Source organism: Bufo bufo, chromosome 3, assembly GCF_905171765.1.
Source record: "Bufo bufo chromosome 3, aBufBuf1.1, whole genome shotgun sequence".
In the NCBI taxonomy this organism is placed as follows: Eukaryota; Metazoa; Chordata; class Amphibia; order Anura; family Bufonidae; genus Bufo; species Bufo bufo.
In genome coordinates, this window is record NC_053391.1 from 438,718,903 (window position 1) to 438,839,514 (window position 120,612).

The following is a 120,612-nucleotide window of genomic DNA, read 5'->3' on the forward strand; positions in this document are numbered from 1 at the left end:
TGGAAAAGGAGCCAGAGAATTAGTGGATCTGCAACTAAAAAGATGAAAATTTGATTTTTTTTATTTCTTAAACTAATGGGTTGAATTTAAGCCCACAGCCCTCTTAGATCATGATACAGACCATTTATGCCAGGGAATGCAGAAACATACATAGACAAATTTTCAGCAAAAATAGTATTGCTCCATTTTACTGACACTGAATAAGAAAAATATTAAGGTGACACTTATTTCCTTGTTCCATTTTCTTTCATATTATTCCATCACTAGAGTTATTTCTTCTTGTAGCTTTTCCAGGCTTTTTGACTGCTCCATCATTATTGTACCTCATTGTTGCTGTCTACATTTGAATCTTCTTCTTCTTCTACTACTATGTCAAAGTATGATTTTGCAGGTTGATACATTGATCTTACTGTCACTTGTTTCTTGGGCTTTAGTGGCCACTGCAATCCTCTGGTTCTGCTTCTTGTGTCTTTGATTTCCTGCTTTTTAATTTGATGCGATGGTGGTTTCGCTAAACCAGCCTGAGGGCTAAGTAAGATCTCACTTTTTTCTTCAAATAAAGAATCATCATCATTAGAGTAATGACCTGAATTAAAACCAATAGAAATTTAGAATATAGCCACAGCTGAGCTATAAATATATGTGTGTGTGTGTGTGTGTGTATATATATATATATATATATATATATACAGTCAAGTCCATAAATATTGGGACATAGACACAATTCTAACATTTTTGGCTCTATACACCATCACAATGGATTTGAAATGAAACAAACAAGATGTGCTTTAACTGCAGACTGTCAGCTTTGATTTGAGGGTATTTACATCCAAATCAGGTGAACGGTGAAGGAATTACAACAGTTTGCATATATGCCTCCCACTTGTTAAGGGACCAAAAGTAATGGGACAGAATAATAATCATATATCAAACTTACACTTTTTAATACTTGGTTGCAAATCCTTTGCAGTCAATTACAGCCTGAAGTCTGGAACGCATAGACATCACCAGACGCTGGGTTTCATCCCTGGTGATGCTCTGCCAGGCCTCTACTGCAACTGTCTTCAGTTCCTGCTTGTTCTTGGGGCATTTTCCCTTCAGTTTTGTCTTCAGCAAGTGAAATGCATGCTCAATCGGATTCAGGTCAGGTGATTGACTTGGCCATTGCATAAAATTCCACTTCTTTCCCTTAAAAAACTCTTTGGTTGCTTTTGCAGTATGCTTTGGGTCATTGTCCATCTGCACTGTGAAGCGCCATCCAATGAGTTCTGAAGCATTTGGCTGAATATGAGCAGATAATATTGCCCGAAACACTTCAGAATTCATCCTGCTGCTTTTGTCAGCAGTCACATCATCAATAAATACAAGAGAACCAGTTCCATTGGCAGCCATACATGCCCACGCCATGACACTACCACCACAATGCTTCACTGATGAGCTGGTATGCTTAGGATCATGAGCAGTTCCTTTCCTTCTCCATACTCTTCTCTACCCATCACTCTGGTACAAGTTGATCTTGGTTTCATCTGTCCATAGGATGTTGTTCCAGAACTGTGAAAGCTTTTTTAGATGTCATTTGGCAAACTCTAATCTGGCCTTTCTGTTTTTGAGGCTCACCAATGGTTTATATCTTGTGGTGAACCCTCTGTATTCACTCTGGTCTTCTCTTGATTGTTGACTTTGATACACATACACCTACCTCCTGGAGAGTGTTCTTGATCTGGCCAACTGTTGTGAAGGGTGTTTTCTTCAACAGGGAAAGAATTCTTCGGTCATCCACCACAGTTGTTTTCCGTGGTCTTCCGGGTCTTTTGGTGTTGCTGAGCTCACTGGTGCATTCCTTCTTTTTAAGAATGTTCCAAACAGTTGTTTTGGAAAAGCCTAATGTTATTACTATCTCTCTGATGGGTTTGTTTTGTTTTTTTTCAGCCTAATGATGGCTTGCTTCACTGATAGTGACAGCTCTTTGGATCTCATCTTGAGAGTTGACAGCAACAGATTCCAAATACAAATAGCACACTTGAAATGAACTCTGGACCTTTTATCTGCTCATTGTAATTGGGAAAATTAGGGAATAACACACACCTGGCCATGGAACAGCTGAGAAGCAATTTGTCCCATTACTTTTGGTCCCTTAACAAGTGGGAGGCTTGTAATTTGTTAGTTGTAATTCCTACACCGTTCACCTGATTTGGATGTAAATACCCTCAAATTAAAGCTGACAGTCTGCAGTTAAAGTACATCTTGTTCGTTTGATTTCCAATCCATTGTGGTGGTATATAGAGCCAAAAATGTTAGAATTGTGTCGATGTCCCAATATTTATGGACCTGACTGTATATAGTTGTTTTTTGTTATATTTTATACTGTCAGCCCATTTTTTATGAAAGATGAGCCACATTTGTCCATGGACCATGTCTGGTATTGCAGCTCAGTCCTATTCAGTAACCAAACTAGCCGAAAGACAAGAACATCACTGTTACTAGAAAAAGGCAGACCCTTTTTCATAATAATTTTTAAGTGTGTGGACATAAATGGTTGACTGCAAAAAGCTAATTTAATGTAGCAACTTGAAGAGGACCTAGAACACCTGACTTCTGTTTGGTGAGTCCCAATGGCCCCACTAGGGCGGATTCCTCTTTTAATATTGCTATATACAGTATCACCCATATTCCTTCACATCCCTCCTGTGTAGTTTTTTCATCTAAATTGAGATGCAATATTATTCCACAAGTTTCTGTCTTCTAGAATGACCCCATTTTACAAGGTTCTCTTCATCTTTAGCCAAACATGTTTTTGATCATTATAGACTTTCATACTAGCGTAATTTAAAATGTACAAAATATATTACCTTGAAGGGATTCTTGATCAAAGTATTCTCCTGACCTATAACAGTCATGAGGCAGTGATAAATATCGGACATTTTGTGCGTCTGTCTATTAAGAGAGAGATAAATTAATAAACCATTTTTCCCATTATGGGGAGATTTGAGAGATCTGGCTAAAATAAAAACTGTACATGTCGCCCATAGCAACCAACTGCAGCTTTCTTTTCTCTTCTTGAAAATGCTGTGCTGTGGAAAATAAATACCTTTCTTTTAGACATGTTTTCATAAATCTGTCCCAGTAGTGCTTTTTTTTTACCATGGGTAGAAATGAGCAAATCAATTCTAATGAATCGATTAATTTTATCAGCTAGAGTTCTTCATCTGTGAGGGGCTGTCTCCACAGAGAAGTGGCCTCTGGATTGACCAGGCCGGACCTCACCTGGCAATCTCACACCTGTGCTGCTGCTCTGAGTAGCTGCACAAGTACGGAGACCCTGTTTCCACTACTGGAGTAGCGACTGTTCATGTGCAGCTACTTATCCCTTTGTTGAACTTGATGGACATGTCTTTTTTAACCGTATTAACTATGTAACTCTTGCTGATGAGACAAGTCGATTCGTTCATCTTTAACCATAATATCAATATTTTAATATTGCGACTTACAAATCAATAGAAAAATCACTTGTCAGTGCACACATAGGATATTGTGTACAATTCTGGACACTTATGTGTAAGGACATAACTAAACTACAGCGGGTGCAGAGGAGTACGACCAAAGTAATAAAGGGAAAGGGTGGATAGCAGTACAAGACAGGTTATCAAACTTGGGTTTGTGTAGTATGGAAATAAGATGGCTTAGTCGAGATCTAATTACAATGTACAAATACAGTTGCAAGAAAAAGTATGTGAACCCTTTGGAATGATATGTATTTTTGCACAAATTGGTCATAAAATGTGATCTGATCTTCATGTAAGTCACAACAATAGACACTCACAGTCTGCTTAAACTAATAACACACAAATAATTAAATTTTAACAATGTTTTTATTGAACACACCATGTAAACATTCCCAGTGCAGGTGGAAAAAGTATGTGAACCCCTAGAGTAATGACATCTCCAAGAGCTAATTGGAGTGAGGTGTCAGCCAACTGGAGTCCAATCAATGAGATGAGATTGGAGGTGTTCGTTACAGCTGCCCTGCCCTATAAAAAACACACACCAGTTCTAGGTTCGCTTTTCACAAGAAGCATTGCCTGATGTGAATGATGCCTCGCACAAAAGAGCTCTCGGAAGACCTACGATTAAGAATTGTTGACTTGCATAAAGCTGGAATGGGTTTTAAAAGTATTTCCAAAAGCCTTGCTGTTCATCAGTCCACGGTAAGACAAATTGTCTATAAATGGAGAAAGTTCAGCACTGCTGCTACTCTCCCTAAGAGTGGCCGTCCTGTAAAGATGACTGCAAGAGCACAGCGCAGACTGCTCAATGAGGTGAAGAAGAATCCTAGAGTGTCAGCTAAAGACTTACAAAAGTCTCTGGCATATGGTAACATTCCTGTTAGCGAATCTACGATACGTAAAACACTAAACAAGAATGGATTTCATGAGAGGATACCACAGAGGGAGCCACTGCTGTCCAAAAAAAACATTGCTGCACGTTTACAGTTTGCACAAGAGCACCTGGATGTTCCACAGCAGTATTGGCAAAATATTCTGTGGACAGATGAAACCAAAGTTGAGTTGTTTGGAAGAAAAACACAACACTATGTGTGGAGAAATAGAGGCACAGCACACCAACATCAAAACCTCATCCCAACTGTGAAGTATGGTGGTGGGGGCATCATGGTTTGGGACTGCTTTGCTGCGTCAGGGCCTGGACGGATTGCTATCATCGAAGGAAAAATGAATTCCCAAGTTTATCAAGACATTTTGCAGGAGAACTTAAGGCCATCTGTCCACCAGCTGAAGCGCAACAGAAGATGGGTGTTGCAACAGAACAACAACGCATAGAAGTAAATCAACAACAAAATGGCTTAAACAGAAGAAAATATGCCTTCTGGAGTGGCCCAGTCAGAGTCCTGACCTCAAGCCGATTGAGATGCTGTGGCATGACCTCAAGAAAGCATTTTACACCAGATATCCCAAGAATATTGCTGAACTGAAACAGTTCTGTAAAGAGGAATGGTCAAGAATTACTCCTGACCGTTGTGCACGTCTGATCTGCAACTACAGGAAACGTTTGGTTGAAGTTATAGCTGCCAAAGGAGGTTCAACCAGTTATTAAATCCATTGGTTCACATACTTTTTCCACCTGCACTGTGAATGTTTACATGGTGTGTTCAATAAAAACATGGTAACATTAAAAAAAATTTGTGTTATTAGTTTAAGCAGACTGTGATTGTCTATTGTTGCGACTTAGATGAAGATCAGATCACATTTTATGACCAATTTGTGCAGAAATACATTTCATTCCAAAGGGTTCACATACTTTTTCTTGCAACTGTATATGTGTAGACAGTACAGAGATTTTTCTAACCATGACAAGATGGCATCTACTAAGTCTAGAGGAAAGAAGGTTTCACCAGCATCATCGATGAGGATTCTGTACTATAAGAGCAACGAACCTTCTGCCAGAGGAGGCTGTGATGGTTGATTCAATGGTCAAGTTCAAGAAGGGACTGGAATCAGGGCCGGATTGGCCTGCCGGGATACCGGTAAATTTCCCGGTAGGCCGGCAGGCCTGAGTGCCGCAAGGCCGCGGCCCTGGTGACAAGTGGGGGCGGCCGCGGCCGGCGGCAGGGCAGAGCAGGAGATGAGCGCTTCCATTGTGGAAGCGCTCATCTCCATAGTCATCTGTATTGCAGTCCTCAGGAGTCCATAAGGGGGGGCTACTGGCACATGAGAAGGGGGTGCTACTGGCACATGAGAAGGGGGGGCTACTGGCACATGATATGGGGGGCTACTGGCACATGATATGGGGGCACTCTGGCTACTGGCACATGATATGGGGGTGTAACAGGGTGCCAGGAGATCCGTTACAGGGGAACTACTGGCACATGATATGGGGGGCTACTGGCACATGATATGGGGGCACTCTGGCTACTGGCACATGATATGGGGGGCTCTTATTACTGGCACATGATTGGGGGCATCTATGGGGGCACATCTTACTGGCAGATTATTGGGGGGCACTATAGGGGCATCTACTGAGGCTAAAAAGAAGGGGTATTTTATATGGGGGCTCTGTATAGGGGCATTTTATACTGGGACGCATTATGGTGGGTACTATGGGGAAGGGGGGGAGGAGCACTATGGGGGTCATCTACGGGGGCACTGAGAAGGGGTATTTTATATTGGCACATTATGGGAACATTAGCTCAACTGGGGGCATTACAAAGGGGTATGTTTTGCACATTATAAGGAGAATTATTACTACTGGGGGGGCATTATGGTGGGCTTTATTACTCCCCCATGGTATGACCCCCCTAGTAGCAGCACCAGCCTCTCCCTGCTCTGCTATCCCTCTGCCCCTTCTCCAAATCCTTATTATGAAATCTTTCTCATTAGGATAAAACACAACATCAGCTCCGCCGAGCCCCCGACCAAAGTGTGGAAGAGGCGTCCGAGATCCCCAAGGGCCAAGCCAAGTAATTGTACGTTTTCATGGGGGTTCTACAAAAGAGCTATCGTGGGGCAAAGTTCATATTCGTGTTTACACACGTGTTTTAAAATGAATGCTTTCTCCTATTATAAACAAGTAAATAATGACGCAATGCTGTGGGGCTGGTGTGCAACTTTTTCCAGGGCTGGTTTTTATCCCCAGTCCGGCCCTGACTGGAATGCCTTTCTTAAAAGTAAAAAATATTGCATGTCACTAGATTTCTGGTGTAGATGCATTAATATTGGACACTTGATATCTGCCTGCTATGTTTTTGTTTTTGTTTTTTTACTTTCCTCTGGATCAATGTGGTTGGATTATAGGTTGGACTTGATGAACAACCTTGTACTCTATGTAACTATGACAATTGTGGATCTTTTTTTATATCATATATGAATACAATAGTGAACCATGGATCACACATGAACTATTGAGATAGGGAAACTAACATATTCTCAGAAATCCTTTATCATCATTTCTCCTATGGTGCATTTGTATGTGATTTACATATGAAGTCCAAAAAAAACTGATAACTTCTGAACATGTTGGCAGATCTAAATGTGTTACATGCTATTTATTAGTGATATCACCAATTGCTCCTATTACCATTTGTCTAAGCTCAACATCAATGATTTTAATAGTTCTAAGAACCTATAACATTTTAACTGGCTTATTTTGGAGACAAAAGCAAAAAAGCTGGACGATGCTATTTTGTATTTGCCATTTATACCCAGTGTTGTCGACCTGGGTAGGATTATAAATCATGCATCATTTTTTTGTTTAAAGAAACTTTGCACATTTTGCACTTTGAGAAAATACATTATTATCTATATATACAATTTACCCGTCTCTCCCATGGAAGACTGCTTCCTTTCTTAATGTTTGAAAAATGACGAATCAGTATTTCCCTGTTTTGCTTTTCAGTGTCTTCTCTTGGCAAATTGTACTTTACATATGAAGATGTCTAAAATAAAAAGATTACAAAAAAGTCATTTATGTTCGTATATTGAACCCAAGGGCGTTGCTGCAGTCTTAAATTGTACTGAATAAAGAAAAATACATATTATAAATGAATGCCCTAAAAACACTGCATCAGCTGCACACTGTCCCTAGAGGGATATTACTTTTGACCTAAAATTGGATGCTGAAAATACAGGAACATACAGCACTGATCAGACGCAGTCACATGGAAAGTACACAACTGCTACATGCAATGACTTACAGGTGATGTGTTATCTGATTGGATTTGTTTTCTTTCACCATCTTTTCCATCCAGACCAGACCACCATGACATCTTTATCCAGCTACAATTGGTCTCTACAATGTTTTCTGCCCAGGCATCCTTAGCTGTCCTATGGGCTGTATATGCCATTGGACACCAGGATGAGGTCACAGTGTGTACCACTGTGCATATATCACTGGTCACTATGTTTTATATTGTACTTACCACTGTGCAGAAGACACTACACATGGCATACAGTTGCAAGAAAAAGTATGTGAACCCTTTAGAATGATATGGATTTCTGCACAAATTGGTCATAAAATGTGATCTAAGTCACAACAATAGACAATCACAGTCTGCTTAAACTAATAACACACAAAGAATTAATTGTTACCATGTTTTTATTGAACACACCATGTAAACATTCACAGTGCAGGTGGAAAAAGTATGTGAACCCCTAGACTAATGAAATCTCCAAGAGATAACTGGAGTGAGGTGTCAGCCAACTGGAGTCCAATCAATGAGATGAGATTGGAGGTGTTGGTTACAGCTGCCCTGCCCTATAAAAAACACACACCAGTTCTGGGTTTGCTTTTCACAAGAAGCATTGCCTGATGTGAATGATGCCTCGCACAAAAGAGCTCTCAGAAGACCTATGATTAAGAATTGTTGACTTGCATAAAGCTGGAAAGGGTTTTAAAAGTATCTATAAAAGCCTTGCTGTTCATCAGTCCACGGTAAGACAAATTGTCTATAAATGGAGAAAGTTCATAAATTGTCTATAAATGGAGTGGCCATCCTGTAAAGATGACTGCAAGAGCACAGCGCAGACTGCTCAATGAGGTGAAGAAGAATCCTAGAGTGTCAGCTAAAGACTTACAAAAGTCTCTGGCATATGCTAACATCCCTGTTAGCGAATCTACGATACGTAAAACACTAAACAAGAATGGATTTCATGGGAGGATACCACAGAGGAAGCCACTGCTGTCCAAAAAAAACATTGCTGCACGTTTACAAGTTGCACAAGAGCACCTGGATGTTCCACAGCAGTACTGGCAAAATATTCTGTGGACAGATGAAACCAAAGTTGAGTTATTTGGAAGAAACACACAACACTATGTGTGAAGAAAAAGAGGCACAGCACACCATCAAAACCTCATCCCAACTGTGAAGTATAGCTGTGAGGGCATCATGGTTTGGGGCTGCTTTGCTGCGTTAGGGCCTGGACAGATTGCTATCATTGAAGGAAAAATGAATTCCCAAGTTTATCAAGACATTTTGCAGGAGAACTTAAGGCCATCTGTCCACCAGCTGAAGCTCAACAGAAGATGGGTGTTTCAACAGGACAACAACCCACAGCATAGAAGTAAATCAACAACAGAATGGCTTAAACAGAATACAATACGCCTTCTGGAGTGGCCCAGTCAGAGTCCTGACCTCATCCTGATTGAGATGCTGTGGCATGACCTCAAGAAAGCGATTCACACCAGACATCCCAAGAATATTGCTGAACTGAAACAGTTCTGTAAAGAGGAATGGTCAAGAATTACTCCTGACCGTTGTGCACGTCTAATCTGCAACTACAGGAAACATTTGGTTGAAGTTATTGCTGCCAAAGGAGGTTCAACCAGTTATTAAATCCAAGGGTTCACATACTTTTTCCACCTACACTGTGAATGTTTACATGGGGTGTTCAAAAAAAACATGGTAACATTTAATTCTTTGTGTGTTATTAGTTTAAGCAGACTGTGATTGTCTATTGTTGTGACTTAGATGAAGATCAGATCACATTTTATGACCAATTTGTGCAGAAATCCATATTATTCCAAAGGGTTCACATACTTTTTCTTGCAACTGTATGTGAATGATCACTGCACTCGCTATGTACTAAACACCAGGATGATTTTATTTGTACAGCAGAAACTGGACACAGCATATATCATAATGGTCACTGTGGTCTGCATGTACCATCATGCAGCAAAGACTATAAATAGCATATATTAGAGACCATTATGATCTGTGTATGCCACTACAAGTAAATGAACACAGTAATCAGCTGCTATAAATGTATTCCTATTACGTCAGAGAATTACCTATCTACAGTGTTCTTTCCTGTCTTGTTTCACAGGGAACAAAAACAACCATAGTGACTATAACATGAACAATGCACCCAAAAGTAGTAGTGCCCTCAAGTACAGTGCCTGTGCTCCAACCAACAAAAACCATCAAATACTCACATAATCCTGTTACCATGTCATGCCCAGTGGTACAGACTAGTGTTGGGCTCGAATATTCGAATAGCCAATATTTTTCGCGAATATTGGCACTTCGAGAATTTGCGAATATTTAGAATATAGTCACACACTTTGATTACGGCACGCATTCGCTGTGGAATTGTTTCGATAAGCTTCTGCAATGTCACAATATTTATTTACATCCAGTGTTGCATTAATTTTTCACCAAGATTTTGCATTGATGATGGTAGAGTCTGACTACTGCGCAAAGCCTTCTCCAGCACATGCCAAAGATTCTCAATGGGGTTAAGGTCTGGACTCTGTGGTGGCCAATCCATGTGTGAAAATGATGTCTCATGCTTCCTGAACCACTCTTTTACAATTTAAGCCCGATAAATCCTGGCATTGTCATTTTGAAATATGCCCGGGCCATCAGGGAAGAAAAAATCCTCTGATGGAATAACCTGGTCATTCTGTATGTTCAGGTAGTCAGCTGACCTCATTTTTGGAGCACATACTGTTGCTGAACCTAGACCTGACCAACTGCAGCAACCCCAGATCATAGCACTGCCCCCACAGGCTTGTACAGTAGGCACTAGGCATGATGGGTGCATCACTTCATCTGCCTCTCTTCTTACCCTGATGCGCCCATCACTCTGGAACAGGGTAAATCTGGACTCATCAGACCACATGACCTTCTTCCATTGCTCCAGAGTCCAATCTTTATGCTCTCTAGCAAACTGAAGCCTTTTTTTCTGGTTTGCCTCACTGATTAGTGCTTTTCTTACGGATACACAGCTTTTCAGTCCTAACCCCCTTCGCATTGTGCTTGTGGAAATGCTCTTACTTTCACTATTAAACATAGCTCTGAGTTCTACTGTTGTTTTTCTTCGATTTGATTTTACCAAACATTTAAGTGATCACCGATCACAATCATTCAGGATTTTTTTCGCGCCACATTTCTTCCTCGAATACGATAGGTCCCCACTATCCTTCCAGTTTTTAATAATGCGTTGGACAGTTCTTAACCCAATTTTAGTAGTTTCTGCAATCTCCTTAGATGTTTTCTCTGCTTGATGCATGCCAATGATTTGACCCTTCTCAAACAGACTAACATCTTTTCCACGACCACGAGATGTGTCTTTTGACATGGTTGTTTAAGAAATGAGAAGCAACTCATTGCACCAGTTGGGGTTAAATAACTTGTTGCCAGCTAAAAGATAATCGCCCATGCAGTAATTATCCAATAGGAGGCTCATAACTATTTGCTTAGTTAAATCCAGGTTGCGACTTTTTTTTGGACAGGCAGTGTATATTCGTAATTTCGAATATTCTAGATAATTTTTTCAACAGTAGCCTCCCTTCTTGCTTGTGGGCCAATGAGAAGGCTACAATGTCTTTGTCTGCGCTTAGCAACATCCCTAGCAACCAATAGGAAAGTTGCCTACCCCTTACTATATAAGAACCTCCCCAGCAGCCCTTGATTGCAGTATTTTGCAGATCTGAGAGAGACAGCAGTGTTATTACTGTGCTTTCTGCTTTCCTGTGTCATTACATTAGATAGTTAGCTTATATATATAATACAGATAGTTAGTGGGAGATAGTCAGTGTAGGTTAGTGATATAGTGTAGCTGAGGTTCTGCTGTCCATACATACATACATACATAGTGCTGTGATGTCACAAGTTCACAACAATACTTAGTGCACCAATCATTAATAAGTAGTCAGACCTGTTAAAATGTGAAGTCACATCATTGGTGCCGATTTTGCAATCGCTAATATATTGGAGCACTCTATCTGCATATAAAGCTATTGTAATGTTCTGCCGTGCCAACCATTTTCTCCAGTCTCAGGAAACTTCTAGCAGCTTGAAAAATGTAGCTATAGTGACCAACGCCTGTATTTCGAGCACATTGCACAAATTACATTGCCGATTTTTCGCGATCAAGAAAATAATCTCGAATTCTCGAATATATAATGAATATTCTACCAAATATTCGCGAAATATCGCGAATTCGAATATTGCCCCTGCCGCTCATCACTAGTACAGACTACAGACCTCAGTCTATGAGACAAAATTGGTGGGTGTGGAGACCTGTAGGCTGCAAGCCTTCAATGGTTGAAAGTGTCGCTCAATGGAAATCCAAAGCGTTGATAAAAAAAAACCTCTGTGGCATAAGCTATGTAAGCCTTGTGCTAAACAACCTTTACCTTTCTGCTCTTTTGTCACGGTGCGGTTCACTGTGACAGTTGTGGCCCTGTAGGCTGGCTGCATGCTCTCTTGCATACTGGCTGCAGGCTGACACCTGTGTATGCTGGTTGCTCAGAGCTGCATGCTGGCTGTGGTGTTGTGTCTGAACTGTTGTGTAAGGCCTCATGCACACGACCGTATTTTTTTGCGGTCCGCAAAACAGGGTTCCGTTTTTCCGTGATCCGTGACCGTTTTTTCGTCCGTGGGTCTTCCTTGATTTTTGGAGGATCCACTGACATGAAAAAAAAGTCGTTTTGGTGTCCGCCTGGGCGTGCGGAGCCAAACGGATCCGTCCTGAATTACAATGCAAGTCAATGGGGACGGATCCGTTTGACGTTGACACAATATGGTGCAATTTCAAACGGATCCGTCCCCCATTGACTTTCAATGTAAAGTCAGGAGTTAATATACCATCGGATCAGAGTTTTCTCCAATCCGATGGTATATTTTAACTTGAAGCGTCCCCATCACCATGGGAACGCCTATATGTTAGAATATACCGTCGGATTTGAGTTACATCGTGAAACTCAAATCCGACAGTATATTCTAACACAGAGGCGTTCCCATGGTGATGGGGACGCTTCAGGTTAGAATATACTAAAAGAACTGTGTACATGACTGCCCCCCCCCTGTAGTTAACACATTGGTGGCCAGTGTGGCCGGCCCCCCTCCTCCCTCCCCTGTAGTTAACTCATTGGTGGCCAGTGCGGCCAGCCCCCCCCTCCCCTGTAGTTAACTCATTGGTGGACAGTGGGCCCCCCCCTCCCCTGTAGTTAACTCATTGGTGGCCAGTGGGCCCCCCCTCCCCTGTAGTTAACTCATTGGTGGCCAGTGCGGCCGGCCCCCCTCCCTTCCTCCCCTGTAGTTAACTCGTTGGTGGCCAGTGGGCCCCCCCCCTCCCCTGTAGTTAACTCAGCTATGAAAAAGCTTTTATGCAGACGGATCTTCGGATCCGTCTGTATAAAAACTAACCTACGGCCACGGATCACGGACACGGATGCCAATCTTGTGTGCATCCGTGTTCTTTCACGGACCCATTGACTTGAATGGGTCCGTGAACCGTTGGCCGTGAAAAAAATATGACAGGTCATATTTTTTTCACGGCCAGGAAACACGGATCACGGATGCGGCTGCAAAACGGTGCAGTCAATGGGTCCGCGAAAAAAAAAACGGAAAACGGCACATCGGCCACGGGTGCACACAACGGTCGTGTGCATGAGGCCTAACGGTGCGCCGAAGGCGCACTCGGTCTCCCATCAGCCGCAGACCTGCTGCTTAGCTTTGGGAGCGAGGATCTGTGTTTGGCCTCGTTCCTAGGGCGGCCTTGCTAGCTGGGAGGCTCCCTGCTCCTAGGTCTGCCTTGAGCGCCGAGCTGATCACTTGGTGCTCGACTTGTTTGTCTGTCGGTCATGTGATGCTGGCCATGTCACATGACCCTCACTCCCCACTATGAATACAGGCGGCCTGCTGGCTACAGGTTGCCTGTGATTTTCGTCCTCTAGGCTGTGTACTTTATTGTTATTAAACTATCTCTAAAATTGAACCTCGATCCGCCTCTTGACACCTCTTCTGCCTGCTCCCTGTACCTTGATGCTACCTCTCGGATTTTGACCTCGGATTGTTTACGGATTTGTCTTTGCCTCTTCCCTTGTTCTGACGTGACCTCCTGGACTGACCTCGGCTAGTTGACCCGCCTCGCCTTCCGTTTTTGTTTTACCTCTTGTCCGCTTATTGTTACTGCTCAGTGGCTGTCCTCTTCCCTGCTGTCTCTTTCTCTCTGCTTGCACTTAGTAGGTTAGGGACTGTCGCCCAGTTGCGCTCCGGGCGACAGGGGACCGGGTGGTGCAAGTTGGCAGGGGGTGGGGACCGGGTGGCAGCTCAGGGGGTGCACCTCCGCTCTATCTTGATTCCTGTGACTCTACCCGTGACATGTTGCCTGTGTTTGTGTCTCCCCATGTCCATATCTCTGTGGATCCTGTCACCGGTGCCGTGCAGGCTGGCTGCATGCACTTTGTGTACTGGCTGTGGGTGTTCTCATGTATGCTGGGTCTGTGTGTGAAAAGGGTCTGAGTATGGATGCAGTGTGCGGTTCTGTCACTCCTTGTTGTGTAGGCTGGCTGCCTGAAACCTCGTTCTGGCTACAATTATCCTGAATATGTTGGTTGTCGTTTGGGGCATGCTGGCTGCAGCATTCTGTGACTGACACTTGTATTGTTTGTTCTTTGGTTCTGTTTACTCCTGGTCCTGGTGGGGTTAACATTCCCTGCTCTGTTCTTGGGTGGGGCTTATCAGGTGCCCTTGTTATGCAGCTATTTCAATCTGTGAGCTGTGGGGCTTGGGGTCAGTCTGTCTCGTGCTTTGCTGCGTGTAGCCCCCTGCTGCTGACCCAGCGTTTTTTGCCATCTGCCCTTCTGTGTGGTGTTGCCTGGTGAAGCATTGATGTTGTTGTATCCTTGTCCATGTCTTGCCTGATCTTCTGTACCTGTTCTGTGTCATTGATGTTGTATCATGTCTGTTCCATGTATATTTTAGCAGTGCTCATCTGCTTCTGATCCTGTCTGTTCTATGTATAGCTTGGCAGTGCTCAACTGCTTCTGATCCTATCTGTTCTATGTCCAGCCTGGCAGTGCCTAACTGATTCTGATCCAGTCTGTTCTATGTCCAGCCTGGCAGTGCCTAACTGATTCTGATCCAGTCTGTTCTATGTCCAGCCTGGCAGTGCCTAGCTGCTTCTGATCCAGTCTGTTCTATGATCAGCCTGGCAGTGCTCAACTGCTTCTGATCTTGTCTGTTCCATATGTAGCTTGGCAGTGCCCAACTGCTTCTGATCCTGTCTGTTCCATATATAGCTTGGCAGTGTCTAACTGCTTCTGATCCTGTCTGTTCCATGTATAGCTTTTCGGTGCTCATCTGCTTCTGATCCTGTCTCTTTCTTGTATAGCCTGGCAGTGTTCATCTGCTTCTGATCCTGTCTGTTCCTTATTTAGCCTGGCAGTGCCTAACTGCTTCTGATCCTGTCTGTTCCATGTCTTGCCTGCAGTGCCGTACTGCTTCTGTTCCTGTCCTGTGTATACCCTGCCTTCGTGAGACGGCTCCTGGGTTCTCCAGAGGGAGGATATCTAGTATGTGTGCAGCTCTGCCTGTGACCGCTATGCTTCCGTTCCGCATGGGGTCCAGGCATCTGCTTGTGTGCTGGTTCCTGTTTGTTGTCTGATCCATGTCCTGTGTTTGTTTGGGTTCCAGTCCTTTTGTTGTCTGTGGTTCTCTGCAGTTTGTGGCCAAGTGTACCCGGACCTTCCTGGAGGTGCGACCAGTGAGCCCTCGGCCAAGTTCATCCCCACCACCTGTGAAGAACAGGGCTCACTGGTTCTTCGCCCTCTGGGTTTGTCCTCCTGCCTTGCTAGTGCACTTGGTTCAGTGGTAGTGCTACCACTATTGCCTAACCTGGTTTTCCTTACTGTCCTGTTGCTTTATTACATGTGTAATAAAGTATTCTGTTGGTCCCTGGTCTGTTATCTACCTATCTTGTCCTGTTTGCAAGACGTTCCGGCGGTCTGCCCGGTCCTCCGAAACGTGATATCATTTCATTAAATAGACTTCCCACAGTACAAACTTATCCCTTATCTGGTCGTTGGCAACCCAACTGCTGACAATCCTATTTATCCCAAAAAATGGAGGTTCTATTCCATTAAATAACTGGAACAGCAGCTTGTGCATGGGTACTGTTACTCCATTTACTCTCTCTGTGACTAACGGAGACAGTCAAGTACAGCACTTGGCTATTTCTGGCAGACCCATAGACAGCATGCATGCTTGACCTATTGCTCCCTGTATCGGGCAAGGGGATCCCCATCTTGTGCTCAGTGGTGGTCCCAGCTGTCAAACCCCTAGGGATTAGATTCTTATACAATATCTGGTAAATTGGGGATAATTTTCTATTTTGGGAAAACACATTCAAGGACCCTGATTTATCATGATACAAATTCAAACATGAGCACAACATACTAGCAAAGCCCTCTATATGCAGCAGTTGATCACAACCACTGAGTGGCCTCATAAAAATAGATGTAGCATAAACAACTCCTGACAGAGTAATTATCTTCTATTTCAAAGCTGGCCATTTTGCACCATTCATCTTGGAATATATTAAGTGGAAAGGAAGGACACATCTATAGTACTATTACAGCTATTATACCCTAGAAGGAGGGGAGAATAATCAGTAATTTTGTAATATAGCTCCGTATTAAGAACAATGCAAATTCACATGGAAAACCCAGAGTTTCATAGTGCAGAATTGTAGGGATTCAAGCTGTGAAACCTCCTTGCACATGTTTCTTGAGGCATTGGTTTGATCTTTGTACATAAAAACAAAGCCGTTAAATGAGTGATATCTTACCCTTTGACGCACACTGTATAGACTATTTCTTAATATGTCTTTCATCTGTACAACATCTTCTGAAGAAAGTGTGCTTGCAAGTTTTCTTTTTCTATAAGCTCTAGAAACGATGAAAGAACACAAGTATTATTATTACTGTAACAGTTTAGGCTTACTTCCTTATGTAGCTAGAAGAATCAAGAATCTGTGAAGGTCTAGCATTCAGTAGCAATATAGAGCATTTTGGTACTTAAATGGTTTATCCCATAACTAATGTACAAAATGAAAATCAGACATCATATAGTACATGACAATCTCTTTCTAAAAAAAAAACTAGAACGAGCCCTGTACCTCATAAGGATCTAGAGATCTCCACATTCATTACTCCAATTGCTCTGCTAGATTCACTTCAAGCCGGCAGCTGAAGTGGCACCTCAGTGGGCATGCTCTTTCTGCTACAGCTCTCTCCTTCTAAGACCTGGGCTACACAGCAATCCCATTGCACAACCAGCAATCGCTGTATAGAAATGCAACTATTGAACTGAATGGGGTCACAGCATGACTTGCAAGTTACTGTGACCCTAGAGTCACAAAAAATCCAGCAATATAAAATGACTTTTTTCTGGGGTAGCACTGCAACCCCATTCAGTTCAATGACTGCAGTGCTACATGAAGATCGTTGTTCTTGCAACTGTTGTCATGTAGCCCTAACCTAGCTGTCCAAGCTTCTAACAGTAGATACGAATAGTGGCAGTTGAAGGATGGCATTGACCTTGTGCAACCACCTCAGTAGATGGACGTGCACATTACTGTATAGATTAAACACTAGGAGGCACCATTATAATGAAGTAAAGAGAATATCTCACAACTGAAGCAATTTTGTAACAAAAATTAAATTGCAAAAGCAACTGTTTTTTTCATGCTGAATTATATTCAAATAAGATTTAATTGTGGCACAATTGTGTGACCCCTTTTAAAGGATTTTCTGGTCCCTTGATAATTTTTTTAAATCTTCTTTAAAAGTTTTATCACAGAATCTTGGTGCGGACAATTCTGCCAAAAACTGGCTGACAGACGCGTCCTTTTTGCCTCTCATACATCTCAGTGAGAGGCAGAGCTGAGAATGTACCTTCTCGCTGTGGCTGTGATTATAAGCCACCTCTACGTAATTCTTAGGACTGCCTCCCATTGAGATATATGAAAGGCAGAATGGACGTTGCCACCAGTGGGTTTTCGGTGCAGCTGTCTGCACCAAAATTCTGTGGTACAACCTGCCGCAGGAATGGGCCCTTAGTATATAAGAAACTGCATATTTATGCTCCAAATACGTCTTTTCTTTTTCTGTTCTGGCTACACCTATCACACTGTTTCCTCTTCATAAGTCACTCCTCCTACACCTTCTATGGTCAGGAGGAGTGACCATAGATCCAGCTAGCCTCTCTTATCAGACTATTGTGTGATACTGTATACTGAGTTGCTTTTCTAATTCTATCATGTTTGACACTGTCTACTGTGTTGCTTACCTATGTTTGCCATGTGCGATACTGTCTGGTGAGCCTCTCTGTATCTAAGTCTATCATGTGCGATACTTTGTGCTAAGCCTGTATCATAGCCCATCTTGTCTGACATGCAGAGTTATGTATCTTGCATTATCATGTGTGATAATACTATCTGATCAAAAAGGGGACACTTATCTCCTATATGCCAGGAAATTGGAGTCAAAAAGTCACAAAGTTTGGCCCATGCCCCACTTGTGCCAAATTTTGGGACTTTTGGAGGTTTTGAAGCCCACTTGCTATTTTTCCGAAAGTAAGCAGAGCAGCCCAAGGAGTGGCCATTGCAGTGCCAGGTATAGCCGGCTTAGCACATTTACTATAATCTACACCAGGAAACTGGCATAGATTATATGTGAAACCTACAAAAGCCCCCTTGCGTAGATTTCAGTTCTGGCTTCAATAAGACAGATGAGGGGGGGGGGAGGGGAACCACTCACATGTCTCTGTGTTGAAGTGTTTCACACCCAACTCTTAGTAAAAAAAAAAAAAGGTTGCTGGAGAAACATGCATCCAGTTTATTTAGAGGTGCAAGCCTCTTAATAAATTTGTTGTATCAGCAATGTCCATGTGCCAGAAACTGAAACCTACACAAACTGAGAGCTGTGGTACATTTAATTTATAATTTATACCAATTTTATGGAATAAATTATAGTGAATGTGTTGGGCTGCAGCAACTACATCCCCTCTGCAACTTTTTGAGTTTTAACTCTGTGTAGTTCCCTGAATCAAGGGTACTTTGGACTATGGACATTTGTGGACATTTGCCCCTATTGCTACTATGCAAAGCTATCAACTCACTACTGCACTTTGAAGGGTTAACTTGCACTTAGATATATGCTGTTGTTTTATATTGTTGAACTGCAATTTATATGTTTATTGTAATATATCCTGTTTATTTGCACTGTTATTGCACTATATCTTTACTTCAGACTTTCTATCTATGAACTGCAAAGTTAAAAATCTTCCACGGTTACTACAGATACTTCTTGTATAAGGAACTATGCAAAGTTTTGGAGGGGAAAAAAAGACACACTTACCCTTTGACAGTTTAGTTTAGCTCTCTTATTTATCTCTGAAAACTGCCTAGTCATTCCAATAGACTTGTATTGAAACTCTGAACAAGTGAATGACACTGAAATTGCAACATTGTTTCTGTTTAGGCTGTGGTTCTCCATTCCACCCCTCTAGCTAGAAGGTTCTAATTCAATTAGAAACTGTATATAAGGAGAACAGTCAGAGCCCCTAGTTGTCTGCAGATAGGGACCAATGTTTAGTAGAGTTTAGCCAGGCTGCAAAAAGGATCAGAAGATGATGTTGAGATGGGGAAATTCTGTCACAGAACCTGGGTCACCAGCACTTTAACCAGTGTTCCAGCCGAATGTCTGAGCCACAGACCCTGGGCCACTAGCCTTTTGACCAGGGTACGAGACTTCTCATAGAGAGAGAGAGAGGGACAGCTAGCTTAGGCCTTAACTCAGCACAGAACCTTCTTCTGCAAGGGAGGATACTGGAGAATCCAGCTCAGTGCCTTCCCTACATTGTTTTACACTTCAGTTCTCTCTGAGCTGATTTGCCATTGGGGTGCAGCATGACTTACCATCCCCTTCGGAGAGCAGCAACATGTATTGACAACCAGACAGTGTCCAGGGACCCAGTATCGCATTGGGACCAGCCAAACCCAGCCACAGCAGCTGTTGTGTGTGTAGCAATGTAATAAAAATTATTCTCTTTATATTTCAGTGTTTTTAGTGTTAAGGATGGGTGGTGTATATAGAGTGCATGTGGTATCTGGCACCACTAGCATCAGATCCCTTAATTCCATGAATCAGACTTGTTTTTCAAGAACATCCCACAGATGCTTGATTTATCATGTTCCTGACTAGTGTTGGGTGAGCATGCTCGGCCGAACACCAGTACGGCTCGAGCATCGCTATGCTCTGCCAAATATCGCGTGTGCTCGAGCGCAATGCTCGAGTCAGTGTAGTTAAATCTAATTTAGCCTCTATTTCTGAAAAGGTTCTGGTGGGATTTGAACTCACAGCCTTCTACCTTACAGCCAATAATCTTATCCAGTACACTATAGAGCTGCATGGCCAGTTACAAAAAAATAAAAATATGAGACTTCTGCTGTATAGGAATACTTAGTAATAGTAAGTATTCCTATACAGCAGAAGTCTTATATTTATATATTTTTTTTTTTTTAAGTAACTGGCCATGCAGCTCTATAGTATAGTGGATACGATTTTTGACTGTAATGTAGAAGGTTGTGAGTTCAAATCCCACCAGAAACTTTTCAGAAATAGAGGCTAAATTAGATTTAGATACACTGGGTGTCCCCAAGCACTGACTTCATATATGGACATAGCTATATATGGAGTCAGAGCAGGGACTCCTAAGCCGAACTAGAGTCCCGACACCCTCCCCTCTTCAGAGCAGGGGGTGCCTGGTTTAATGCTCGGGTTCTCCCATTGACTTCCATTGAGCATTGGGAGGTGTTCTACTCAAGCACCAGAGCACACGAGCACTTTGGTGCTCGACCAACACTACCCCTGACATTTGTGGGGATCATCTCGACAAAGGCATATACTTGGTTTTCAACAATGTTTAGGTAGTTGGTGGTGTGTGTTTTTAGAACATAGTGGCAATGTTTATTATATTTCCGGGCAACTCCTTTAAAATTTCAAGAAATGTTATGCTTGAATATAGAGGAAAGTTGTTTGCCTCTTTAATGTAGCTTTCCTAGTATCTAGAAAATGTCCTGGAGCCACAGAAGAATGCTGGGAGAGCCTCAGACCCATCTATTCACATTGACGGCGGCACTATGCATCATCTGGCGGGTAGCCCTACACCTTAGGAGCTATGCGCTGTGGTATCATCTTATTCCTGGAGTGCTTATCAGCTATATCTAGGTAGGTTCAGGGTGATTATCCTCTATGCCCCTTCATGAGCATCCTCACATCTTATCCTTATGTGACCCTGTGCCCTCGTTAATCTCAGATTTGCACTTTGCATCTAGTCGGTTGACTCCACTAATTGTGCCGCCGAGTGACCGTATGTAGTCTGCCTTCTGGCATTTATTTATCAATTTCGGGTCTGTTGTCGCGTCATATGTGTATATCGTTTAAACGCATTTATTTACGCATTTATTATTGGACTGGGCCTGCTGTATTTATCGTCACGGGCTTCCCGTCCTTACTATACCTACCCCGTATCACCCCCTGATGATCCCACTGGTGTGGGTGAAACGCGTCGGGGTTGTAGGTTATCCTTTGTTATCATTTCTGTGTCTATATGTGCGTGTGTCTGTCTGTGTATTTTATCCTTTAGGTGGACCCTGTACCTCCTGGCAATCTGTCACGAGGGCCTTATACAGTGGACACCTTTCAGTCTTTCTTTGATTTTGTGCTAGTCATCCGTTAGGGTACCACTCGGATACCTATCTCTCTCCACCCGTCACCTTACCAGGGACAGCCAGGAGGTTGAGACTAGATACGTGGACAGGGCGTCCCCACCACCAGGAGACGTCCCTGGGCAGAGGACCAGTTCAGGGTATCAGTGCTAGGGATTGTACTCCCCACCACTTACCCAGTGCATCTGACTGTATCCGGGCCTCTCCCCTCGGATTGATTATGTAGAGTTTTGTTTATGTTCATGTCTATATTTCTCATTAAATTTAGTTATCCTATGATTTAACAGGGTACCATTGCTGGACTTATTGACTTTAATACAATTACTCTGATTTGGTATAATATTGGTATCATTCTTGCTGGACTTTTGAGAGCTGCTGTAATGACTGAACCAGTGAGAAATAGTAACCCCTTTACACAGAAACAGTGTTAAATAACATCTACCTCAGACTGGGCAGAAAACTGCTGGTAAACACAACTTTAGGGCGAATTTTTGTGTTGTGTCTCAAGGTCTGTTACTATGATAACACTATGGAAGATTCATCCAACAAGTAAAAAATGCCACTTACTGTAATGATGTTTGTGAAATATCTCTGTTCATTTCAAACTTTGTCATTTCAATAGCTTGCTTAATTTCAAGCTTTTTGTGGAGATCGACGATCCTTGATTTAGGCTGATTTTCACGAATAAGAGCTTTTCGTAGAAACTTCTGATCAACTTTTTTAAACCTGAAACACATTTATTTATCTGTAAATAGCTTTAAATTACAAAATATCTATTGGTAATTATTAATTAATTTATATTAGAAAATCTGTTTGCATGGTGCTACATGAAGACTGAGACATTTAAAAAATGTATGGGAACTACTTAAAATATATTCAAAAATATATAAATTATTATACATAGTTTCTACAGCCCTATACAGTAGTAGGGGATACAATCTGGATCTCACAGGAAGCAGGCTGTAAGTGTATTATAGTGTGTAATACACTTACAGCCAATGTAGTATTGTATTGTAGTATTGTGATGCATTGTAAAGGGGAACAGACCCACAAAAGTTGAAGCCCCAAAGTGGGATAAAAAATAAAGTGAAAAAAAAAGTAGAATAAACAATGTTTTTTTCTCGCCAAAAAATTCAAAGTTTCAAGTAAAAAAAGGGTCCTTTTCCCAAAATAAAGTAAAAAGTAGATATATTAGGTATCGCCGCGTCCATATCGACCGACTCTATAAAATATGACCTAACCCCTCAGGTGAACACCGTCAAAAAAATTAAATAAACTGTGCTAAAAACATTTTTTTGTCACCTTACATCACTAAAAGTGCAACACCAAGCGATCAAAAAGGTGTATGCCACCTAAAATAGTACCAATCTAACCGCCACCTCATCCCGTAAAAATGAGCCGCTACCTAAGACAATCGCCCAAAACATAAAAAAAAAACTATGGCTCTCAAACTATGGAGACACTAAAACATGTTTTTTTTTGTTTCAAAATGCTTTTATTTTGTTAAATGTGAAAAAACTATTAAAAAAAGTAGACATATTAGGTATCGCCGCATCCGTAACAACCTGCTCTATAAAAATACCACATGACCTAACCCATCAGGTGAACACTGTAAAAAAGATAAAATAAAAACTGTGCTAAAAACATTTTTTGTCACCTTACATCACAAAAAGTGTAATACCAAGCGATCAAAAGTCAAACGCACCCCAAAATCAAACTTTCATCTCATCCCGCAAAAAATTTGACCCTACCTAGGACAATCGCCCAAAAATATAAAAAATAACTAAAACATGATTTTTTGTTTACAAAATGGTGTTATTGTTTACAAAATGGTGTTATTGTGTAAAACTTAAATAAATAAAAAAAAGTATACATATTAGGTATTGCCATGTCCATAAGAACCTGCTGTATAAAAATATCACATTATCTAAACCCCCAGGTCAACACCGTAAAAAAAAAAAAAAAAGCGTGTAAAAAAAGCTATTTTTTGTCACCTACATCACATAAAGTGTAATACCAAGCGATCAAAAAGTCATATGCACCTTAAAATAGTAGCAATCAAGCCGTCATCTTATACCAAAAAAAAAATGAGTCCCTACATAAGACAGTTGCCCAAAAATACAAAAAACTATGGCTTTCAGAATATGGAGACACAAAAAAAATCATTTTTTTCATGGAAAACTGAAACAAACAACCAAAAAAAATTGTAATATTTTGTATTGTTGCGTGCGTAACAACCTGCTCTGTAAAAATACCACATGATCTAACCTTTTAGATGAACATTGTAAATAACAAAAAATAAAAACGGTGCCTAAACAGCTATTTTTTGTTACCTTGCCTCACAAAAAGTTTAATATATAGCAACCAAAAATCATATGTACCCTAAAATAGTACCAACAAAACTGCCACCTTATCCCATAGTTTCCAAAATGAGGTATTTTTTTGGAGTTTCTACTCTAGGGGTGCATCAGGGGGTCTTCAAATGTGACATGACAACTTAAAATTATCCCAGTGAAATCTGCCTTCCAAAAACCATATGGCGTTCCTTTCCTTCTATGCCCTGCTGTGTGCCCGCACAGCAGTTTACGACAACATATGGGGTGTTTTTATAAACTACAGAATCAGGGTAATAAATATTGAGTTTTCTTTGGCTGTTAACCCTTGCTGTGTTACTGGAAAAATTAGATTAACCACTTAAGGACCACAGGTTTATACCCCCCTAAAGACCAGGCCCTTTTTTACAAATCGGCACTACACTACTTTCACCGTTTATTGCTCGGTCATGCAACTTACCACCCAAATGAATTTTACCTCCTTTTCTTCTCACTAATAGAGCTTTCATTTGGTGGTATTTCATTGCTGCTGACATTTTTACTTTTTTTGTTATTAATCGAAATTTAACGATTTTTTTGCAAAAAAATGACATTTTTCACTTTCAGTTGTAAAATTTTGCAAAAAAAACGAGATCCATATAGAAATTTTGCTCTAAATTTATAGTTCTACATGTCTTTGATAAAAAAAAAATGTTTGGGTAAAAAAAAAATGGTTTGGGTAAAAGTTATAGCGTTTACAAACTATGGTACAAAAATGTGAATTTCCGCTTTTTGAAGCAGCTCTGACTTTCTGAGCACCTGTCATGTTTCCTGAGGTTCTACAATGGCCAGACAGTACAAACACCCCACAAATGACCCCATTTCGGAAAGTACACACCCTAAGGTATTCGCTGATGGGCATAGTGAGTTCATAGAACTTTTTATTTTTTGTCACAAGTTAGCGGAAAATGATGATTTTTTTTTTTTTTTTTTTTTTTCTTACAAAGTCTCATATTCCACTAACTTGTGACAAAAAATAAAAACTTCTATGAACTCACTATGCCCATCACGAAATACCTTGGGGTCTCTTCTTTCCAAAATGGGGTCACTTGTGGGGTAGTTATACTGCCCTGGCATTCTAGGGGCCCAAATGTGTGGTAAGGAGTTTGAAATCAAATTCTGTAAAAAATGACCTGTGAAATCCGAAAGGTGCTCTTTGGAATATGGGCCCCTTTGCCCACCTAGGCTGCAAAAAAGTGTCACACATCTGGTATCTCTGTATTCAGGAGAAGTTGAGGAATGTGTTTTGGGGTGTCTTTTTACATATACCCATGCTGGGTGGGATAAATATCTTGGTCAAATGCCAACTTTGTATAAAAAAATGGGAAAAGTTGTCTTTTGCCAAGATATTTCTCTCACCCAGCATGGGTATATGTAAAATGACACCCCAAAACACATTCCCCACCTTCTCCTGAGTACGGCAATACCAGATGTGTGACACTTTTTTGCAGCCTAGGTGGGCAAAGGGGCCCATATTCCAAAGAGCACCTTTCGGATTTCACAGGTCATTTGTTACAGAATTTGATTTCAAACTCCTTACCACACATTCGGGTCCCTAGAATGCCAGGGCAGTATAACTACCCCACAAGTGACCCCATTTTGGAAAGAAGACACCCCAAGGTATTCCGTGAGGGGCATGGCAAGTTCCTAGAATTTTTTATTTTTTGTCACAAGTTAGTGGAAAATGATGATTTTTTTTTTTTTTTTTTTTTTCATACAAAGTCTCATATTCCACTAACTTGTGACAAAAAATAAAAACTTCCATGAACTCACTATGCCCATCAGCGAATACCTTGGGGTCTCTTCTTTCCAAAATGGGGTCACTTGTGGGGTAGTTATACTGCCCTGGCATTCTAGGGGCCCGAATGTGTGGTAAGGAGTTTGAAATCAAATTCTGCAAAAAATGACCAGTGAAATCCGAAAGGTGCTCTTTGGAATATGGGCCCCTTTGCCCACCTAGGCTGCAAAAACGTGTCACACATCTGGTATCTCTGTATTCAGGAGAAGTTGAGGAATGTGTTTTGGGGTGTCTTTTTACATATACCCATGCTGGGTGAGATAAATATCTTGGTCAAATGCCAACTTTGTATAAAAAAAATGGGAAAAGTTGTCTTTTGCCAAGATATTTCTCTCACCCAGCATGGGTATATGTAAAATGACACCCCAAAACACATTCCCCACCTTCTCCTGAGTACGGGGATACCAGATGTGTGACACGTTTTTGCAGCCTAGGTGGGCAAAGGGGCCCATATTCCAAAGAGCACCTTTCGGATTTCACAGGTCATTTTTTACAGAATTTGATTTCAAACTCCTTACCACACATTTGGGCCCCTAGAATGCCAGGGCAGTATAACTACCCCACAAGTGACCCCATTTTGGAAAGAAGAGACCCCAAGGTATTCGCTGATGGGCATAGTGAGTTCATGGAAGTTTTTATTTTTTGTCACAAGTTAGTGGAATATGAGACTTTGTATGAAAAAAAAAAAAAAAAAAAAAATCATCATTTTCCACTAACTTGTGACAAAAAATAAAAAATTCTAGGAACTCGCCATGCCCCTCACGGAATACCTTGGGGTGTCTTCTTTCCAAAATGGGGTCACTTGTTGGGTAGTTATACTGCCCTGGCATTTTCCAGGGGCACTAATGTGTGGTAAGTAGGTAAATGACCTGTGAAATCCTAAAGGTGCTCTTTGGAATGTGGGCCCCTTTGCCCACCTAGGCTGCAAAAAAGTGTCACACATGTGGTATCGCCGTATTCAGGAGAAGTTGGGGAATGTGTTTTGGGGTGTCATTTTACATATACCCATGCTGGGTGAGAGAAATATCTTGGCAAAAGACAACTTTTCCCATTTTTTTATACAAAGTTGGCATTTGACCAAGATATTTCTCTCACCCAGCATGGGTATATGTAAAATGACACCCCAAAACACATTCCCCAACTTCTCCTGAGTACGGCGATACCAGATGTGTGACACTTTTTTGCAGCCTAGATGCGCAAAGGTGCCCAAATTCCTTTTAGGAGGGCATTTTTAGACATTTGGATACCAGACTTCTTCTCACGCTTTGGGGCCCCTAGAATGCCAGGGCAGTATAAATACCCCACATGTGACCCCATTTTGGAAAGAAGACACCCCAAGGTATTCAATGAGGGGCATGGCGAGTTCATAGAAATTTTTTTTTTTTGGCACAAGTTAGCGGAAATTGATATTTTTAATTTTTTTCTCACAAAGTCTCCCGTTCCGCTAACTTGGGACAAAAATTTCAATCTTTCATGGACTCAATATGCCCCTCACGGAATACCTGGGGGTGTCTTCTTTCCGAAATGGGGTCACATGTGGGGTATTTATACTGCCCTGGCATTCTAGGGGCCCTAAAGCGTGAGAAGAAGTCTGGAATATAAATGTCTAAAAAATTTTACGCATTTGGTTTCCGTGAGGGGTATGGTGAGTTCATGTGAGATTTTATTTTTTGACACAAGTTAGTGGAATATGAGACTTTGTAAGAAAAAAATAATAATAATTCCGCTAACTTGGGCCAAAAAAATGTCTGAATGGAGCCTTACAGGGGGGTGATCAATGACAGGGGGGTGATCAATGACAGGGGGGTGATCAATGACAGGGGGGGTGATCAATGACAGGGGGGTGATCAGGGAGTCTATATGGGGTGATCACCACAGTCATTGATCACGCCCCTGTAAGGCTTCATTCAGACGTCCGGATGCGTTTTGCGGATCCGATCCATCTATCAGTGCATCCGTAAAAATCATGCGGACGTCTGAATGGAGCTTTACAGGGGGGTAATCAATGACAGGGGGGTAATCAATGACAGGGGGGGTGATCAGGGAGTCTATATGGGGTGATCACCACAGTCATTGATCACGCCCCTGTAAGGCTTCATTCAGACGTCCGGATGCGTTTTGCGGATCCGATCCATCTATCAGTGCATCCGTAAAAATCATGCGGACATCTGAATGGAGCTTTACAGGGGGGTAATCACCACAGTCATTGATCATGCCCCTGTAAGGCTTCATTCAGACGTCCGGATGCGTTTTGCGGATCCGATCCATCTATCAGTGCATCCGTAAAAATCATGCGGACGTCTGAATGGAGCTTTACAGGGGGGTGATCAGGGAGTCTATATGGGGTGATCACCACAGTCATTGATCATGCCCCTGTAAGGCTTCATTCAGACGTCCGGATGCGTTTTGCGGATCGGATCCATCTATCAGTGCATCCGTAAAAATCATGCGGACATCTGAATGGAGCTTTACAGGGGGGTGATCAGGGAGTCTATATGGGGTGATCACCACAGTCATTGATCACGCCCCTGTAAGGCTTCATTCAGACGTCCGGATGCGTTTTGCGGATCCGATCCATCTATCAGTGCATCCGTACAAATCATGCGGACGTCTGAATGGAGCTTTACAGGGGGGTAATCAATGACAGGGGGGTAATCAATGACAGGGGGGGTGATCAGGGAGTCTATATGGGGTGATCACCACAGTCATTGATCACGCCCCTGTAAGGCTTCATTCAGACGTCCGGATGCGTTTTGCGGATCCGATCCATCTATCAGTGCATCCGTAAAAATCATGCGGACATCTGAATGGAGCTTTACAGGGGGGTAATCACCACAGTCATTGATCATGCCCCTGTAAGGCTTCATTCAGACGTCCGGATGCGTTTTGCGGATCCGATCCATCTATCAGTGCATCCGTAAAAATCATGCGGACATCTGAATGGAGCTTTACAGGGGGGTGATCAGGGAGTCTATATGGGGTGATCACCACAGTCATTGATCATGCCCCTGTAAGGCTTCATTCAGACGTCCGGATGCGTTTTGCGGATCGGATCCATCTATCAGTGCATCCGTAAAAATCATGCGGACATCTGAATGGAGCTTTACAGGGGGGTGATCAGGGAGTCTATATGGGGTGATCACCACAGTCATTGATCATGCCCCTGTAAGGCTTCATTCAGACGTCCGGATGCGTTTTGCGGATCGGATCCATCTATCAGTGCATCCGTAAAAATCATGCGGACGTCTGAATGGAGCTTTACAGGGGGGTGATCAATGACAGGGGTGTAATCAATGACAGGGGGGTGATCAGGGAGTCTATATGGGGTGATCACCACAGTCATTGATCACGCCCCTGTAAGGCTTCATTCAGACGTCCGGATGCGTTTTGCGGATCCGATCCATCTATCAGTGGATCCGTAAAAATCATGCGGACGTCTGAATGGAGCTTTACAGGGGGGTAATCAATGACAGGGGGGTAATCAATGACAGGGGGGTAATCAGGGAGTCTATATGGGGTGATCAGGGGCTAATAAGGGGTTAATAAGTGACGGGGGGGGGGGGTGTAGTGTAGTGTAGTGGTGCTTGGTGCTACTTTACTGAGCTACCTGTGTCCTCTGGTGGTCGATCCAAACAAAGGGGACCACCAGAGGACCAGGTAGCAGGTATATTAGACGCTGTTATCAAAACAGCGTCTAATATACCTGTTAGGGGTTAAAAAAAACACATCTCCAGCCTGCCAGCGAACGATCGCCGCTGGCAGGCTGGAGATCAACTCTCTTACCTTCCGTTCCTGTGAGCGCGCGCGCCTGTGTGCGCGCGTTCACAGGAAATCTCGGCTCACGCGAGATGACGCCTATTGGCGTTAGTGTGACCTGGGAGCGCCGCAGAAATGACGCCTTTCGGCGTTAGCGTGGCGGGAAGTGGTTAAAATGGAAAATCTGCCAAAAAAGTGAAATTCTGAATTTTAATCTACATTTTCCTTTAATTCTTGTGGAACACCTAAAGGGTTAAAGTTTGTAAAATCAGTTTTGAATACCTTGAGGGGTGTAGTTTCTAAAATGGGGCCATTTATGGGTGGTTTCTATTATGTAAGCCTCACAAAGTGACTTCAGACCTGAACTGGTCGTTAAAAAGTTGGTTTTGGAAATTCAGAAAAATTTTAAGATTTGCTTCTAAGCCTTCTAACGTCCCAAAAAAAAATTCATTTACAAAATGATCCAAATATGAAGTAGACATATGGGAAATGTAAAATAATAACTATTTTAGGAGGTATCACGATCTGTTTTAAAAGCAGAGAAATAGAAATGTTGAAAATTTAAAATTTTTCCAAATTTTTGGTAAAGTAATATTTTTTTATAAATAGAAATTAAATATTTTGACTCGAATTTACCACTGTCATAACGTACAATATGTGATGAGTAAACAATCTCAGAATGCCTTGGATAAGTAAGGCTACTTTCACACTAGCGTTAGGAGCGGATCCGTCTGATGTTTCATCAGACGGATCCGCTCCCATAATGCAGACGTTCGCATCCGTTCAGAACGGATGCGTCTGCATTAAAACTTAGAAAATTTTCTAAGTGTGAAAGTTGTCTGAGCGGATCCGTTCAGACTTTACATTGTAAGTCAATGGGGAACGGATCCGCTTGAAGATTGAGCCATATGGTGTCATCTTCAAGCGGATCCGTCCCCATTGACTTACATTGTAAGTCTGGACGGATCCGCTCGCCTCCGCACGGCCAGGCGGACACCCGAACGCTGCAAGCAGCGTTCAGGTGTCCGCTCACTGAGCGGAGCGGAGGCTGAGCGCTGGCAGGCGGATGCATTCTCAGTGGATCCGCCTCCACTGAGAATGCATTGGGGCCAGACGGATGCGTTCGGGGCCGCTCGTGAGCCCCTTCAAACGGTGCGCACGAGCGGACACCCGAACGCTAGTGTGAAAGTAGCCTAAAAGTGTTTTAAAGTTATCACCACATAAAGTGACACATGTCAGAATAGCAAAAAATGGCCTGATCATTAAGGTGAAAAAAGACAGGGTCCTTAAGGCTGGTTTCACACGGGCGTTGCGGGAAAAGATGCGGGTGCGTTGCGGGAAAATGCGTGATTTTTCCCCGCGGGTGCAAAGCGTTTTAATGCGTTTTGCACTCGCGTGAGAAAAATCGGCATGTTTGGTACCCAGACCCGAATCCGGACTTCTTCACAGAAGTTCGGGTTTGGGTTCAGTATTCTGTAAATTTTATTATTTCCCCTTATAACATGGTTATAAGGGAAAATAATAGCATTCTTTAATACAGGTCAATTGAGGGTTAAAAGAATAAATAAAAATTAACTCACCTCCTCCAATTGATCCAGTAGCTACCAGTCTCCTGTTCTTTCTTCAGGACCTGTCAAAGGACCTGTGGTGACGTCACTGAGCTCATCACATGGTCCATCACCATGGTGATGGATCATGTGATGTATCATGTGATGAGCACAGTGATGTCACCACAGGTCCTGAAGAAAGAACAGGAGACGGGCAGCTACGCGATCAATTGGAGGAGGTAAGTTATTTTTATTTATTTTTTAACCCTCAATTGACATTCTACTAAGCATTCTGTATTAAAGAATGCTATTATTTTCCCTTATAACATGTTATAAGGGAAAATAATACAGTGAATAAACTTTCATCCTAGCAACCATGCGTGAAAATCGCACCGCATCCGCTCTTGCTTGCTTGCGGATGCTTGCGATTTTCACTCAGCCCCATTCACTTCTATGGGGCCTGCGTTGCGTGAAAAACGCACAATATAGAGCATGCTGCGATTTTCACGCAACGCACAAGTGATGCGTGAAAATCACCGCTTATGTGCACAGCCCCATAGAAATGAATGGGTCCGGAGTCAGTGCGGGTGCAATGCGTTCACCTCACGCATTGCACCCGCGTGGAAAACTCGCTCGTGTGAAAATGGCCTAAGGGTTTAACAGCAATCAATGTAAACAGAAGAGTTCTACGTGCTCCTGCCAAGACTCTGTTGAGGCAGAGAATTTATAACATAGACTACAGGGCAACTAAAGTAATAACTGGAATGGGGCAACTACAGTACCCTGAAAGATTAACCAAATTAGGGTTATTCACTTTAGAAAAAAGACGACTAAGAGGAGATCTAATTAATATGTATAAATATATCAGGGGTCAGTACAGAGATCTATCCCATCATCTATTTATCCCCAGGACTGTGACTGTGACGAGGGGACATCCTCTGTGTCTGGAGGAAAGAAGGTTTGTACACAAACATAGAAAAGGATTCTTTACGGTAGGAGCAGTGAGACTATGGAACTCTCTGCCTGAGGAGGTGGTGATGGTGAGTACAATAAAGGAATTCAAGAGGGGCCTGGATGTATTTCTGGAGCGTAATAATATTACAGGCTATAGCTACTAGAGAGGGGTCGTTGATCCAGGGAGTTAGGCCTCATGCACACGACCGTTTTTTTTTACGGTCCGCAAAAACGGGGTCCGTAGGTCCGTGATCCGTGACCGTTTTTTCGTCCGTGGGTCTTCCTTGATTCTTGGAGGAGCCAAACGGATCCGTCCTGAATTACAATGCAAGTCAATGGGGACGGATCCGTTTGACGTTGACACAATATGGTGCAATTTCAAACGGATCCGTCCCCCATTGACTTTCAATGTAAAGTCAGGAGTTAATATACCATCGGATCGGAGTTTTCTGGCCACCAATGAAATTACAATAGAGGGGGGCCGATGGGGGGGGGGGGGGGGGAGGGGAGACCGCACACTGGCCACCAATGAAATTACAATAGAGGGGGGGAGGGGGGCCGACGGAGGGGCGGGGCGGGGGAGGGGAGGCCGCACACTGGCCACCAATGATATTAATACAATAGAGGGGGGGGGGCGGGGGGCCGGGGGGGGGGGGGGGGGGGGGGGCGCCCACTGGCCACCAATGATATTCAAACTGGGGAGGGAGGGGGGTCTGCCCCATGCTGCCTGGCAGCCCCTGATCTCTTATAGGGGGCTATGATGTGCACAATTAACCCCTTCAGGTGCAGCACCTGAGGGGTTAATTGTGCGGATCACAGCCCCTGTAAGAGATCGGGTGCTGCCAGGCAGCAGGGGGCAGTCATGTACACAGTTCTCAGTATATTCTAACTAGAAGCGTCCCCATCACTATGGGAACGCCTCTGTGTTAGAATATACTGTCGGATTTACGTTTTCACGAAGTGAAAACTCATCTCTGAAAAAGCTTTTATGCAGACGGATCTTCGGATCCGTCTGTATAAAAAGTAACCTACGGCCACGGATCACGGACGCGGATGCCAATCTTGTGTGCATCCGTGTTGTTTCACGGACCGATTGACTTGAATGGGTCCGTGAACCATTGTCCGTCAAAAAAATAGGACAGGTCCTATTTTTTGGACGGACAGGAAACACGGATCACGGATGCGGCTGCAAAACGGTGCATTTTCCGATTTTTCCACGGACCCATTGAAAGTCAATGGGTCCGCGAAAAAAAACGGAAAACGGCACAACGGCCACGGATGCACACAACGGTCGTGTGCATGAGGCCTTATTCTGATTGCCTGATTGGAGTCGGGAAGGAATTTTTTATTCCCCTAAAGTGGGGGAAATTGGCTTCTACCTCACAGTTTTTTTTTTTGCCTTCCTCTAGATCAACTTGCAGGATAACAGGTCAAACTGGATGAACAAATGTCTTTTTTCGGCCTTATGTACTATGTTACTATGTTACATGCAGTATGATTTCATGTTACTTTATGGTGGAAAATTTCACCTATCTCAGTCTAACAAAAAAGTTGCAAGTTGTATTTTTAGACATGGCCTGAACGGGGAGAAGTTGCAGATTGCGGTGTAACTAAACGTTGCGCCGCAATCTGCGCCTGAAATACGATGTTTTAGAGCAGGAGTAGGCAACCTCCGGGACTCCAGCTGTTGTGAAACTACAAATCCCAGCATGAATATTTTCTCTGCTCTTCTCAGAACTCTCAAAGAAATGAATGGAGCATGCTGGGAATTGTAGTTTCACAACAGCTGGAGTGCCGGAGGTTGTTGACCCCTGTTTTAGAGGATAAACATTTTCTTTACTAATAAATAAAAATTTATTCGAAAACCAATCTAATAAATGAATTGTTTTTTAAAGAGACCTGTAATCAGGTTCAGTCGGCACCATGAAATCCCGTGAGGGTCCCTTATGATGGAAAAAAATTAATCAAGCCAGTAAAGGAGGCAATATGGACAATCATAATACATTAGTAAGTGCCTTGTCTACATGATAAGGGTCCATTCACACGTCCGCAATTTCGTTCCGCATTATGCGGAACGGAATTGCAGACCCATTTATTTCTATGGGGCAGCACGATGTGCTGCCCGGATCCGGAATTGCGGATCCAAACTTCCGGGTCCGCAATTCCGAAAAAAATATAACATGTCCTATTCTTGTCCGCAATTGCGGCCAAGAAAAGGCATTTTCTATGAGAATGCCGGCGATGTGCGGTCTGCAAAATGCGGAATGCACATCGCTGATGTCCGTGTTTTGCGGATTCACGGATCCGTGGATCCGCAAAACACACACTGACGTGTGAGTGGACCCTAAATGGAATTTACTGAAGGGCGAAAATCCCCTTAAGGCCTCTTTCACACTACCGTATGGCTATTTCAGTGTTTTGCAGTCCGTTTTTCACGGATCCGTTGTTCCGTTATTTTGTTTCCGTTGTGTTTCCATTTCCGTTCCGTTTTTCCGTATGGCATATACAGTATACAGTAATTACATAGAAAAAATTGAGCTGAGCATAACATTTTCAATAGATGGTTCCGCAAAAAATACAGAACGCAAAAAACGGCCTGCAAAACGAAAGAAAAAAAACGGTAGGGTGAAAGAGGCCTAAGAGACATTTATGGTTTTCACAGGAATAATGACACTGTTCTAGATGTTGAAAAATATTTCCTAGGCGTATGTAAAAATCAATAGCTTCCTCCATCAGTCAGTGGACCATCTTAACACTTGTGTTAGAAAAATAATAAAGGGTGGTCCTTTGGGGGTAGTGCAAAGGCGCCCCCCAACTAAACTACTCGTAAATAGACAAGAAAATGCGAAAAAAGGGGTAGTGACATTTTAAAACCTAACTTTTAATAGGATAGTTATAACTATCCTATTAAAAGTTAGGTTTTAAAACGTCACTACCCCTTTTTTCGCATTTTCCTAACACTTGTGTTAACAAGGTCTCTGTCTCCCAAAAGTAAAACACTTATTGACAGAGGAAAGCTTTGTATGTTAAAATACTTACTTCTCCCTCATTTGATAATGTCCCCAGTGGCCACATATATCTGCAATTCCAGCTTTCAGGTGATCCATTAACTGAAAAGTAATGACAATACTTGTAGAAAAACGTCATTAACATAGCGTTCCTCAAAAAAAAGAGGTTGCTTGGTTTAGGAACAATTAATTCTGAGTTAAGAAGCGGAAAATTGGGTCTTGGAGGGGGAGGAGTGTTCAAAGCCACATCTACAGTGGGATGCAAAAGTTTGGGCAACCTTGTTAATCGTCATGATTTTCCTGTATAAATCGTTGGTTGTTACGATAAAAAATGTCAGTTAAATATATCATATAGGAGACACACACAGTGATATTTGAGAAGTGAAATGAAGTTTATTGGATTTACAGAAAGTGTGCTATAATTGTTTAAACAAAATTAGGCAGGTGCATAAATTTGGGCACCACAAAAAAGAAATGAAATTAATATTTAGTAGATCCTCCTTTTGCAGAAATTACAGCCTCTAAACGCTTCCTGTAGGTTCCAATGAGAGTCTGGATTCTGGTTGAAGGTATTTTGGACCATTCCTCTTTACAAAACATCTTTAGTTCATTCAGGTTTGATGGCTTCCGAGCATGGACAGCTCTCTTTAAGTCACACCACAGATTTTCAATTATATTCAGGTCTGGGGACTGAGATGGCCATTCCAGAACGTTGTACTTGTTCCTCTGCATAAATGCCTTAGTGGATTTTGAGCAGTGTTTAGGGTCGATGTCTTGTTGAAAGATCCAGCCCCGGCGCAGGTTCAGCTTTGTCACTGATTCCTGGACATTAGTCTTCAGAATCTGCTGATACTGAGTGGAATCCATGCGTCCCTCAACTTTGACAAGATTCCCAGTCCCTGCACTGGCCACACAGTCCCACAGCATGATGGAACCACCACCATATTTTACTGTAGGTAGCAGGTGTTTTTCTTGGAATGCTGTGTTCTTTTTCCTCCATGCATAACACCCCTTGTTATGGCCAAATAACTCAATTTTAGTTTCATCAGTCCACAGCACCTTATTCCAAAATGAAGCTGGCTTGTCCAAATGTCCTTTATCCCACCTCAAGTGGCACTTTTTGTGCTGTGGGCGGAGAAAAGGCTTCCTCTGCATCACTCTCGCATACAGCATCTCTTTGTGTAAAGTCTGCCGAATGGTTGAACGATGCACAGTGACTCCATCTGCAGCAAGATGATGTTGTAGGTCTTTGGTGCTGGTCTGTGGGTTGACTCTGACTGTTCTCACCATTCGTCACTTCTGTCTATCTGAGATTTTTCGTGGTCTGCCACTTCGAGCCTTAACTTGAACTGAGCCTGTGGTCTTCCATTTCCTCAATATGTTCCTAACTGTGGAAACAGACAGCTGAAATCTCTGAGACAGCTTTCTGTATCCTTCCCCTAAACCATGATGGTGAACAATCTTTGTCTTCAGGTCATTTGAGGGTTGTTTTGAGACCACCATGTTGCTACTCTTCAGAGAAAATTAAAAGAGGAGGGAAACTTACAATTGACCCCCTTAAATACTCTTTCTCATAATTTGATTCACCTGTGCATGTAGGCCAGGGGTCACTGAGCTTACCAAGCCAATTTGAGTTCCAATAATTAGTTCTAAAGGTTTTGGAATCAATAAAATGACAACAGTGCCCAAATTTATGCACCTGCCAAATTTTGGTTAAACGATTATAGCACACTTTCTGTAAATCCAATAAACTTCATTTCACTTCTCAAATATCACTGTCTGTGTCTCCTATATGATATATTTAACTGACATTTTTTATCGTAACAACCAACGATTTATACAGGAAAATCATGACGATTAACAAGGTTGCCCAAACTTTTGCATCCCACTGTATTAGCTAAAGTGGAAAAATGGAAGATCTCTTGGTTTGAAAGACCTGGTGCCCATATTCATTACACAGCCAGTTAATTCCAATAAGAACGGCAACCTCTATAGATTATATCTGAAGTTTAGGGATTCCAGTAGTGGGAGAACCTGTGGCCATCATGGTTATCAATCATCATGGGACCTTGTACTAAAAAGGGATTTATAATACACATTAATGTAAGTTTCCATTGACACATCAACATGGCAGAACCTAGCAAGATATGTAGTGCTATGTAGACACCCCGAGGGTCATTTATTAAGACCGGCATTTAGACCCCTATATCTGGCAGTGGATCCGCAGAAGTTATGAAGAGGCGCTGGCCTCTACAAAACTTTGACGCATCCAGCGTTGGTCTAAATGCAAGACAGCTTCCTAGCTGGCTTACATTTAGACCATTTTCTACGCCTAAAACACGTATGGAAAATGATGAATGAGACGGGCCTACCGGCCCATTCTCTTCTCTGGCTGCACCACGCCCACTTTTTCATACCTAATATAGGTGTATTTCTGGGTAATGAATTACCCCCTATGTTTCACTTTCTGCAAAAGTACTCTATTGCAGATTATTGTTGTAGAAATTTCCTTAAACCCATGCCAACATTTGATTCACATAAATTCTTCAATCTCAAATTTAAAAATAGGTTCTCCAGCAGCTGCTGTTTACAGTGCTGTGTCCCTGTCCTGCTGTCATTATTTGATCTACAGCATGTAACTACATTATGTAAGGTTCTAGATTTGACCAAAGTGTACAGGAACCTGGAAGTAAAAGGACCTTTTAATTCTTGTCAGACTCGCTCAGAGTAGATCCCCTAATGTCTGTATTTTAAACTGTTCCAACTGTTTAACAGCACTGGCAGGGATCCTTTGGTTTTCTGTCCTGCTTTTCAACTTTTCAGAATTGTTTTTATATATCACTTCTTGCTCTTGAGGATGGGTCCTCAATACTTGTGGCTACCACTGTAGACAACATTCTGTGAGAGTCTGGTTTCGGATATGAATTCATTTTTGGGCCTGGTCTGGGGTCTCGCCTAAGAGATTGTATTTTTATGGTTCTTTTGGCACAGTATATCTGTGAAAAATATGTTGCCCCAGTACTGTATTTTTCTGGGAATGTAGTATATCTGTGGGGGCACATATAGTACCACAGAATATCACTTGGTGCACATATGGTGGCACAGTATATCTGGCATACATATGGTGGAACAGTGTATCTCTAAGGTAAGTGTGTGACACATGGAACCATTTTTAGGCTAATCTCTGGGGCACAATAATGGTGGTACTAGAACTCTGGGGGACAGTAATTGTGGATCTGTAACTTTCTTTGGCATGGTATTGGCAGCACTGTAAGCCTCTGGGACACACTTTACATCTTTGGGGCTCAGTAATCGTGGCACAGTACAATAATGTTATGGCACAGGGGCACAGAATTCATGGCTCTAAAACTTTTGGGCACTGTATATATCTCTAGGACACATGAATAGGTTATTGGTTAATTACTCAGGGCCTCCCCCATAGTCCTCACATTTCTCCACCCCCGAAACCTTCCCAATAAGCACACACACACACTCTGCTTGGATTAAATCGGCCACAGCAGCCGTTCTTTATTAATAAAATAAATACATACATAAATAACAATACCATTAACCCCTGACGAGGGAGATCGTAGAAGCCCCAAAATTTTGTCATCCATAAGAAGCCAACATGGCAATTCCATCTTGCCTCCAGCTGTAAAACATCAGCTCGGAGACACCAACTGATGGACGCCTCTCCGAACCAACCAAGTGCATCAAACTATGAGAGTCCAGCCCCACCATTGAGGCCCTCCCATTTCCAATACCGTCATATACTACAAGCTTCTAGGATCTCCCACCGCCAACTACGCGCAGTTTGAACCCAAACACCTCCCTCAAGCCTGCGCATTCCTCCACAACCGCAAAGCCCGTTCAATCCCACCCTGCAAACCCAGGGCCCACAAATCAATGCCCACAGCATTTAAATGAACCCCATTTGCTCTCCAGAATCCTCCACTCCCCGAATCCAAATCAGTATGCCTGACCGCCACCGCCCTATTACTGTTCCATAAACCTCCCAATCGCCCTATTCACCTTCACTCTGGCCTTATTAAGGCGTTCCATGGAGCGTGCTTCCCTCCAAGTCTTACGGGCCACTATATCCGACCAAACCGTTACCAGACCCGGAAACATGGACCACAATCTCAAAAGGTCGAACTTTATATCTTTTATCAACTCCCTGCAAGGCCTGATTCCCAAATCATTACCCCCGACATGCAACACTAATATGTCGGGGGCCCAATCCAACCAAGCAAAATGGTGCACTTCCCTCAACACGCTCCCCCATAACGTACCCCAAGCCACCGTATCAACGCGTCATCCCTACTGAAACCCAGCTGCCGCCCTTGTGGTCGCACGTCCGCCCGAAGCGCCCCCCAAAAAACAAAAGAGTGCCCAAGAATCCACACCAAAGCCGCACCTGTAACACAAACAAAAACAAATTAATAACAGCTCCACCAATCGACACCCACAGAAACGAACATATGATTTAAAACGCGAAGATTCCCACCTCCCTATCCTCTTAATCACCTCCTCACTCAACCCTAACCTGGCCGCCTCTGTCGCCGCCCCAATCCGGAAGGAATGACCCGTAAAATCCCTAGAGTCCATCCCTAACGCACCCAAACATTTTTAAAACACTGCCACAAACTGAAAACATGACAAGAACAACCCGTCTTCGTGCTGTAGCAGAGGTCCCACCTCCACAAAACTCACCCCCGCCCTGTATTCTCTTAAGCAGCATACCGGACATAACAAACACTCAGGCACTTCCAACAATGTTATGCTACAACCTCTGCCCTCCCTATCCGTCTTAGATATGCGTATCCGCACCACCACCCTGTCACCATACAAGTCCACATCTTCCCCACACAAAACTCCCGCACTACGTACACTGGAACACACTAGTTCACCTAAGCGGAAAGCCCCAAAAAACGCTAACGAAAAGGCCAACCTAAACAACCGCACCTCACTCACTGATCTACAAAGCAAGCCCACCTGCATGCCTATCCGCAACAATAAAACGAACGAAACCGACCTCCTACAATCAGCCACTTGCTTACCCCTTCTACATCCTTTCAATACCTGTCTTACCAAGAAGGTTTTTGTAACATCTGGGAGGCCCCTTAATTTAAAACCGAACGCCAAACCCGCCATAACCCGATTCACTTGCGCTACTGACCATCCTTTCTCCGCCATATTCCCCAAGAACAATACTAACAGAATCTCACCCTCATCAATGCTCCCTCCCAATTAAGCGCACCACAGCTCCCACTCCCTCCATGCCTTACCGTAGGCCACCAAAGTGCCAGCGCTCAGAGACTCCCTTAACAACTCCGCTACTGTACCTCCAAGAGCTCCCAAAGAAACTCCGGACACACCAGCCCGACTGCCTCCGCTTTCGGGGCCAGCTGCCGAAAACGCTCCCACTGCAAACGAGAAAGAGAGTCAGCCACCCCATTATCAACCCCCGGAACATGTACAGCCACAATCCAAGCGTTAAGCGCTAAACAACATAACACTAAGTGCAATGAAAATGAACTTTTCTATTTCTGGACCTATCCGCCCAGAGCACCACCGCAAGCACTATCGGAAACAACTCCAGCAACGCCACGTTCCTAAACCAACCCCTCAACACCCAAGACTCGGGCCACTTCCCCGCACACCACTGCCCATTACAGTACAGTCCAAATCCTACACCCCCCCGCAGCGTCCGAATACAAATCAAAATCGAAACTGTCCACCGCATCCCCCATCACTAATGCCCTACCATTAAAATCCCTCAAAAACCCCTCCCAAACCGCTAAATCTCCCTTCAACTCGCGACCCAACCGAATAAAATGATGCGGGGCCACCACCCCCTGTGGCAAACGCCAACCTCCTACAAAAAATCCACCCCATCGGAATAATCCGACAGGCAAAATGTAACTTTCCTAACAGTGATTGCAAGTCCCTCAGGCAAATTTTGGGAGCCCGCAATGCATTCTCCACCACCCTCCTCAAATCCTGCACCTTTTCCTCCAGCAACCGACACTCCATTCTAACCGTATCAATAACTATGCCAAGAAAGCTCAACTCCGTTGTGGGCCCCACCGTCTTCTCCGCCGCCAACGGCACCCCAAACGACTCAAAAACCGACTGTAACGTGGACAACAATAACGCACAAACCCGCAAATCTGCCGGACCCAAGCATAGGAAATCATCAAGATAATGGATAAGCGACGCACACCCCGACACATCCTTCACTACCCATTCCAGGAAATAACTAAATGTTTCAAAGTATGCACAGGACACCGAGCACCCCATTGGCAGACACCTATGCACAAAATACCCGCCATCCCAGAAACAACCTAGCAAATGTAAACTATCTGGGTTAACGGGCAACAACTGGAACACCGCCTCAATGTCGGTTTTTGCCAATAAGGCCCCCGGCCCCAATTTACGTACCCAACCGACAGCCGCATCAAAGGAGGTATAGACCACCGAACAAAGCTCAGGATCAATACCCTCATTGACCGAAGCCCCCTTTGGAAAGGATAAGTGATGAATGAGCCGAAACTTGTTCGGCTCTTTCTTGGGCACCACCCCCAAAGGGGAAACCCGCAGATTTACCAACGGTAAATCTGCAAAAGGCCCATCCATTCTACCCAACGCCACCTCCTTAGCCAGTTTCTCTGATACCACCTCCATATGCTCCAAAGCCGAACGCAGATTCTTCCTAACCACCAACACCTGCTCCCTCGGGTGAGACGGAATACTAAACCCCTCCGTGAAACCATTCATCAAAAATTCCGCCGCTCCCCTGTCCAGGTATCTATCTAGGTACCGCGCCATCCCGTCCATCCGCACCGGCGTCTGACCCTTTCGCACCAGCCTCACCCCCCTCTGCTTTGCTCCCCGGAAACAACGGCGAGCCCCGTGACCTCCCCCGCAGGACAAACACTCGTGCTTGAATTTACATTTTGGCCCAAACTTGCAACTCCCTTCATTAAAGAGAAAGCACAAGCCCTTAGCTGCTGCAGTTGCAAACTCTGATTGACCAGCCCCCCCATGATCCCCCCGAAAGGGCTGCCCCGACCGTACTGGCGCCATCACCTTCATCCACAACCCTATGTCTTTACGATCCCAACGCATGCTACGGCGGACCGCCTTCCTCTGACGAAACTGCTCGTCATACCTCAACCACCCAGTACCCCCATAGACCCTATAAGCCTCCCCTATAGCGTCCAAATAGCAAAAAAGCGCCGAACAACTGTCGGCGCTCTTTCTCCAATTACACTTGCTAATATGGCAACCGCCTGTAGCCAATTCGCAAAAGTGCGCGATATCAGCTGATACCGCCGTTTTTCCTCCTCTTCCCTCTTTCCCCCATCCCTTTTACCTAAGTTAAGATTAAAAGCTCCAAAGGGAGAAGTGAAAAAATATCTACATATTCCCCCTGCCATATCCTGTCCCTGACCTCCTGCTTCAAGGGCGCTCCCAGGGGGCCCGCAAAACACACGTACACCTCCCCCCTCGCCGCATCATCCACCCTGGGCCTGTCGTCTTCGCCGCCCGCCTGCATCTGCACCGACACCGAACCCCCCGCCGTGCCACCCGAACTAACCGTCCCCCCACTAACTCCAGGCCCAACCCCCCATCCTTGCAGGGGTGCTGCACCCGACACACCTCCCCCAGACTCCACACCCGCTAACCCACACAATAACCTCCTTAACCCCCCAATCATTTCCTTCTGCCCCCCGCCAAAACCACTCAGCCCAGCACCTTGAGCTAACGCAAGAAAAGCTCCCAATGCTGCCTCACCTGACTGCCGGGGTGCTGTGTACCCCACAGCTGAATTTCCGGAATCCTGACGCTGCACCCCAGATGTCATCGGCACGACCACTCCAGACGACATCCGCCTGCTTGAACACGGCATCCCAGCATCCTCCGCGCTGGACGCGCTCCGCGCCGAACCCGATTCGTCTTCATCTTACCCGTGGGCAGGACCAGCGGAAGGCTGTCCGTCACTCTGCTGAGGCCTGTGCACCCTCCCCCTCTCCTGGTGCACAGCCTCGTGTCTCATGCTGCTGCTGCTGCCTCTCCCACGCCGAGCAGCCGCCCCCCCCGCTAAGAGGGGGGAGCCTGCAGTACCTGCTCCTTCCACCACACCGCATGCTGATGGGGCACTGGTCACCCCGCCCCTCACTGGGCCCCGCCGAACAGTTGGATTCCTCCCACGCCGGGAGGACCTGGAGGGAGTCTGCACACTGTCCCCCCCCCGGCACAGAGGGTCCCCGGAGGGGCTCCTGACTCGGCGCCGGACCCTGGGGGTAACATCCGGGCTCAGGTGCGCCGGCGGCTGTACGCGCCGGCGGCTGTACCCGCCTCGGCCAGGTCGCACTTGGCAGCAGACTTGCTGTACCCACCGCCCCCCCCCCCCCCTGCAACAGGCTGGCTACCTGCTCCTGCAGCCAGTTCGGACCCATGGCATCTGCTGCCGCTCTCAGCGGCTGCAACATTTCATCCACCAAGTGGGACATCGTGACCGGTCAGTAAGTTCTTCTCCAGTTCTTCTCCTCCAAAATGGCGCCCGGTCGCCTCCGGCCACCTCCTTTTAAAACCTAAAACCCACCCCCTCTATTTCCCTAGCCACCCCCTCACCACTGCTATTAACACATTCCTGCCCTGGCCCTTCCTACCAAAACCTTTCATGTCGGCCTCCCCCTACCTCTCGTCCTAGTCCGGCCTCTCTTTATTGGCTGCACCTTATATGACTCTGGAGAATGAAAATATGCATTTATATGTGGAGTAAAGCATTGGTGGCTTTATGACTTTCTTGAGCACAGTAAGGGTGGTAGGCATAGAATGAGTAATTGATGGTATAATAACTCAGGGCACTGTGGGAGCATTATTATTACTCGAGCACCACAGGGGTTATTTTTATTATTGAGGTCACTAAGGGTGCATTTATAATACTAGGGCACCATGGAGTCATTAATATTACTGGGGGCACTATATGGGCATTATTATTATTGGGGAAAATAGCTGGCACTATACTGGCCTTTATACTGGGAAAATTATGGAGGGCATTACTATTAGTGAAGGCACTGTCAGGGTCTCAGGGGCATAATTAATACTGATAGCCCAACCAGGGCATTGCTATTGCTGGGACCACTATAAGGAGGTATTTTAAATACTAGTACACTGTAGGGGACATTACAGGGGGCCTTATAACTGCAGGGGCACTATAAGGATGCATTAGACAGTAACTCACCTGTGGTCCTATAGGGGAAACTATAAAGGTGGATAAATACTACTGGAGGTACCACAGACGTTATTATTAATACTATAGAGAGCCTTATTACTGTTGGATGCACTATATGGAGGGCACTCTCACTAACAGGGGCACTCTTGGGGAGCGGTATCATTATTGAGGGCATTTTAGGGGCACTATTGCTAAAAAGGGCTCACTGAGAAAGAATTATTGCTATTGGTAGGACTTTTATATGACTATGGAGGGACTAGCCTGTATGGCAATATAATTTTTGCGGTATAGTATTTGGGGAGCACAGCAGGCACCGTACTGGGGCATCAGCAGGATAATATTGTTGGGGCAGCAGGGTGGGAGGAGGAAGATAATAGAAAAATGAGCAACCTAAGATGTCTGTTTGGTAAACTCTGAAGAAACAAGATGCTGGTGAAAGAAGTAGTCATGGGCCAAGGAGAGAAGATGAGAAAAGAAAAATGCTACATCAGAGGAGACGTCGCCTGTGAAGCACTGGATGTAATAGTGTCACGACTATGTTCATGGTCGTGACTCTTAGAGCCGCATGCAGTTGCCAGCGGTCAGTTTGGTTGTTCACCGCAGGTGAGGGCTGTGAGTTGTTTGCCTCACGTGTTGCTTACTGCTGGGCTGCTCACTGTCTATGCATGCGGTTGCCTCTGGCAACTTGTGTAGTGTATGTGTGCATTTTCCCTGTTTGGTGTGCACGGGGTTTAATTGTGTGTGCATTTCCCCTTTAAGTGGCTTCACTACCCTGTCTGGTGTTGGAAGGGTTAACTCCCATCCTAGTGTGTGTGAGTGGGTGTGGCTGCTTGGGCTATTTAGCTTCCGCTGGATGCCTGAAGGAGAGGGGTACTCCAGCCATGCTGTATGCTGGAGTCATCCTCCTGGTCTTCTTATGCCATATGTCCAGTGAGGGCCACCCTTGTGGTCATAAGTAAATGTCCTGATGTTAAGTTTATGTTCCGCTGCAGTCTCACCTTAGTGCAGCTATGGTGTCCTGGTTTCCTGTGTGATTTGTTGATGTGTGCTGTGTTCTTTTATGTTGGTGTGGACATCAGCACTTGTGCACGGGTTCCAGTCAGTGTGTCTGTGGCGGGTAGGGTAGAACAGGTTTAACTTACCTGCCATATCCATATGCTGTATATGTTCCCTTCTCCTTGCAGCTTGGCCAGTTGAGACTCCTGTTCGTCCGTGATGTGAAGGAACAGGTCGTCTTACTCTGCTCCTAGTCCAGGGATTTCCTGAGGGCTAGTAGGGACCTGAGGTTCCAGAGTATGAGCCCTCCTACCATCTGGGTTGACTCATACAGTTAGGAGTCAGGGTCAGAATTAGGGACGTTTTAGGAGGTGACCTGCTCCCTGATCCTGTCGTCCTGGCCTAGCAGCTTTCTTATTCCTTTAACATCGCACGGTGGGGGGTTTCCCCCACTCCCCGCCGTGATAAATAGGTATGTGGTGCCGTGTTCTGTATGTTTGATAGTTTCCATGCAGCAAGTAAAATATTATATCTTTGTCAGATCTTAGCAACATCCCTAGCAACCTATAGGAAAGTTGCCTACCTCTTTACTATATAGGAAACTCCACAGCAGCCATTTTCATCAGTTTTGTTTTTCTTGCAGCTCTGAGAGAGACAGCAGTGACATTGCGGTGCTCTGTGCTTTCATCTGGATCCTATTCCTTATCCAATTACGTTAGATAGTTAGTTAGTTAGCTCATATATATATAATACAGATAGTTAGTGGGAGATAGTCAGTGTAGGTTAGATAGTGAGATAGTGTAGTTCAGGCATGCTCAACCTGCGGCCCTCCGGCTGTTGTAAAACTACAACTCCCACAATGCTCTGCTGTGGGCTGATAGCTGCTGGCTGTTCAGGCATGCTGGGAGTTGTAGTTTTGCAACAGCTGGAGGGCCGCAGGTTGAGCATGCCTGGTGTAGTTAATAGGTTCCAGTGCAGGGTGTTAGGTAGTGTGTTAGGAATTACTGTTTCTCTGCTGTCTATACATGCATGCTACAGACATAGTGCTGTGATGTCACAACAATACTTAGTGCACCAATCAGTAATATCTACTCAGACCTGATAAAATGTAAAGTTGCATGTATTGCGCAAAAAATAAGCGCATCATTAGTGCCGATTTGTGCAATCGCGAAAATAATGCCTGGAGACCAAGAATTCTAGAATTTGCTAATTTATTGCAAATATTATGTGAAAATTTTGTGAAATATCACGAAAACGAATATTGCCTATGCCGCTCATCACTAGTTATATGTTCTAAAGCCCTTTTTGGCGTGTATTAGTGGCACAAAAATTTATATTATTTACTGTTCAGCGGTGCAGTTATACACTCACCTAAAGAATTATTAGGAACACCTGTTCTATTTCTCATTAATGCAATTATCTAGTAAACCAATCACATGGCAGTTGCTTCAATGCATTTAGGGGTGTGGTCCTGGTCAAGACAATCTCCTGAACTCCAAACTGAATGTCAGAATGGGAAAGAAAGGCGATTTAAGCAATTTTGAGCATGGCATGGTTGTTGGTGCCAGACGGGCTGGTCTGAGTATTTCACAATCTGCTCAGTTACGGGGATTTTTTTTATTTTTATTTTTATTTTTTTTTATTTTATCATGTCAGCTTAACAATAGTAAATTCAAAATTTCCATGTTAACAATAGAGTTCAGTTACAATTTATATCCAAAACATTAATTTTACATACTTAAAAAAGACTATTTTAAATCCCCTAATACCCACCCACACCCTTAGGGAGAGGGAGGGGGACGCGAAAGGAAAAAAAAAACAAAAAAAAAAAACACACAACTATCTAGCCCTAAAGCAACCATCTTTTCCATAATTCATCAACATTTTGTGATCTTTTGCTATGGCCCTCCATCGCCCGTTCTTCTTTAATCAGCTTATCCACAGCCTTTCTCCACTGTCCCACTGTCGGAGGGTCTACCTTTACCCAGTTCTTAAGTATAAGGAGTCTAGCTTGAAATAATACTTTGATCAGGACCGTTCGTATATTTTTATTTAACTTTAGATGTTCAGTTGCCCCTAATATACAGGTTACTTGATCTTCAAATATTTGGACCTTCAAAGTTAAATACACAGTCTCTAGTATTTCTGTCCAGTATCTAAACAGTCTAGGACATCTCCAGAAACAGTGTATTAAATCTGTATTTTCTCCCTTACATTTTGGGCACTTGTCTGAGTCTCTCACACCCATTCTTTTTAACATCCATGGGGATCGATGTAATCTGTGAACTATGAAAAACTGTGAAATCTTATGTGAACCCCTATCAGAAACCCCAGTATAACTTCTAAGGGCGTCTTCCATTTCTCATCCGAGAGAGATTGTAAATCATTTTTCCATTTTTTCCTAGCTAGTATTATAATCCCTTTTTTCTTACCCTCCATCAAAATCTTGTATCTTTTTGGTGTGAAAAGGGAAAAACATCCAGTATGCGTCAGTCCTGTGGGCAAAAATGCCTTGTGGATGCTAGAGGTCAGAGGAGAATGGGCCGACTGATTCAAGCTGATAGAAGAGCAACGTTGACTGAAATAACCACTCGATTCAACCGAGGTATGCAGCAAAGCATTTGTGAAGCCACAACACGCACAACCCTGAGGTGGATGGGCTACAACAGCAGAACACCCCACCGGGTACCACTCATCTCCACTACAAATAGGAAAAAGAGGCTACAATTTGCACGAACTCATCAAAATTGGACTGTTGAAGACTGGAAAAATGTTGCCTGGTCTGATGAGTCTCGATTTCTGTTGAGACATTCAAATAGTAGAGTCCGAATTTGGCGTAAACAGAATGAGAACATGTATCCATCCTCTGATGGCTACTTCCAGCAGGATAATGCACCATGTCACAAAGCTTGAATCATTTCAAATTGGTTTCTTGAACATGACAATGAGTTCACTGTACTAAAATGGCCCCCACAGTCACCAGATCTCAACCCAATAGAGCATCTTTGGGATGTGGTGAAACGGGAGCTTCGTGCCCTGGATGTGCATCCCTCAAATCTCCATCAACTGCAAGATGCTATCATATCAATACGGGCCAACATTTCTAAAGAATGCTATCAGCACCTTGTTGAATCAATGCCACATAGAATTAAGGCAGTTCTGAAGGCAAAAGGGGGTCCAACACCGTATTATTATGGTGTTCCTAATAATTCTTTAGGTGAGGGTATGTTCTAAAGCCCTTTTGGCATGTATTAGTGGCCCAAAAAAAATATTTGCCATTGTGTGGTGTAGTGAGAAAATTACAGCCCTTTTTGGCATTTATTAGTGGCAAAAAATATATATTATTTGCCGCTCTGCGGTGCAGTTATATGTTCTAAAGCACTTTTTTTGTGTGTATTAGAGGCACAAAAAAAGTATTTGCTGTTGTGTGGTGAAACAAGAAAATTACAGCCCTTTTTGCCACTAATGTATTAGTGGCAAAAAATATGTATTTGCTGTTCAGCGGTGCAGTTATACGTTCTAAAGCCTTTTTTGGCATGTATTAGTGGCACAAAAATATATATTATTTGCTGCTCAGCAGTGCAGTTATATGTTCTAAAGCCTTTTGTGGCGTGTATAATTGGAAAAAAAAGGGCTTATTAGACATTGTGTGGGGAAGTGAGAAAATAAAAGACTTTTTGGTGGTGTTTTAATTTCCTTTTTACTTATTTAATTGTGCCAAGCCCTGCACAGGGGAGTGGCAGAGGTCTAAATGTTTCTGGCGCATGCACAGGTCGCAGCAGAGTAAGGGGGCGTGGCAGCAGGAGTCGCAGCGAGAGCCCGGAGCACCCGGTCTCATCTAGCGGTCTTGTCTTGACCAGGAACCCAGTGGTTCTTGAATGGTTGACTCGGTCTACCACTTCATCCCAACTGACATCAGACACCCCCAGCCAAGAGTCGGTGGGTTCGTCAGACACAACACTTAGTAGGCATGGCCCGGGGGCAGACCCTGTGCCCTCACCTGTCCTTAACCTGCCTCTGTCCTTTTCTGTTCCCTCAGCCCGACAAGTATTATATGCTGTGGGCTCAGCTCCACTATACAGAGAGGACGAGCTACTAGAGGATAGTCAGCAGCTACTGGCCAGCCAAGATGTGGAGGAGACATCCGCCGCTTCCCCCAGTATGCGAACAAGTAGTGATGAGGAGAGTGGCTTGGACGCTGGTGTTGCGAGCGCAGAGGGCATTACTAATGTGAAGGGGGCACAGAGGGCATTACTAATGTGAAGGGGGCACAATGGGCATTTCTATTATGGAGGGGGCACAGAGCCAGAGGGCATTACTACAATGAAGGGGGCACAGTGGGCATTATTACTGTGAAGGGGGCACAATGTTTTTTTTTTTTTACTATGGAGGGGGCACAGAGGGCATTGCTACTATTATGGGGGCACAATGGGCATTATTACTATACAGGGGGCAATACTGGGATTATTACTGTGAAGGGAACACAATGGGGATTATTACTGTGAAGGGGGCACAAAGGGGATTATTACTTTGAAAGGGGCACAGAGAGGGCATAACTACTGTGAGGGGGCACAATGTGGGCATAACTACTATGAGAGGGCACAATGTGGGTATAACTACTGTGAGGGGGCACACATCTCATACTACTGTGAGGGGGTACAATTTTTTTAAAGTATTGGGGGGGGGTGCCAGAGAAAGGACCCGCCCCGGGTGCCAAACACCCTAGGCACACCACTGCCAAGCCGTTATTTATTTTCCAAAAAGGCAGTACCAGCCCTGCACACGTATGTAGAACAGAAGGTGGGCCATTCCTTTAGCTTGTTGGTGACTGCCAAAGTGCACGGCAGCGCCGACATGTGGAGCTGTAGCTACGGTCAGGGACAATACATGTCCTTTACGGCCCACTGGGTGAATGTGGTTCCTGCACAGCCACACCAGCAACTTGGACATGGGATGCTGTAACACCCCAGAGTGGTGTTACCACTTTGCTACTGTATTTATTGGTCTAACCTCATGTCATCTTATGCATTTATTCCAGGTCCTCCACACTGTGCATTTCTAATGTTATGTAACTATTCATGTAATGTACCTGGTTCACCAGCAGGTGGCAGCTTAAATGGCAGAGCTATAGTTAGAGAGAGTGGAACTTACCATTCCATTCTAACCCCCCTCTGTAGGGGAGTGTGCCAGCCCTACTTCCTGCAGGAAGGGTGGGGCAGAAGTTCTAGTCAGTCTAGTTTACCCCCAGCTAGGGTTAAGCTCTGCTGGCCATGGAGACCTAAGCTTGAAGCTTCAGGAGCCAGGAGGAAAGTTCCCTGGCATAACCTACAAAGTGAAGTGCAGCATACAGAAGAAGCTGAGTTATACAGCCAGCCTGTCACTACAGCAGATTCAGAGAGAAACAGATATAGCAGAGTAGAGTTTGCCTGCCAGTTTCATGCTAAAGTCTGCTGGAACCAAGACAAAGCCTCTAAACCGTTCTGTAGAATGTTTGTACAAAGTAAAGCTGCCATTGAACTTCATCACAAGGTCTGAACTCAAGTTATTCTTTTATCCCTCAATTATTCACTCTATTTATTGCTTTGGCGCCAAAGCCTGGGGTCCAGCCGTGTTCGGGTAGGAGCACCGTGACACACAATAAGAGACATTTTAGGCCGCAACATACCACTCAGCATTTCCTACACCTGGGACGCGATATATAGGGGGCCCTGGTGGGAAGGCGCACGTTGCAATATTGGCATCACGAACAGGATTGACCTTTGTGTCTTTATACTACATGGCCTACAGAATTGTCAGAGAACCCCCTAAAAATGACTTTACTATGTTTATTGCGGAGCGACAGGCACAGGAACGTAGCGCCGGCGATCGAGGGGTTAATCCGCCATCTTTGCCAGTGATGGCGCATGTTCTTCTTATACCTCAAGAGCGGGAAAACAGGGAAACGCCCAGCCCAAGAGCTGGAAGTCAAAATAAATCCCAGCAGGCGTATTGATTTTTCTTCAATGCTTCATTGATCCATACACAGATTGATCCATACACGGGACGCGTTTCGGCCCGTCCAGCCTTCCTCAACTGCATGTTAACAACTGAAGATATCACATATTTATAGGTTTAGTCACATGACCCTGCCAATCAATTTAAACAGGAAGTGACATCACATCACAATTAGTTAAAAAAAAACACACATTTGTAACACCCTTGCGAATACTACGATAAACAGGTACCCTTATGAATATTTATAACAAGAGTCTCCTCCCATCATGGTCGTGTCGTAGTAGTCTGCAAGGAAACATATAAAATCTTATTAAAAACACATCACTTCATAATCCCTATTCAAACCCTTGGGATGTAAGGTATCAAGGGTGTGGATCCAGAACGCCTCCCTTTTGAGTAATAACTTCTTCAGATCCCCCCCCTCTCCGTGGTAAATGTACACGCTCAATGACTTGGTATTTTAATTGTGATATGGAATGATTGTGATTATGGAAATGTAACGGTATAGGGAATAAAAGATTCTTGTTCCTTATTGTCGATTTGTGTTTGTTGATCCGGTCCCTTACTTTCTGCATTGTCTCCCCTATATACAACATGCCGCAAGGGCACTTGATTAAATATACGACATTTGTTGTTTCGCATGTATAATGGCCCTTGATTTTATAGGATTTTCCTGTCTGTGGATGTTGAAAATACTGACCTTTCTGCACATTGCTGCATTGCATACAGTGGAGACAAGGGAAAGTGCCTCCCTTCTGATTAGTAAGTGCACTCTGTAATGGGGCCTTCTCCATAGTGCCAATATCTGAGCGAACGAGATGATCTCTCAAGCTGGGATTACGTCTATTGCATATAAGTGGTGGGTTTTTAAATTCCACTATAGTGGGGTACGCCTTCTCCAAAATATGCCAGTGTTTGTGCACCACATTATGCAGTTGGTGATTCAGTGGGTGATATTTATGTATAAGTGCTATGCGGTTACTGTTATCTCTTGATGAAGTTCGCACCCCACTAGCACTTATTGTAGTGGAAAAAATTTCACGAGGATAACCTCTCTCCAGAAATCGGGACGTCATCTCGTTCACCCTCATATCCTGCATTTTCGATTCTGTCACAATCTTCCTCACTCTCATATACTGAGATTTTGGAATCAATTTTTTAAGAGAAGGAGGATGTGCACTGCGATAATGCAGGATACTATTCCTGTCTGTATTTTTTCGATACAAATCAGTGCATAAAATTCCCCCTTCCTGTTTGAGTATTGTGACATCTAGAAAATGCACAGATGTCTGATCATATGTAATGGTAAATTTTAATTCCTCCCAGACCCCATTCAGATGTTCAAACAGCTGGAGGAGGGGTGCAAGTGGCCCCGCCCATACGCAAAAAATGTCGTCGATAAACCTTTTCCATACCAGTGCGAATTTTTTAAAATATTCATTCAGATATACAAAGCACTGTTCAAATGACGACATATAAATATTTGCGTAGGGCGGGGCCACATTCGCACCCATCGCCGTCCCACGCTGCTGCACGTAGAACTGATCTCCGAAGAGGAAATAGTTCTCATAAAGAACTAAATTCAACAAATCGAGAAAAATCGCTGTTGTTCAACAGAAAAATGACTCTGCTCTAATGCAGATGTAATTGCCACTATACCTTTTTGATGTTCAATTGACGTATATAGGCTTACTACGTCAATGGTTACCAGCCAACTGTCCTCAGGTATATCCTCCAAATCTCTGATCACTTGCAAAAAATGAGACGTATCCAAAAGAAAAGAACGGGTATTCTTAACTAATGGAGTGAACGCCTTTTCCAACACTGTTGCCAAAGGTGATAGCACTGAATCGATCGAAGCCACAATGGGTTGGCCTGGTGGATTTATCAAGGTTTTATGCACCTTTGGCAATATGTAGAACACAGGTGTCACCGGTGAGTGATTGACCAAACATTCGCTCAACTTCTCGTCGATGATTCCCTGAGCCTTATATTCGGTCACCAACCCCATGATCTATTCCTTTATTCGAAAAAATGGGTTGTGATCCAACTTCCTATAGGTGTAAACTTATTGTAAATATTGAACCTTATCCATGATGACAATCGATCCGCCTTTATTGGCGGGTTTCACAATAAGGGACTTATCCCCCATCAAATCGCGCACAGCTCTCCTTTCTTCTGTGGTAATATTCTGCATAATCGAAAGATCACTCTCTTTATAATGTCCAGACATCTGTGCATTTTCTAGATGTCACAATACTCAAACAGGAAGGGGGAATTTTATGCACTGATTTGTATCGAAAAAATACAGATAGGAATAGTATCCTGCATTATCGCAGTGCACATCTTCCTTCTCTTAAAAAAATCGATTCCAAAATCTCAGTATATGAGAGTGAGGAAGATTGTGACAGATTCGAATATGCAGGATATGAGGGTGAACGAGATGACGTCCCGATTTCTGGAGAGAGGTTATCCTCACAAAATTTTATCCACTACAATAAGTGCTAGTGGGGTGCGAACTTCATCAAGAGATAACAGTAAGCGCATAGCACTTATACTTAAATATCACCCACTGAATCACCAACTGGATATTGTGGTGCGCAAACACTGCCATATTTTGGAGAATGCGTACCACACTATAGTGGAATTTAAAAACCCACCACTTATATGCAATAGACGTAATCCCAGCTTGAGAGATCATCTCGTTCGCTCAGATATTGGTACTATGAAGAAGGCCCCATTACAGAGTGCACTTACTAATCAGAAGGGAGGCACTTTCCCTTGTCTCCACTGTATGCAATGCAGCAATGTGCAGAAAGGTCAGTATTTTCAACATCCACAGACAGGAAAATCCTATAAAATCAAGGGTTATTATTATACATGCGAAACAACAAATGTCGTATATTTAATCAAGTGCCCTTGCGGCATGTTGTATATAGGGGAGACAATGCAGAAAGTAAAGGACCGGATCAACAAACACAAATCGACAATAAGGAACAAGAATCTTTTATTCCTTATACCATTACATTTCCATAATCACAATCATTCCATATCACAATTAAAATACCAAGTCATTGAGCGTGTACATTTACCACGGAGAGGGGAGGGGATCTGAAGAAGTTGTTACTCAAAAGGGAGGCGTTCTGGATCCACACCCTTGATACCTTACATCCCAAGGGTTTGAATAGGGATTATGAAGTGATGTGTTTTTAATAAGATTTTATATGTTTCCTTGCAGACTACTACAATGCGACCATGATGGGAGGAGACTCTTGTTATAAATATTCATAAGGGTACCTGTTTATCGTAGTATTCGCAAGGGTGTTACAAATGTGTGTTTTTTTTTAACTAATTGTGATGTGATGTCACTTCCTGTTTAAATTGATTGGCAGGGTCATGTGACTAAGCCTATAAATATGTGATATCTTCAGTTGTTAACATGCAGTTGAGGAAGGCTGGACGGGCCGAAACGCGTCCTGTGTATGGATCAATCTGTGTATGGATCTATAAAGCATTGAAGAAAAATCTATACGCCTGCTGGGATTTATTTCGATTTTTATAGTGGTGAGCTGTCTTTTTTATAAAGAGCTGGAAGTGACAGCCCTGCCCACCGGGAAGTGTCCAGTGCAATTGCAGACAGTGAAGACTCCACCCTTAAGACTCCTCCTCCCTTACCAGTTTGCAGTAGCCAAGAGGAAGACAAGATGGCATGTCCTCTGCGGCCTTACTAGGGAGAGATGATCTGGGGTGACGAGCCCAAAGTGAAAACTGCCCTGGAAGAAGTGCAACTTTCTCAGGTGCAGAGGAACCCGGAGAGAAAGTCCCAGGCGTCTGCCGTATCAGCTGGTGCGGTGAAGGCGGCTGGAGTGTACACTCCACCACCCAGGAAGGATTGCCCGTCCATCCGACAAAATCCGAAGGTCCCGCCGGAGGTGACGGCCCACGCTCAGATGATGTGGGACTATAAAAAGGTGATCGAGGACTGGGTAATCCAGGTCCTGGACCACCCTAGGCCGGAGGATCCGCAATTGGAGCGACGTCAAGGGACCGTCCTGTGATTCTCTGTCGAAAGAGGCAGTGGATTCCTCGTAGACGACGAGGACGGCACAGAGCTATTCGTGGGCCACAAGTCAGTAAAGCTCCCCTATTTGCCCCAGGCCAGTCATAGTTTCTTCGTGAGGGACCACGTTGAGTATACCCCCATGAACTCTCTCAAGGGACCTTTTGCCACTGGGGTCACCCTAGTGACCAAGCCCCTTGTCCCTGCGCCAGTTGCTGAGAGCTGGCAGGAGGATCCAGCAGCCGCAGGCCACATGCGCTGTCTCCAGGAGACCGCGGAGGGAGTCCTCCGCTTCCAAGAAAAGGCACAGCCCCAACCGAACCTACTAATCCCAGGTCTACCACCGCCACCAACTTTTCAGCTGGGTTATCTGAAAACCACCGCCTTTTCTTATAACCCAACAGTGGTCAATTATCAGCTGCCATGGAAGATCGCGTCCGCTGCAGCGAGAGCTTTTCGGGCCCCGTCACTACCCCTGGAGGTTCTCTTACCACAGCTTCTACAGCCGGAGATCCTAAGTTCACCTACCCCGGCAGGAGGTTCCGGTCCTGTGAAAGCAACCGATTGCCACAGTCATCGCCAGTGTGACCACCCGGTCACTACCAGAGACCTCTACTACAGGGCAGTGGAGCACCGCAAGTGCTGCAAGTTTGGCCTAGAAAAGGCAGGAGCGCCCTATGATGAGCTTCAGCAGCACCGAGGAGGATTTCAGGTTCCTCCTCTAAGGAGCTTCTCTTCTGTGGATTAAAGAAAAAAAAATCTTGGACATTGGGAGACACAGCGTGGACTGCTTCTGAAGGGTGAGAGCTTGTTGGCCATTGTTTTATTGTTTTGTTGCCCTATTTTGCTCTCATCCAGATGGACATGGATTGTCAGGACTCCCCCTATCTGCAAAATATTCCCAAGTTGAGCATGTCTGCGCCAATTCCTTTTTTTCCCCCTTCTCAGGTTAAGTGGGAACCCCTCTTGCTTAAATTGTTCTCATTATAATTTCTGCTATTTTATGTATACCCCATATGAATCACAAATATTGACTTTACTACCTCATGTGGATTACAAATGACTTTTGCACTACTTGTTCCAGTTTGGTGCACTTGACAAGCCAAGCACTTAAAGAGGACCTTTCACTAGAATAAAACATCTAAACTAACTATACAGACATGGAGAGCGGCGCCCAGGGATCTCCCTGCACTTACTGTTATACCTGGGTGCCGCTCCGTTCGCCCGGTATAGGCTCCGGTATCTTCATAGTTAGGCTCCACCCAGGGGAACCTGCCAGCGTCTCATTCTCCCATGCTGTAGCGCTGGCCAATCGCAGCGCTCAGCTCATAGCCTGAGAGAAAAAAAGCCTCTCAGGCTATGAGCTGAGCGCTGTGATTGGCCAGCGCTACAGCATGGGAGAATGAGACGCCTGGAGGTTCCCCTGGGTGGAGCCTAACTATGAAGATACCGGAGGCTATACCGGGCGAACGGAGCGGCGCCCAGGCATAATAGTAAGTGCAGTGAGATCCCTGGGCGCCGCTCTCCATGTCTGTATAGTTAGTTTAGATGTTTTATTCTAGTGAAAGGTCCTCTTTAAGGAAAAGACTCTAATGCGAATTTGATTGCATTATATATTTGCACTATTTTTTGCACTAATGTTTTACCGTTTCAGCAACGTTCAAGTATTTAACCCATTGTATGTACTCTTTTACAGGTACAACACTGTGAACTTTTGCACTTTTAAATGGACATTGGTAAAATAATGCAGTTAGCCAGATAGCTAGCACCTTACTTTTTAGCTCATATGGACTGCCTCTGAGGACGTTAATATACGTCACAAGCAGATCTAACAATGTCAAGGGTAACCTCGCTGCAAAAAAATGTGTGTTTAGAGGGATCAGCCCTCATGGGAGTTCTGGGAGAGAACCGGCTCCTCCCCCTAGTTTGGTGTGTACTAAGGCTTAGTGCACAGCCTTATGGATATGTATGTTTGGCTACCTGTTCAGTCATCAAGGTGACAAAGTGTAAAGCATTATAAGGCCTTGGTGCTAGGAAGGGATTATCGGATTAAGCCACCGTTCTATTTGCAGGCGTCTCATAGTATCATGGAGGGATTATGGTACATGACACCCCCACGCTCCATATGCAACTTTGGCCCAGTCCTGTGTGGAGTATTTGAGTACTTAGTGCAGTATCTTTTTTTGGTTCACTGGTTATACCGAGAGGGCAAACTGTGAATAGACACCCTACTCATACGGGCAGGAACCTAGTGGTAGCTGTCTCTGTTAGTATATGTATGTCATGATAGTATATAGTCTAAAGCAGCACTCTAACCTTCCTTGGGTACCTTTAGAGCACATCCTAAGCACAAGCCGAGGATGGCTTGGCTTTAAGTAAGGGTGAATGTAACATCCCAGAGTGGTGTTACCACTTCTGCACCTTGCTATGTCTTTATTGCTCTAACCTTATGTCATCTTATGCATTTATTCCAGGTCCTCCACACTGTGCATTTCTAATGTTATGTAACTGTTCATGTAATGTACCTGGTTCACAAGCAGGTGGCAGCATAAACGGCAAAGCTATAGTTACAGAGAGTGGAACTTACCATTCCATTTTAACCTCCCTCTGTAGGGGAGTGGGCCAGCCCTTCTTCCTGCAGGAAGGAAGGGGCAGAAATTCTAGTCAGTCTAGTTTACCCCCAGCTAGGGGAAGGGTGTGCAGGGGCACGTCTCTGCTGGACGTGCCCACGACAGCCAGAGCACCTTAAGCTTTGCTGGCCATGGAGGCCAAAGCTTGAAGCCTCAGGAGCCAGGAGGAAGTTCCCTGGCATAACCTAGAGTCAGACAACAAAGTAAAGTGCAGCATACAGAAGAAGCTGCGTTGTACAGCCAGCCTGTCAGTACAGGAGATTCAGAGAGAAACAGATATAGCAGAGTGGAGTTTGCCTGCCAGTTTCATGCTAAAGCCTGCTGGAACCAAGAGAAAGCCTGTAAACCGTTCTGGAGAACGTGTATGCAAAGTAAAGCTGCCATTGAACTTCATCTCAAGGTCTGGACTCAAGTTATTCTTTTGTCCCTCAATTATTCCCCTATTTATTGCTTTGGTGCCAAAGCCTGGGGTCCAGCCCTGTCCAGGTAGCAGCACCGTGACACACAATAAGAGACATTTTAGGCCGCAACATATCACTCAGCGATTTCTAAAAGTGGGACGCGATATATAGAGGGCCCTGGGGAGAGGGCGCCCGTTGCAGCGCCGCTTCTGCCTACACGTTCTTATACCGTTGGTCCTGCGACAATGTCCGCCTCTGCCTCCATATCCTCCACTGTGTCCTCAGCCTCCACTGCAGGGACAATTCACAGTGCCCTTCCAACATACCACATGTGCAGAGTACGGCGGTGTCTCTCTGTTCTGCACCTCGTTTGCCTGGGCGAACGGAGTCACACAGGGGAGAAACTGCTCCGTGTCCTTCATCAAGAAATCGAATCCTGGCTTTCTCTGCAGCAACTTAAAATCGGAACCATGGTGACAACGAGAAGAACATGGTGTCAGCGCTGCGTCAAGGAGGGCTGAGCCATGCGCCCTGCATGACACATGTTCAATCTGGTTGTCAAGTTGTTCCTGAAGTCTTCCACCCATCTGCAAGACATCCTAAAAATGGCCAGGAAACTTTGCATGCACTGCAGCCACTCGTACACTGCAAAGCACACCCTCCTTGAGCTGCAGAGGCAGAGAGGCATCCCCCAACATAGGCTGATATGCGACGTTTCCACCCGTTGAAATTCCACCCTCCATATATTGGACCGACTATACGAACAGAGAAAGGCCATAAACGATTTCTTGATGATCCAAGAGGACAGGAGTACTCCCCTGTGTAACATTGATGTCAGCCAGGGGCATATCATGCGTGACACCTGCCATTTGCTCAGGCCCTTTAAGGAGGCCACGTTATTTGTCAGTCATCAGGACTACGGGATGAACAATGTCATTCCACTGCTTCATGTCCTGGAACAGATGCTGGTAAATCTGGCTGGTAGGGGACTGAAGACGTGGTGCCTAGATCTCATGGCAACGTGAGCCCTGTGGGGGCTGAACTGGAGGAGGAGGAGGATTTTGAAGCACAAGCAATGTGTAGCGAAATGGGTGGTTTTTCTATACAGGTGACAGGAGAGTGGGAGCAACCAGAGGAGCTACAGGGCGATGAGCAAGATGAGGCAGAGGACCCAGACACACCATGGCAGTATGCAGTGGAGATGGAGGCAAGGAGTCCCTCCAAATCACTTGCACAAATTCATGCTCACTTGCTTGCGTTGTGATAGCCGTATTGTAACCATTCGGCAGAGAGATGACTGGCTCTCCACCTTGTTGGACCCTTGCTACCGGTCCAAAATGGGGGCCTTTTTTACACCCGCTGAGAGGGAGGACAAACTGAACTCCTATAGAGGCATCCTATGTAGTCAGTTGGCCGCTGCCTATCTGTGCCATCGTCCATCCTCTCGCAGGTCTGACTGGGGGAGCCATCTGCAGCAACTCCAACTTAAGTCTAGAGTCGCTGATGAGCAGCTTTCTTCACCTGCCTAGTGAAGAAACTACTCACCATCAGCAGCAGCAGCTAGACCTGGAGCAGGACCTGAACCAGCAGGTGGTGGCATACTTGGACAGCACCCTGCCACCCCACATTGAAGATCTGCTGGACTACTGGGCAGCCAAACTGGATTTGTGGCTGCAACTGGCAGAGTTTGCCCTGGAAAAGCTGTCCTGCCCGGCCAGTACTGTGGCATCATAGCAGGTATTTAGTGCGGCGGGGGCCATAGTGACCCCAAGAAGAACTCACCTGTCCACCCAAAATGTGGAGAGACTGACCTTTGTCAAGATGAATCAGGTGTGGATCAGCCAGGATTTCCACCCACCAATGCCTGATGCATCAGATTAGATCATCCATGGTGCCACACCAATACTTTGACAAAAGAGACAGGTTTCTTCTGGCTACCTGCCTCAGCTGCTATTCTGATGCTGCCACCCGCCTGATGCCACACATCTGATGCAAAGTGCTTCTTCTTTCACCCACCATCTTCAGCTGGTACTGGTATTGCCCCCCACCTCCCAACTCTGTCACTGGGTCACTCTGTGGTCTCCTGATGCTGCTGCCACCTCCACACTATGTCACCTTGCCATTCTGTGGTCTCCTGATGCTGCTGCCACCTCCACACTATGTTGCCTTGCCACTCTTTGGGCTCCTGATGCTGCTGCTGCCACCTCCACACTGTCATTGTGCCACTCTGTGGTCTCATCATGCTGCTGCTGCCATATCCACACTGTCATTGTGCCACCCTTTGGCCTCCTTCTGATGCTGCTGCTGCCACCTCCACACTCTGCCATTGTGCCACTCTGTGGCCTCCTGATGCTGCCACCTCCACACTGTCATTGTGCCACCCTTTGGCCTTCCCCTGATGCTGCTGCTGCCGCCACCTCCATACTGTCATTGTGCCACCCTGTGGTCTCCTTCTGATGCTGCTGCCGCCACCTCCAGAGACTCATTGTGCCACTCTGTGGTCTCCTCATGCTGCTTCTGCTGCCACCTCCACACTGTCATTGTGCCACCCTGTGGCCTCCTCCTGATGCTGCTGCTGCTACCTCCACACTTTGCCATTGGGCCACTCTGTGGTCTCCTCATGCTGCTGCTGCCACCTCCACACTGTCATTGTGCCAACCTGTGGCCTCCTGCTGATGCTGCTGCCTCCACCCTCTGTCATTGTGCTACTCTATGGCCTCCTGATGATGCTGCCACCTCCACACTGTCATTGTGCCACCCTGTGACCTTCTCCTGATGCTGCTGCTGCCGCCATCTCCACAATGTCATTGTGCCACTCTGTGGCCTCCTGATGCTGCTGTCACCTCCAAACTGTCATTGTGCCACTCTGTGGCCTCCTCCTGATGCTGCTGCCACCTACAGACTCTGCCATTGGGCCACTCTGTGGTCTCCTCATGCTGTTTCCACCTCACTCCTATGTCATAAGGCCACTCTGTGCACTTCTCATGCTTTTCCCACCCTCCCCACTTCATGACTGGGCCACTATTTTGCCTTTCGGCCTGGCTGACATTATAATTTATTTGACCTTTAGTCTGATCTGTCAGAAGGAAGGAAAAATTAGACGCACAACGGATCCTGTCTATGTAACAGCTGTAAGGCCTGCATGACCTGGTCCCTATTTTGCATCAGAATTGGCTTATGATTTGGTAGCCAAAAGCAGGAGTGGGTACAAAACACAGAAGACATGCAAATATGCCATTCACGTATCATCTCTGTTTTGGATCCACTCCTGTTTTTTTTCTCTTTAGCAATACTGATGGATTACTGACCAAATGCTGACCGAGTGAAGGCGGATGCTCCACAGACAGGATTCGTTTTTGGGGGGTTATTGTTCTGACGGATCAGAGGAAAGGCAAAATAATCAGTGACGTCAACACAAACCTACTGCTGACACCCACTCCACTCTGTTGGGGGGCTCTACTCAGTGGCGTACATACAGGGGTCGCCGTTGCGACTGGGCCCGGAACCTGTGGACCCCCCTGGCCCCTGCAGTCAGTGTTCCCTTACGTCTAAGTGGCGCGGGTGGGCGGCCGCTCAGCCATATCGCGCCGCTCAAGCTGCTTGCAAAATGTCCGTCATGCGCCTCCTGCCCCATCTGTCTGCTCCTTCCACTTTATGAATGAAGCAGGCAGGCGGGGCAGGAGGCGCCTGACGGTGGGAGAGATGTCACGCTGCGCACAGGCAGCACAGCAGCAGAAGGGCGGGCAGCGGCACTCTAGTTCGACTGCCCACTGCCGGCCATGTGAGGAGTGGTGGAGTGGTGAAGCGGCCGCCGCTCAGGAGACTTGTGGAGCAAAATGTCCTGCAGCAGAATTAACTCCCAGAAGGTAGGAGCTGCCCCCGGTGTGTGCACAGCGCCGGGCACTGCACCGTCCACGCCGCAAGTGTCCCTGCCTCCTCCCTTCCCCCCACTAATACATTACTTTACTAGAAGGCACTTATGGGGATATCTGTGGAGGGCACTGTTGTGGGGGGGATCTGTGGAGGGCACTTATGGGGGATATCTGTGGATGGCACTGTTATGGAGATATCTGTGGATGACACATATATAGCATCTTATGCTATATATGTGTCATCCACAGATATCCCCCATAAGTGTCATCCACAGATATCCCGCATAAGTGTCATCCACAGATATCCTGCATAAGTGTCATCCACAGATATCCCCCATAAGTGCCCACCACAGATATCCCCCATAAGTGCCCTCCAGTGCCCTCCACAGATATTCCCCATAAGTGCCCTCCACAGATATCCCCCATAACAGTGCGTCATCCACAGATATCCCCCATAACAGTGCGTCATCCACAGATATTCCCCCATAACAGTGCGTCATCCACAGATCGCAGTACAGAAGGATTGCCATCCAAAATCCGGCATGTCCCGCACAAAGTGGTACTGTTGGGAGGCATGTTGGGTGAATGGTAGGGGAGCAGTGGCATAACTATCGGGGAAGCGGCTGCTTCGGGGCCCGGCTCCCCGGCAGCGTGTGTGACAGTTTATTTTCAAGTTAGTTAAATAGCCGCAGCGGACCAGGCCCCCTCTCTCTAATCTAATCTTACTGTCTCTCCTGAAGTCTCCTGATGTGTGTGGGATTAGAACCCACAACCTCCATGTACCATGTATCAGAGGCAAAGCATTTACCCACACAGCCATAAAGGCTGCATTGCTACTGATTGAAAAAAAAGATTAGACTTCTACTGTTATAGCTGGCTAAGTGTACATCTATACACATGACAGCTGCCCCAACACACCCAGCACTGCTATATCTCTATATGACAGCTGTCCCAGCACACTCAGCTCTGCTATATCTCTATATATGATAGCTGCCCCAGCACACCCAGCTATGCTACATCTAATACACATAGCAGCTGCACCAGCACACTCAGCTATACTATATCTCTATATATGACAGCTGCCCCAGCAAACCCAGCACTGCTATATCTCTATATGACAGCTGTCCCAGCACACTCAGCTCTGCTATATCTCTATATATGATAGCTGCCCCAGCACACCCAGCTCTGCTACATCTAATACACATAGCAGCTGCACCAGCACACTCAGCTCTACTATATCTCTATATATCTTCAAGAAACAGGTCAGCACTTCACCTTCACTTCACCTTCGCCTGTGGCCTATTGTATGTGGGTGAGACAATGCAGGCAGTGAAGGATCGCATCAGTAAGCATAAATCTGACATCAGGACAAAAAAATTAATGCTACCGGTTCCATGTCATTTTGAGCAACATAAACATACTGTTGCGTTTTCAAGTATTAGAACAGGTGAAGAGACCAAGGAGAGGGGGGGATGTCAAGGGGCTTCTCCTTAGAAGAGAGGCTTTTTGGATCCATACCCTGGATACACTGCACCCAAGGGGTCTTAATAGGGAGTATGAGGTCGCACATTTATGAGATTTTGTTGTTGCAAAATATGGGAAATACATATATACATTCAATATATTTTCATGTATTCTTTTTAGACCGCTGCCTTGTGATGAAAAGGATTTATAGATTCTCCAACAAGGTAGAATGTAACCCATGTCATATGTTGCTTTGTTTCACCTGTTACCATTAATTGATTGATTAATTATTTAAAATACCACCCACTAAGGCCTCTTTCACACTTGCATTGTCCGGATCCGGCGTGTACTCCACTTGCCGGAATTACACGCCGGATCCGGAAAAACGCAAGTGTACTGAAAGCATTTGAAGACGGAACCGTCTTCCAAATGCGTTCAGTGTTACTATGGCACCCAGGACGCTATTAAAGTCCTGGTTGCCATAGTAGGAGCGGGGAGCGGGGGAGCAGTATACTTACAGTCCGTGCGGCTCCCGGGGCGCTCCAGAATGACGTCAGAGCGCCCCATGCGCATGGATGACGTGATCCATGTGATCACATGATCCATGCGCTTGGGGCGCCCTGACGTCACTCTGGAGCGCCCGGGGAGCCGCACGGACGGTAAGTACACTGCTCCCCCGCTCCCCGCTACACTTTACCATGGCTGCCAGGACTTTAGCGTCCCGGCAGCCATGGTAACCATTCAGAAGAAGCTAAACGTCGGCTCCGGCAATGCGCCGAAACGACGTTTAGCTTAAGGCCGGATCCGGATCAATGCCTTTCAATGGGCATTAATTCCGGATCCGGCCTTGCGGCAAGTGTTCCGGATTTTTGGCCGGAGCAAAAAGCGCAGCATGCTGCGGTATTTTCTCCGGCCAAAAAACGTTCCGTTCCGGAACTGAAGACATCCTGATGCATCCTGAACGGATTTCTCTCCATTCAGAATGCATTAGGATAATCCTGATCAGGATTCTTCCGGCATAGAGCCCCGACGACGGAACTCTATGCCGGAAGACAAGAACGCAAGTGTGAAAGAGCCCTAAAAAGGGTGGAGACGTCACTAATGGGCGGGACTAGACCCTATATATAAGTTCTGATTTATTTTTTGGATGTACCTGTTGAAAAAGGCTTGCATGCCGAAACGCATCCTGGTTGTAGGACTTTCTACTTTATGAAGAAACAATAAAAAGAAACTTACTCTACAGACACAGCTGCTGGGATCCATCTTTTGCATATCTCTATATATGACAGCTGCCCCAGCAAACCCAGCTCTGCTACATCTATACACATGACAGCTGCCCAAACACACCCAGCACTGCTACATCTATACACATGACAGCTGCCCCAGCACACTCAGCTTTGCTATATCTCTATATATCTATCTACTGTATAGCAATACTTAGAGATATATAGATGTAGCAGAGCTGGGTGTGCTGGGGCAGCTGTCATATATAGAGATATAGTAGAGCTGAGTGTGCTGGTGCAGCTGTCATGTATATTAGATGTAGCAGAGCTGGGTGTGCTGGGGCAGCTATCATATATAGAGATATAGCAGAGCTGAGTGTGCTAGGACAGCTGTCATATAGAGATATAGCAGTGCTGGGTGTGTTGGGGCAGCTAGGTGTGTTGTGTATAGATGTAGACTTAGCCAGCTATAACAGTAGAAGTCTCATATTTTTTCAGTCAGCAGCAAGGCAGCTCTTATGGTCATGTGGTTAGGTGCTTTGCCTCTGATATGGAAGGTCGTGGGTTCGAATCCCAGCAGAAACTTTTCTGAAATACAAGCACTGACTCCATATATGGACATACAGGGCGGGACACAGGAAGAGGCTGACATGTAAGTATAAGTGGGTTTTTTTAATACCCGACTGTTACTGCCATGGGGGGAGCGGGAGGCACTTGACACTGGCACATGGGGGAGGGGGGTTGGCACCTGATACTGGCACATGGGGAGGTTGGCGCCTGATACTGGCACATTGGGGGGGGGAGGCACCTGATACTGGCACATGGGGGGGGAGAGGGGTTGGCTGGCACCTGATACTGGCACATGGGGGGGGGGAGAGGCACTTGATACTGGCACTTTTTTGGGGGGGGGGGGAGATGGCCCTATGATACTGGGACATTGGGGGGGGAGAGAGGCACTTGATACTGGCACGTGGGAGGGGGGGTTTGGCACTTGATACTGGCACATGGGTGGGTATGGCACTATGATACTGGCACATGGGGGGAGAGAGGCACTTGATACTGGCACTTTTTGGGGGGGAGATGGCACTATGATACTGGGACATGGGGGGGGTTGGCACTTGATACTTGCACATGGGTGGGTTTGGTACTATGATACTGGCACATGGGGGGGGAGAGGCACTTAATACTGCCACATTTTTTGGGGGGAGATGGCACTATGAGACTGGGACATGGGGGGGGAGAGAGAGGCACTTGCTACTGGGACATGGGGGGGAGAGAGAGGCACTTGATACTGGCACATGGGGGGGTTTGGCACTATGAAACTGGCACATGGGGGGTGGAAAGGAGAGAAGCACTTGATACTGGCACATTGGGGGGATGGGAGATGGCACTATGATACTGGGACATGTGGGGGGGAGGAGAGAGGCACTTGATACTGGCACATGATGGGGGGGCATCTATGGGGACACTTACTGGCACATTATTGGGGGGCATTATGGGGGACACTAGGCCGGCAGCCTATCAGAGGCCGGACACTGAGGGGCATTTACTGGGGCACTATATATGGGACATTTTATACTGGTACATTATGGGGGGCACTAGCAGGAAGGGGGGAGAGGAGCACTATGGGGGAATTTACTTGGGGCACTATATAGGGGTGTTTTATACTGGGACATTATGGGGGCACAATGGGGACATTAGCTCAACTGGGGGCATTACAAAGGGGTATTTTTGCACTGTCACATTATAAGGAGAATAATTTCTACTGGGGGGGCATTATGGTGGGCTTTATTACTCCCCCATGGTATGACCCCCTAGTAGCAGCACCATCCTCTCCCTGCTCTGCTATCCCTCTGCCCCTTCTCCAAATACTTATTATGAAATCTTTCTCATTAGGATAAAGCACAACATCAGCTCCACCGAGCCCCCGACCAAAGTGTGGAAGTGGCGTCCGAGATCCCCAAGGGCCAAGTCAAGTAACTGTAAGTTTTCATATGAAATATGTTTGTTATACACATATAGCCTACACTGTGCCCCACAATATACAGTATACCGCTACACTGAGCCCCACAATATACAGTATACCGCTACACTGTGCCAAAGGAGTGGGGTTTCCACAGGAGGAGGGATGTGCGAAGCGCGCTGGGGGGGGGGTGCAGCGTACTCAAGTTGTGTTTAGAAATGTGTTCCTGGGTGTTGTAGTGCAATAGACACTAACCTGAGACGGCTGACTCTCTGCAAGGGCAGGTGATGATAGAAAATGTTTGTGACGCCAGTGCCAATTAAACGGTGGCACGCCGTTTGCTGATAGCAGGAATAACTGAGGAACCACGTGATGTTAAAGCAGAACTCAAACTTTAGTAGTCATCATGTAGGGACATTAACGGAAACGCAGTTCCTTTGCAGACAGTTTGTTGCAGTACATTTGATGCAGGCAATACAGATATAGCAAGGCGACTTCAGAGTGTTAAACACAGGACTTGCAGTACAGGAGCTTGCACTCTATTCCTGACTGATCCTGGGACATAGAAAATCTTCTCCAAGGCCCAATACCCTAGCTCTGGCGTATATCCTTGGTTTTATCTTTATAAAGTACCTCCTCTGTTGTCTTGAGTACCTCTTGCTTTTCTTGACTTTGCCTCTGTCTCTCTCTCAGCTTCCTCAGGCTCTTTAACTGAGGTATTCCTGTTTCTGCTTATGGGAATTCAGGAGGGAAACCTTCTCCTTGAATCTGGAACCCGATTACAGGGACTGCAAAACCCTCTCCTGGACTGCAGGCTTCAGGCCTGGACTTGTCTCTGACATAGTCTAAGCTCCAACTTCAGACTACAGGCTGCAGCTTTAGACAGACACTTTAGACTCCAACTTTTAGACTCTCTTTCCTTTCCCTGACTGGGCCTTATATAAACTAGGGCTCCCTAGCTCCCTCTAGTGCCTAAGAGCTGGAATGACACCCCTAGCAGGCCTGTACATGCAAGTTTCACAGTAACAGGGAAATACATAGCATTACATTACATGACATTTTATAAAGATGACATATACCAACTTCCCCATAATTAAGGAGGGACGACAGCACACCAAGTGACCCTTTTGTAGTGACGGGAATTACAGTCCCCGTACACTACAGGGGCCCTTACAAATATTTGCTGTGGGGCCCAGTCACTTCTAGTTACACCCCTGTAGGGGAGGTAGTGGGGGGGGTGGAGGCAGGTTGTGTGGGGGGCGGCGGCGGATTGGGGGATGGAGGGGGCCCCATAGATCAGTTTTGCACCGGGGCCCCATGGAATGTGTGTACGCCACTGGCTCTACTTGTATAAGCGTTTAATAGAACAGGTTCTGTAGACATCTATGTGGAATCAATAAAAGGAGTGCGCTTCTTCTTGACGCTAACATTGACCTGTAAGGCTGAGTTCATCAGTTTTGGCCGCGTAACTGGCCAAATAAGTGAAGTGTGCAGTGATTCTAAGAGTGACGCCTGTCATCTACATGTCATACTGACTCACAGTATTATTTCACTACCACAGCAGACTCCCTATGCGTTTTACTGCAAGGCACAGTGTTCTACACCACTATAAATGCTCTCTGCAGCCAGGAAATAGACATTTTTTTAACGCGATTCGCCACAAATGAATTCAGATCAAACCAAATTTTGTCTAGAAATTCGCTCATCTCTAATTAAAACCAAAAGCAAAGCACAATGCTTGTCCGCATATCATTAATTGGGAGTGACCTTGAATTTTCAAGACCTTTACTCTTGAACATTTACATGGTCATATCGTAGGCACATTATCCTACATATACATGAGAGTATATCAAACTTACCCGTGTATGAATCTCCTGGTTAATTGTTTCTTCTCTGGATGTTCTTTTCACATTTAGAAATCTAACTAATGGTCCAATAGTTATTCCCTGTATTAAAATAAAAATACAGTACATTATGATAGATAGATAGATAGATAGATAGATAGATAGATAGATAGATAGATAGATACTAGATAGATGAGTCTTACCATGATAAATACTGTGAAGTATATAACTACAATTGTAGATGTAATAAACATTTTCTTTCTTGGAAATAATAGAACAGGCAACAAAAACACAAGTGAAAAGCTACTGGCGCCACGTAAACCACTGTAGGCAATGATGAACTGGTCTTTAAAAGTGAATGGATGTGTTCGGAAACGGTTTATGATGTAGAACAAAAGGAAGACACCTACATTGTACAGAAAAATAAAATAAGTTATTAATATAGGGATAAACCATTTTATTGACAGATGCGAGTAGATTTTCTTAGATTTATGTAATTTAATATTCTTCCAAAGCTACAACTTTACTATGCAGTAGAAATTATTCAAATTAAGCAGAGTAGTAAAGGTGTTTCAAATTCTTCAATTTGAAGAGCCCATCAGCTGGCTAATGTATCAACCACCATCTTGATTTTATTATCAGCTCCATATTATAAAATTGTGCTTCATGAAGTTGCTTAAAGCCTCATTCACACGTCAGTTTTTGGTCAGTGATTTGTATAGTGTACTGCAGTGCATTGTCACTCACAGTAAGCCTGATCAGGCTCCTGCCTTCAGCAGGAGCCTGATCAGCTATACCAAGGCAAGCAGGAAGCCTGTGAAGGCTTCTGGTTGCCATAGTAACCATCGGGACGCTGCCACAGCAGCGCAGCGCTTAATGGGGGAGGGCGGGGGCTCCCTCCCTCTGTTAACCCATCAAGCATCGGGCTGCTGCCACAGCACAGCAGCAGCCTGATGGGAGATGGAGGCAGCTCCCTCCATCTCTTAACCCCTTCCATCCAGCTGTCCCTACGGACCGCAGCATGGAAGGGGTTAAACGGCCGACATCAGTGCCAACAACCACAGAGGGTCCAAATTAAACTAATAAGAACCACACTGTTTAGTATCCAGCAACACTGCACATCCATTTACAATACAGATGTACAACAGTGCGTTCCTAATTAGTTTAGTTAGAGCCTGCTGTGGTATGTATGGCTGCACGATACTCGACCACATTATTACCGCATGATGTGGATGCACCCTAAGGGCCACAGACTGATCCAGACGAGTGTGAGGCAGAGAGCCTACTACACTGCATATGCACTGAAACTGAAAGCTATAGAAGAAACATTTTTAAGACCAACTAAAAAAAATATTTTTTTGTCCAAAATGAATAGAATGTAGGGATGAGCTAATCAATTTGTATGTAGAGATGAGCTAACCAATCTGATACATTCATCTGAATGAATTCCATGTCTGTGAGGATCTGTCCTTCTACAGACGATTCTTTGCCCTACAAGTTTATTGACAGGGCAAGACATCTTGTGCGGCCCTGGCAATCTCGCACTTGTAACGTTACTGCAGGTAGCGATGCATGCACAGAGGCTCTGACTTCGGTTATGAAGCAGCGACTGTGCATGCGCCATTAAACTTTGTTTAACAGCACATGAAAATTCGCTGCTGCAGATTCATTGGCGGAGCTTCTTGCATGATTGTCAGGGCCGGGGAGTTGTCTGGCCCTGAAATCTAGTGGTCATGGGAGCGTCTACAGCTCCCTCACAGGTGTAAATTTTGTTCAGATCAATGAATTGATTCATGCGAATCAATTCTCTCACCCCTAGTAGAATGCAATATTAAATATAATTGCAACCAAAGGTCTCCATAGCCTTTAAAAGGGTCTTTGTCATTTATGAGAAAAAATTTATAAAAAGAACAATTTGAAATATCTTACTTAGTGCTCGCCAAATGAGACAGAAGAGCAGTGTGAAGCAGATAAAAGCCCAGTTCCATTCATGGTTTTTTCCTATTGTAGAGACGCCCATGAAAATAAATATCAGAGTCTCGCTCATGCTGCTCATCATCTTCATAAAGTATTTTATGGTTATGCTTGAATTCTTTGAGATGTTTTCTTCAATATATTTTTTCATGGTCATTGCACAGGCTGTAATACTGTTGAGCATAAAAAGCTAATAAATCCATGTGCATCTATGAAAAATTCATGGAACTTGTGTATTGATTTGTTAAATGTATACATTTGTGAAATGCACTAAATGTGGAGTCCCACTATTAGGGCTCATGCACACAAACTTATTTTTTGTCCGTATCCATTCCGTTTTTTTTGCAGCCCGTATGCAGAAGCATTCATTTCAATGGGGCCAGGAAAAAACGTGTGAATTCCATGTCCGTATGTCCATATGTCTGTTCTGCAAAAAAAGTCTTATTCTTGTCCGTTTTGCAGACAACGATAGGCAGTGCTTTAAGTGGGCCAAAAGAGGTGCCGGTACTCTATTAGGCGCCGGTGCCCCCCCCCCCCAATACTGAATTAATGTGTGTGTGTGTGTGATGAGGGGGGGGTCTGATGTGCAGGGGGGTACTGGTTCAGAGAGGAACGAATGTGCGGTGGTGGGGGGGGGGGGTACTGGTACATAGAGGAACTAATATATATATGTGTGTGAGGGGGGGGTCTGATGTGCAGGGGGCCCCTGCACATCAGACCCCCCCATCACACACATATATATTAGTTCCTCTATGTACCAGTACAGTACCCCCCCCCCACCACCGCACATTCGTTCCTCTCTGTACCAGTACCCCCCTGCACATCAGACCCCCCACCCCACTCATCACACACACACACATTAATTCCTCTCTGTACCAGTACCCCCCTGCCAGGGGGGTACTGGTACAGAGAGGAATTAATGTGTGTGTGTGTGTGATGAGGGGGGGGTCTGATGTGCAGGGGGGTACTGGTTCAGAGAGGAACGAATGTGCGGTGGTGGGGGGGGGGGGTACTGGTACATAGAGGAACTAATATATATGTGTGTGATGGGGGGTCTGATGTGCAGAGGGGTACTGGTACAGAGAGGCACTAATGTGTGGTGGTGGTGGGGGGGGGGGGGGTACTGGTAAAGAGAGGAACTAATGTGTGTGATGAGGGGGGGGGTCTGATGTGCAGGGGGGTACTGGTACAGAGAGGAACGAATGTGCGGTGGTGGGGGGGGGGGGTCCTGGTACATAGAGGAACTAATATATATGTGTGTGATGGGGGGGTCTGATGTGCAGGGGCCCCCTACACATCAGACCCACCCATCAGACACATATATATTAGTTCCTCTATGTACCAGTACCCCCCCCCACCGCACATTCGTTCCTCTCTGTACCAGTACCCCCCTGCACATCAGACCAGACCCCCCCCCCCCCCTCATCACACACATTAATTCCTCTCTGTACCAGTACCCCCCTGCCTGGGGGGGGGGGGGTACTGGTACAGAGAGGAACTAATGTGTGTGGGGGGAGGGGGGGTGCCTGTCACTCACCAGTACTCTTCAGAAGTTGGATTCCAAAGCAAAGTCGATGTTCTTTGCTGCACCGTCCGACTCCTGACTCCAAGGAGGACCAGTCACTGGTCGCCGCACTGATCGCTCCACACAGGCGCGCGGGAAGGAGTTGACGTCACCTAACGTGAGGTCAACTCCCTGCCTGCGCCAGCCTGAGCTGACTCTGCAACGACCCGCCCCCCTCCACTAGCTGCCCAGCCAACGACATTAGGGAGGAGATACTGCCAGCTCTCCGCTGCGCTCCGGTACCGGAAACCCACGTACTGGGCGCACGGAGAGGTGCTGGTACTCTCCAGGGCAATTTTTGGAAGTGGCGGTACTGAGTACCGCCGCGTTCCGGCCCACTTCAAGCACTGACGATAGGCATTGTTACAATAGATCAGCAAAAAAAAGATGCAATACAGATGTCACACGGATGTCATCCTTTTTATGTGGATTGCAAAATACATACGGGTGTGTTCATTAGACCTAAATTATACATTTATCACGTGTGGTAATGGGAACAGTGCTGGAAGGCCTGTATGTTCCACTTAGGTACCTCAGCTGGGTGAGACAGCTAAAATCCAGAGAGCGGCAGTCGTCTCAGCAAAGCATAGTTTGCTGAGACAGTTTTGTTTAATGATTCTGGGCTGAATTTGAGTTGGATTGGCAGATAGGACTGGAAGTGGGATCTGCCAATCCACACCCTTCCAGGACAGGTATTCCCTTCTAACTGAGGTGATCGCAGGTGAGGCCTGCTGTAATCAAGCTGGCATAAAGCACCTCCCAGTATGTCAGTCTAGGGGAGAGAGTGATTTAGAAAAGAGACCTGCAGAGGCTCTGAGTGTATGTGAAGCCTGATCTCTTCCCGGTGTGGACTGTGGGTTGGTGAGCAGACCAACTAAGGATTGAAGCCTGAGACCCTGTGCATAAAGCTGTGATTATAGGTGAGACAGGGAAACCATTATATGTATTAGTTAGAGCCCAGCCGGGCAGGTGTTTATTTTATATTGTGTATGTTTGGGCTAGTGAAAAAAAAACGTAATTTGGTGTCCGTGAAGATATCTGTGATTGTGACACCCTTAGAGAAGGCGATCCCTGACACATGTTATTATGGGAGTGTTCTATGTTCACAAATAGTTGTGATAAGACACCAAGGTGTACATTTAGACCTTAGAAGTGGCCAATAAGGACTGAACCCAGGTGCATTGCGACCACATCTCCAATGTCCGACAGGTGCCATGTCTCACCCTACCCTTAGGAAGATGTCTCCTACACTGTTATGGTAGACACTGGCTAAGATTTACTAATCATATAGATATATAAATTAGACAGGCTGTCTAAAAATTCACCATATTTATCACAGTGGTTCATGATGGATAATAAATGTCATGCAGGGATAGACACTTTTCTCTGACTCTATGCCAACTATATTTTGATTGGCTTACTTTGAGACAGAATTGTATGCCACAATGGTGGCAGAGTTTCGCAGGAAAATGTTACATCTTAGGTCCCATCCCCTTTGCTGCTAAACCTCACCATTCCAACACCCTTGTTGAGCAATTCGGAAAAAAAAGTATAGAAGCCTTAGATGTTCCAAATTGTGACAGAATTGTGCCACTTTTCAGACAGATTCTAGATAGACACATAAATGCCTTAAATGTTGAACCTTTAACCCTATCCTGCAAGGTTGGACAGATATACTAATATGACTGAAAAAACTGAAAACTGCCCCTGGCTATATATGAATGTATTATACAGAAATACAGGAACATGATATGTAGGGCTTTACATTACAGATAGTGAAACTGGAACAACATTACAGTCTAATACTTACGCCAGGATTCCAGAGAGGTAGAATGTTTCTGCAGATAGGTAGGACAGGTAGCTAAACATAAAAACTAAAAGAGGCTCAATAGAAGTGATGTTCCTGGTAAAACGAGTGATGAAGGCAGCTAGGAATCCAAAGATGATCCCAAAAAACACTCCTCCAATGCCAACCACAAAAAAACGCCCTATACCAGCAAGAATGTCCACAGGTTCAATTTGTTCATAGGTTTGCATTTGGTTAAAAGAAATAAAAATGTTGTAAAGAACCTAGAGGAAAAAGACAAATTGGAAGGTTTACAGTTACAGAACACAAAGGATACATGTATACAGTGACGTAGTAAAGGGGAAGAAGGCGGTCCACCCGGGTGCCAGCTCTCAGGGGGGTGTCAGAAGCAATGAGTACTTTCAAAAATACAGATGGAAGCGCTCATAGCTGGAGAGCAGGGAGCTGCAGTCCTGTCACTTACCGCTCAGCTCCCAGGCTCTCCTCCCCTCCTTCAGGCCGGCGGCGCACAGAATGGTGAAGTAGGAAGACTTCTCCCAGCTCCACCATTCAGCCTGCAGACATAAATAGAACAACACATAGTGCAACAGCACTCTACAAACCAAATAAAGTACAAAGACATATTACATTGCCGATGCTATGCTAATAAAATTAGAGATGCTTGGCAAATATATTTTGTACAAAAATATTTGAGCCCGTCTGCCGCACCTGCGCATTTGGATGTGCTGACTAACCCCCTTTTCCTTTGCAGCCTGCAGAAACAGATCGCGCTGCCAGCCTGTGTGGGTGGAGCCTGCAGCCCAGAAATCTGCATAAGCTCCACCCACACAGTGCTGCAGAGCGATCTGTACCTGCAGGGAAGAGAGGTATGTGAGCTTCAGGAATGGAACAAGGTGAGTAGTTACTGTGTGTTTTTTTTTTTTTTTAATACAGAGGAGGCACAGTGGACTTTATTACTATGGAGGAGGCACAGAGGACTATATTACTATGGAGGGGGCACAGAGGACTTTATTACTATGGAGGGGGCACAGAGGACTTTATTACCATGGAGGGGGCACAGAGGACTTTATTACTATGGAGGGGTCACAGAGAACTTTATTACTATAGAGGGAGCACAAAGGGCATTACTACTATGAAGGGGGCACAATGGGCATTTCTACTATGGAGGGGGCACAGAGTCAGAGGGCATTACTACAATGAAGGGGGCACAGAGGACATTATTACTGTGAAGGGGGCATAGTGGGCATTATTATTGTGAAGGGAGCACAATGGAGATTTCCACTATGGAGGGGGCACAGAGGGCATTACTAGCACAGTGGGCATTACTACTATTAAGGGGACACTATGGGCATTATTACTGTGAACGGGGCACAATGGGCATTATTACTATGAAGGGGGCACAGTGGGCATTATTACTATGAAGGGGGCACAGTGGGCATTATTACTATAAAGGGGGCAGAATGGGGATTATTACTATGAAGGGGGCACAATGGGGATTATTACTGTGAATGGGGCACAATGAGGGTTAGTACTGTGAAGGGGCACACATCTGTACAAAACTACTGTGAAGGTTGTGCAGTCGTGGCCAAAAGTTTTGAGAATTACATAAATATTGGAAATTGGAAAAGTTGCTGCTTAAGTTTTTATAATAGCAATTTGCATATACTCCAGAATGTTATGAAGAGTGATCAGATGAATTGCATAGTCCTTCTTTGCCATAAAAATTAACTTAATCCCAAAAAAAACTTTCCACTGCATTTCATTGCTGTCATTAAAGGACCTGCTGAGATCATTTCAGTAATCGTCTTGTTAACTCAGGTGGGAATGTTGACGAGCACAAGGCTGGAGATCATTATGTCAGGCTGATTTGGTTAAAATGGCAGACTTGACATGTTAAAAGGAGGGTGATGCTTGAAATCATTGTTCTTCTATTGTTAACCATGGTGACCTGCAAAGAAACGTGTGCAGCCATCATTGCGTTGCATAAAAATGGCTTCACAGGCAAGGATATTGTGGCTACTAAGATTGCACCTCAATCAACCATTTATAGGATCATCAAGAACTTCAAGGAAAGAGGTTCACTTCTTGTTAAGAAGGCTTCAGGGCGTCCAAGAAAGTCCAGCAAGCGCCAGGATCGTCTCTTAAAGAGGATTCAGCTGCGGGATCGGAGTGCCACCAGTACAGAGCTTGCTCAGGAATGGGTGCAGGCAGGTGTGAGCGCATCTGCACGCACAGTGAGGCGAAGACTTTTGGAAGATGGCCTGGTGTCAAGAAGGGCAGCAAAGAAGCCACTTCCCTCCAAAACAAACATCAGGGACAGATTGATCTTCTGCAGAAAGTTTGGTGAATGGACTGCTGAGGACTGGGGCAAAGTCATATTCTCCGATGAAGCCTCTTTCCGATTGTTTGGGGCATCTGGAAAAAGGCTTGTCCGGAGAAGAAAAGGTGAGCGCTACCATCAGTCCTGTGTCATGCCAACAGTAAAGCATCCTGAGACCATTCATGTGTGGGGTTGCTTCTCATCCAAGGGAGTGGGCTCACTCACAATTTTGCCCAAAAACACAGCCATGAATAAAGAATGGTACCAAAACACCCTCCAACAGCAACTTCTTCCAACAATCCAACAACAGTTTGGTGAAGAACAATGCATTTTCCAGCAAGATGGAGCACCATGCCATAAGGCAAAAGTGATAACTAAGTGGCTCGGGGACCAAAACGTTCACATTTTGGGTCCATGGCCTGGAAACTCCCCAGATCTTAATCCCATTGAGAACTTGTGGTCAATCCTCAAGAGGCGGGTGGACAAACAAAAACCCACTAATTCTGACAAACTCCAAGAAGTGATTATGAAAGAATGGGTTGCTATCAGTCAGGAATTGGCACAGAAGTTGATTGAGAGCATGCCCAGTCGAATTGCAGAGGTTCTGAAAAAGAAGGGCCAACACTGCAAATACTGACTCTTTGCATAAATGTCATGTAATTGTCGATAAAAGCCTTTGAAACGTATGAAGTGCGTGTAATTATATTTTACTACATCACAGAAACAACTGAAACAAAGATCTAAAAGCCGTTTAGCAGCAAACTTTGTGAAAACTAATATTTGTGTCATTCTCAAAACTTTTGGCCACGACTGTACAATGAGGGGGTACCATTTTTTTAAAGTATGGGGGGGGGGCATAGAAAGGAAGCAACCCGGGTGCCAAACACCCTAAGCACGCCATTGCATGTATATGAGATTGTAAGGGTCATCTAACATATATAGTAGTAGGATCCCAAATATAACAAAGTGATTGAATTTATCTAATATTGTATGTGGAATCAATGTTCTTTATGGCTGTTTCAGATGAGTTATGTGACAATATTGTGGAACATCTTATTTGAGTATTCACGGAAACCCATGCCACTTATGTAAACTTCATAGTATAGACATGGATCCCAAAAAAATACATTGACACAAAAAAAAACACTGAAAGTGGAACAAAATGGCACTACAAAAAAAACAAGTTTACACTGTGCTTCATTATTCCCCATACACTTATAGCTAAGGCTTCTTTCACACTTGCGTTAGGATTGTCTGGCAGGCTGTTCTGGCAGAGGAACAACCTGACGGATCCGTACTAACGATTGCACACTTGTGCTGCCGGAAGTCCACTCCGGCCCCATTCACTATAATGGGGACGGGTCGGAGATGCGGCCACAGCACTGCAAACATGACGAGAGGCGAACGGACAAAAACCGCAGTGTGTACAATAAGCCTAAGATCTACTTTCTTTTTTTTTTTTATAAAAAAGGATGCTACTAAAAATGATGTAAAAAAACATGCAAAAGTTGGCATAAATGCCACAAAATAACTGTGTGAAACCAGTCTAAAGCCTCCTGCACATCACCGTATCAGTTTTGCAGTCTGCAAATCGTCGATCTGCAAAATAAGGATGCGGTCCGTGTGCATCCCGCAATTTTCACAAAATGGACAAGAATAGGACAGGTTGTATAATTTGCAGCCCAGCCATAAGGATGCAGACAGCACACAGATTACATCCGTGTTCTGTCAATTTTGGTTTGTGGACTCATGGAAATGAATTGGACCATGTGCGGTCTGCAAAAATGCGGATCGGACATAGACCAAAAATACGGTTTTATGCATAAGGCCTTAAGGCTTCCTTCGCACATAGTTTTATGTGGTCTTTTTTTTTTTGCTCATAAAAAAACACCATGTTTTTTGGGTGGTGTTTGTTTTTTTATTCACACATTTGTAACATGTTTTATGTACAGTCAGGTCCATAAATATTGGGACATTGACACAATTCTAACATTTTTGGCTCTATACACCACCACAATAGATTTGAAATGAAACAAACAAGATGTGCTTTATTGGATATATTGGAATGGCTCACCCTCCAAATTGTAGGGAATGGGTGCTCCCCCTAAAAAAGGCAACCCCAACCTTTAGGGAAATGAAATTATACAGGTGTGCCCCCTTATCCTTCTGTATAAGATGTGCTTTAACTGCAGACTGTCAGCTTTAATTTGAGGGTATTTGCATCCAAATCAGGTGAAGGTGTAGGAATTACAACAGTTTGCATATGTGCCTCCCACTTGTTAAGGGACCAAAAGTAATGGGACATTTGGCTTCTCAGCTGTTCCATGGCCAGGTGTGTGTTATTCCTCATTATCCCAATTACAATGAGCAGATAAAAGGTCCAGAGTTCATTTCAAGTGTGCTATTTGCATTTGGAATCTGTTGCTGTCAACTCTCAAGATGTGATCCAAAGAGCTGTCACGATCAGTGAAGCAAGCCATCATTAGGCTGACAAAACAAAACAAACCCATCAGAGAGATAGCAAAAACATTAGGCATGGCCAAAACAACTGTTTGGAACATTCTTAAAAAGAAGGAACGCAAAGCATCCATCCTTTCCTAATGTCTCTTTAAGATGATGCAATAAATAAGCCTAGCATCCTGTGCAAACAGATCTTAATAGCAGAAAGGAGTCATTTCCAAGCATTTGTATGTCTGTTTTTGGTGTAAAAAAAAAAGGCTGCAGGACCCCCTTATTGCAATAGGAGTGTCAAGGGTGTGGTGATGGCATGTCGGAGGCCAGGACTTCTGCCCCAACAAATTAACATTTAGACCCAGGAAACGGGGGTAAATCTTGGCGAATAACTACTCCAGCCATTGGTTGGTCTAGTTTTTCCGCCAGGCGCAAGGACTGCTTAATTCGCATGCCTCATTATAAGTTAGACACATGTTCTGCCAGCAAAGACAATGCAAAAGGAGAGGAAAAGACCAGCGTAAAAAAAAAACTGTCTTTGTAAATGACCCCCAATGCATTGTGTAGAATTACTAAACTCTGCTACATGCATATGGTTACATGCTGTATTTGGTTAGGTTGAAAAAAGGCACAGATCTATCAAGTCCAACCTATACCTACCATGTCAATCCAGAGGAAGGCAACACTACCCCTGCTCTGTCATTCACTTTGGGGTGCCTGTTCTAGAGATAAGTTGGGTCCCAGAGGAGTTGAGACAACCCCTTTAAAGTAATAAAAATTTTCCCAACTCCAAATCTGGCAATGAAAATAAATCCCTGGATCAACATCTGATCTTCAGAGATCTAGTAACCATAACCTGGAATATTTTTTAATGGCACTGTGAGAGATTTTTATATATAGTGTGTAATTCCTGTATTACTCATTCTTGACCACAAGAGGGCAGCTAATTAGCTATGTGAGTTATGAACATTCTCTTTGTTTTAAGATCACTGTAAGGGGGGGGGGGGGGAGTGGGGGTGAATGCTAGTTTGCTAATTTCAAATGTACCAATAAACTCAGGGTTGAAGATGGTGAACCACTCCCATCTAGTTATGGAGCCAAGTACCTTTTCTTAAGGAACACCCCTTTTGTCCACCTCATACCCACTATATAAATGATTGTATCTTTAATAAAGTCTCGCTCTCAGGGAGGGATGAGAAGTTCTTTCCATGAAACCGACTTGTGTCCTGGTCTCATTGTAAAAGTTATATGTGCTCACATACTTATACTTCTAGTTAATTTGGCACCACACAAAGAAGATGAACATCGCTAGAGTGGCGATGACAGCACCCAGGCCACACTTAAACTTTTTCAACAAATCAACCAACCTCCTCTGAGAGAGAGTTCCATACTCTCACTGCTCTTACAGTAAAGAATCCCTGCGTATGATGATATACAGTATTACCATTTACTTACTTTATGACAAACAGATTTTACCATGTACTTACCTGTTAGGCCTCTTTCACACTACCGTATGGCTATTTCAGTGTCCATTGACTTGAATGGAGCCACGGAACGTGATTTGCGGGCAATAATAGGACATGTTCTATCTTTCAACAGAACGGAAAAACGGAAATACGGAAACGGAATGCATACGGAGTACATTCCATTTTTTTTTTGTGGAACCATTGAAATGAATGGTTCCGTATACGGAACGCAAAAAACGGCCCGCAAAACGGAAAAAAAAACGGTAGTGTGAAAGAGGCCTTAATGTCTCCTCTCTTACTTAGTGTTTCCCAATTGTTGCTGTTTGAATGCAACTGCAGTGGGGGACTTGGTATTTCTGTGGACAAAATGTCACTATGACAAGCGCTTTTATCTAATATTTATCACCTATGCAGAGGAATGATTGCTGGAACCCCCACCGTTCACTACCACAGTGGTCCCAAGAACCCTGTTCCAGAGGAGTCTTCATGGAGCGGTGGTCCCACTTGCGCAATACTGCTACATTCAGAGATTTTGGGACTCTCAGACACAGCGCTGTGCTATCTCTGTTGGTACATTTAATGGAGTGGTAAAGTGTGTGCACGATCACCACTAAATTCAAACTCATGCAGAATCTGGGGCTCAGGGCACCCGTTGCAGGGATCGATGGGGGCCCAGCCCAGCATAAATTCATTACCTGTCCTCTGGATAGATGATATACAGTTGCAAGAAAAAGTACGTGAACCCTGTGGAATGATATGGATTTCTGCACAAATTGGTCATAAAATGTGATCTGATCTTCATCTAAGTCACAACAATAGACAATCACAGTCTGCTTAAACTAATAACACACAAAGAATTAAATGTTACCATGTTTTTATTGAACACACCATGTAAACATTCACAGTGCAGGTGGAAAAAGTATGTGATCCCCTAGATTAATGACATCTCCAAGAGCTAATTGGAGTGAGGTGTCAGCCAACTGGAGTCCAATCAATGAGATGAGATTGGAGGTGTTGGTTACAGCTGCCCTGCCCTATAAAAAACACACTCCAGTTCTGGGTTTGCTTTTCACAAGAAGCATTGCCTGATGTAAATGATGCCTCGCACAAATGAGCTCTCAGAAGACCTACGATTAAGAATTGTTGACTTGCATAAAGCTGGAAAGGGTTATAAAAGTATCAAAAGCCTTGCTGTTCATCAGTCCACTGTAAGACAAATTGTCTATAAATGGAGAAAGTTCCGCACTGCTGCTACCCTCCCTTGGAGTGGCCATCCTGTAAAGATGACTGCAAGAGCGCAGACTGCTCAATGAGGTAAAGAGTGTCAGCTAAAGACTTACAAAAGTATCTGGCATATGCTAACATCCCTGTTAACCAATCTATGATACGTAAAACACTAAACAAGAATGGATATCATGGGAGGATACCGCAGAGGAAGTCACTGCTATCCAAAAAAAAACATTGCTGCACGTTTACAGTTTGCACAAGAGCACCTGGATGTTCCACAGCAGTACTGGCAAAATATTCTGTGGACAGATGAAACCAAAGTTGAGTTGTTTGGAAGAAACACACAACAGTATGTGTGGAGAAAAAGAGGCACAGCACACCAACATCAAAACCTCATCCCAACTGTGAAGTATGGTGGTGGGGGCATCATGGTTTGAGGCTGCTTTGCTGCATCAGGGCCTGGACGGATTGCTATCATCGAAGGAAAAATGTATTCCCAAGTTTATCAAGACATTTTGCAGAAGAACTGAAGGCCATCTGTCCACCAGCTGAAGCTCAACAGAAGATGGGTGTTGCAACAGGACAACAACCCAAAGCATAGAAGTAAATCAAACAACAGAATGGCCTAAACAGAAGAAAATACGCCTTCTAGAGTGGCCCAGTCAGAGTCCTGACCTCAACCCGATTGAGATACTGTGGCATGACCTCAAGAAAGCGATTCACACCAGACATCCTAAGAATGTTGCTGAACTGAAACAGTTCTGTAAAGAGGAATGGTCAAGAATTACTCCTGACCATTGTGCACGTCTGATCTGCAACTCCAGGAAACGTTTGGTTAAAGTTACTGCTGCCAAAGGAGGTTCAACCAGTTATTAAATCCAAGGGTTCACATACTTTTCCCCCTGCACTGTGAATGGTGTGTTCAATAAAAACATGGTAACATTTAATTCTTTGTGTGTTATTAGTTTAAGCAGACTGTGATTGTCTATTGTTGTGACTTAGATGAAGATCAGATCACATTTTATGACCAATTTGTGCAGAAATCCATATTATTCCACAGGGTTCACATACTTTTTCTTGCAACTTTATATTTTTTATGAGCCTCTACAGTCGTGTTACAGACCTGATTTGATATAGATTTCACATCACAGTTCCACACTCAGGTAGTACACGCCTGATGAAGAGACTGTTGATTTCTCGAAAGCTCGCTATGTAACATCATTGCTTCTATTTTTGTTAGCCATATAAAGGTCTCAAACCTGCAATACTCTTATTTTATTTCTCTTAGGCCTATTTCACACGACCGTATGGCTTTTTCAGTGTTTTGCGGTCCATTTTTCACAAATCCGTTGTTCCGTTTTTTTGTTTCCGTTGTGTTTCCATTTCTGTTTCGTCTTTCCGTTCTGTTTTTCCGTATGGCATATACAGTATACAGTAATTACATAGAAAAAATTGGGCTGGGCATAACATTTTCAATAGATGGTTCAGCAAAAATGGAACGGATACGGAAGACATACGGATGCATGTTCTATCTTTCAACGGAACGGAAAAACAGAAATACGGAAACGGAATGCATATGGAGTACATTCCGTTTTTTTGGTAGAACCATTGAAATGAATGGTTCCGTATACGGAACGCAAAAAACGACCCGTAAACGGAAAAAAAAAGGGTCGTGTGAAAGAGGCCTTAATGAGAGCACTAAACTAAACTTTTTTTTGACACTCAAAACAGCAAGCAACAGGCATCCAGGTTAGCAATGTTTGAAAGATGGTATGTTACAAAATTTGGTGTTTTACTATTTTCTCAGCTCTCATAAAACCCTTTAAGGCTGAGTTCACATCACTGTTTAGCTTTCCGTTCTTCTGATCCATCTGAAGAAGAGAGAGATAGAAAAAACAGGATCCTGTAATAAAACGGACCCTGTTGCATAAGGCTATTTTCACATTAGCGTTTTTTGCGGATCCGTCATGGATCTGCAAAAACGCTTCCGTTACAATAATACAACCGCATGCATCCATCATGAACGTATCTGGTTGTATTATGTCTTCTATAGCCATGACGGATCCGTCTTGAACACCATTGAAAATCTCCATTGACTTACATTGTGTGTCAGGACGGATCCGTCTTGCTCCGCACCACATCGCGGACAGAAAAACACTGCTTGCAGAGTTTTTCTGTCTGCGATGGGGACGCAACCAAACGGAACGGAATGCATTTTGGTGCATTCCGTTTCGTTCAGTTAAATTTTGTCCCCATTAACAATGAATAAGGACAAAACTGAAGCGTTTTCTTCCGCTATTGAGATCCTATGACAGATATCAATAGCGGAATTGAAAACGGTAATGTGAAAGTAGCTTTAATTATGCATAGGATCCATTTTTTTACAGGATCCAGTAAAAAAAACGGATCCTGTTGCATCAGTTGTCATCCGTTTGAGCCATTTCTGTCTGAGATCAATTTTTTTAGATGGAAACAAAAATACTGCATGCAGGACTTATTTTCCTGTCTAAAAAACAGATCTCAGACGGAAATGGCTCAAACGGATAACAACTGATGCAACAGGATCCATTTTTTTACTGGATCCTGTTTTTTTTTTTTTTTCTCTCTCTTCGGCCTCATGCACACGACCGTAGTTATGGTCTGCATCTGCGGCTTGGATGCGGACCCATTCACTTCAATGGGGCCGCAAAAGATGCGGACAGCTCTCCGAGTGCTGTCCGCATCCGTTGCTCCGTTCCGAGGCCCCGCAAAAAAAATATAGCATGTCCTATTCTTGTCTGTTTTGCGGACAAGAATAGGCATGTCTACAATGGCCCGCCCCCCCTTCCGTTCCGCAAATTGCGGAAGGCATTCGGGCGGCTTCCGTTTTTTACGGATCCGCGGTTTGCGGACCGCAAAAAACGGCACGCTCGTGTGCATGAGGCCTTCTTCTGATGGATCAGAAGAGAGGAAAGCTAAACGGTGATGTGAACTCAGCCTAAGGCCTATTGCACACGACCGTATGGCTTTTTCAGTGTTTTGCGGTCCGTTTTTCATAGATCCGTTGTTCAGCTTTTTGTTTCCGTTGTGTTTCCGTTTCTGTTCCGTTTTTCCGTTCCGTTTTTCCGTATGGCATATACAGTATACAGTAATTACATAGATAAAATTGGGCTGGGCATAACATTTTCAATAGATGGTTCAGCAAAAAACGGAACGGAAACGGAAGACATACGGATGCATTTACGTATGTGTTCCGTTTTTTTTTTGCAGACCCATTGACTTGAATGGAGCCACGGAACGTGATTTGCGGGCAATAATAGGACATGTTCTATGTTAAAACGGAACGGAAAAACGGAAATACGGAAACGGAATGCATACGGAGTACATTCCGTTTTTTTTGCGGAACCATTGAAATGAATGGTTTTGTATACGGAACGAAAAAAACGGCCAGTAAACGAAAAAAAAAACGGCCGTGTACAGGAGGCCTAAGGCCTAGTTCACACGAACGTATGGCTTTTATAGTTTTTTGCGGTCCGTTTTTCCGTTTTTGAGTTCCGTTGTGTTTCCGTTTCCTTTCCGTTTTTCTGTTCTGTTTTTTCCGTATGCCATATACAGTATACAGTAAATACAGTAAATACATAGAAAAAATTGTGCTGGGCATAACTTTTTTAATAGATGGTTCAGTAAAAACGGAACGGATACGGAAGACATACGGATACATTTCCGTATGTGTTCCGTTTTTTTTTGCGGACCCATTGACTTGAATGGAGCCACGGAACGTGATTTGCGGGCAATAATAGGACATGTTCTATCTTTCAGCGGAACGGAAATACGGAAACGGAATGTTTACGGAACACATTCCGTTTTTAATGCGGAACCATTGAAATGAATGGTTCCGTATACGGAACACCAAAAAACGGCCCGTACACTCGCACAAAACACGATCGTGTGAACTAGGCCTAACTTGTCAGCAGCTGCACCATCCACATACAGCTCTGCTCTGCTGACCTTTTTCAGCAACTGAAATAGTACTAAATCAGGGCGCCTGCTATATGCTTTAGTGCTGCCTGTGACTGAAATTGCTCTGTACACAAAATCGAATCATCCATTACTGGCTACTTTATGATGAAGTCTAAATTTCTGCCAGTCTCTGCTCTATTGTAAAAATCCTAATTATGGATGAATATTTATTGTTCAAAGATGTTCAGCCATCTTTTCCAATTGGTCCAGCTCAGAACAATATTCACCTACATGAACCCTAGCAGTCTGACAATGGAAACGTTTGAAGGGTTTGACCAAAGTGTCTCACCAAAGTGGCTCAGTGGTTAGCAATGGTGCCTTGCAGCACTGGAGTCCTAGGTTCAAATCCGACCAAGGACAACATCTGCATGGAGTTTGTATGTTCTCCCCGTGTTTGCGTGGGTTTCCTCCGGTTTCTTCCCACACTCCAAGGACATACTGATAGGGACCTTAGATTGTGAGCCCCATTGGGGACAGTGATAATAAAGTCTGTAAAGCGCTGCGGAATATAGTAGTGCTATATAAGTGCATAAAGTAATAAATTAGACTCTCTCCACTTCTCATTTGCTCTACATCACAGTATCCTGCACTTTGCAGATTCCCGGTATCTAGTAGCAATAAGAATCGATATCATTACTGATTTTTGCCTTTTCATACTATAAATGTTGTGAAAACTATATTCATATTTTAATTGCTTTGCATAGTTATTATCTAATTTGGGAACCCTGTCACTCTCACAAGCGTCTAATAATACTGAGATCTGCTATTCCAAACCACTGCAACCTAAAGCAAGGACCTGTTGGCTCACTGTGGCCCCTACACTGCCTATAGCCACCTCCTAATTATATGTAACTGTGAAAAATAATATCTAATTATATGTAAATATACAAAACAATAACACCACCTAAAATGTTTTGGCAACATTTACTAAGGTGAACACAAATAGCACCCAGTGTTCACAAAAGTGTCTACATGGGAAAGACCTCACCTGTGAAATATGGTTTTACATCTCATAATAGGAATTCATCCCTCAGCCGGGACAGTTTCTTACTTTCTTCCTTTACATTATTAGAACAATTTGTTCCTTTGCAGCCTGAGTGTTTGCATTGCCCAAATCTCTAAGTACTGTAAATAAGATGTCCTCTTTGATCTATTGTACCACATCTCTCTCTAGTACACATGTATGAATCATGAAAAATACATTAGCTAAATGCCTTTTTACAGTGGCCTAACACAAAGAGTGAATTTGCTGGCGGATGATCACAGCTCATTATTTGCTTTAAGAATGACTTTTCAGGTTGTCCCATGAGCCCTTTCATCACACAATGAATGTACAGTATGTGCACGCACTAAGGGGATATGTGATTCAGAGCTAAAGCCTACTTCTCTTAGTGCCTAATACAAATGGTTAATAGGTAAATACAGCGCCATTCTGGTGTGCAACCCTTAGGCCTCTTTCACACGGGCGTCGCGTGTGAGGGCCGGATAGGATGCGGGAGCGTCGAGGGAAAATGCACGATTTTTCTGTGCGAGTGCAAAGCGTATTAATGCATTTTGCAAAAAAATCGGCCTGTTTGGTACCCATACCCAAACCCAGACTTCTTCACAGAAGTTCAGGTTTGGGTTAGGTGTTGTGTAGATTTTATTATTTTCCCTTATAACAATAAGTAAATTAGGGATGGAGGGGTTAAAGAAAAATTCTAAAAATAAACTCACCTCATCCACTTGTTCGTGCAGCCTGGCTTCTCTTTTTTCTTCTTCTTTGATGACCTTGGAGAAAAGGACCTTTGGTGACGTCACTGCGCTCATCACATGGTCCATCACCATGGTGATGGGCCATGTGATGGATCATGTGATGGACCATGTGATGAGCACAGTGATGTCACCAAAGGTCCTTTTCCTCCCAGGTCATCAAAGAAGAAGAAAGAAGACAAGCCGGGCAGCGCGAACAAGTGGATGAGGTGAGTTTAATTTTATTTTTTATTTTTTTTTAACCCCTCCATCCCTAATTTACTTAGCATTCTGTATTAAGAATGCTATTATTATCCCTTATAACCATGTTACAAGGGAAAATAATAAAGATCGGGTCCCCATCCCGATCGTCACCTAGCAACCATGCGTGAAAATCGCACCGCAGCCGCACTTGCTTGCGGATGCTTGCGATTTTCACGCAGCCCCATTCACTGCTATGGGGCCTGCGTTACGTGAAAAATGCACATATAGAGCGTGCTGCGATTTTCACACAACGCACAGCCCCATAGAAATGAATGGGTCCGGATTCAGTGCGGGTGCAATGCGTTCAACTAACGCATCGCATCCGCGCGGAAAACTCGCCCGTGTGAAAGAGGCCTCACTTTTTAGCTTGAACTTGTGCCTTAGAAATTTGTCTGTCTGCACTGTGTGCAGGGCTGCATTAACATTTCAATCTACCCCAGGCGCTGAGATTGAATACGCCCTGGGCTGTTTTATCAGCTTTTCTCAGCACAAGTTTTACGTAGGTATAAAGGAGATGGTCTTCTACTCACAATTTCTTTTTACAGTTTTAAAGTTTTACCAAACAATGTCAGCCATTTTGCATCATAGAAAATAAGTAAACTACACAAGATAAACTACACAAAATCTTAGCATTTTGTTTCAGTAGTGTTTTCCAAGGTTGGGCATTCACAGTATATTTCTCATGATAAAAATACGGATACACACGCTAACTTTACTCAGGCATGTTCATCTATGCAAACACACTACATACATACATGCACACATGTACATTCAGTATATGCAAGCATGCTTACCCATACATTCACTACATTGCACATATGCACATTTACTCCGTCATGTGTGTACTCAGAAAAGATATTTAGCGTACAACCACACAGTGCAGTCTTGATATGAGTACCACGCACCCACAATACTACACTGCCATTACCAACTAAATACAGAGGTCCTTATTAGTTAGGGTGGGTTCACACTAGCGTTAGGGATGCCGTTAAGGCTTTCCGTTATAACGAAAAATAACGGAATACCCAGACAGAATGCAAAACGGAAGCCTTTAAAAGGCATTCCGTTTGCTTTCCGTCCTAATAGAAGTCTATGGGAAAGCATAACGGATCCGTCTGGGTCCCGGTATGCAAGACGGAAAACAAAGTCCTGTCGACAGGACTTTATTTTCCATCTTGCATAACTGGACCCAGATGGATCCGTTTTGATTCCCATAGACTTCTATTAGGACAGAGAGCAAACGGAATGCCTTTTAAAGGCTTCCGTTTTGCATTCCGTCATAATACAAGTCTATAGGCAGAAGAATGGATCCGTCCTTCCTTCTTATGGATTCCGTTATTTTCCGTTATAACCATGTTATAATACCGGTGTCTTCTTATGTGGCACAAGGGTCTTTGGACCACCTCAGGCTCCTGGGCCCAGTAGCGACTGCTACCTCTGCACCCCCTATAGCTACGCTTCTGGTAGGACATCACCATGACATTACCCACTGGTCAACCAATCCCTTATGACATCCTTGGGGACCGGGCAGAGGAGTGTCAATTGTCCCTGGTTACCCAGGATATTGCTAAGAGGCTCAAATATAGCTGAATAAATATACAGTGAAACATTCCAAGATTACTGATACTGTAGAATGTTAAAGATGCAAACACACAGTAGTAGCTGATTGTAGTAGTTTTAACAGCGATGCGCTCAGAAAGATAATTGTAAGTGATAATACACTCAATATGGTACACCTAATTATGATAATTACCACTGATATTTGCCTGTGCTAAATCTGTAGGACATTGAGCTGTAAGTTACTGAACCAATAATGTCTATATCGACTCCAAGTGCAGCTTGTGTAAGTCTAAAGGAGCATTCACACAGCGTTCTTTGCCGGTGGAATTTTGGTGCAGACACCCTTGCTGAAATTTCGCCGGCAGCCATTGGTTTTCTGCCTCCCATTTATTTCAATCAGTTTCATATTTGTCCAAAATTCTGCTGGTAAAAAACATCATGTGAACAGGCCCTAAGGTTCAGGTTCACTGTGCCCAGCCTAAATATTACACAGGCCTCCCATTTTAACACTTTATGATCAGAATCACCACTTCTTATTGGTGGCCTGGAAGGAAATGAATAAAAAGTCCCCTCCATGACATTCCCTAATGTGTTGAGCGACAAAAGTATCATTCTCCAGGTGAATAATGCTGGCATGATCCCTAATTCTTTTACTGAGCACTCTTATGGTCTTGCCCACATATTGGATGCCACATCTGCAGGTAAATAAATAGATTACCCCTTGTGTCCAACAATTGATAAATGCGGTCATTTAAATGACCTCCTTAGTTGTAGTACTGGAACTTCCATTGATTTTTCTTGACAGTCAAGTGCCACCATGCTTCACTAATAATAGGTAGCTATGCACCAGTCTATTGCCAGTATTCCTACCCTTGTGTAAGTAATCTTTTCTGCAGATTTAGTATAGGTAAATATCAGTAGTAGAGATGAGCAAACCCATGGAAGTTTGGGTTCGCTGGGTTCGGCCGAACTTCAGCTCAAAGTTCGGGTTTGAGACCCGAACTTGACCCCGAACCCGGACCCCATTAAAGTCAACGGGGACCCGAACTTCACTTTATTATTTTCCATTATAACATGGTTATAACGGAAAATAATAGCATTCTTAAGACAGAATGCTAAATAAAATGGCCATTGAGTGGTTAAAAATAATAAATAAATAAAAACTCACCTCATCCACTTGATCGCGCAGCCAGTATCCTCTTCTTTCTGGCCATTTTATTTAGCATTCTGTCTTAAGAAAGCTATTATTTTCTGTAATGACCATGTTATAATGGAAAATAATAAAATCACCCGAACACCGAACCCGAACTTCAGTGGAAAAGTCGAAAAGTTCGGGTTCGCTCAACCCTAATCAGTAGTAATTATCATAATTAGGTGTACCATATTGAATGTATTATTACTGTTCCAATTATCTTTTTGAGCACATCGCTGTTAAAACTGCTACAATCAGCTACTACTGCGTGTTAGCAGCTTTAACATTCCACAGTATGGGTAATCTTGGAATGAGCTGCGAAATCTATTTTATTCCCTTCCGTCAGTTCCTCCAGAAGTAGTGGTACTGTTTCTCATTATCATTCCCTAGCTGTATTTGAGCCACCTAGAGTTCCCCTCGGTAACCAGGGACTTTATGCTGCTCTGCCCGATCTCCCAAGTCCGGTGAATGGCGTCATGGTGATGTCCTATGATCTCATAAATATCATACATCATCCCAGGGGCATAGCTATAGGGGGTGCAGAGGTAGCAGTCGCTACCGGGCCCAGGAGCCTGAGGGGCCCCAAAGACCCTTGTACCACATGAGAAGACCTATTTTATAGAAAGTGCATGTTGGTCAAGTTACACCTCTGGCTGGGGGGAAGGTGTTAGGTCAAGAATTTGGCATGGTGGGGGGGGGGGGTGCAGTATAAATGTTTGCCTCAGGCAGCAGGAAGGCAATGTGCTTCCCTGGCCACAAAGCAATGAGGGATGGGGGGCCCAAGCTAAACTCTTGCACCAGGGCCCATGAGCCTTTAGCTACACCCCTGCATCATCCGTATGGCTGATGCTACATCAGGGAGTGGAGAGTTTATTAAGGGCTGTTACATGTGGTGTCCTGCAGCCGAACATTATAGCCCGACACTGCTACTGTACATGTTCTGCACAACAAGCACCCTATGATGCAGCCTGTACTGTATATGCTACTGTACCAACTTGTGTTGAAACGAGTAGGGTGAAAGTGTAAGCATTGTATGAATCACAATTTAGTGTAGGGACAGATGTGCATGAATTGGTGCAGTTCAGTGAATGTCCATATTTGCTTGGAGTCACAAAAAAAGTATCTACAACCCCACTCCTGTGCTCCCTATAATAAGCCTCATGGACCACTAAGGTGGTTGGTAAAAATACATTTTCTTAGCTTATTTTTCCATGGCTCTGCCTCTGAATATAGTGTTTTGGAAGTTTACAAAAGCGTTTCATACTGTCCAAATGCGGAAACTGGTTTAGAAAGTATACTGTAATTTGTAATTGGATTGAAATCTGGATCAAGGGCAGCATATCGAGAGTTGTACTCAATGATCTGAAGGTTTGTTTTTGATCAATGACTTATAGCTACTTACCACAGTTATGCCATCATTCAACAGTGACTCTCCAAAAATAATCATATTTAGCTGTTCATTGACAGAAACCTCCTCAAACACAGCAAGGATAGCCACTGGATCCACTGCTGAAATAAGACTTCCATATAACAGGTTTTGTAGCAGAGATACGTTACTTAATTCAAAGGCTTTAATCTGGCAAATACCATACAGGGAAAGGCCAATGCCAAAAGCATTCATTAGGGTCCCCATCACCGACCACGTAATAATGGTTCCAATGTTGTCAAAAAAAGGTCGAGTAGGTAAAAAATATCCTCCTTCAAGCACAATTGGAGGCAAGAGATAAAGGAAATAAATATTAGTCTTCATAGCAGGTGGAGATTTGTGATCTGTTCCAAAAATAATTGCACCAAGTAAGACACCAATGGCAATCAGGATGCAGCTTTCCGGCATTATTGCTGGCAATTTGTGGTAGAGATGAAATCCTGAAGAATAAAAAAAATGACATCAATGTTGAAAATACAGGGAGTGCAGAATTATTAGGCAAATGAGTATTTTGACCACATCATCCTCTTTATGCATGTTGTCTTACTCCAAGCTGTATAGGCTCGAAAGCCTACTACCAATTAAGCATATTAGGTGATGTGCATCTCTGTAATGAGAAGGGGTGTGGTCTAATGACATCAACACCCTATATCAGGTGTGCATAATTATTAGGCAACTTCCTTTCCTTTGGCAAAATGGGTCAAAAGAAGGACTTGACAGGCTCAGAAAAGTCAAAAATAGTGAGATATCTTGCAGAGGGATGCAGCACTCTTAAAATTGCAAAGCTTCTGAAGCGTGATCATCGAACAATCAAGCGTTTCATTCAAAATAGTCAACAGGGTCGCAAGAAGCGTGTGGAAAAACCAAGGCGCAAAATAACTGCCCATGAACTGAGAAAAGTCAAGCGTGCAGCTGCCAAGATGCCACTTGCCACCAGTTTGGCCATATTTCAGAGCTGCAACATCACTGGAGTGCCCAAAAGCACAAGGTGTGCAATACTCAGAGACATGGCCAAGGTAAGAAAGGCTGAAAGACAACCACCACTGAACAAGACACACAAGCTGAAACGTCAAGACTGGGCCAAGAAATATCTCAAGACTGATTTTTCTAAGGTTTTATGGACTGATGAAATGAGAGTGAGTCTTGATGGGCCAGATGGATGGGCCCGTGGCTGGATTGGTAAAGGGCAGAGAGCTCCAGTCCGACTCAGACGCCAGCAAGGTGGAGGTGGAGTACTGGTTTGGGCTGGTATCATCAAAAATGAGCTTGTGGGGCCTTTTCGGGTTGAGGATGGAGTCAAGCTCAACTCCCAGTCCTACTGCCAGTTTCTGGAAGACACCTTCTTCAAGCAGTGGTACAGGAAGAAGTCTGCATCCTTCAAGAAAAACATGATTTTCATGCAGGACAATGCTCCATCACACGCGTCCAAGTACTCCACAGCGTGGCTGGCAAGAAAGGGTATAAAAGAAGAAAATCTAATGACATGGCCTCCTTGTTCACCTGATCTGAACCCCATTGAGAACCTGTGGTCCATCATCAAATGTGAGATTTACAAGGAGGAAAAACAGTACACCTCTCTGAACAGTGTCTGGGAGGCTGTGGTTGCTGCTGCACGCAATGTTGATGGTGAACAGATCAAAACACTGACAGAATCCATGGATGGCAGGCTTTTGAGTGTCCTTGCAAAGAAAGGTGGCTATATTGGTCACTGATTTGTTTTTGTTTTGTTTTTGAATGTCAGAAATGTATATTTGTGAATGTTGAGATGTTATATTGGTTTCACTGGTAAAAATAAATAATTGAAATGGGTATATATTTGTTTTTTGTTAAGTTGCCCAATAATTATGCACAGTAATAGTCACCTGCACACACAGATATCCCCCTAAAATAGCTAAAACTAAAAACAAACTAAAAACTACTTCCAAAAATATTCAGCTTTGATATTAATGAGTTTTTTGGGTTCATTGAGAACATGGTTGTTGTTTAATAATAAAATTAATCCTCAAAAATACAACTTGCCTAATAATTCTGCACTCCCTGTAGTACTGTGGCAGACCTGAAAGAAGCTTATGTTTGATAAGTCATGTGGTAAATCCAATACATCATATGTAGCTAGATATAAACTTTGTAACTTAAAGGGGTTGTCCAGGATTAGAAAAACATGGCTGTTTGTTTCCAAAACAGCCCCACCCCTGTCAATGGGTTTTGTCTGGTATTGCAGCTCATTTGTTCAGTACCAGTGGCTGAACATATTGCAAACATCTTGTTAAAGAATTATACTGTACATTATAAATCATAAAGGTTTGAATGTGTCATCAAAAAATTACTTATTGTTTAAATCAAGTTTTTATGTTAAATACATTTTGGTTTAAGTATTTTTAATTTTCCATTTCACTACCTATATATATGTTTGGGAAAAAAAAAGGTCCTAAAATCCAGCAGTTTTTGCACTGCCCGCTTAGTCTAATATACAGGCTGACAGTTCCTGGCCTGTAGTATCACTTTTTAGCAGTCATCTCATTATCATTAGAGACAGAATTGCAATGACAGGCACAGGATCCACCATTAACAATAAGTTATAAACACAGCTTATATATCCCCCTCCCTGTGCAGTGACTTCTACGCAAGTCAGAGAATGTCTAGAAAACTCTACCAAAAAAGTCAGTGAATATCTCCAGTCTATTATCCATGTGGCTGTAGTAAAGCATAACTCTAAATGCTGTTAACAGCAGTTCAGGGAGGATGTCAGCCCACATAATCGTGTTCAGGAAATAAAATAAAAATTCTACAATCAGAAAATAAAATCAGATTTAACAAAAAAGAACATGTTTAAAGTGCCTCTGGCACCAGGATCAACCCTATGTTGCCTGGTAGGGCTCATCATTCTGATCAAAACAATACCTTTGTTTTGTCTGAATGTTAAATAGTTGCAGACATATCTCTGTTTTATTCATAAGCAAATGAGATGTTTGAGCACCAGGAAGTGGGGCTGAATCTTTTGAGAACTGCTGGGCTCTGCACACATCCCCCTCCCCTTGATTGACAGGGCTAGACATGCTGAGGGCAGACCTGTATCCTAGCATGGGCATATTATTTACACTATGTACTAAAGCTTCACCATACTGAGATCTGCTCAGAAAGCAAATCTACATACAGTATACTTTATTCACATGCACAATATATGATTATAAAGACACCAGTAATGTGTGTTAGCTTATAAGCATAGAAAAAAAAAAAAACATACATCTTTATGTGGTAGTGCTATAGCTTTGTGGTAAGTATTTCGTTTTGCATGTAGAGATCCCACGTTTGAATCCTGGGAGAGACTTCTATATATATATATTTTTTTTTTCACATATATTTTTCTTTCACATTTAACCCATAATAAAAGTCTATATACTTATCATATTGAGAAAAATGGGGGAGATTTATCAAACTGGTGTAAAGGAGAACTGGCTTAGTTGCCCATAGCAACCAATTCCACTCTTTATTTTTCAAAGCTACTTTGGGAAATGAAAGGTGGAATCTGATTGGTTGCTATGGGCAACTAAGCCAATTCTACTTTACACCAGTTTGAAAAATCTTTCCCAATGCTTTTAGGCGTAAAAATCTAATAAGTATTGTGGCTGTGAATAAAACAGTAATAGGTTTTAGTTTTGTAAGAAAACATATCTCAATCTATTAAGGCCTTTTATTGTTATTATATGATTATATATTATTTATTATAGTATAGCCTTTTATTATAAGTCTTGAATTTAGGATTTCCAAATGCATGGTAAACAACTTACCACCAATCTATATCATTACCATACCATATCTATTTGCTAAAAAGCTGACACTAATTACTGGTGTCTTTATAATCATATATTGTTCTTGTGAATAAAGCAGTAATATGTATATTGGCTTTCTGAGCAGATCTCAGTGTGGTGAAGCTATAGTACATAGTGTATATGAAATATAGATGCTAGGATACAGTTCTGCCCTCAGCATGTCTAGCCCTATCAATCAAGGGGAGGGTGAAGTGCATATTGTATAGCGGCTCTGCCTGGTGTCTTCACTTCAATGACTGAGCTGTGTCTAGGCGACATCACATGGTCTAGAAAAAGCTGCTAGAAGGCTGTGGCGCTACTGTGACATCTACTTCTGGGCATCACTCCCGCCACCACCCCCTTTCCCCCCAGAAATTTCCCTGTAGGGACTATGGCCAATCCGCCCCTCGTTATGATAATCTAACAACAAAACAACAATCCAGTGTCTGCCTTCCTATTTTATCATGGAGAAAAGCTACATGATGTAGGTCTCATTAAAAGCACAACTATCAAATAATGGGACTGTGCTGACAAATGCATAACTTAAGATCATATATCTTGAAGGTCAGACCTTGAAGTGAATAGTTCCTGATGTGAAGTAACACTAGACCCAGATTTGACTAGGTTTTCCTTTGCCATCATAATGGGAAGAGAGGATCTATCGCATCTTCTTACACATTTGTATTTGTAAAAATAGTATCCGCCCCAAAATATGAATTCTAGCATATTTTTTTTTAACTCAACATTCTGACCTAATATCTGATGTTTCTTAGAAACGTATGAATTGACAACTGTATATTTCCGGTTGCGGGGGTGTTTCTTCACAGTCTGAAATTGTCCAGTCAGTGCTGCCAGTAGGAGACTGTGTATGCACACACCAGTTTGACAAGAGGAATAATAAATGCCTAGTTGTCAATTTATTCATAAACTTCCATGGGAAATAACAGAGGAACGGCATAACTCAGAGTTCTATGAAAATTTGGACCCAGACATTTTGAGTTCAAGGATCACACATATATTCTGAAGCATATGTCTGTATTAACACATACTACAGATTTGCCCTAAGAGGCATTTAAAACAAATCTTGGACCTTTTGTAAAGTCCAGTGCTGTCTCTATAGTATTGTAGATCCAGCAATTAAGCAACCTTTGCATCGGGGGCTCCCTCCTTTGTATATTGCTGCTGTAAAGAAATTAACTGCCAAGATCTGAGTTTGCTTCAATCCAGGCAGTAACATCCGTTTATTACAAAGCACTGAACTGGTTATGAAAATCTGAACCATGGTAGTGAGACTAAAAATATTGGTTTTCTGACCCTTTTCCTTGTGGAAAAGTGGCAATGCTTGTGCAGTAACTCAACTGGAGGAAGACAGATTATAAAGGTGGGAGGTAAGCAAAGAATGCACAAGAGAATAAGCACTCATTTTCTGATTGGAGTCTCAGTGGATGAACCCTGACTAATAGAACACGTATGGAATATCAAATGGGTAGTCATTGGAAAACACATTGCATACAAACAGACTTTGAGAGTCAATATACCATATATGGTGGTGCTTGAAAGATTGTAAACCCTTTAGTATTTTCTATATTTCTGTAGAAATTTGACCTCCAACTAGATCAGATTTTCACATAAGTCTGTGAGTGGCAAAAGTATGTGAACCTTTAGGATTAGCAGATAATTTGAAAGTGTATTTAATCAATGAGATGACAATCAGGTGTGAGTGGGTGACCTGTTTTATTTAAAAACAGGGATCTATCAAAGTCTGATTTTCACAACACGTGTTACTAACAAGGGAGATTTCTGAGGACCTCAGAAGAAGAATTGTTAATACTCTTCATGCTGGAAAAGGTTACAAATCCATCTCTAATGAGTTTGAACTCAACAAGTCCAGTCAGACAGATTGTGTACAAATGGGAGAAATTCAAGACTAATATTGCCCTCCCAGGGGGGTTCAAACAACAAAGATCACTCCAAGAATAAGGTGTGTAATAGTCCGCAAAGTCACAAAGGAATCCAAGGTAACAAGCAGGAAATCAGGCACAGGAGGCAGTAGGAGGACGGACTGTTGATTATTTTATACTGGACTCGCCACCTGCACCAGCAGGGGGCCCAACATCAAGTATAGACTCCTCTGTCCAGCGCTGCGCTAGCAAACAGACTCAAACTGACAATCTACCATGGAATGCACTGCCTACTTACTTTGTGGGCCGCTCTTCCCTGTGCACAGAATCTCCTATTCTTGACAGGTAAGGATGTCCTGTGTGGGTAGAGCAAACACTGATCTTCTGTGTCTCTCTATAAGACTGTTGGCTCTGCCCCATTCCTCCTCTGTCGTCTTCAAGCATCTGCTGCTCTTTCTGGTAAATGATCTGGACCTGAGTACAGAACAGTAAACTCCCAGTGAGTCTCCCCCCAGTTTTCTTTAAGCAGCCAAGCAGCTCATGCAGGCAGGACTGGGTGAGTATGTCACCCCACAATCTACTGCTCAGCTGCACTACACAAGACACATCAAGGGAACACCAGCAACTTCATAATTTTAGGAGCATAGTGCCTTCCAGTTCCCTGCCCAAAGACTTCCCACACTCTGCAAATGAGACCCAATGGAAACTATGCCCCCATTTAGGAATATGAGCTCAGTGCTGAGGGCTCCCATTATCTTGCACTTGTCCATCAGGAAGCAGTATAGTGCATTGCAGAAGCTGGGACCCAGGGAAAGGGATGCAGGTGAAGAGGTTTGTGCACTCCCGGCACTGATCATAGATGGGAGATTTTCTTTCACCTCAGCAGCAGGACTGCAGGAAGCTGTATTTGCAGTGAGCAACAGGGCTAATGTGGAGGATGGGAGTAGTCTACTTACAGTTCAGACACTCCCTGGGCTGTGCAGTGAAGGGAAGGGTGCAACTTTTCTTCCTTCAGGGAACACCCTGGTTTTGGGGCTCCTGTCTGATGTTAGGTGGGTTGCCTTTGGCAGTGGTAGGTTTTTAGAGGAAGGCAGGGTTCCCTTAAGTGATAGCAAGGCATGTGTTGGGTCCACTGTATTTTACCGCAGCAGTTAGTAGATGATTCACACAGGTACTGTACACATTACATGCAATATTTACAGTTGGCATATACAATTCCCAAGGCAGTGTATGGAAAACTAATCGCCCCCTTTAATAAGGCTGTGTAATCTTTTTTTCCCCATCCTAAGGGGTGCACACACTCTCCCTTTTCTCCTGTTTTGTTATTGTGGGAAACCTGAAGCTTGTTTACCCCACCACATGCAGAGAAGTCTGTGGCTTCAATGTAGGTGTGGAACCTTTCTCTGAAAATGTAATCCTGCTGCTTCAGCTTCTTTCTAGAGAGGAAGGGGTGGTGCCAGCCCTGCCTAGTCACTATGAAACTCCCACTGCTCTCTCCATACATAGCCTATGGAATAATGTGCACCAAAATACAATGCATCAACACTAGTAGTGCAACACTGCATACTTCCCTACTTTAAAGAAAGCCATGCCTGGAGCCCTCTTGACCGACAGGCATTCACCTAGAAGACAGAGAGAGCATGTGTGCATATATGCTACCACATTTTCACTTGTGTATTCTACTGTCTTCCCCCCTGATGTCTAGAATATGGGGACCAGGAGGTGAAGACTTCATACAGGGGTAGTAGAGTCTTTAGTGTCTTTGAAGGGATAATATGAACATCTCAGGAGGCTCAAGGCATGAGTCTGTTCCCTGGGCACTGTAATTGAAACGCTGCAAGAAACAACACGGAGGGCTTAAAGGGTTTCTGTCACCCCGCAAAACTCATTTTTTTTTTTTGGATAGTTAGATTCCTCATAGTGCGATATAGGAGAATATAATGCTCTTACTTACTTTCATGCGGCCGATTCTTTATAAAACAAACTTTTATAATATGTAAATGAGGGCTCTACCAGCAAGTAGGGCGTCTACTTGCTGGTAGCTGCTGCAGAAATCCGCCCCCTCGCCGTGTTGATTGACAGGGCCAGCCGTGATCTCCTCCTCCGGCCGGCCCTGTCAGTAATTCAAAAATCGCGCGCCTCGCGTCATTCGGCGCAGGCGCTCTGAGATGAGGAGGCTCGTCTCCTCAGCACTCCCTCAGTGCGCCTGCGCCGATGACGTCTTCTCTTTCGGTGATGTCATCGGCGCAGGCGCACTGAGGGAGTGCTGAGGATACGAGCCTCCTCATCTCAGAGCGCCTGCGCCGAATGACGCGAGGCGCGCGATTTTTGAATTACTGACAGGGCCGGCCGGAGGAGGAGATCACGGCTGGCCCTGTCAATCAACACGGCGAGGGGGCGGATTTCTGCAGCAGCTACCAGCAAGTAGACGCCCTACTTGCTGGTAGAGCCCTCATTTACATATTATAAAAGTTCGTTTTATAAAGAATCGGCCGCATGAAAGTAAGTAAGACTATTATATTCTCCTATATCGCACTATGAGGAATCTAACTATCCAAAAAAAAAAAAATGAGTTTTGCGGGGTGACAGAAACCCTTTAAATATGTTACGAGTCCATGTCCAGGCACATGACTTAAATGTTGCACTAAACAGCAATGGAGTCTCTGGAGTCCTTAGAGCAAGACTGGAAATAACCAACAAAGAAGTAAAACAGCGGCAAGTCTCTTACTCTGTGTCAGGATTAGAGTCGTAGATTCAGGAGGTGAGCCTGCAGGGTAACACTGGACCTCCCTCTGTCAGCACTCCATCATCTGAAACTAATTAATAGTGATGGACGAACATCTGCCGGGACGGTGCGCGAACGCGATCAAATGTTCGCGAACCGCAAGTTCGCGGCGGGTCCCATTCATTTTAATGGCAGGAGAACCTGAAAAACCTTCAGCTCATATTTGCAGCCAAGAAATAATTACTAGAAGTGCACAAATAGTCCCACAACATGGACAGTGACATACCAGATGTATTATTAGAATTTGCGATCTCCATTTATTATTTTATTTCAATGCGAAATATCAGCAATATATTTTTCACGTACACGCATGCGCAAATGCACTATACAGTACCCAAATGCACTATAAAGAAAGTATATTTGGATATAACACCCCGCTTCAATCAGTTTTTTGGGGGGTGACTGGTATATCACACCAGTAGAAATTATTTGTTCCAATAACGCTTGTCCCTCTATGGTATGCAGTATCGCAGCAGAACTGCACACAACTGCTGCACAATACAAATGCACTATAATATACTTTCTAACATAGAAAGTATATTATAACATTGTACAAGGAAGGCAATCCATTAGAATATACATAAAGATAAAACGTAACCTTTAATAATTTTACTATGAAGGTCCATTCACACGTCCGTAAGTATTTTGCGGATCCACAAAACACGGACACCGGCAATGTGCATTCCGCAATTTGTGGACCGCACATCGCTGGCACTATAATAGAAAATGCCTAATCTTGTCTGCAATTGCGGACAAGAATAGGACATGTTCTATTTTTTGGCGGAAACGGAAGCACAGATGCGGAAGTGCGGATCCGCAAATGCGGATCTGGACAGCACATTCCGGCTCCATTGAACATAAATGGGTCTGCACCCGTTCCACAAAATTGCGGAACGGATGCGGACCCATTTTGCGGACGTGTGAATGGAAAAGATATTCCTCAAAATGAAAATAAATTAAATTATTAAAGTTAAAGGGGTTCTGCACTTTGTTTTAACTGATGATCTATCCTCTGGATATATCATCAGCATCTGATCGGCGGGGGTCCGACTAGTTGATACTAGTCGTGACGTCACTGGGCCAGCGGTAAACAGCGAGAAGGCCGCGGCGCTGCTGAACCGCCACTGCCTTCTCAAACAGCTGATCGGCAGGGGTCCTGGGTGTTGGACCCCCGCCGATCAAATGCTGATGATCTATCCAGAGGATAGATCATCAGTTAAAACAAAGTGCAGAACCCCTTTAAGCAAAAAGCATAGCTGTGGTAGGCAATAACAAGTGCTCGGCGGCACCAAATCAGAAACCATATGTCCTACCACAATCCGGGGGGTTCCAGTGCACATCCATGAATCCTGGAGGGAAAGCAAAAACCATCTATCCCTGGGCTAGATGATGATGTGGTATTGAAGGACAGGGTGGGCAAAGAACTGTCCCTGATATTGCCCTACAGGGGGGTGCTATTCTGGCCCTGATAGCCTAACCACAGACCACCCGCCCTGATAAGAGCGACCCCGTCCGGAACCTTACCCTATATAAAAATGGCCCTAGTAAGCCCCTAGCCCCTAGGCCCCTGACTTCCAGGTGATCACTGTGGCGGAACCAGCTCCGCCACTTGTGCCTGGAGAGGACTGCTTGCCCGCCTCCTGCCTCTGGATTACGGCCCTTTAAGAACCATCTGGGGAGATACTGTGCAGTTACTGGATGGCCACCATTTCATGTATCAGAGACACATGGTGAGAACAATGGATGGCGGCCATTTTAACTCACAGACACTGTTTGGACTTTTCTACACGGTGCCATCTCGCCGGTATTTGGTGCACAAAGACATCGGGCAGTAGTTTTAAACTATACAACAGGGGACACATTATACAGTAATTATTTTTTATATAGCCTGTATATGTTCTGCTTGACCTCAAAACTAAGTGTCATCTCGTTCTTGGGTGAATTGGATTGTATGCTGATTGCCAGGAGTGTAAGCCGATTGTATGCTTTTCCTGTTCCGCGATTTCCAGTGTTCGTGTAGTTTGCAGTTCGGCAGACTGGTTCTTGCAGTAGCTGCCTGTGCATTGGAAAGGAGGATATCGTCTGAACGGAGCTGTGTGCTGAACGGTCCATCACAATCACTATATAGATCTATGTGTTTTTGACTCATTATAAAAGTATATTGCACCCCTCTGTGTATCACACATATAGATAGCACACCTATACCAGTCCTTAAAATGACTTTTGTGGACCTATTAGCTAGCGTTTGGTGTCCCTAACAGCCTATCCCTGCTCCACTCAGCAACCTCTCCCTACACTGGCAAAACACTGAATGTAAAATGGCGGCCAGATCAGGTTTATTTATAAGGTAGGGGGTATGTCCATGTGCTGAAATGTCTCAGTTGGCTGTCCTGTACCACCTGATGGATGTGTCATGGGTCAAAGTTCTTCATAATGTAAAAGAATATGGCGGCCGCAAAGTTTGCGGCGAAACGACCGCCGGGCGAACCGCAAGGCCATCTCTACTAATCAATCTTAGCTGCCACCACTCATCATATAAGGCTGACGAAACACCTTGCCTTAAATAACACCTAAGTACTCTCTACAACTGATAGCATTCACAAAGTTAATAAATCAGTCTAGGTAATGCTACTTCTAAGGTCATGGAATTGTTAGAACACAAAAAGGCTCTTATTAAAGTAAAGTTTTAATATAAAAAAAGGACAGTGCATACAAACAATGGGGTTATCATAGAAATTACAACATAGAATATACAGACATATTCAGGTGAAACTCGAAAAATTTGAATATTGCATGGCGTCATCGCGCCGCCTGAGCCAGCGAGGGACACAGGCCGGAAGAGGCCTGCATCGCATTCTGGAGGAGGTAAGTATAAGTTGTATTTTTTTTATATACAGTACAGACCAAAAGTTTGGACACACCTTCTCATTCAAAGAGTTTTCTTTATTTTTATGACTATGAAAATTGGAGATTCACAATGAAGGCATCAAAACTATGAATTAACACATGTGGAATTATATACATAACAAACAAGTGTGAAACAACTGAAAATATGTCATATTCTAGGTTCTTCAAAGTAGCTACCTTTTGCTTTGATTACTGTTTTGCACACTCTTGGCATTCTCTTGATGAGCTTCAAGAGGTAGTCCCCTGAAATGGTTTTCACTTCACAGGTGTGCCCTGTCAGGTTTAATAAGTGGGATTTCTTGCCTTATAAATGGGGTTGGGACCATCAGTTGCGTTGAGGAGAAGTCAGGTGGATACACAGCTGATAGTCCTATTGAATAGACTGTTAGAATTTGTATTATGGCACGAAAAAAGCAGCTAAGTAAAGAAAAATGAGTGGCCATCATTACTTTAAGAAATGAAGGTCAGTCAGTCAGCCGAAAAATTGGGAAAACTTTGAAAGTAAGGGCTATTTGACCATGAAGGAGAGTGATGGGGTGCTGCGCCAGATGACCTGGCCTCCACAGTCACCGGACCTGAACCCAATCGAGATGGTTTGGGGTGAGCTGGACCGCAGAGTGAAGGCAAAAGGGCCAAAAAGTGCTAAGCATCTCTGGGAACTCCTTCAAGACTGTTGGAAGACCATTTCAGGGGACTACCTCTTGAAGCTCATCAAGAGAATGCCAAGAGTGTGCAAAACAGTAATCAAAGCAAAAGGTGGCTACTTTGAAGAACCTAGAATATGACATATTTTCAGTTGTTTCACACTTGTTTGTTATGTATATAATTCCACATGTGTTAATTCATAGTTTTGATGCCTTCATAGTCATGAAAATAAAGAAAACTCTTTGAATAAGAAGGTGTGTCCAAACTTTTGGTCTGTACTGTATATATGTACAAATTACAATACTGGCACATAAGGGGGGCTGCTGGCACATAAGGGGGGCTACTGGCACATGATAGGGGGCTACTGGCACATAAGGGGGACTACTGGCACATAAGGGGGGCTGCTGGCACATAAGGGGGGCTACTGGCACATAAGGGGGGCTCCTGGCACATAAGGGGGGCTACTGGAATATAAGGGGGGCTACTGGAATATAAGGGGGGCTACTGGCACATGATAGGAGGCTACTGGCACATAAGAAGGGCTACTGGCACATAAGGGGGACTACTGGCACTTGATAGGGGGGCTACTGGCACATAAGGGAGGGCTACTGGCACATAAGGGGGGGCTACTGGCACATATGGGGGCTACTGGCACTTGATAGGGGGGCTACTGGCACATGATAGGGGGGGACTGGCACATAAGGGGGCTACTGGCACATGATAGGGGGGCACTCTTACTACTGGCACATGATGGTGGGGGGGCTCTTATTACTGGCACATGATTGGGGGCATCTATGGGGGCACATCTTACTGGTACATGATTAGGGGGCATCTATGGGGGCACATCCTACTGGCACATTATTGTGCACAGGCAGATATGTTTTGCCAGTCTCAAGTATAAGTTTGACAAAATGCACTTGTGAAAGTAAGTGTCCCTGAATGGCAGTTAGGAAATGTGGTCACCCTATGGAAGTCAATGGGAGAACCCGTTCGGGAACAGCATGGGGAGGATGTCTGGATGCATCTTGGACTCCCAGGTCACTGCTGGGAACGATGTTGTCTGAGTAGTACGCCACTTTTACAGACTGACAATGAAACGCACAAAACCGAAGATAAACTCGATTTTAGAGGAAAATTTGTTAGGAAACATTCTTGTATATTTACTTGTGTATATAAAGTTCAAGTGCTGCCAAAAATTACAAGGATGAGGCACTCCGATACAACCTGTATATCACATAAAGGAGGGCCTCATTCACATTGTGGTACAATTGTTCAGGTAGTGGGACACCTACACTCATAAAGCCTATGCACTAAATGAAAAGGCTGCCAAAAATTACAAGGAACCAGCACTCCAATACACCCTTTATTACCCATAAAGGAGGGCATCATACACACCCTTGAAAAATTATGATTGATTGGCTGCTGGTGACCCTCAAAAACATTAGGAGCAAGGGCCTGCTGGTGACCCTCTAAAACATTAGGGGCGAGGGCCTGCTGCTGATCTGACCATCTAAAACATTAGGGGCGAGGGCCTGCTGCTGATCTGACCATCTAAAACATTAGGGGCGAGGGCCTGCTGCTGATCTGACCATCTAAAACATTAGGGGTGAGGGTCTGCTGCTGAGCTGACCATCTAAAACATTAGGAGTGAGGGCAGCCAAATAAGCATGTTGATATGATGGAGGAGGATGAGAAAAGGAAGATTAAACCATATACCATTTATTGTGGTGGAAGGGGTGCATAGGAATACAGTGTACTCAATACACCATAAAAATCACATTTAAAGTGCCTTTATGTTCAGCCGCTTTCCTCTGGTGGAGTCAGGGGCAATCCAGGCCTTTTTCATTTTGATAAGAGTCAACCGGTCAGCATTTTCAGTTGACAGGCGGATGCGCTTATCAGTTATTATGCCCGCAGCAGCACTAAATACCCGCTGTTGAGGAAGGGTTGAGACGTACAGTATGCATATATATATATATATATATATATGTATATATATATGCATGCAAACACGTGCAGGCATGTATAATATATATGCATGCATTAACAGCCACATTATAGGATGATGTGCGCAGATGTGCCCAGCATCTGCGCACATCTGCTCTTAGTGGTCCACAGTGTTGTGGTAAATATTAATAGTTGTAATCCGCTCGCATCAAAGTTTGTGTAAGGAAAAAGGTGAATCTCTTCTCTCAGCCCCAGTCAGAGACAAACCCAGGTGTTACCATCTTGATTGAAAATTCTGAGCAACTCCTCCTTCTCCATGCCCAGCCTATACTTTTATTTCAAGGTGTAAAAGGGGCTGGCCCAAGACAAGGATAATGGAAGTGATAACATGCAGGAAGTGATGTCAAAGGACAGGGCGGGGCAATCAATGTGGCTGGGCAGACAATGCACATGCCCCATCCCTGTATAAGGAAGGATGAGTCATGTCCATTGTCTGATCAGCCAGATGGCCGCCCACCCCCCTTCACTGTCAGCATGGACCTCATTCAATACTGCTCAAAGGTGATCAGTATCTAATAAAGATCATTCTACTGGTTCCCATATGTTTGAAATTATCTGCGAGACATTGCTACGACATTGCTTTGCCATGCTGAGTGACCGTGACGTGGTGCAATGATGGGCTCCGATATCTTCCTGACAGGAACATATTGGCGGAAGTCTCAGCTTTTAATATCTGCTTGTATGACCAGCTAGTTTAGTCAGTGACATATCCTTTTGGTGCATTTTCTTCAGTGATTTATATAATTGTATTTTCATCCGCACAATGCTCTGCCTGTGCAGGATGCTTTTGTGGTGCATGTGGACCGCGCTGGCGTCCTCCTTTGTACGCATTAATTGCTCGGGATGGTCGTTTGCTGCGGTCCACATGCGGTGGGACTGCTCGCCCAATGAGAAACACGCTACAGTGTTTGGGGTCTGAGCAGTTCCGCCATATTGGCCACTGCAATTCTACAGTGATTTTGTTTTATATGTCTTGAATGTGCCTTCATCTGGCAATTGAACATTCCTTTGCACCTGGAATCCTCCATCACATGGTCTGATATGGGTGGGGCTCACGGTCCTGCTTTGTTCACATTGCACTGGCTGTCCTGCTAGGCATTTGTGTGCAGGCTGGGCTGTGAGCTGGATCACATCACCTTCAGACCGTGTTTACACCACAGTTAGCGTAGTGGTAGGACCCTTTGCCATGCTGAGTGACCGTGACGTGGTGCAATGATGGGCTCCGATATCTTCCTGACAGGAACATATTGGCGGAAGTCTCAGCTTTTAATATCTGCTTGTATGACCAGCTAGTTTAGTCAGTGACATATCCTTTTGGTGCATTTTCTTCAGTGATTTATATGATTGTATTTTCATCCGCACAATGCTCTGCCTGTGCAGGATGCTTTTGTGGTGCATGTGGACCGCGCTGGCGTCCTCCTTTGTACGCATTAATTGCTCGGGATGGTCGTTTGCTGCGGTCCACATGCGGTGGGACTGCTCCCCCAATGAGAAACACGCTACAGTGTTTGGGGTTTGAGCAGCTCCTCCATATCTGCCACGATATTTCTGTGGTTCACATGCGATGGGACTGCTCGCCCAATGAGAAACACGCTACAGTGTTTGGGGTCTGAGCAGTTCCGCCATATTGGCCACTGCAATTCTACGGCTATTGTCAGTATACTGTACTAGTATACCGACAAGGCAGATATGCATGTCTTAAAAGCAGATATGTCTCCAAGCCCATGAGAAGGTTTTCATACTGACGGTTTTACCACTGGTCCCGATTCAGCCAAAGTACCCTCTGCTAGAGCGCTCTTTGGCTAAATCAGACACAGGGAGACAGATGACAATCTATAAAAACACACCCACATCCTAAAGTAAAATGTACGCATAATAAAATTTCCACAACAACAGGGACTCATTGTGGCCCCTGTGGGAAATATGTGCCCCTTAATAGGTATATTTATCCCCCTATGTGTCCCCTCATATATATATATCCCAAAATCATGGCTATATGGTGTATACATGTGTATGGATGTGCCCCAAGCATCCATATACATGTATATTATATATAATGTCCCCTGGTTCACCTGAAGCCAGATGTCAGTGTGAATGTGCCCCAAGCATTCACACTGATGCCATCTGGCTAATTGCATCAGAATGACCGGACAAAAGTCTGGTCGTCCTGTATGCTCCAAAGAGCTCCGATTCTATCGAATCGGAGTCCTTTGTAGTAATTATCTCCAGCTCTGCTGGAGATGTTCATGCATAATAGGAAGAGGGGAGAAACCTCCCCTCCTTCTGTTATGCGCATTCCGGCAGCGCGATTACTATCGCGCTGTCCGGAATGCAAAGTGCTGCAGGCGGGAGATCAAAGGCTTCTCCCGCCTGTCAGCAAGTGGCGCGACCCTGCTGTGAGCATGCAGGGACGTGCGAGCCGGCGCGGTGACGTCATATCGCCGCGTTGGCCCACGTGTCTTGCCCGTGGCGCGCGCACAGCACATGCGCCACAGCGCGGGCAGCCCGGGAGTGTGGGCTCCGGGATATAAATATCTGGCAGCCCTGCACTCGGGGGGGGGGGGAGCCTAGAACCCGGACCAGAAGGACCCCCCCTAGAGACGAGCAACCCCCCCTGGAAAACGAGCATAAGTATCATTAATCCCTAACTACCCTATCCCACCAACGAATAAATACCCTATACCTGTAGCCCACACGGACATATATACCCCTATTCCCTATACCACCAACCGTCCCTATACCACCAACGATTTAACCCTATACCGGCCCCTACCTACCCCTATTATACTATTACCCCTGTTCCCTGATATACCCTTATCTCTGCCACCTGTACCCCTGTTCTGCACCCCTACCTTCAACTCCTGGACCACCAATCCCCCACCCTAACCCTATAGGAGCATCTCCGCTCCCTATTCTGGGTTAATCCCTGCAACCCAGTGTCTGTGGCCTGCATTTACCCTTGCAGCGCCACCGTAAACACTTCGTTCTTAGGGATAGTTTTTAGTCCAGGTTGGGTGGGCTGCTAATGTGTGTGTGTGTATAAGTGTATTGTACAGTTAGTTTGTGTGTGTAATTTGAGATTGTGTAGTGTAGTTTAGTACTGTATTTTTAGTACTGTATTGTAAGTGCATTGCGTGCATTGTGTACTGTAGGTGTTAATAAATACTGTGTGTTATTTATACCTACTGTGTAACGTGTGGTTACTAGCGGTAGTTAGTAAGGCGCATGCAGCTAGTTTAGTGATTAGCGTAAGGTAAAGTGAAAGTATAGTGTTATTAATATAAAGGTATAAATAGGCGGAGTCATCGGTAGACGGCTCCTCCTATTTATGAATTTTAATTATTGATATTTGCATAAATATTGGTAATTAATATTCTCCCTTTACAACCTCTTTGACAAAACGCTGGCAGCAGGGCAGGCCAGCACCTCCAAGGCGTAGAGCGCCAGTTCGTGCAATAGTTGTAAGGCACAGAGGGATCAATGAGGACGCTGACATGGTCTGCTACATACTCCTTCACCATCTTCCAAAACTTTTCCCTTCTCACAGGGTGAGGGTTCTGGCGGAGTGTCATGAAACTGTCCCAGGCCTTGGAGAGTGTTGCCCTGCCTTTGTTGGAACTGCTGTGTGTTCCCCTTGTCTCCCCTCCTCGGTTGCCCAATGAACTACGTACTATGTACGCTGCCAGCATAGTCAGTTGGAAATTTTTGGAGCAATTTTTCCACAAGGACCTTCTGGTATTGCACCATTTTGCTAGTACTCTCCACCACAGGAATGAGAGATGAGAAGTTCTCTTTGTAGCGGGGATCGAGAAGGGTGAACAACCAGTAATCGGTGTTGGCCAAAATGCGTATAACGCGAGGGTCAAGGGAAAGGCAGCCTAACATAAAATCAGCCATGTGTGCCAGAGTCCCAACAGACAAGACTTCGCTGTCCTCATCGGGAGAATGACTCTCAGTCTCCTAATCCTCTTCATCCTCTTCGGCCCATCCACGCTGACCAGATGGAATAAACCTGCTATGGGTACTACCCTCTGTAGCGGAGGCAACTGTCTCCTGCTCCTCCTCCTCCTCATCATCCATTTTGCGCTGAAAAGACAAACTGAGGGTGGTCTGGATATCACCCTGTGTACTGTCTTCCCCCATTTCCACCTATTCCACATGCAAAGCGTCCGCCTTCATTGTGAGCAGCGAGCATTTCAGTAGACACAGAAGAGGGATGGCTACGCTTATAATAGCGGCATCGCTGCTCACCATCTTTGTTGATTTCTCAAAGTTGCTTAAAACCTCACAGAGGTCAGAAATCCATGCCTACTCGTCGCTTGTGAAGAGCGGAAGCTGACTGGAAAGGCGACGACCATGTTGCAGCTGGTATTCCACTACTGCCCTCTGCTGCTCATAAAGCCTGCCCAACATTTGGAACGTGGAGTTCCAGCGGGTGCTCACGTCGCACAACAGTTGGTGAGCTGGCAATTGCAATCGCTGATGCAGCGTTGCCAGACCGGCAGCAGCTGTAGATGACTTTCAGAAATGGGCACACACACGGCACACCTTCACCAGTAGCTCAGGGAAATTAGGGTAGGTTTTGAGAAACCGCTGAACCACTAAGTTGAACTCGTGGGCTAGGCATGGTATGTGTGTGAGCTTGCCGAGCTCCAAAGCCGCCACCAAGTTACGGCTATTATCAGACACAACCATGCCTGGTTGTATGTTGAGTGGTGAGAGCCACAGCTCAGTCTGGTCCCTTATCCCCTGCTACCGCTCGGCGGCGGTGTGCTGTTTGTCACCTAAACACATTAGTTTCAGCACGGCCTGTTGCCGCTTCCCCACTGCAGTGCTACACTGCTTCCAGCTGCTGATGGCTGACTGGTGCTGCAAGATGAGAATTCAGAGGTGGAAGTGAAGTAAGAGGTGGAGGAGGAGAAGGGGGGGTTGCAGCCACTAATGTAGGTGGTGGTGGAAATCCTGATGGAAGTAGGGCCCTCAATCCTCGGCATCGGTAGCACCTGTGCCATTCCAGGGTATGACTCACTCCCAGCCTCCACAAAATTCACCCAGTGTGCCCTCAGGGAAATGTAGTGTCCCTGGCCACAAGCACTTGTCCATGTGTCAGTTGTTAAGTGGACCTTCCCAATAACTGCGTTGGTAAGGGCACGGGTGATGTTACGGGACACATGCTGGAGTAAGGCTGGGACTGCACACCGTTAAAAATATTGGCGGCTGGGGACAGAGTAACGAGGGACCGCTGACGCCATCAGGCTGCGGAAAGCCTCAGTGTCCACAAGCCTAAATGGCAACATTTCCAGGGCCAGCAATTTGGAAAGGTGCGCATTTAGTGCTATGACCTGTGGGTGGGTGGCTGGGTATTTGCACTTTCGTTCAAAGGCCTGGGGTATGGACATCTGTACACCGCACTTGGACACAGAAGTGGATGTGCTAGATGATGGTGCTTGCGAAGGTCCAGGTGCAGGGCGGGAGGCATCCACGCCTGCGTCTTGGACAGGGGATTGGCCGGCACTTAATACAGGGGAAGAAGAGGCAGTGGTGTGACCTGCAGACACTGATTGAGGACCCAGGCGTTTGGCCCACCTATTAGGGTGTTTGATGCCATGTGGCGGATCATGATGGTGGTAGTGAGGTTGCTAGTGTTCACGCCCCTGCTCATTTTGGTACGGCACAGGTTGCAAATGACAATTCTTTTATCGTCCGCACTTTCCTCAAAAAAGTTCTAGACTGCGGAACACCTACCCCATGGCAAACAAGACTGCCACAAGGGGGTTCTCCGGGGAACAGTTGTGGGCCTGTTTGGAGTGGCCCGCCTTCTCCCTTTTGCCATCCCACTGCCTCTTCCAGCCTGTTGCGGTGCTGCGGATCCCTCCCCCTCTGTACTGCTGTCCTCGCTCGGCTTGCCACCTTCCCAGGTTTGATTAGTGATTTCATCGTCCACCACCTCGTCTTGAACTTCCTCACTCTGGTAATCCTCCTGACTTGTTGACCTAAGAAGAACCTCACTTATTGACAACTGTGTCTCATCTTCATCATGAACCTCTTGAGACACTAATTGCGGTTGACTTATTGGTAACTGTGTCTCATCATTATCATCCACCTTGTGAAACACTAATTGCCGTTCCCCACCGTCGTCTTCTTGTGACTGTGGATGCTTGTTTCTGTCATCAGAAAAATGGGTATCAACCTGGCGGACATTAGCGATGTGCTAATGTCAGCTGAACATAATTATATTAGTCCCATGGAATTACTAGAACTACAGGTAACAGCACACTGCTAGTCAATTGCACAAAGATATTGTTTGTTTTTCTTCCCTATTGTCACTGCCACTGGGGGGGGGGGGTGGCGCCCCCTGGTGGTGAGTTTGAACTGTGCACCACCACCCATTTACCATGTGCTTTTAATTAGATAGATTCCACAGCTGTATTCTACTTTGCCCATATTGCAGGCTGACAGCCTGGGAGAGGCATGTGTAGGATATAGCTGGGTGCTACTTTGCCCAGATTGTAGGCTATAAGTCCAGGAGAGGCATGTTAGAGTAGGACCCATCTGATTAGAAGCCACCTTGTCGTCCGGTAGATGGTCCCGACATATTTTTGATCAATTATATGCGCAAAGAGCTTCTAACTGACCTTGCAGTAAGTATGGCCACCAAGCAGCTATTTTTTATTCAGTATTTGCTTATATCTTTGTGCAATTGACTAGCAGTGTGCTGTTACCTGTAGTTCTACTAATTCCATTGTGTTTCAGCCAAGGTAGCATGCACCTGCATTCTCAAATTTACTTATTATGGAGGTGCTGGTTCGTTTGTTTTTCTTCCCTATATTAGTCCCATGTCACTATGTGCCGCCGTTATTTAGATAAACAAACTTTTATAATATACTGCAACGTATTCAGCATACTGAACGGGGCGGCGCAGGCGTGAGATTTCCCCGGCAGACAGGAGACCAATGCTGGCCTGGCCCTGTCAAGTGTAGAAGGGCGTGGAAAGAGGTGAGTGAATGGAGCCTCTAGGAGCAGGTGCAACGCCCCCTGCTCCTAGAGGCTCATTTGCATATTATAAAAGTTCATTTTTCTAAATAACAGCGGCACATAGTGACATGGGACTATGGTTGATACCCATTTTTCTGATGACAGAAACCCTTTAATACTTTGCTCATCATTAATTCTAACGTTATTCTCTGGTTTTGACTTCCCTTTTGTCTCCCCTAATCAGGTCCTGTGCACTTAGTTGGCTCAGGGACCATCACCCAGTTAGGGGTCACCGTTTAGGGAGAATCATGCAAGTAGTTAGGGACAGTGGTGTCGGGTCAGGTCTGCACTGTTCCCTAACTAACATAACAGGCTTCATATCTCCTTATGAACTGCATTTCAGCTGAAGATTTTATCATCTGTATTTAGGACCATAATCCCTGACAAGTAGAGCAGAGCAGAGACGAGGATGAGGCAGCTCTTTAGCTCAGTGTTGTGAAGTAACTTGTCCTCATGTGTGATTAGGACAGGTTTTGTGTGCACTAGGACAGTGGCCATTTTATTTTTCCTAATGATTGCTTCCTAGACAAAACATGCCATTATAACTAATGAAAGGTATTTGGGAATATACACCCTGTACAGAATTATTAGGCAAATGAGTATTTTGACCACATCATCCTCTTTATGCATGTTGTCTTACTCCAAGCTGTATAGGCTCGAAAGCCTACTACCAATTAAGCATATTAGGTGATGTGCATCTCTGTAATGAGAAGGGGTGTGGTCTAATGACATCAACACCCTATATCAGGTGTGCATAATTATTAGGCAACTTCCTTTCCTTTGGCAAAATGGGTCAAAAGAAGGACTTGACAGGCTCAGAAAAGTCAAAAATAGTGAGATATCTTGCAGAGGGATGCAGCACTCTTAAAATTGCAAAGCTTCTGAAGCGTGATCATCGAACAATCAAGCGTTTCATTCAAAATAGTCAACAGGGTCGCAAGAAGCGTGTGGAAAAACCAAGGCGCAAAATAACTGCCCATGAACTGAGAAAAGGCAAGCGTGCAGCTGCCAAGATGCCACTTGCCACCAGTTTGGCCATATTTCAGAGCTGCAACATCACTGGAGTGCCCAAAAGCACAAGGTGTGCAATACTCAGAGACATGGCCAAGGTAAGAAAGGCTGAAAGACGACCACCACTGAACAAGACACACAAGCTGAAATGTCAAGACTGGGCCAAGAAATATCTCAAGACTGATTTTTCTAAGGTTTTATGGACTGATGAAATGAGAGTGAGTCTTGATGGGCCAGATGGATGGGCCCGTGGCTGGATTGGTAAAGGGCAGAGAGCTCCAGTCCGACTCAGACGCCAGCAAGGTGGAGGTGGAGTACTGGTTTGGGCTGGTATCATCAAAGATGAGCTTGTGGGGCCTTTTCGGGTTAAGGGTGGAGTCAAGCTCAACTCCCAGTCCTACTGCCAGTTTCTGGAAGACACCTTCTTCAAGCAGTGGTACAGGAAGAAGTCTGCATCCTTCAAGAAAAACATGATTTTCATGCAGAACAATGCTCCATCACACGCGTCCAAGTACTCCACAGCGTGGCTGGCAAGAAAGGGTATAAAAGAAGAAAATCTAATGACATGGCCTCCTTGTTCACCTGATCTGAACCCCATTGAGAACCTGTGGTCCATCATCAAATGTGAGATTTACAAGGAGGGAAAACAGTACACCTCACTGAACAGTGTCTGGGAGGCTGTGGTTGCTGCTGCACGCAATGTTGATGGTGAACAAATCAAGTTGATGGTGAACAAATCAAAACACTGACAGAATCCATGGATGGCAGGCTTTTGAGTGTCCTTGCAAAGAAAGGTGGCTATATTGGTCACTGATTTGTTTTTGTTTTGTTTTTGAATGTCAGAAATGTATATTTGTGAATGTTGAGATGTTATATTGGTTTCACTGGTAAAAATAAATAATTGAAATGGGTATATATTTGTTTTTTGTTACGTTGCCTAATAATTATGCACAGTAATAGTCACCTGCACACACAGATATCCCCCTAAAATAGCTTAAACTAAAAACAAACTAAAAACTACTTCCAAAAATATTCAGCTTTGATATTAATGAGTTTTTTGGGTTCATTGAGAACATGGTTGTTGTTCAATAATAAAATTAATCCTCAAAAATACAACTTGCCTAATAATTCTGCACTCCCTGTATTTATAATAAAGTAATATTTAAGGATTTTCATTTTCTTAATTCCCTGAGAACTCCTCTAAAGAAGAATAAAGTTTTGGAATGGCCAAGACTAAGTCCTGACTTTAATAAAAATAGAAATGATGTGGAAGGACCTGAAGCAAGCAGTTCATGGTAGGAAACCCACCAGCATAACAGAGTTGAAGCTGTTTTGTACTGAGGAATGGGCTAATATTCTTTCAAGCCGATGTGCAGAAATAATCAACAATTACTAGAAATGTTGAGTTGCAGTTATTGCTGCACAAGGGGGTCACACGAGATACTGAAAATAAAGGTTTACAAATTCACATACTTTTGCCACTCAAAGATACAGTATGTCATATTGAATCATTTTCTTCAATAAATAAGTGGCCAAGTCTAATATTTTTTACTCATTTGTTTGATTTGGTTATCTTTACCTTTAGGACTTGTGTCCTATAAGGTTAAATTTATGCAGAAATATATACTGTACAATTCTGAAGGGTTTATAAAATTTCAAGCATCACTGTACACTCAGTTAATTGAATTTGACTGTAAATAAAAAGTTTTAAAAACTGAAATATAAAAAAAGATTTTTTTATGGATTTTTAAAGTCATTTGCCAGATGTATATATGGAAATTATGTAATGTAAAATTAATACAGTGATATTTAATCACGTAAAAGATAAAAGGTTTTAAGGATACATTCGCATTCATAGTTATACATTTCATATACTAATACAGCAGATACATTTCATATACTAAAAATCAGTTCTATACATGTGAATGAGATTTTTTTTTAAGTATGTGCTTGGATTATTACAAGCTCCTTCAGATATATGGGATAGTCACAGAGATTTCTGCAACAAATCTCTGTGTGAACATACCCCTATATGTCTTAAACCTCTAAGGTGCAAATAACTTCAAAATGTATTTTGTTGGCTTTTACAGTTCATATATTTTTTTTTTTAGAAAGTATGAGAACAAGCAGAGATTTACCTTTCCATGAATAAATTACCTATGTTGAAAGGGTCAACAATACTAGACTATAGAAGGATATATGAAATTTGCATTGTAAACAACTTACCGATTTTAGCATAGGAAGCAAGAATAATCCATAGTGTGATTTCATAGGGGATTTGGACCAAACTGTAATCCACAGTGAAGGCATGTAATCCTGCATTGGTTTCTGCACCTTCTATAGCTGGGCTCCCACCGGTGACTTCTGAGCTTCCACTTGCGATTTTGAAAATCATCAGAATTGTGAGAAGAACGCTCGGTTCCATATTTTATGTGTAAGTCATTTACTTAGCAACAATAAAAATTAAACGTTACCAATACATTGTTATACAGGCAGGAAATAGGGATGTACTATAAATGTATGTAACATGGTTCTAATACCATGCTGGGAAACAAGGATGATTCTCTTAGGAGAAAGTTATGTGAGGGTTAAGATATTATTCATGTTCTCTTAAAAATACAAAAATATAATTTTGTCCACCAGTCTCCCCGACAAGAACGTCCACCCAGACATTGCTTACTGACACTGTGCCATTGTCAAACATGATACAGAGGGAACACTGACATCAGCAGTAGTGTTGTGTGCACAGGTGTGGCTTAGAAACTTTCTGTGCTTAGAGATAACAAGGTTGCCACCTTGTGAACAGTCCGATAAATTACTTTAATGATTTCCTTCTCTGAACTGAGATTTGTTTCAGTATTTTTTATTTATTTTTTGTGAAATAACAATCTAATGGAAGATTTTCAATTGTCTTTAAAACCAATGTTATTTTTCTAATCATATATTTTGCACAGGTAACATAGGTGGGTTGGGGTGAACAGGGTTTCCAATCATACATAAAGTCATGCAGTCTTTAAAAAAAGGAGACTTGTCCATACAAATATTATGATTATCATTTTGCAGATTACATCAAAAGATTATCAGACATTCATATCAGTATGCTGACCTGTATAATTACTTATTATTTTGGTTTTCAATTTGACTGTAAAAAGCTGCTAAACAGCAGAAAATTAAAAAGAACACAATGGCAGTGCACCAAACAAGAAGAGGAAGGAGCTCACCCTTCCTTATCTACAGCTTTCAACAGTTTTGGAAGGCAAAAAGTGGCAGAGACTCTGTTAGGGATGAACAGAAGCTGAAAGTGGTACTATGGGCTGCATAAGGCAGGAGGGACAGAATATGTAGATGGGCATCTAGGTTGTGCAGTAGCGTTGAGCGTGAATATTCGAAAAGCAAATTTTTACACAAATATCGGCACTTCGAGAATTTGCGAATATTTAGAATATGGTGCTAAATATTCGTAATGACGAATATTCATTATTATTTTTTTAACACAGTACACAGCTTGTGGGCCAATGAGAAGGCTTTGTCATAGCTTAGCAACATCCCTAGCAACCAATAGAGAAGTTGCCTACCCCGTACTATATAAGAACTTCCCCAGCAACTATTTTCTAAAGTTTATTGCAGTTATGAAAGAGACAGCAGTGTAATTGCTGTGTTCTGTGCTTTGTGTTATTATATTAGACAGTTAACTTATATATATAATTGAGAAAGTTAGGGGGAAATAGTCACTGTAGGTTAGATTGATCTATAGTGTAGCAGATATTGCCAAAATTTCGCAAGCGCGAACATATTGGAGCACTCTATCTGCATGTAAAGCTATTCCAATGTTCTGCTGTGCCAACCATTTTCTCCAGTCTCAGAAAACTTATACCAGCTTGAAAAATGTAGCATTAGTGAGCCACTCCTGTATTTCGCACGCATTACGCGAATATTACATTGCCGATTTTCGCAATCAAGAATACAATCTCGAATTCGCAAATATGACGAATATTCTACAAAATATTCGCGAAATATCGCTAATTCGAATATTGCCCCTGCCGCTCATCACTATTGTGCAGGTGTCACAGAAGAGGGCACTGACTGAGTATGGCAGGTGGTTGTCTTCATAGCTTGCTTGGCTGGCCATTGACAGGCACTCAGGACTCCCGATGCTGCAACCTGCCACAGTCCCCAATGCACGGGCAACATCCGTGCAGTGGTCGGGACGGATTGAGACTAGTGTTGATCGAGCACCAAAGTGCTCGGGTGCTCGAGTAGAACACCTCGGGATGCTCGGGTGCTCTACCGAGCACCCAAGGACAATGGAAGTCAATGGGAGAACCCAAGCATTAAACCAGGCACCCCCTGCTCTGAAGAGGGGGGGTGTCTGGTTCACAGGAAAAGGTCAGAAAAGGATGGAAACACCACTGAAATGGTTCGGGACCAGCATGGAGAGGATGTCTGGATGCATCTTGGACTCCCAGGTCACTGCTGGGAACGATGTTGTCTGAGTAGTACGCCACTTTTACAGACTGACAATAATACGCACCAACCTGAAGATAAAATCGATTTTAGAGGAACATTTTTTAGGAAACATTCTTTCCTGTATATTTACTTGTATATAAAGTGCAAGTGCTGCCAAAAATTACAAGGAAACGGCACTCCAATAAACCCTTTATTACACATAAAGGCATCATACACACCCTTGAAAAATTATGATTGATAGCCTGCTGGTGACCCTCAAAAACATTAGGAGCAAGGGCCTGCTGGTGACCCTCTAAAACATTAGGGTTGAGGGCCTTCTGCTGATCTGACCATCTAAAACATTAGGGGTGAGGGTCTGCTGCTGAGCTGACCATCTAAAACATTAGGGGCGAGGGCCTGCTGCTGAGCTGACTGTCACGGTGGGGAGTGGGGGAAACCACTCAAAGGATAAAAGGGGATCAGCCTGGCCAAAAGGAGTAATAAGGGAGCAGGTCACCTACTACAGCGTCCCTAATCCTCTCCCTGACTCCTCACCGTATAAGCGGACCCCAATGGTAGGACGGCTCATACTCTGGATTCCTAGAGACCCTGAGTCGCCTTGGTAATCCTTCACCAAGGAGTCAGGAAGAGACGACCTGTTTATCCCAGTCATGGAGGAACAGGAGTCTCTATCTGAGGCCAGGCTGCAAGGAGAGGGGAACACATACAGCATATGGCGTTGGCAGGTAAGTGAAACCCATAACACACTTACCTGCAACAGACACACTGACTGGAACCCGTGCACAAGTGCTGCTGTCCACACCAACATTAAAGGACACAGCACAAACCACAACCACACAGGAACCCAGGACACCCATAACTGCAATAAACGTGCGACAGGGGAATGTCTAGCAAACATGCTGGACACCAAACATCACCAGCCATGTAACACAACACAAGACATACAACACCCTGAACATAGCCCACGCAAACCAAAAGATAAGTAGGGAAAGAGACACCATAATAACTTCAATGACCACAAGGGTGGCCCTCACTGGACAGATGGTAAAAGCCAGGAACAGTGAACCACCAGCATACACCAAGGCTGGAGGAACGCTGATCTTGAGGCATTCAGCAGAGGCTAAATAGCCCAAGCAGCCACACACACACACAAAAACCCAGTGTTCACAAAACACTAGGAAGGGAGTTAATCCTTCCAACACCAAACAGAGGAAGGAAGCCACTTAAAGGGGAAGTGCACACACAAGCATACCAAACCACACGTTATCACCGGCAACAGCATGCATGGCAACCATGTCACGGCAATCACCCAGAAGGCTGAGACATTGCCACCGCATGCTCTCACAACAACACGTTGCTGCGGGCAACCGCAAGTGTGGCAACAGTGTCACAGGGCAAACCAAAGGCCATGACACTGACCATCTAAAATATTATGGGTGAGGGTCTGCTGCTGAGCTGACTCTCTAAAAGATTAGGGGCGAGTGCCTGCTGCTGAGATGAGCATCGAAAAAATTATGGTTGAGGGTCAGCTGCCGAGTTGACCTTCTAAATCAATAGGAGCGAGGGCAGCCTAATAAGCATGTTGATATGATGGAGGAGGAGGAGGACGAGAAAAGGAAAATTGAACCATATACCTTTTTTGTGATGGAAGGGGTGCATAGGAATACAGTGCATTCAATACAACAGAAAAGCCACATTTAAAGTGCCTTTATGTTCAGCCACTTTATTCTGGTGGAGTAGAGAAGTCAGGGACAATCCAGGCCTTGTTCATTTTGATAAGAATCAACCTGTCAGCATTTTCAGTTGGGACAAAACGCTGGTGGCAGGGCAGGCCAGCACCTCCAAGGCGTAGAGCGCCAGTTCGTGCCACATGTCCAGCTTGGACACCCAATAGTTGTAAGGCACAGAGGGATAATTGAGGACGCTGACACGGTCTGCTTCGTACTCCTTCACCATCTTCCAAAACGTTTCTCTCCGTGTGACACTAGGCCGCGCATCAGGGTGAGGTTGCTGGCGGGGTGTCATGAAACTGTCCTAGGCCTTGGAGAGTGTTGCCTTGCCTCTGTTGGAACTGCTGGGTGTTCCCCTCGTCTCCCCTCCTCGGTTGCCCAAGGAACTACGTACTCTGCCGCCAGTGTTGTCAGCTGGAAATTTGTTTAAGAAATTTTTCCACAAGGACTTTCTGGTATTGCACCATTTGCTAGTCCTCTCCACCACAGGAATGAGAGATGAGAAGTTCTCTTTGTAGCGAGGGTCGAGAAGGGTGAACAACCAGTAATCGACGTTGGCCAAAATGCGTATAACGCGAGGGTCAAGGGAAAGGCAGCCTAACATAAAGTCAGCCATGTGTGCCAGAGTCCCAACAGACAAGACTTTGCTGTCCTCATCAGGAGGATGACTCTCAATCT

At 44.3% G+C, this 120,612-nt stretch overlaps 1 protein-coding gene across 1 annotated transcript; it reads right to left on the reverse strand.

The window, feature by feature from the left end:
• Positions 1-314: 314 nt before the first annotated feature.
• Positions 315-116,357, reverse strand: LOC120993841 (sodium/hydrogen exchanger 4-like). The gene is made up of 12 exons (XM_040422310.1): positions 115,964-116,357; positions 91,614-92,077; positions 74,005-74,264; positions 70,586-70,803; positions 68,860-69,062; positions 68,672-68,758; positions 34,997-35,067; positions 22,098-22,256; positions 16,587-16,686; positions 7,328-7,447; positions 2,850-2,934; positions 315-586 (listed from the first exon to the last, which is right to left on the reverse strand). Exons 1-12 carry the CDS (start codon positions 116,160-116,162, stop codon positions 315-317), a joined length of 2,238 nt encoding a protein of 745 aa, XP_040278244.1. The 5' UTR covers positions 116,163-116,357.
• Positions 116,358-120,612: the final 4,255 nt, after the last annotated feature.

What these genes read in the sequence shown, in the direction of transcription:
- LOC120993841 (XM_040422310.1), bottom strand. Translation starts at nt 116,162, where the DNA reads ATGGAACCGAGCGTTCTTCTCACAATTCTGATGATTTTCAAAATCGCA. An exon ending in TGAATGATGGCATAACTGTG is followed by an intron (nt 74,265 to 91,613) that starts GTAAGTAGCTAT and finishes TTTTTCCTCTAG; the next exon opens with GTTCTTTACAACATTTTTAT. An exon ending in ATTTCACAAACATCATTACA is followed by an intron (nt 16,687 to 22,097) that starts GTAAGTGGCATT and finishes CATCGTTTCTAG; the next exon opens with AGCTTATAGAAAAAGAAAAC.